Source organism: Bos indicus x Bos taurus, chromosome X (assembly GCF_003369695.1).
Source record: "Bos indicus x Bos taurus breed Angus x Brahman F1 hybrid chromosome X, Bos_hybrid_MaternalHap_v2.0, whole genome shotgun sequence".
NCBI classification, from domain to species: domain Eukaryota; kingdom Metazoa; phylum Chordata; class Mammalia; order Artiodactyla; family Bovidae; genus Bos; species Bos indicus x Bos taurus.
In genome coordinates, this window is record NC_040105.1 from 90,873,074 (window position 1) to 90,991,662 (window position 118,589).

General features: G+C 41.5%; 4 protein-coding genes across 7 annotated transcripts in view; 2 read left to right on the forward strand and 2 right to left on the reverse strand.

The window, feature by feature from the left end:
* LOC113888105 (late histone H2B.L4-like) overlaps positions 1–148 on the reverse strand; it is a 501-nt gene extending 353 nt beyond the window's left edge. Inside the window, exon 1 of the mRNA XM_027535426.1 lies at positions 1–148. This exon is cut by the window's left edge and continues 353 nt beyond it. Within this exon, the coding sequence (XP_027391227.1) occupies positions 1–148 (148 nt within the window).
* Positions 149–23,231: 23,083 nt separating this feature from the next.
* Positions 23,232–23,732, forward strand: LOC113888106 (late histone H2B.L4-like). The gene has a single exon (XM_027535428.1). It carries the CDS (start codon positions 23,232–23,234, stop codon positions 23,730–23,732), a length of 501 nt encoding a protein of 166 aa, XP_027391229.1.
* Positions 23,733–46,527: 22,795 nt separating this feature from the next.
* On the reverse strand, positions 46,528–104,486 carry SLC25A53 (solute carrier family 25 member 53). Of its 4 annotated transcripts, XM_027533478.1 has the most exons (4): positions 104,169–104,486; positions 78,426–78,659; positions 75,636–75,819; positions 46,528–49,315 (listed from the first exon to the last, which is right to left on the reverse strand). In XM_027533478.1, exon 4 carries the CDS (start codon positions 49,282–49,284, stop codon positions 48,364–48,366), a length of 921 nt encoding a protein of 306 aa, XP_027389279.1. In that variant the 5' UTR covers positions 49,285–49,315; positions 75,636–75,819; positions 78,426–78,659; positions 104,169–104,486; the 3' UTR covers positions 46,528–48,363. The 4 variants fall into 4 exon arrangements, with proteins under 4 accessions (XP_027389279.1, XP_027389280.1, XP_027389278.1 ...); XM_027533479.1 differs by lacking the exon at positions 75,636–75,819; XM_027533477.1 differs by lacking the exons at positions 75,636–75,819; positions 78,426–78,659; positions 104,169–104,486 and adding an exon at positions 57,168–57,373.
* Positions 57,967–60,877, forward strand: ZCCHC18 (zinc finger CCHC-type containing 18). Its single transcript, XM_027533475.1, is given in 6 exon segments — positions 57,967–58,058; positions 58,260–58,344; positions 59,043–59,530; positions 59,533–59,844; positions 59,847–60,268; positions 60,270–60,877. Coding segments are annotated over 4 exon segments (1,302 nt in total). The 5' UTR covers positions 57,967–58,058; positions 58,260–58,344; positions 59,043–59,064; the 3' UTR covers positions 60,372–60,877.
* Positions 104,487–118,589: the final 14,103 nt, after the last annotated feature.

The following is a 118,589-nucleotide window of genomic DNA, read 5'->3' on the forward strand; positions in this document are numbered from 1 at the left end:
CATCACACGGCTCTGGTTTGGAGGTCTCCGCTTTCGCCATCTCCGTTTCAGAGGGCTCAGTTTCGGAGGTGCCAGTTTCTTTGGTGATCACGTCTTCCTCATAGCCGTCAGGGGATGGTTGGGACACGACAGAGCCGCCATTCTCCATAGCTCAGCGCAGAAGAACAGCGAGGGGGTTGAAGGCCGTTGGCTGAATGTATAGGCCCTGCTTTCCCTGACGTCACAGACACTGTCCATATCTGATTGGATGCAAGGCAGGGAGGCGTGTTACTATGGCAGCCCATGTCACGTGATACTGGACGTCCCACTTCCCAACTCCTGATGCGCCCCTCCCCGACGTTTAACCCCCAGTCAGCCAAACTCCCCTGGTGGCTCTGACGGTCAAGTGTCTGTCTACAATGCGGGAGACCTGGGTTCGATCCCTGGGTCGGGAAGATTCCATGGCGAAGGAAAGGGCAACCCACTCCAGTACTCTTGCCTAGAAAATCCCATGGACGGCGGAGCCTGGTGTCCATGTGGTCACAAAGAGTTAATTGAACATTAAATAATTGTTACAGTAAATAATTGGTACCCTATTGTTTACTTTGTGGGAAAAATTACTAGAAGCATGTATTCACCAAACCTATTAATTTTCACCATTGTTTGTCTCAAATAGAAACTCCCCATGACTTACTTACCTTTGAGGGAAGAAGGCTTTTTTTTTTTTGGTATTAGTTTTCTTCAGTTTGGGCCTGTCAGACTTCTCTACTTCAGACAAGTCTGACTTATCACTCATGTTGACCAAAAGATAGAAAAGAAATATTTAAAAAACTGCCCTGGTAGAACTATTATCATACTAAGGAGTAAGAGTCAAAATTGTCATATTTAATGTCAATATGTATTTTACCTGCTGATTTTCAAAAGGCAAACAGCAACAGATCTTAGAAGAGTCATGTCTTCTAAGATCTTAGAAGAGTCATCAGAAAATAGCAAATAGTTGCCTTTTTACTTAGATTATATAAGTAGTGGTTGCAAAATAGGCCTGCATTCCTATACACTAACAATGAGAAAACAAAGAGAAATTAGAGAAACAATTCAATTAACCATTGCAATGAAAAGAATAAAATACTTAGAAATAAATCTACCTAAGGAAGTGAAAGACCTATATATAGAAAACTATCACACACTGATGAAAGAAATCAAAGAGGACTCAAATAGATGGAGAAATATACCATGTTCATGGATCAGGAGAATAGTGAAAATGCGCATACTACCCAAAGCAATCTATAGATTCAGTGAAAACCCTATCAAGTTACTATTTGAGAAAATGATATTTTTCTATTTTCTATGGTATTATTCTATAAAAATGGTATTTTCACAGAACTAGAACAAATAATTTCACAATTTGTATGGAAATACAAAAAACCTCGAATAGCCAAAGCAATCTTGAGAAAGAAGAATGGACCTGGAGGAATCAACCTGCCTGACTCCAGGATATACTACAAAGCCACAGTCATCAAGACAGTATGGTACTGGCACAAAGACAGAAATATAGATCAATGGAACAAAATAGAAAGCCCAGAGATAAATCCATGCACCTATGGACACGTTATCTTTGACAAAGGAGGCAAGAATATACAATGGAGAAAAGATAATCTCTTTAACAAGTGATGCTGGGAAAACTGGTCAATCACCTGTAAAAGAATGAAACTAGAACACTTTCTAACACCATACAAAAGATAAACTCCCACTGCTGGGCATACACACTGAGGAAACCAGAATTGAAAGAGACACGTGCACCCCAGTGTTCATCTAAGCACTGTTTATAATAGCCAGGACATGGAAGCAACCTAGATGTCCATCAGCAGACGAATGGATAATAAAGCTGTGGTACATATACACAATGGAGTATTACTCAGCCATTAAAAAGAATATATTTGAATCAGTTCTAATGAAGTGGATGAAACTGGAGCCGATTATACAGAGTGAAGTAAGGCAGAAAGAAAAACACCAATACAGTATACTAACGCATATATACGGAATTTAGAAAGATGGTAACGATAACCCTGTATGCAAGGCAGCAAAAGGGACACAGATGTATAGAACAGTCTTTTGGACTCTGTGGGAGAGGGCGAGGGTGGGATGATTTGGGAGAATGGCATTGAAACATGTATATATCATATGTGAAACGAATCGCCAGTCCAGGTTTGATGCATGGTACAGAATGCTCGGGGCTGGTGCACTGGGATGACCCAGAGGGATGGTATGGGAAGGGAGGTGGGAGGGGGGTTCAGGATGGGGAACACGTGTATACCCGTGGCAGATTCATGTTGATGTATGGCAAAACCAATAGAATATTGTAAAGTAATTAGCCTTCAATTAAAATAAATAAATTTATATTAAAAAAGAAAAAGAAAATAATAATAAACTCAAAATGGATTAAAGATCTAAATGTAAGACCAGAAACTATAAAACTCCTAGAGGAAAACATAGGCAAAACACTCTCTGACGTAAATCACAGAAGGATCCTCTATGATGCACCTCCCAGAATAATGGAAATAAAAGTAAAAATAAACAAATGGGGCCTAGTTAAACTTAAAAGCTTTTGCACAATGAAGGAAACTATAAGCAAGATGAAAAGACAGCCTTCAGAATGGGAGAAGATAATAGCAAATGAAGCAACTGACAAAGAATTAATCTGAAAAATATACAAGCAGCCCATGCAGCTCAATACCAGAAAAATTAACGACCCAATCAAAAAATGGGCCAGATAACTAAGCAGACATTTCTCCAAAGAAGACATACAGATGGCTAACAAACACATGAAAAGATGCTCAACATCACTCATTATCAGAAAATGCAAATCAAAACCACAATGAGGTACCATCTCATGCTGGTTAGAATGGCTGCTATTGGGATGAGATGGGAAGGGAGGTGGGAGGGGGCGTTCAGGATGGGGAACACATGTACACTCATGGCTGATTCATGTCGATGTATGGCAAAAACTACTACAATATTGTAAAGTCATTAGCCTCCAGTTAAAATAAATTAATTAATTTTAAAATATAGGCCTTAGTAGTAATGAGGGAATATAAAAACTGATTTTTTGTTGGAATATTACTAAGAATCACATTAAAACCAATCTCAAAATATTGGACATAACATTAGAACTATAAGAGTTTTGTCCAATTTTGGCTATTTGTCATTTTTCTGCATCTAGTGTTTTGGGTCTTTTATCTCATCCCTAACGAGCCATGCAAACTATGGCTTTGGCCTTCTCTACCTAACGACAGGATAAGGTGAGATAATCAGTTTAGATACTGGGTATACTCAAGTTTCCCAGGGATCAGGGGATCAGTTTGGCCCTCCTCACTTATAGCCTGCTGGAGAAACTCCAAGCCAAGAGAAACGTTTTGTCATATAGTTTTATCTGAAAGTTTCAAAGTTAGTCAAGATTGTCTGAAAAGGCATTCCTTTCTAATTGTATAGTGATAGATAATTCTGAAGAAAATGCTTCGGTTGTCCCACAGTCTCAGAGCAACCTGTGGAAAAAATGAAAATAGCATATATCTACCTCTCAAATGGGGAAAAAAAAAAAAAAAAACTACAGTTGAGTCTAACAAACGTTTTGTTCATTACATTGCACACACACATACCTCACTGAGGATTTGTGGTTAGTGCCTTGGCATTCTAAATTTAAAGAAGGTATGGCAGCCTCCCCGGTGGCTCAGACAGTAAAGAATCCGCCTGCAATGGGGAGACTCAGGTTCGATCCCTGGTTTGGGAACGTCCCCTGGAGAAGGAAATGGCAATTCACTCCAGTATTCTTGCCTGGGAAATCCCATGGACAGAAGAGCCTGGAGAGCTACAGGTCATGGGATTGCAGAGTTGAAGATGGCTGAGCAACTAACACTTTCTTTCTTATGGCAGACTCCAGTGATTTGGCAATGAGCTCTTTTGGAAGAAATTGAACTTAATCTTGGGAAAATATCCTCATAATAATTTGTGTGTGTGTGTGTGTGTGTGTGTGTGTGTGTGTGTGTGTATTTGTTTTCTCCCCCAGCTATTCAGCAGGAGAAAGAGTGTGCTGAAATGCAAAATGGGGACCTCCTTGCAAGAGCAAATTCCAGCATTGCTTGAGTGTTTTGCTTTTGGCAAATCTTTGTAGAGATTTTAGGTATCTTCTGATGTCTTTTCACCCATAGCCCCTGGCTAAGAGGTCAGGGGTAGCCAAAGTCCCCGCATCTTGACAGTTCCATTGGTGCATAAATTCCAGCAGGCAGATGCTGTCAATAATCTCACAATTGATGATCTTTGTGTCTAGTCTTTGAACTCCCATAAGATAAGCTGCTTTTAACTTTCTACAATGATTCCCTCTATTGCTTCATAATCCTTAGGTTCCATGGTTTCGCACCTTCTCACAATTTTTTTTTTTCATTTCTAATGAAGCAGTAAAATAATAAATACGACCAATAGGTTTAGTATGGGCTCCTGTGGTTCATTTCTGGTGGTCTTCTAAGGAATGAAAGTACACAAGGGTACTTTTCAGCAAAATAAAATGAGTGCAGGAAAGCTATTGTAGCAGATTTGGCACACGGGAGAGGCCGCTTCTGTCCAGATCACGTGGGTCCTGACTTGGGGATTGTGTGGCTGAACCACATCAACTCCATTTTGTCAATTCCATCTTAATTCGCACAGTCCTAAGCTCCCCTCTTTTCACATGATTGAGCTTTAGCCTAATTTACAAGAAGTGAGTCCAAGCCAGATGAGTACCCTGTCAACTTTTGCCCTTGCCTTCATCTGATACGAAACCTGCAAGAATGGATTTTGCTGACATAGATAGCTAATGGTCAGGAAACCCCTGAGGGGAGGAACCCCGATTCCAGTCGCTGCACCTGTGCTTCTGTCTTGGTAATCAGATTCTACTTTTAGCTTTGGCCCCTGTGAATTCTCTTGTACCCTTTTTGGAGGTCAGTGTGCAGTGCAGCTGTGAATGTCTCTGGATTATCTGTCCACTCTCTCCTTTGTTCCTTTATGTAAGTTACCCACAGTGAACTTCATAATTGCACTTTATGGCATTGCTCCCTCTGTTTTTTTGGTGTCAAATTCCTTCTCAGTTTGCAGGATATTATTCAACATGTGTGCCCTCCTACATGGATACTAAGTGCTCTTCCTGGAAGTTGGAATCATAGAGATAGAGAGCCTTGGGAGAAGAGGTCATGTGCACTAGCCCCCTTGTCTCAGAAATGAAGAAATGAAAACAAAGGGTCTGATTTGATCTTCTAAGGTGTGTAAGGGCTAGAATTTTAGGGGGACTCTTCTTGCTTCTTGGAAAGTGCTTTTCAGCTAAAGCCAGGGGACGTGAAAGGCTGGGGTTGGATGGGGAGAGGCAAGAGGCTCTTGCTAACACCCGCTTTGCTAAGCACATCACTTCTTTCATTGGGCATCAGCTCAGATATCTAATACCTGATAACGAGCTGCAGCACAGAACTTCTGGCCTGGTTCTTGTCCTGAACAGAATTCACTGTTTTATGAACCAAGTATTTTTGGTGTTTGTGGTGAGCACAGGTGCTATGAACCGAATTGGCTCCCCTCCAAAAAAGTAATATGTTGAAGCCCTAACCCCAAGTGTGACTGGAGCTGGAGATAGGGTATTTAGGTAATTAATTGAGATGGGAGCAGGGGCATAATTGGATAGGACTGTGGCCATACGGAAGAGGAGAGATACCAGATCTTTCCCCTACATGTGAGGACCCAACAAGAAGATGACCACTAGCAAGACAGAAAGAGAACTTTCACCAGAAACTGACACTACTACTTCATTCTCAGATTTCCATCCTCCAGAACTGTGAGAAAATGAACTTGTGTTGTTTATGCCATCTAGTCTACAGTATTTTGTTATGGCAAGCCTAGCTGACTAATATAATCAACAAAACAAATAAACAGATGAGTCCAGATGGCTGCCCTAAAATGACACATTTATCACTTGAAATTATTTATAAGAACCAATCACCTATAATCCTACCAATTAGACATGTTAGCATTTAAGTGCCTAAGCATCCGGAGTGTGGTCTATTAATATTCATATATTTTATAACTAAAGGGTATTATGCTGTTGCTTTTTGCAACCTTGAGTACCTTACCACTCCCTTCTAAGAGATGACATTCTGAAATAATCACTGGGTTTACAGGAAGTGAAAACTATGGTCTCTGCAATAGCATAAACTTTCCTAAGCAAAACTTTTGCTGAAATGACATTGAGGTGACACAATCACAGGGCTTAGAGTTGTTCAGTTGCTAAGTCAAATCTGATTCTTTTTGACCCCACGGTCTATAGCATGGTAGGCTCCTCTGTCCTCTACTATCTCCTAGATTTTGCTCAAATTCATGTCCATTGAGTCGGTGACGCTAACTAACCATCTCCATCCTTTGTGACTTCCTTCTCCTTTTGCCTTCTCTCTTTCCCAGCTCAGGGTCTTTACCCATGACTTGGCTCTTCGGATCAGGTGGCCAAAGCATTGGGTCTTCAGCTTCAGCACCAGTCCTTCTAATGAACATTCAGTGTTGATTCCCTTTAGGAATGACTGGCTTAATCTTACAGTCTAAAGGACTCTCAAGTGTTTTCTCCAGCAGCACAGTTCAAAAGCATCAATTCTTTGGTGCTCAGCCTTCTTTATGGTCCAAATCTAACATCTGTACATGACTACTGGAGAAAGCATAGTTTTGACAAGACTGACCTTTGTTGACAAAGTGACACCTCTGCTTTTTAATGTGCTGTATAGGTTTGTTAAAGCTTTTCTTCCAAGGAGCAAGCGTCTTTTAATTTCATGGCTGCAGTCACTGTTCACAGTGATTTTGGAGCCCAAGAAAATAAAGCCTCTCACGGTTTTCATTGTTTTCCCATCTATTTGCCACAGTGATGGGACAAGATGCCACAGTCTTAGATTTTTGAATGCTGAGTTTTAAGCCAGCTTTTCCAGTCTCTTCTTTCACCTTCACCAAGAGGCTCTTTACTTCTTCGTCACTTTCTGCCATTAGAGTAATGTCATATGCATATCTGTTTTTATTGTTATTTTTCCTGGCAATCTTGATTCCAGTCTGTGATTCATCTAGCCTGGCATTTCACCTGATGTATTCTGCACAGAAATTAGAAAATCATGGTGACACTATACAGCCTTGACTTACTCTTTTCCAACTTTGAACCAGTCCATTGTTCCATGTCCAGTTCTAACTGTTGCTTCTTGAACCTGTATACAGATTTCTCAGGAGGCAGTTAAGGTGGTCTGGTATTCTCATCACTTTAAGAATTTTCCACACTTTATTGTGATCCACACATTCAAAGGCTTTAGTGTAGTCAATGATGCAGAAATAGAAGCTTTTTTTTTTTTTTTTAATTCCCTTGCTTTTTCTATCTTCTTGATGGCTCAGATGGTAAAGAATTTGTCTGCAGTGTGGGAGATTTGGGTTTGATCCCTCAATTGGGAAGATTCCCTGGAGAAGGAAATGGCAACCTACTCCAGTGTTCTTGCCTGGAAACTCCAGTGGATAGAGGAGCCTGGTGGCTACAGTCTATGGAGGCAGAAAGAGTTACCCATGACTGAGCGACTAACACTTTCACTTTTTCTATTATCCGATAGATGTTGGCAATTTGATCTCTGGTTCCTCTGCCTTTTCTAAATCCAGGTGATACACCTGGAAATTCTCAGTTCATGGCTGGTGCCATCCCCAGGACCCCAGGGATACTTTGGGCTGCTCAGTCATTGGCCCTAGAATTTGGCCCGACCTACCTATGGGCTGACACCAGCTTCAGGACACCCCGAGGCCAAGGCTCCTCCCATCAGCAAGTGAATACTGCATCTAGTGTTTCTAGGCCTACAGCTACACACTTCAGATCTCCTTGGGATCATTGGAGTACAGATTTATATTAAATGAGTCCCCTTATCAGGGTTATTATTCATTATGTTTGTGGAATATTAGAAAATCATTTTTTATTCATTTATTTCACTGCAGCAGTTCTTCGTTGTGGCATGCACAATCTAGGTCCCCAACCCAGGATTGAAATTGGGACCCCTCCTTGGGAGTGCAGAGTCTCAGCCACTGGAAAACCAGGGAAATCCTCTAGAAAAATCTTAAGAAAGAATTAGAAAAAGTGATATGGTTCCCAAGGATTATCAGGAAAAACTTCCACCAAATCACCTGCAATTAAATTTCTCTGGATGGGACCTTGGCATGGTCTTATACAACGAGGATACAGTTTTGGAAGTGAAAAGCTCACTGCAGAGCCATCAAGATTCAAAACAGAACTGTGGACCCATAAGAAAAATACTGTTTATCTTTCAATAAAAAATAAATTAATTAAAAAATTAGTGTTTTCCAAAATGACATAATTTCTGTTGTGTTCATTGTTTGCTGCTTCAGTATCTCAGTGTCTGGCCATATGATATACAAATGTTTTTCAGAACTTTTCTCGCACGCTGGTCAGAAAGATATATTATGTATGAATTCCTGTGAATGAACTAGGATGATTTTTATTGTGTTAGGTGTATTTTACATTTAGTGAATCCAATAATCAAATACAGGCATTAATAAACGAGTGTTACAACTGCACCATATGGGCCATGAAGCAGAAATGCAAGGGTGAGTGACACACATGACCTCTAGGAAGGAGGGAGGGAGGGAAAATGGGGTTCGATGGTAAAGGCCTGGAGGGGAAATGAGAATATGTTGTTTTTCACTTTAGAGGGTGATTGAGGAAAACAGACACCTAAAGTGTAAACATGATCTAACAGTGTTAGCTTGAAAATACAAATTAGAGCAAGGACTTTACAGCTTAAATAACAAACTATCAATTCCCACCTTAGGAAAATAGTATTAAGTCGACAAGCATACCCCATTCAAACTTTTTTCGACATTGTCTGTATTACAGAATTCATTGTAAAACATAAGCATAAACTGAAATATGTTGCAGAAATAGCTGAATTTAAAAGTTCAAGAAATAATTCCTGTTTCAGCCTTTCTGGTGATCTCTAGGGTCATTATCAGTTTTGTAAACATTTTATTTACTCTTTTATTCTGTAAGTGTCTAAGAAATAGGGTACAGTAATCCAGAATATTTTATGTGGGAAATGACAAAAAAGTAAAGTGAAGAAACTGATAAGAAAAGTCAAAGTTACCACAATTAAATTTGTTTCAACATACCCCATATTCAGAATTATTTAAGATACATAAGTGAGAAACCAAAAATAGTACAAAAATATCAGTGTACTTCTCCAGATCTCTGAATTATGAAGTTAGTATTCCATACTCCATTATTGGTATGTTCAGACTTACCAAATTCTAATTTTTTACCTACTATTTCTCACCACATTTAAAAGAAAAGTTTTGTGACCCACAATTATGTATCATAGGATAACAAGAGTGCCCAATGAGAGTAGCTCAAGCACCAGTGTCCAGTGGAACAGCCAATGAGGGTCCTACAGCCTGTGAGCCACAGGCATTGTCCCAAAATGTGTGGGGAGGTGACCTGGGATAACCTGGGTGTGCTTCCTTGAGGTTTGTTTTCAAACATGGTTATTTGATGATATGAATCCACAGCTGGAAGAGGGACGTGTCTTTTGACCTTTGCATTAAGTTAAGAGAAAATGGTGAGCAGTAAAAAAAAAAAAAAAAAGAAAAGAAAACTAAGATGACCTTGTCTTTGCAGTGTTTCACTATTAATATTAATATTAATGGTATTGTTAATATAATCTAATTTCCACTGTGTTTTCCTCTTAGCCCATTGGTGTTCTGTGTTTCTGTAAGTTATTATTTAACTCAGAGGCAGATGGTGATTTTCTCGTTACTTTTAATAGATCTATAACCTCCCATTTCTATGGAGAAACAACATGTTCTGTCATTTCAACTTTGGGAATTTATTATGAAATTCATATATATTATATATTATTAAATTCATTATTAGAACTCCAGTTTTGGTTAACTGTGTCAAGTTTTCTATTTGTATTCTTAAATTGTTTGAAAATTCTCCTTTGGATTAGGATGTAGGAACTTGTAAGGAATCACTCTCAGCCAAACAATGAGACAAACACAAAAATATACAAAAAATATAACTTTTCTTGAGCCTATCCAGAAAGTATAAAACCCTTTTGTAGAGACCAAATACATACAGGATTTCACCCTCAGTGGAAGCCTGTGAGCTAGAGAGAAAGAATGAGCCAGGACAGGACACTCCTGCTAAGTCGCTTCAGTCGTGTCTGACTCTGTGCCACCCCGGAGACGGCAGCCCACCAGGCTCCCCCGTCCCTGGGATTCTCCAGGCAAGAACACTGGAGTGGGTTGCCATGTCCTTCTCCTAGAGGATAGGACACTAGAGGGAGCTTTACTGAATAGTGCAGGCATAAAGGGGACAATGCCTGAGCAAGGAGGGGGCAGAAAGTTCTGGTATTTCCAGCCCGGTTTGGAAGCAGTCTGGTAGCTCATCATACCTCAAGTGCTTACCTTGGGAAAAGGAGAGCCAGGACTGAGGGCCAATGAGCCCGTTATTAGTATCATTACACATTACTGTAACTGAGCAGGACACTATGCAGATTTCGAGGAGAGACGCCCTCCCCATATGTCTTCCACCTGCCTCTTGTTTGCAGGAAAAGTTTAGCATACTATATCTTCTCTGAATTCCAAAGAGTAAAACTGAATCAGAGAAGCGAGAAAATACAGAGACAAAGCAAAAGAGTCAAGCAAGACAGAATAATAATAGTTTGGCCATTACACAAATTCAAGGACCTCAGTTTCTCCTGAAGGGCTATAGATAATATTCTGAGCCATATACTTTGAGCTGTTTGCAGATACTGAAACCCCACCAGGTGAAAGAAGTTAACTCTATGCTGACCACAAGCATTGGGATCATAGACCCCAAACTAGTTGGAACTAGTAGGTTGATGATGCTCACTCCCATTATACTTCATCACCAACCAATCAGAAGAATGTGTGTGTGCTGGTCACACACCCTGTTACCCTCTCCCTCACTCTGTTTTAAAAAACCCTTCCCTGAAGGCCACTAGAGAGTTCAGATCTTTTGAGTATTAGCTGCCCATGCTCCTTGCTTGATGCTTGCCATAAACAGTGTACTTTCCTTTGCCACAACCTGGTGTCAGTAGATTGGCTTTACTCTGTGCTGGCTAGTGGATCCAAGTTTGGTTTGGTAACAGTTTTAGTAACCCAGATTAGACAGTAACACTGACTGTGCATCTCGTCCTTGGCACATCAACATCTGTTCAATGACAAGCACTTTGGGCTTTCTCACAGACAAAGATGTTGAAGCAGCTGCTGGACAGTATCCAAGAGCAGCCTAGATCTAGTTTCCACCTTCTGTTGGATGGGACCCATTCCAGATAGAGCTGGCTGCAAGGTCTAGTGTATCCAAAAACTAACACTGGTTCACTGGTGAGTGGGGCTGGGTCCTGGCACAGCTGGCTGAGGAGGCCAAGGTATCTCAGAGCTGGTGCTGACCTGCTGGTGGGTGGGACTGAGGCCCAGGCTGTCCTAGGGCTACTAGCAGCTCCATGGTGGGCAGAGCTCGGTCCTGGGGCTCTGGCTGCAGGACCCTGGGTGTCCCAGGTCTAGTGCCTGTGCTCTCATGTGTGGGACAGATCCTAGGCACTCTGGTGGACAGGCTTGTGTCCAGTGGCACCTGTGGGCTCAGGGCATCATAAGGCAGACTGGATGCTGGTGGATGGGCCTGTGTCTCTGCCTGGCCAGTTACTTGACCTGAGACATCCAATCCTGGTGCCCATAGGCTTGTGGTCAGGAGCAAGGCTTGGTCCTGAGACTTATAAGCCAGGGGGAAGATGTCAAAATGATACTTGCCAGCACCAGTGTCCATGTGGCAGAAAAAGCTTTCCAAAATTGCTTCCACCAGTATCTACGTCCCCAGAATGAGCTCCAGATTTCTCCTACCTCTCCAAGAGACACTCCAAGATCAGTAGGTGGGTCTGACCTAGGCTCCTTTCAAATTATTGCTTCTCTCCTGTCTCTTTTTTATTGATTTCTTCTCTGATCTTTATTATTTCCTTCCTTCTGCTGACCTTGGGCTTGGCTTGTTCTTTTTCTAATTCCTTTAGATGGTAGGTTAGGTTCTTTATTGGAGATGTTCCTTGGTTTTTGAGGTAGACCTGTATGGCTATAAGCTTTCCTCTTAGAACTGCTTTTGCTGCATCCTATAGGTTTTGGAAACATGTGTGTTTGTTTTCATTTGTCTCCAGGTATTTTCTAACTCCCTCTTTGATTTCTTCACTGATGCACTGTTCTTTTTTCCTATCATATTCTTTTGTCTCCATGGGTTTGTGGTTTTTGCATTTTCTTTATGTAATTATTTTCTAATTTCATACAGTGTGGTTAGAGAAAATGCTTGGTACAATTACTGCTCTCTTAAGTTTGTTGAGACTTGGGTTTTTTGTGGCATAGCATGGGGTCTATCCTGGACAATGTTCCACGTGTACTTGAAAAGAATGTATATTCTGCTACGTCTGGGTGGAATATTCTATAAATATTTATTCCATCCAACTGGACTAACATGTCATTGAAGGCCACTGCTGTCTCCTTATTGATTTTCTATCTAAAGTATCTGTCTATTGCTGTAAGTGTGGTGTTAAACTTCCCTAACATTAGTGTATTCTTATAAATTTCTTCCAAGAAATTTTAAACAGCGGAAGATACACAGCTGGATGAAGAATTGTTGATATAGAATATAGATGAAAGAAGTTATATAGACTACCTCATAGAAAGACACATGAAGTAAAAGATTAAAGAGATGGCAAGAGACTTAAGAAATGGACTTAATACTAAGGAGGTATTAAGTACATCTTGTAGGCATGCCAAAAGTGGTAACCTGGCTAAATTTTAGAATAATAATATTCACAGAGAAACAGTTGATACTTTCCAGAATTTAGGGAGGCTATGTTTCCAAAGATTCAGGAAGCACACCTGGACACATCGTAGTAAAGCTACAGACAAAGGTAGCATATAGATCATACTAGCAAACAAAAAGACACATCGTCTACAGAGCCATGCCAAAGACTATGACAGTAAATCTCCTTTCATAAACAAATAGAAGCAGAAAGCAAGTAGTGAGAGTAAGCAACCACACAGATAGTGTTGCATTCCTAGCCTAAGTATCATGATAAGGCTTTGATAGACTCAAAGATGGACCACTCAGAACACCACAACAAGGACAGACTCACTGCTGTTCCTTAGTCATAAGCCACTTCAGGTGTACCTCAGCTGCACAGAGCTTCACTGAACTTCTCAAGTTGGCCCACTTCTAAGGACTGATCAAGGAGGTGGTATAAAGTCCTGACGACCCAGAGGGAGGGTAGGGGAGGGAGGAGGGTTCAGGATGGGGAACTCGGGCATACCTGTGGTGGATTCATTTCGATATTTGGCAAAACTAATACAATATTGTAAAGTTTAAAAATAAAATAAAATAATAATATATAGTATATATGAATTTCATAATAAATTCCCAAAGTTGAAATGACAGAACATGTTGTTTCTCCATAGAAATGGGAGGTTATAGATCTATTAAAAGTAACGAGAAAATCACCATCTGCCTCTGAGTTAAATAATAACTTACAGAAACACAGAACACCAATGGGCTAAGAGGAAAACACAGTGGAAATTAGATTATATTAACAATACCATTAATATTAATATTAATAGTGAAACACTGCAAAGACAAGGTCATCTTAGTTTTCTTTTCTTTTTTTTTTTTTTTTTTACTGCTCACCATTTTCTCTTAACTTAATGCAAAGGTCAAAAGACACGTCCCTCTTCCAGCTGTGGATTCATATCATCAAATAACCATGTTTGAAAACAAACCTCAAGGAAGCACACCCAGGTTTATCCCAGGTCACCTCCCCACACATTTTGGGACAATGCCTGTGGCTCACAGGCTGTAGGACCCTCATTGGCTGTTCCACTGGACACTGGTGCTTGAGCTACTCTCATTGGGCACTCTTGTTATCCTATGATACATAATTGTGGGTCACAAAACTTTTCTTTTAAATGTGGTGAGAAATAGTAGGTAAAAAATTAGAATTTGGTAAGTCTGAACATACCAATAATGGAGTATGGAATACTAACTTCATAATTCAGAGATCTGGAGAAGTACACTGATATTTTTGTACTATTTTTGGTTTCTCACTTATGTATCTTAAATAATTCTGAATATGGGGTATGTTGAAACAAATTTAATTGTGGTAACTTTGACTTTTCTTATCAGTTTCTTCACTTTACTTTTTTGTCATTTCCCACATAAAATATTCTGGATTACTGTACCCTATTTCTTAGACACTTACAGAATAAAAGAGTAAATAAAATGTTTACAAAACTGATAATGACCCTAGAGATCACCAGAAAGGCTGAAACAGGAATTATTTCTTGAACTTTTAAATTCAGCTATTTCTGCAACATATTTCAGTTTATGCTTATGTTTTACAATGAATTCTGTAATACAGACAATGTCGAAAAAAGTTTGAATGGGGTATGCTTGTCGACTTAATACTATTTTCCTAAGGTGGGAATTGATAGTTTGTTATTTAAGCTGTAAAGTCCTTGCTCTAATTTGTATTTTCAAGCTAACACTGTTAGATCATGTTTACACTTTAGGTGTCTGTTTTCCTCAATCACCCTCTAAAGTGAAAAACAACATATTCTCATTTCCCCTCCAGGCCTTTACCATCGAACCCCATTTTCCCTCCCTCCCTCCTTCCTAGAGGTCATGTGTGTCACTCACCCTTGCATTTCTGCTTCATGGCCCATATGGTGCAGTTGTAACACTCGTTTATTAATGCCTGTATTTGATTATTGGATTCACTAAATGTAAAATACACCTAACACAATAAAAATCATCCTAGTTCATTCACAGGAATTCATACATAATATATCTTTCTGACCAGCGTGCGAGAAAAGTTCTGAAAAACATTTGTATATCATATGGCCAGACACTGAGATACTGAAGCAGCAAACAATGAACACAACAGAAATTATGTCATTTTGGAAAACACTAATTTTTTAATTAATTTATTTTTTATTGAAAGATAAACAGTATTTTTCTTATGGGTCCACAGTTCTGTTTTGAATCTTGATGGCTCTGCAGTGAGCTTTTCACTTCCAAAACTGTATCCTCGTTGTATAAGACCATGCCAAGGTCCCATCCAGAGAAATTTAATTGCAGGTGATTTGGTGGAAGTTTTTCCTGATAATCCTTGGGAACCATATCACTTTTTCTAATTCTTTCTTAAGATTTTTCTAGAGGATTTCCCTGGTTTTCCAGTGGCTGAGACTCTGCACTCCCAAGGAGGGGTCCCAATTTCAATCCTGGGTTGGGGACCTAGATTGTGCATGCCACAACGAAGAACTGCTGCAGTGAAATAAATGAATAAAAAATGATTTTCTAATATTCCACAAACATAATGAATAATAACCCTGATAAGGGGACTCATTTAATATAAATCTGTACTCCAATGATCCCAAGGAGATCTGAAGTGTGTAGCTGTAGGCCTAGAAACACTAGATGCAGTATTCACTTGCTGATGGGAGGAGCCTTGGCCTCGGGGTGTCCTGAAGCTGGTGTCAGCCCATAGGTAGGTCGGGCCAAATTCTAGGGCCAATGACTGAGCAGCCCAAAGTATCCCTGGGGTCCTGGGGATGGCACCAGCCATGAACTGAGAATTTCCAGGTGTATCACCTGGATTTAGAAAAGGCAGAGGAACCAGAGATCAAATTGCCAACATCTATCGGATAATAGAAAAAGTGAAAGTGTTAGTCGCTCAGTCATGGGTAACTCTTTCTGCCTCCATAGACTGTAGCCACCAGGCTCCTCTATCCACTGGAGTTTCCAGGCAAGAACACTGGAGTAGGTTGCCATTTCCTTCTCCAGGGAATCTTCCCAATTGAGGGATCAAACCCAAATCTCCCACACTGCAGACAAATTCTTTACCATCTGAGCCATCAAGAAGATAGAAAAAGCAAGGGAATTAAAAAAAAAAAAAAAAAGCTTCTATTTCTGCATCATTGACTACACTAAAGCCTTTGAATGTGTGGATCACAATAAAGTGTGGAAAATTCTTAAAGTGATGAGAATACCAGACCACCTTAACTGCCTCCTGAGAAATCTGTATACAGGTTCAAGAAGCAACAGTTAGAACTGGACATGGAACAATGGACTGGTTCAAAGTTGGAAAAGAGTAAGTCAAGGCTGTATAGTGTCACCATGATTTTCTAATTTCTGTGCAGAACACATCAGGTGAAATGCCAGGCTAGATGAATCACAGACTGGAATCAAGATTGCCAGGAAAAATAACAATAAAAACAGATATGCATATGACATTACTCTAATGGCAGAAAGTGACGAAGAAGTAAAGAGCCTCTTGGTGAAGGTGAAAGAAGAGACTGGAAAAGCTGGCTTAAAACTCAGCATTCAAAAATCTAAGACTGTGGCATCTTGTCCCATCACTGTGGCAAATAGATGGGAAAACAATGAAAACCGTGAGAGGCTTTATTTTCTTGGGCTCCAAAATCACTGTGAACAGTGACTGCAGCCATGAAATTAAAAGACGCTTGCTCCTTGGAAGAAAAGCTTTAACAAACCTATACAGCACATTAAAAAGCAGAGGTGTCACTTTGTCAACAAAGGTCAGTCTTGTCAAAACTATGCTTTCTCCAGTAGTCATGTACAGATGTTAGATTTGGACCATAAAGAAGGCTGAGCACCAAAGAATTGATGCTTTTGAACTGTGCTGCTGGAGAAAACACTTGAGAGTCCTTTAGACTGTAAGATTAAGCCAGTCATTCCTAAAGGGAATCAACACTGAATGTTCATTAGAAGGACTGGTGCTGAAGCTGAAGACCCAATGCTTTGGCCACCTGATCCGAAGAGCCAAGTCATGGGTAAAGACCCTGAGCTGGGAAAGAGAGAAGGCAAAAGGAGAAGGAAGTCACAAAGGATGGAGATGGTTAGTTAGCGTCACCGACTCAATGGACATGAATTTGAGCAAAATCTAGGAGATAGTAGAGGACAGAGGAGCCTACCATGCTATAGACCGTGGGGTCAAAAAGAATCAGATTTGACTTAGCAACTGAACAACTCTAAGCCCTGTGATTGTGTCACCTCAATGTCATTTCAGCAAAAGTTTTGCTTAGGAAAGTTTATGCTATTGCAGAGACCATAGTTTTCACTTCCTGTAAACCCAGTGATTATTTCAGAATGTCATCTCTTAGAAGGGAGTGGTAAGGTACTCAAGGTTGCAAAAAGCAACAGCATAATACCCTTTAGTTATAAAATATATGAATATTAATAGACCACACTCCGGATGCTTAGGCACTTAAATGCTAACATGTCTAATTGGTAGGATTATAGGTGATTGGTTCTTATAAATAATTTCAAGTGATAAATGTGTCATTTTAGGGCAGCCATCTGGACTCATCTGTTTATTTGTTTTGTTGATTATATTAGTCAGCTAGGCTTGCCATAACAAAATACTGTAGACTAGATGGCATAAACAACAGAAGTTCATTTTCTCACAGTTCTGGAGGATGGAAATCTGAGAATGAAGTAGTAGTGTCAGTTTCTGGTGAAAGTTCTCTTTCTGTCTTGCTAGTGGTCATCTTCTTGTTGGGTCCTCACATGTAGGGGAAAGATCTGGTATCTCTCCTCTTCCGTATGGCCACAGTCCTATCCAATTATGCCCCTGCTCCCATCTCAATTAATTACCTAAATACCCTATCTCCAGCTCCAGTCACACTTGGGGTTAGGGCTTCAACATATTAATTTTTTGGAGGGGAGCCAATTCGGTTCATAGCACCTGTGCTCACCACAAACACCAAAAATACTTGGTTCATAAAACAGTGAATTCTGTTCAGGACAAGAACCAGGCCAGAAGTTCTGTGCTGCAGCTCGTTACCAGGTATTAGATATCTGAGCTGATGCCCAATGAAAGAAGTGATGTGCTTAGCAAAGCGGGTGTTAGCAAGAGCCTCTTGCCTCTCCCCATCCAACCCCAGCCTTTCACGTCCCCTGGCTTTAGCCGAAAAGCACTTTCCAAGAAGCAAGAAGAGTCCCCCTAAAATTCTAGCCCTTACACACCTTAGAAGATCAAATCAGACCCTTTGTTTTCATTTCTTCATTTCTGAGACAAGGGGGCTAGTGCACATGACCTCTTCTCCCAAGGCTCTCTATCTCTATGATTCCAACTTCCAGGAAGAGCACTTAGTATCCATGTAGGAGGGCACACATGTTGAATAATATCCTGCAAACTGAGAAGGAATTTGACACCAAAAAAACAGAGGGAGCAATGCCATAAAGTGCAATTATGAAGTTCACTGTGGGTAACTTACATAAAGGAACAAAGGAGAGAGTGGACAGATAATCCAGAGACATTCACAGCTGCACTGCACACTGACCTCCAAAAAGGGTACAAGAGAATTCACAGGGGCCAAAGCTAAAAGTAGAATCTGATTACCAAGACAGAAGCACAGGTGCAGCGACTGGAATCGGGGTTCCTCCCCTCAGGGGTTTCCTGACCATTAGCTATCTATGTCAGCAAAATCCATTCTTGCAGGTTTCGTATCAGATGAAGGCAAGGGCAAAAGTTGACAGGGTACTCATCTGGCTTGGACTCACTTCTTGTAAATTAGGCTAAAGCTCAATCATGTGAAAAGAGGGGAGCTTAGGACTGTGCGAATTAAGATGGAATTGACAAAATGGAGTTGATGTGGTTCAGCCACACAATCCCCAAGTCAGGACCCACGTGATCTGGACAGAAGCGGCCTCTCCCGTGTGCCAAATCTGCTACAATAGCTTTCCTGCACTCATTTTATTTTGCTGAAAAGTACCCTTGTGTACTTTCATTCCTTAGAAGACCACCAGAAATGAACCACAGGAGCCCATACTAAACCTATTGGTCGTATTTATTATTTTACTGCTTCATTAGAAATGAAAAAAAAAAAATTGTGAGAAGGTGCGAAACCATGGAACCTAAGGATTATGAAGCAATAGAGGGAATCATTGTAGAAAGTTAAAAGCAGCTTATCTTATGGGAGTTCAAAGACTAGACACAAAGATCATCAATTGTGAGATTATTGACAGCATCTGCCTGCTGGAATTTATGCACCAATGGAACTGTCAAGATGCGGGGACTTTGGCTACCCCTGACCTCTTAGCCAGGGGCTATGGGTGAAAAGACATCAGAAGATACCTAAAATCTCTACAAAGATTTGCCAAAAGCAAAACACTCAAGCAATGCTGGAATTTGCTCTTGCAAGGAGGTCCCCATTTTGCATTTCAGCACACTCTTTCTCCTGCTGAATAGCTGGGGGAGAAAACAAATACACACACACACACACACACACACACACACACACACAAATTATTATGAGGATATTTCCCCAAGATTAAGTTCAATTTCTTCCAAAAGAGCTCATTGCCAAATCACTGGAGTCTGCCATAAGAAAGAAAGTGTTAGTTGCTCAGCCATCTTCAACTCTGCAATCCCATGACCTGTAGCTCTCCAGGCTCTTCTGTCCATGGGATTTCCCAGGCAAGAATACTGGAGTGAATTGCCATTTCCTTCTCCAGGGGACGTTCCCAAACCAGGGATCGAACCTGAGTCTCCCCATTGCAGGCGGATTCTTTACTGTCTGAGCCACCGGGGAGGCTGCCATACCTTCTTTAAATTTAGAATGCCAAGGCACTAACCACAAATCCTCAGTGAGGTATGTGTGTGTGCAATGTAATGAACAAAACGTTTGTTAGACTCAACTGTAGTTTTTTTTTTTTTTTTTTCCCCATTTGAGAGGTAGATATATGCTATTTTCATTTTTTCCACAGGTTGCTCTGAGACTGCGGGACAACCGAAGCATTTTCTTCAGAATTATCTATCACTATACAATTAGAAAGGAATGCCTTTTCAGACAATCTTGACTAACTTTGAAACTTTCAGATAAAACTATATGACAAAACGTTTCTCTTGGCTTGGAGTTTCTCCAGCAGGCTATAAGTGAGGAGGGCCAAACTGATCCCCTGATCCCTGGGAAACTTGAGTATACCCAGTATCTAAACTGATTATCTCACCTTATCCTGTCGTTAGGTAGAGAAGGCCAAAGCCATAGTTTGCATGGCTCGTTAGGGATGAGATAAAAGACCCAAAACACTAGATGCAGAAAAATGACAAATAGCCAAAATTGGACAAAACTCTTATAGTTCTAATGTTATGTCCAATATTTTGAGATTGGTTTTAATGTGATTCTTAGTAATATTCCAACAAAAAATCAGTTTTTATATTCCCTCATTACTACTAAGGCCTATATTTTAAAATTAATTAATTTATTTTAACTGGAGGCTAATGACTTTACAATATTGTAGTAGTTTTTGCCATACATCGACATGAATCAGCCATGAGTGTACATGTGTTCCCCATCCTGAACGCCCCCTCCCACCTCCCTTCCCATCTCATCCCAATAGCAGCCATTCTAACCAGCATGAGATGGTACCTCATTGTGGTTTTGATTTGCATTTTCTGATAATGAGTGATGTTGAGCATCTTTTCATGTGTTTGTTAGCCATCTGTATGTCTTCTTTGGAGAAATGTCTGCTTAGTTATCTGGCCCATTTTTTGATTGGGTCGTTAATTTTTCTGGTATTGAGCTGCATGGGCTGCTTGTATATTTTTCAGATTAATTCTTTGTCAGTTGCTTCATTTGCTATTATCTTCTCCCATTCTGAAGGCTGTCTTTTCATCTTGCTTATAGTTTCCTTCATTGTGCAAAAGCTTTTAAGTTTAACTAGGCCCCATTTGTTTATTTTTACTTTTATTTCCATTATTCTGGGAGGTGCATCATAGAGGATCCTTCTGTGATTTACGTCAGAGAGTGTTTTGCCTATGTTTTCCTCTAGGAGTTTTATAGTTTCTGGTCTTACATTTAGATCTTTAATCCATTTTGAGTTTATTATTATTTTCTTTTTCTTTTTTAATATAAATTTATTTATTTTAATTGAAGGCTAATTACTTTACAATATTCTGTTTGGTTTTGCCATACATCAACATGAATCTGCCACGGGTATACACGTGTTCCCCATCCTGAACCCCCCTCCCACCTCCCTTCCCATACCATCCCTCTGGGTCATCCCAGTGCACCAGCCCCGAGCATTCTGTACCATGCATCAAACCTGGACTGGCGATTCGTTTCACATATGATATATACATGTTTCAATGCCATTCTCCCAAATCATCCCACCCTCGCCCTCTCCCACAGAGTCCAAAAGACTGTTCTATACATCTGTGTCCCTTTTGCTGCCTTGCATACAGGGTTATCGTTACCATCTTTCTAAATTCCGTATATATGCGTTAGTATACTGTATTGGTGTTTTTCTTTCTGCCTTACTTCACTCTGTATAATCGGCTCCAGTTTCATCCACTTCATTAGAACTGATTCAAATATATTCTTTTTAATGGCTGAGTAATACTCCATTGTGTATATGTACCACAGCTTTATTATCCATTCGTCTGCTGATGGACATCTAGGTTGCTTCCATGTCCTGGCTATTATAAACAGTGCTTAGATGAACACTGGGGTGCACGTGTCTCTTTCAATTCTGGTTTCCTCAGTGTGTATGCCCAGCAGTGGGAGTTTATCTTTTGTATGGTGTTAGAAAGTGTTCTAGTTTCATTCTTTTACAGGTGATTGACCAGTTTTCCCAGCATCACTTGTTAAAGAGATTATCTTTTCTCCATTGTATATTCTTGCCTCCTTTGTCAAAGATAACGTGTCCATAGGTGCATGGATTTATCTCTGGGCTTTCTAGTTTGTTCCATTGATCTATATTTCTGTCTTTGTGCCAGTACCATACTGTCTTGATGACTGTGGCTTTGTAGTATATCCTGGAGTCAGGCAGGTTGATTCCTCCAGGTCCATTCTTCTTTCTCAAGATTGCTTTGGCTATTCGAGGTTTTTTGTATTTCCATACAAATTGTGAAATTATTTGTTCTAGTTCTGTGAAAATACCATTTTTATAGAATAATACCATAGAAAATAGAAAAATATCATTTTCTCAAATAGTAACTTGATAGGGTTTTCACTGAATCTATAGATTGCTTTGGGTAGTATGCGCATTTTCACTATTCTCCTGATCCATGAACATGGTATATTTCTCCATCTATTTGAGTCCTCTTTGATTTCTTTCATCAGTGTGTGATAGTTTTCTATATATAGGTCTTTCACTTCCTTAGGTAGATTTATTTCTAAGTATTTTATTCTTTTCATTGCAATGGTTAATTGAATTGTTTCTCTAATTTCTCTTTGTTTTCTCATTGTTAGTGTATAGGAATGCAGGCCTATTTTGCAACCACTACTTATATAATCTAAGTAAAAAGGCAACTATTTGCTATTTTCTGATGACTCTTCTAAGATCTTAGAAGACATGACTCTTCTAAGATCTGTTGCTGTTTGCCTTTTGAAAATCAGCAGGTAAAATACATATTGACATTAAATATGACAATTTTGACTCTTACTCCTTAGTATGATAATAGTTCTACCAGGGCAGTTTTTTAAATATTTCTTTTCTATCTTTTGGTCAACATGAGTGATAAGTCAGACTTGTCTGAAGTAGAGAAGTCTGACAGGCCCAAACTGAAGAAAACTAATACCAAAAAAAAAAAGCCTTCTTCCCTCAAAGGTAAGTAAGTCATGCGGAGTTTCTATTTGAGACAAACAATGGTGAAAATTAATAGGTTTGGTGAATACATGCTTCTAGTAATTTTTCCCACAAAGTAAACAATAGGGTACCAATTATTTACTGTAACAATTATTTAATGTTCAATTAACTCTTTGTGACCACATGGACACCAGGCTCCGCCGTCCATGGGATTTTCTAGGCAAGAGTACTGGAGTGGGTTGCCCTTTCCTTCGCCATGGAATCTTCCCGACCCAGGGATCGAACCCAGGTCTCCCGCATTGTAGACAGACACTTTACCGTCAGAGCCACCAGGGGAGTTTGGCTGACTGGGGGTTAAACGTCGGGGAGGGGCGCATCAGGAGTTGGGAAGTGGGACGTCCAGTATCACGTGACATGGGCTGCCATAGTAACACGCCTCCCTGCCTTGCATCCAATCAGATATGGACAGTGTCTGTGACGTCAGGGAAAGCAGGGCCTATACATTCAGCCAACGGCCTTCAGCCCCCTCGCTGTTCTTCTGCGCTGAGCTATGGAGAATGGCGGCTCTGTCGTGTCCCAACCATCCCCTGACGGCTATGAGGAAGACGTGATCACCAAAGAAACTGGCACCTCCGAAACTGAGCCCTCTGAAACGGAGATGGCGAAAGCGGAGACCTCCAAACCAGAGCCGTGTGATGCGGAACCAAAAAAGGCAAAGCAGAAGACAGCTAATGGCCGCCGTCGCCGTCGCCGGCACCGCCATAACGACAATTTCTCACGTTTTGCTACCTATTTCCCTAGGGTGCTGAGGCAAATACATAAAGGCATGAGTCTTTCCCGCGACTCCGTGAACATCCTGGATTCGTTTGTGAAAGATATGTTTGAGCGGATAGCCGAAGAGGCCGGGCGCCTGGCCCGCAACAACAAGCGCCGCACCATCACGCACGAAGACATCGAGGCAGCTGTGCGTCTTCTGTTGCCTGGGGACCTCTGCAAGTATGCCATAAACGTGGCCACCAAGTCGCTCATCGGATACCACACCTGCAGATGAACTGCCTCAGGACTGTCTGACCATCGCAAACCAGACTTAAGGGTTCTCCCCTTAGGCCCTACATTTAATCTTTAAAACATTTCTACCCCAAAGAAAACATTAAAAACCTCGTTAACTTTGCTTCAATATGTGTCGGTTGTGTCATTTGTTCCATGGAAAATCGTGTACTTTTCGCAACTCGTCACTTTCGTAAGTGGTTATTTCTGTTCATGGTTTCTCAGTAATTTTAGGGATCTTTATGGTCAAAATTCTTTCCCTACAAGTTTCGTTGGCCTTTTCCATTTGCATTCTCCCGTCTATATTTAGGTATCACCCAGAGATTTTTATATGGGGTATGCTATGCTATGCTATGCCAAGTCACTTCAGTCGTGTCCGACTCTGTGCGACCCCATAGACGGCAGCCCACCAGGCTCCCCCGTCCCTGGGATTCTCCAGGCAAGAACGCTGGAGTGGGTTGCCATTTTCTTCTCCAGTACACGAAAGTGAGAAGTGAAAGTGAAGTCGCTCAGTCGTGTCCGACTCTTAGCGATATGAGGTATAGCAACCGATAAAAAACAGTGTGGTCTTCCCGGGTGGCTCAGCAGTAAAGAATCCGCCTGCAATGCAAGAGTCGCAGGAGGGGCAGGTTCCATCCCTGGGTCATAAAGATCCCCGGGAGGAGGGCATGGCAACCCTCTCCAGTATTCTTTCCTGGCGAATCCCCATGGAGAGAGGAGCCTGGTGGGCTACAGTCCATAGGGTCTGCAAAGAGTCGAGCCCCACTGAAGCAAGGTAGCACGCAGGCACACAAAGAGCAGTGTGTGTGTGTATGTGTGCTCAGTCACTCAGTCACCTCCGACTCTTTCTGACCCCATGGACAGGAGCCCACCAGGCTCCTGTCTCCTCGAAAATTTCCAAGCAAGAATACTGAACTGGGTTGTCATTTGCTACTCCAGGGGATCTTTCTGACCGAGGGATAGAAGCTGTGTCTCTTTCGTCTCCTGCATTGGCAGTCAGATTCTTTACCACTGCACCAGCAGTAGCAGATGTAAAAATCACATTTACCCATTCTATTCCTTCAATCCCAATTCACTTCCATGTGTAAAATAGGACTCAAACACAGTGTTAAATAAGAAAATTCTAAATTTCTGGAATCAAACACCATATCTTCTGAAATTACCTTATCCAGATTTCTCTGACCCTATTTTTTGTTTGCAACCTAGAACATTTTGCTTTAAAAAAAAAAAAAAAAAAAAAAAAACCCTGACTGAATTGCAAACTTGCAGGGATGATGGGATAGTCCAGTGACAGTGAACGTAGCCACAGTCTCCACAGTAGCAGCCAATGAGGGACTGGTAGCCCATGAGATAAAGCAATTGGCCAAACGTATGGTAGAGTGAGGAGGGCTGAACAAATAACAACCTTCCTGTGACACTCAGCCTAGAGATGGAGCGGGAGCGTGGGGTGATAGTTTCCCTGATGTTTTTCCATTCAAGCACCTGCTGTTAACCATGGTGATTTTAAGTACAGGCATCCATTTCTTGGGGCTTCCCAGGTGGTGCTAGTGGTAAAGAACCTGCCTTCTTATGTGGGAAACGTAAGAGCCATGGATTCAACCCCTGGATTGGGAAGATGCCCCGGAGAAAGGCATGGCACCCCACTCCAGTATTCTTGCTGTAAAGTCCCATGGACAGAGGAGCCTAGCGGGTTACAATCCATAGGGTCTCAAAGAGTCAGACACGACTGAAGCGGCTTAGCATGCGCACATCCATTTCTTGGGTCTTCCCAGGTGGTGCCGGTAGTAAAGAACCTGCCTGCAATGCGGGAGACACAGGAGACCCAGGTTCTGTCCCTAGATGGAGAAGGTTCCCTGGAGGAGGGCATGGAAACCCACTCCAGTATTCTTTCCTGGATAATTCCCAGGGACAGAGGAGCCTGGTGGGCCACAGTTCATAGGGTCACAAAGAGTGGGACACAACTGAAGAGACTTAGCACACATGCATGCATCCATTTCTTGTTGTAGGACATGTCTCTAGCTCCTTGCATCAAAATAAGGAGGAGGACGATGTTCAGCAATAAGAGAAATAAGATGACTCCTTCTTCTACCTCACATATTTGACTGCTATTGCTTATGATAGTATTTACTGAATGTAATGTCCATGTGTTTTCTTCTTGGTGCATTGACATTTTTATTTCTATAAGTATATTGCTGAATTTCAAAGTAGTTGGTGATTTCCCTATTCCTTTTATTTTTGTTTATTTTGAGATACTTTTTATTTTTTAATTAATTAATTTTTATTGAAGGATTATTGCTTTACAGAATTTTGCTGTTTTGGTCAACATGAAACAGCCTAGGGTATACATATATCCCCTCCCTTTTGGAACTCCCTGCCATCTCCCTCCGCATCCCACCCCTCTAGATTGATACAGAGCCCCTGTTTGAGTTTCCTGAGCCATACAGCAAATTCCCATTGGCTGTCTATTTTACATATGGTAATGTAAATTTCCATGTTACTCTTTCCATGCATCTCACCCTCTCCTCCCCTTCCCCCTATCCATAATTCTATTCTCCTATTTCTTTTTTAAAAGATTGATTTCAAGCTTACTACATCCTTGGAGAGAGAGAAAGCACTCTGCGATTTCAGTCCTTTTTAATTTACAATGGTTTTCATTAGAACTTAATATTTCATTATATTTTAAATTATTCATTTTGAACTTTAAGCAACAAGGATATGCTGTACAGCACAGAGTAATATACCAATTATCTATTAATAAGTGTAAACAGAGTATAATATATAAAACAACTTCCAATTTGCCTTGATTCATGGACCTAAAATTCCAGGTTCCTATGCAATATTGCTCTTTACAGCATCGGACTTTCCTTCCAGCTCAGAAGGAAAAAGTGCCCCCACAAATGCATCCATAGTCTGCTGTGATCCACATAGTCAAAGACTTCGGCATAGTCAATAAATAAAGCAGAAGTAGATTTTTTTCTGGACCTCTCTTACTTTTTTGATGATCCAACAGATGTTGGCAATATGATCTCTTGTTCCTCTGCCTTTTCTAAATCTACCTTGGTAATGCATTCCTGACTCATAGGAAGAAAAACTGATGTTTTGAAGCAGCAACTATTAGCAACATAGACATTAAGGCGTTTTCTGAAGTCACTCTTTTCAAATGGTTCACATTTGTTTCTCAGAGAAGGCACCTGGATCTGCACAGAGTTTCCACTTCTGAATTTTTTTCCCAGTGGATATTCCAATTTCTAATTGCTGAAACAGTAAGGTATGCACTGGATTTCATGGTTGATTTTAATGTAGCTTGCATAATAAGCTCCTTTTCCTCTTCAAAATCCTTAATTTTCAACATTACAAAATAATAATAAGAAATGAACTCCTTGAGGGGGCTTATTGCCTAAATTCTTTTTCTATTGATCTCAAAGAGAGGTCTGGAGGTGATACTGGCCCCATTCATGTTTGCAATAGTCCATTAACTCTCTCTGGAATCAAATCTTGCCCCCATTTTACTCTTCAGGAGGTGGTGCTCTGTCTGAGGTATAATAATTTGTTTTTGATCTCTGTGAAGAATGCTGCTGCTGCTGCTAAGTCGCTTCAGTCGTGTCCAACTCTGTGTGACCCTATACACGGCAGCCCACCAGGCTCCCGAGTCCCTGGGATTCTCCAGGCAAGAACACTGGCTGCAAAGAATGAGCACTGAAATTTTTGAATTTTGTAGTTTATATCACTTTTATCTCATTGTTTGCATAACAGAGATATCCTCCACACATGTCATCATCCTAGTCAAAAGGGTTACTTACAGCTTATTTTAAATATTCAAATGAAATATTTCACAATAGGATGTAATAATGAGCTTCAAAGAAAATCATAATAAATTGTAAAGGATTGAATTCCACAGATTGTTCTCTCTCAACGGATGTCATAAGCTAGAAACTTGTTTATCAAGGAAACTAATAGAAAATCAGCAACACCATTAAAATTCATCACTCCATATATAGGAAATTTACACAAATGAAATTAAAATAAAAATCTTCCTGGACCACAAAGAAAAGGGAATGGACAAGAAAAGCCGTGAACTTCAACATGAAGCTGGCCATTCAAACATTTTGAGGTAAAAGGAGATACTGTAGGTTTTATTGCTGATAATTCTCCTCTACATTGCTGTAAGGGCCTGACCCGCTCTGCATTCATGTCCTTAAATCTCCATAGCTAAATATAAATAAAGAACCAAAAAGAACTGGCCAAGTACCACAGTTCCTTCCCCCTTAATCTCCAGCCTGATTTTCATAGAAAGGCTATTATCTCTTGAGCTCTGGTCACTCAACCACACTTTGAGTCAACAGCTGTGACTCACAGGCTGCCAGTCCCCGACTGGCTGTACCAGTGGAGATAGATGTTTGAAATGCCTTCCATGGACACTCCCTAATGGACACAAAATTGCAGGTCATGAAAGTTATTGTTTTAAAGATCAAAAGATTCTCTGTTAGAAGATAAGTAACTAGATACATCTGTATGAATTTTTTTCTTTTTAATTTATTATTTTATTGAAGGATAATTGCTTTCCAGAATTTTGTTGCTGTCTGTCAAACCCCAACATGAATCAGCCATGGGTTTACATATATCCTCTCCCTTTTGAACCCCGGTCCCACCTCCTTCCCCATCCCACCCCTCTAGGTTGATTGTTTGAGTTTCCTGAGCCATACAGTAAATTCCCATTGCCTATGATAGTGGAAACAGTGGCTGACTTTATTTTTCTGCACTCCAAAATCACTGCAGATGGTGACTGCGGCCATGAAATTAAAAGACACTTGCTCCTTGGGAGGAAATTTATGACCAACCTAGACAGCATATTAAAAAGCAGAGACATTACTTTGCCAACAAACGTCCGTCTAGTCAAGGCTATGGTTTTTCCAGTGGTCATGAATGGATGTGAGAGTTGGACTGTGAAGAAGGCTGAGTGCTGAAGAATTGATGCTTTTGAACTGTGGTGTTGGAGAAGACTCTTGAGAGTCCCTTGGACTGCAAGATCCAACCAGTCCATCCTAAAGGAGATCAGTCCTGGGTGTTCTTTGGAAGGAATGATGCTAAAGCTGAAACTCCAGTACTTTGGCCACCACATGCAAAGAGTTGACTCATTGGAAAAGACTCTGATGCTGGGAGGGATTGGGGGCAGGAGAAGAAGGGGATGACAGAGGATGAGATGGCTGGATGGCATCACCGACTCGATGGACGTGAGTCTGAGTGAACTCTGGGAGTTGGTGATGGACGGGGAGGCCTGGCGTGCTGGGATTCATGGGGTCGCAAAGAGTCGGACATGACTGAGCGACTGAACTGAACTGAACTGAATGTTACATTAGGCTTCCCTGGTGGATCAGAAGGTATAGAATCTGTCTGCAGTGCAGGAGGCATGGGTTCAATCCCTAGGTCAAGAAGATCCCCTGGAATAAAAATGGCAATTCACTCCAGTATTCTTGCCTGGAGAAGTCAATGGGCAGAAAAGCCTCAGGAGCTACAGTTCATGGGGTTACGAAGAGTCAGATACGACTGAATGCTGAACATAATGTTACATTAAATAACTGGTACCCTATTGTTTACCTTGTGGGAAAAATTACTAGAAGCATGTATTTACCAAACCTATTAATTTTCACCATTGTTTGTCTCAAATAGAAACTCCCCATGACTTACTTACCTTTGAGGGAAGAACGTTTTTTTTTTTTTTTTTAGTATTAGTTTTCTTCAGTTTGGGCCTGTCAGACTTCTCTACTTCAGACAAGTCTGACTTATCACTCATGTTGACCAAAAGATAGAAAAGAAATATTTAAAAAACTGCCCTGGTAGAACTATTATCGTACTAAGGAGTAAGAGTCAAAATTGTCATATTTAATGTCAATATGTATTTTACCTGCTGATTTTCAAAAGGCAAACAGCAACAGATCTTAGAAGAGTCATGTCTTTATTAGAATATGTTTTATTCCACATCATTATCCCATTTCTGAAGACAGTAAATGCCATTGCATCAAGTGTGCTAGAAACCAAGATGTTCTAGAAGTCAGGAGCCAATATTTCTGACTCTTTTAAAATCACAGCAAAGGTAAAATGGAGGTGATACAAACACATGAGAAGATAAGAATAGAATAAAAATTAAGGACTGGGTTTGACCATCTAATGAATTTGTAACAGGAGATAGCACTATTTGAGCACTTTCAATTTGTTTTCAATTATTAGAGAGGGGGACATTTTTCTTGGGGCGTTAGGAAGCAGCATACAAATGTAGCATTAATTGGACTAGTTTCTTTCTATTTCATCTGTCTGAAGACAGTAGACTAAGGGGCTACAATAAAAGGAGGGATTAAATCCAGTCAAAACTAATTACATATCTCACAATACCTCCTTGTGGGACTGGTTTGTAAATGCTGTAAGATGGCACAGCGATTATGATCAAACCAAGAACTTTAGCAGAATGGGATAAACCAAACAGAGTCGATTTTTATTTCACCATGTTTTCTCCTCAAGAGGAGAGAGGAGGAGGTGAAGCTAGGAGGTGAGGTGCTCAGTGATCATTCCAGGTTTGTCCAGAGGTGATAATAGGAGACCTCTGAGCCCAGAAAGCAGACCTCTCCTGCCCATGTCTGGTCTCAGCCCGGTGGAGTTAGACACTTCTAGTGCCCAGACAAGAATGGAGAGGCCCCCAAGCAACCAGATTTCCCGAATATGCCTCCCCTCCGTCGTGGTCACCCTAGGACCCTCCTGGACAAGCAATCAGCTGCCAATCTCCAGAGGTGGGGAAACAGGGACTTTAAATAAAAAATAACAGGGCCGGGCCCATACGCCACGTTGTTAGTAGCAATTTGCTTACATTTTAAAATAACTATCATCATTGTTGGTAGCCCAGTCCAACCTAGCAGTCACAGGAGGGGAGGGAGAGAAGGGCCAGTCCCAGAGGGCCCATTCCGAGCCCCAAACTCTTCGTCCCCTCAGCATCAGACCTACAGCCGCAGTGGATGGCCGCTCCTGGAGCTCCCGCCTCGGACCTGCCAGGGACCAACCCGGGAAGGATCCGAATCCCTCTCAGAAGGCCGCTTTGTGAAGACAAAGGCACTGACTTGCCAGGAGGCGCCGCTACAAATCGCCCATCCTAATCTCCGTCCCTCCAATTCCTGCAGGCCCGATTCGTCTGCCCCGCGGCCGCCACGCCTTCCTGTCCCCATAGTCCTCTGGCTCCGGCGGGGACACACGTCCTCACTCGAAGACTGGAAGATCAGAGAAAGGTAGAGGGCTGCACTGACACCACTTAGCACTCTAGACGAGGTTAGCCTTCCTGCGAGGAACCCCTCAGTTATATGGTGTCAGGCTCCGCCCCACTTCTCTTCGATTGGCCAAAGAATCCTAGACCCACCTCCTCACCCCTCCCACTGCTTTAGCCTTGCTGGCCTGAGTCCACTATCCTCTACTCAGGACTTCACCCCTGCAACTGGGTGTTAGTAACCTCATACCAGATTCACCTCCCCAGACTCCATCCAAACACACTCTGATTCCTCCAGGGACTGATGGCTGGCCTACCTGCCCTGCTTCTACCACTACTTTTGTCCTGAGGGTCCACTTCCCTTCCTCCCAAGTATACTCACTCCTCCACAGTAATAGGGGCCTCTACAACAAGCAGACACATCTTACCCAGTTAGCTTGGAACATCTGAAGCTCTGAGATTCAAGATGAAGGAGCCATATTCAGGTACGCTTGGCATTTTATATCCGAAGGAGCCAAAGCTTGTGGTGATGACCAGTGATGCTCACTGTTGTCTGTTGTAATCCTTGACCAGCTGGTGGGCAAGGGGTGCTCATGGAAAGGGTGGGTCGTGCAGGGTCTTTCACTCCCACAACTGGGCATGTCTGTGACAGTGGTGCTCTCCTATGTAAAAGTCACATTTTCTAATTTCTTGGCCACTGAAGCTGGTAGCAGTGTAATCAGAGGAGAATCTGCTGAGGCTATTCATCTTTATATCTCTAATCCCAAGCACTTTGCTTGGTCGACAGTAGTGTGAAAGCATGCTTAGTCACTTCCGATGTGTCCGACTATTTGCATCCTTATGGACTGTAGCTCGCCAGGCTCCTCTGTCCATGGGATTCTCCAGGCAAGAATACTGGAGTGGGTTGCCATGACGTCCTCCAGGAGATCTTCCCCACCCAGGGAGCAAAGTCACATCTCTTATGTCTCCTGTATTGGCACATGGTTTCTTTACCACTAGTGCCATCTGGGAAGCCCGGCCTACAGTAGTTGCTTAGATGAATCCCCTTCTGCAGATTGAAGTAACAACCCCAGGATCGAGCAGAATTTTTGGACAGCAGCACCACCCAGTGTCTCTGTTGGGGAGAAGAGTGAGGATCTGGTAGTTATTTGGAAGAACTCAGTCTTCCAAAGTCATTTTCTGGATACTCACCCAGAACCTTAGAGTATTAAAGTAAAACGGAGATAGGACTGTCTTCAGCTTACACTCCGTATTTTCGATATGACTCGTGTATGGTGGTAGAGCTCTACATAGATCACTGATCACGGTCTCCTCAAGCATTTCTCACACCTCCCCCACTTCTCTTCATTTATTTTTCTATGGTCTTGTAGCACAGTGTGCTAACTTGAGAGTTTTGCGTGTTTGTAGGAGGAACTTTTAAAACAGAAAAGCATGCTTAAAAAATAGCTTTCACTGTGTGCCTACAATGTCCCAGGCATTAAATATAATGAACACCAGTGTTTCTACCACTCAGAGTTAGATGTTGTTAATATTTAGGTATATTTACTTTGCCCATTTTAAGGAATATAAATATTATATAAAAATTGAAGTTTCATTAACTTTCATCCCATTTCCATTCTCCTCTCACTTTCCAAGGGATACTCCTACCCCGAATGTGGTATGTAGTTTCTAGCCACGTTTTCCATCATTACAGATTTATGTGATCTGTCTCCAGGAGCAACATGGAGCATTCTGTTGTCCAGTGCACCAGAAGTAAGACTGAACTTCCACATCTCTTGGGGTTGAAGGAAGCCCCAGACAGGCACCTCCCCACTCCTGTCCCAACTTCAAAGTCTATCTTGAATCGATCTGCCTCAAATCCATCAGAACCCACCTTATCATAATGTCCATCCCCATTTGTGCCAGTCACCACAAGAATCCCCAAATCTCCATGATACTCCTCAACATCTACATTCTAAATTCCATAAGGCTGTGACCACATCTCTTTACTTCACTTCTCACACCCCTTTCCTACTCTTAAAATGCAATGCGACCTCAATAATTCCTTCACATCATCACCCTCTTCTCTGAATGTGCCCTTCATTTTCTTGCCCTAACAGAAACCAGGCTCTTCCTTGAGGATTCTGTGTCTCCTGACGTCCACTCAAGAGAAGCAGATAATTTTTTTCTCCCACGGCCATTGTTCCACAGAGCCTGAAGCTCTGGTAAATGTCTTTCATGTTTCTCATTGCCTCCTTTAGAACATTCCTCTCCTACATCCTCCAAAACCTCCAGCTTTGACAGCTTGTGTCACCAACTAGCCTGCATTGTGATCATCAACCAAATTTCAGGACTCCTCTCCTTTATTTCTGAAAGATTTTAGCTCCTACAGTAGGTCACTCCCAACAGTAGTTCTGTCTTAATTCCTGGTGAACTCAAGAATGATCATTCTGATATACCTCCTCTTTTTCCAGTTCATTCCCTTTGTTACCCACACCCCATTACCCTTTAACCTCACCAGAATCTCTAGTCCATTGGTCTTTCCAGATTTCACCACCTCTCTCTCCCTTACTGTTTTCTCTCCCCTCCTTCCCTAGCTCAGATGTCATGCTCAGTCTTTGTGATCACTCACTGACATATACCCTCCACTCTCCTGCCCCTCTCTCACTTTGTATTGTTGCTTCCCTGGAAAAATCATATCTCTAGCTAAGTCAAGATACACCTCAATGAGCCTGTACTCACACAGCTAAACCTGTCCAGAAGAAAAATACACAACCACAAGCTTTTGAATTTTAATGTTTTCCCTGGCCAGCATTATGTGGTAGGATACTCTGTCAACATGCTGGGCAGCGGCAGAGATCTACAGCTCCCAGTCAGCTGAGTGATCACAAGGTAAACAACTGATCCTGATATGCGTCCACTCATTCTGTACCTGTTCAACCATCCTGTGTTTCATGTTCAGTACAGTATTCAGTAATTTACATGAGATACTGAACATTTTATTATAAAAAAGAGGATTTGTGTTAAATGACTTTGCCCAGATGTAAGCTAATAAATGTAAGTGGTTTAGCACCTTTCAGATCAGATCAGATCAGATCAGTCGCTCAGTCGTGTTCAGCAAGCCAGGCCTCCCTGTCTATCACCAACTCCCGGAGTTCACTCAGACTCACGTCCATCGAGTCAGTGATGCCATCCTGCCATCTCATCCTCTGTCGTCCCCTTCTCCTCTTGCCCCCAATCCCTCCCAGCATCAGTCTTTTCCAATGACTCAACTCTTCGAATGAGGTGGCCAAAGTACTGGAGTTTCAGCTTCAGCATCATTCCTTCCAAAGAAATCCCAGGGCTGATTTCCTTCAGAATGGACTGGTTGGATCTCCTTGCAGTCCAAGGGACTCTCAAGAGTCTTCTCCAACACCACAGTTCAAAAGCATCAATTCTTTGGTAGTCAGCCTTCTTCACAGTCCAACTCTCACGTCCATACATGACCACAGGAAAAACCATAGCCTTGACTAGACGAAACTTTGTTGGCAAAGTAATGTCTCTGCTTTTGAATATGCTCTCTAGGTTGGTCATAACTTTCCTTCCAAGGAGTAAGCATCTTTTAATTTCATGGCTGCAGTCACCATCTGCAGTGATTTTGGAGCCCAGAAAAATAAAGTCTGACACTGTTTCCACTGTTTCCCCATCTATTTCCCATGAAGTGATGGGACAGGATGCCATGATCCTTAGGGCAGGTTAATCTAAGAAACGATGTTGGGTAGGTTATGAGTATTTAATGCATTTTCCTTTTTTAAATTTACTTTTAGTTGAAGGAAAATTGCTTTATGATATTATGTTGGTCTGCCATACATCATCATGAATCAGCCATAGATATACGTATGGCCCCTCCCTCTTGAACTTCCCTTCCACCCCATCCCATCCTCTATGTTGTCACAGAGCACCGGTTTAAGCTCCCTGAGTCATACAGCATATTCCCAGTAGCTATCTATTTTACATACAGTACTGTATGTTTTCATGCTACTCTCTCAATTCATCCTACCATCTTCTTCCCCCACTATGTCCACAAATCTGTTCTCTATGTCTGTGTTTCCCCTGCTGTCTTGCAAATAGGTTTATCAGCATCATCTGTTTGGTTTTCAGTTGTCAAGTCATGTCTGACTCTTTGCAACCCCATGGACTGCAGCACACCAGGCCTACTTGTCCATCACCATCTCCCAGAGTTTGCCCAAGTTCATGTTCATTGAATTGGTGATGTCATCCAACCTTCTCATCCTCTATTGTCCTGTTCTTCTGCCTTCAATCTTTCCCAGCATCAGACTCTTTTCTAGTGATTGGGGTCTTCATGTCAGATGGCCAAGTTATTGGAACTTCAGCTTCAGCATCAGCCTTTCCAATGAGTATTCAGGGTTTATTTCCTTTGGGATTGACTGCTTTGATGATCTGTATAGATTATATACATATGCATTAATATACAATATTTGTTTTTCTCTTTGTAACTTCACTCTGTATAATAAGCTCTAGGTTCATCCACCTCATTAAATCAACTCAAATGTGTTCCTTTTTATGGCTGAGTAATAATCCATTGTACTAATATATATGTACCACAGCTTCTTTATCCATTCATCTGTTGACAGACATCTAGGTTGGTTCCATGTCCTAACTATTGTAAAGTGTTAGTTACCCAGTCGTGTCCAATTCTTTGCAACCCCATGGACTGTAGCCTGCCAGGCTCCTCTGTCTATGGAATTCTCCAGGTAAGAATACTGGAATGGGTAGATATTTCTTTCTTCAAAAGATCTTCGCAACCCAGGGATTGAACCCGGGTCTCCTGCATTGCAGGTGGATGCTTTACTGTCTGAGCTACCAGGGAAGCTATTGCAAATAGTGCTGCAATGAACATCGGGGTACATGTGACTTTTTCAATTATGGTTTCAGGGTATATACCCAGTAGTGGGACAGTTGGGTCATTTGTAGTTTTATTCCTAGTTTTTTAAGGATTCTCCATACTGTTCTCCATAGTGCCTGTATTAATATACATTTCCACTGATAATGCAAAAGGGTTCCCTTTTTTCCACACCCTCTTTGAAATGTATTGTTCGTAGATTTTTTAACGATGGCTGTTATCACCATTCTGAGGTGAAACCTCATTGTAGTTTTGATTTGCATTTCTTTGAGAGTCAGCAATGTTGAGCATCTTTTCATGTTTGTTAACCATGTATATGTCTTCTTTTGAAAAATGTCTGTTTAGGTTTTCTGCCCACTTTCTCATTGGGTTGTTTGTTTTTCTGGTATTGAGCTTCATGAGCTGCTTGTATATTTTGGAGATTAATGCTTTGTCCATGTTATCCAATTATTTACACTCCTTCACCTTCTTTAAGGCTCAAATCCCACCATTTCAATGAAGCCTATCTGAACTAGCTTATTTAATACTGCAACCTGCACAGCCCTACTTTATCTGCCTTACTCTGTTCTGCTTTCATCATTCTCTAATACAACATTCAACTTATTTACTTAGTATGCTTATTGCTTTATTTCAGTATTCCTCCACTGAGATGTAAAGTCCTTGAGGGCAGATATCTCTGTTTTGTTCACTGAGTCTAAGTACCTAGAATTGCACAAGATATGGGGTTTTTAAAATGAATTTTATCATAATTTTTGTTTTACAATGTTATATCGCACTGCATGTAATTGCCCACAACTTGATTTTTTCACCCAACATTATAATCTTTTAAATTTATCCATGTTCATGCTATAACATATGTACATTCATTTTAACTGGTATATCATATTCCATTTTTGAATAGTTTCCTTGTGCATTTCATTCTTGTGGACATTTTTGAGTAGCTACTCTTTTTTCTATTACAAAGAATGCTGCAATGAATTCTCTTGTTATAGCCTCTTATTACTCTATAAATTTGTTTCCTAGAACTGGAATTGCTAAATGACAGAGTATGTGCATCTTGAACCTCACTGTGTGTGCATGCTCAGTTGCTTCATTCATGTCTGACTCTTTGTGACCTCATGGACTGTAGCCTTCCAGGCTCCTCTGTCCATGGGATTCTCCAGGCAAGAATACTGGAGTGGGTTGCCATGCCCTCCTCCAGGGAATCTTCCCAACCCAGGGATGGAACCTCCATCTCTATGCCTCTTGCATCAGCAAGCAGGTTCTTTACCACTAGTGCCCCCTGGAAAGCCCATTCAACCTCATGCAGTTCAGTTCAGTTGCTCAGCTGTGTCCTACTCTTTGTGACCCCATGGACTGCAGCATGCCAGGCCTCCCTGTCCATCACCAACTCCCAGAGTTTACCCAAACTCATGTCCATTGAGTCAGAGATGCCACCCAACCATCTCATTCTCTGTCAGCCCCTTCTCCTCCCACCTTCAATCTTTCCCAGCATCAGGGTCTTTTCAAATGAGTCAGTTCTTTGCATCAGGTGGCCAAACTATTGGAGTTTCAGCTTCAACATCAGTCCTTCCAATGAACACTCAGGACTGATCTCCTTTAGGATGGACTAGTTGTATCTCCTTGCAGTCCAAGGGACTCTCGAGAGTCTTCTCCAACACCACAGTTCAAAAGCATCAATTCTTCGGCACTCACTTTTCTTTACAGTCCAACTCTCACATCCATACATGACCACTGGAAAAACCATAGCCTTGACTAGACAGACCTTTGTTGGCAAAGAAATGTCTGCTTTTTAAAATGCTGTCTAGGTTGATCATAACGTTCCTTCCAAGGAGTAAACATCTTTTAATTTCATGGCTACAGTCACCATCTGCAGTGATTTTGGAGCCCCCCAAAATAAAGTCTGCCACTGTTTCCCCGTCTATTTGCCATGGAGTGTTGGGACCAGATGACATGATCTTAGTTTTCTGAATGTTGAACTTTAAACCAACTTTTTCACTCTCCTCTTTCACTTTCATCAAGAGGCTCTTTAGTGCTTCTTCACTTTCTGCCATAAGGCTGGTGTCATCTGCATATCTGAGGTTATTGATATTTCTCCCAGCAATCTTGATTCCAGCTTGTGCTTCATCCAGCTCAGTGTTTCTCATGTACTCTGCATATAAGTTAACTAAGCAGGGTGACAATATACAGCCTTGATGTACACCTTTCCTGATTTGGAACCAGTCTGTTGTTCCATGTCCAGTTCTAACTGTTGCTTCCTGGCCTGCACACAGATTTCTCAAGAGGCAATTCAGGTGGTCTGGTATTCCCATCGCTTTCAGAATTTTTCAGTTTATTGTGATCCACACACTTAAAGGCTTTGGCATAATCAATAAAGCAGAAATAGATGTTTTCCTGAAACTCTCTTGCTTTTTCAATGATCCAGCAATTTGTTGGATGTTGATAATTTGATCTCTGGTTCCTCTGCCTTTTCTAAATACAGCTTGAACATCTGGAAGTTCACAGTTCACGTATTGTTGAAGCATGGCTTGGAGAATTTTGAGAGTTACTTTACTAGCGTGTGAGATGAGTACAATTGTGCAGTAGTTTGAGCATTCTTTGGCATCGCCTTTCTTAGAGATTGGAATGAATACCGACCTTTTCCAGTCCTGTGGCCACTGCTGAATTTTCCAAATTTGCTGACACATTGAGTGCAGCACTTTCAACCTCACTAGACACTGCCAAATGCTAATTACATCAATTTACACACACATCAGCTGTAGAAGTGTACCCATTTCCCCCACATTCTTGCAGATAAGTATCTTTAAATTTCTTTTTTTACCAGTCTAAGAAATGAAAATTAGCATCTCCCTAATGTTGAACCTGCCTTTCCCATACCATTTCTTTGGGTGAGCATCTCATTGTAGGTTTTTCTGAGCAAGCATACTTCCTCTTCTTTGAATTATCTTTTGATATCCTTTACCCATTTTTCTTTTGTCTCCTTTTTAAAAATAATTTTATTTGTTTATTTTTGTATTTATTTGGAGGACTGCACTGGGTTTTAGTTGCTGCACACAGGTTTTTCTCTCATTGAGGCAAACAGGGCCTACTCTCTAGTTGCAGTGCACGGACTTCTCATTGCAGTGGGTTCTCTTGTGGAGCACAGGCTCTAGAGCCCACGGGCTTCAGTAATTTCAGTTTCCTGGCTTTAGAGCACAGGCTCAGTAGTTGTGGCACATGGGCTTAGTTGCTCCGCAGCATGTAAGGATCTTCTTGGACCAAGCATTGAACATGTGTCTCCTGCATTTAGGCAGATTCTTTACCACTGAGCCACCAGGGAAACCCCTGTTTGTCTTCTTAATATTGCTTCTCATGGGTACTTTACGTATTTTATATTCTAATTATTGGTCTGTAACATATTTTGAAAAATTTCTCTGTATTCCAAGAAATTTTTTTCTGCATTCCTATTTTGTTGGTTTGGTTTATAAGCCATCCTTATTTGGTTTAAAATAAGTGTAGCTTAAACAAACTTGTTTGAGTTTCTCTACTCAAACATGCAACTCTACTGGTGAGAAAGTATACTATTAAGCAGGTTTTCAAAAGGTTTTTACTTAAGTATAGCACACATACAGAAAATGGACATATCTTAACTGCACATCTTGATGAATATTCACAAAATGAAGACACACATAAAATCAGCTCTCAGATCAAGACCATTCTTTATCAGTCCTTTCTCCACTCTTTTGCAGTGCAACATCCTTCATAAATCAATTTTCTGTATAAAGAAGGTGAATGTGAAAGTCGCTCAGTTGTGTCCAACTCTTTGTGACCCAATGGACTATAAAGTCCATGGAATTCTCCAGGCCAGAATACTGGAGTGGGTAGCCTTTCCCTTCTCCAGGGTATCTTCCCAACCCGGAATTGAACCCAGGTCTCCCGCATTGCAGGCAGGTTCTTTACCAGCTGAGCCACAAGGGAAGCCAAGAATACTAGAGTGGGTAGCCTATCCCTTCTCCAGTAAATCCTCCTGACGCAGGAATAGAACTGGCGTCTCCTGCATTGCAGGTGGATTCTTTACAACTGAGCTGTCAGGGAAACCAAGTTTTCTGCACATGCCTTTTCCAATTTTGTAATCAATTTTCAAGTTCCACAAAAAAAATGGTCTTGTTAATATTAATATTTTGATTGGAGTGTTACTGGACTTAGGGATTAATTTGAGGTGAATTTCTAACTTTTGGGGGGTTTCCCAGGTCATACTAATGGTAAAGAACCTGCCTGCCAATGCAGGAGACATAGAGACTTGGGTTTGATCCCTGGGTGGGGAAGATCCCCTGAAGGAAGGCATGGCAATCCAGTCCATTATTCTTGCCTGGAGAATCCCATGGACAGAGGAGCCTGGTGGGTTACATTCCATAGGATCACAAAGAGTTGGACAGGACTGAACCGACTTAGCACACATGCATGCTAACTTATTGACATGAAGTCTTCCCATGTATAAATGCAATAGTGTTTGGGAGAAACAATCCTCCATGGTCCCTTTGTACCCCTGTATTTTCTTGCTGAGTATGCCAAAATGCAATCCTTGAAGCCTGTTTTTCTGAGCCATTTCTCAGGGTCATGTTTGCAATGAAGGGTGAGGAAATATCTCCCTATAGAAAAAGAGCAGGCTTGCTTTTACTTTTCTATAAAATCAGTGGAACCTCCAAACTCATTGTCCCTCTCCTGTAATGCAATCCAGTATGTGTTCAGCGTCCTTCATATCATCCTTGTGGGACTTGGTTAGGAGGGTGGGGGGTATTAAGGATAGACACAAATCATCATAAGCTCTGGTTACTGCTTTTATTGTCAATAATAAAGTGTAAACCCGTGGCGGATTCATGTTGATGTATGGCAAAACCAATACAATATTGTAAAGTAATTAGCCTCCAATTAAAATAAATAAATATATATCAAAAAATTATAATAAAGTCCTTTGTCTCTCACCCAAGATTCTCATGTCTTATGCCAGAATCCATGGAACTAGAGTAGCCTAATATCTTAGATTGTGTATAGGTAAAATCCCACACTCTGTATAGTTCTTACTAAGTTTATTTCTTTACTTTCAGATATTTTTGAAATGTCCTTTAGCACAATTTTATGCTTTTATGTGTAATGGTGTATTCATGTTTGTTAGCTATCTTTTTAGCTGCCTTTTAGATTTGGGGGCTACTGTGAAAGGGTTATTTATACTGAATTTTCTACTCGGTTATTGAATTCTACATCTTTTTTTATATGTCACTAGTGTAGCTATTCATACTGCTGCTGTTCAGTCACTAAGTCCTGTCCAACTCTCTGTGACCCCATGGACTGCAGCATGCCACGCTTCCCTATCCTTCACTATATCCCAGAGTTTGCTCAAACTTATGTCCATTGAATTGGTGATGCCATCTAACCATCTCATCCTCTGTTGTCCCCTTCTCCTCCTGTCCTCAGTTTTTCCTAGCATCAGGGTCTTTTCCAAGAAGTCAGATCTTTGCATCAGGTGGCCAAAATATCGGAGCTTCAGCTTCAGCATCAGTCCGTCCAATGAATATTCAGGGTTGGTTTCCTTTAGGATTGACTGGTTTGATCTCCTTCCTGTCCAAGGGACTCTCAAGAGTTTTCTCCAGCACCACAGTTCAAAAGCATCAATTCTTTAGTGCTAAGCCTTCTTTATGGTCCAACTCTCACATCTGTACATGATTTTATAAATATATAATAAAGAGGAAATGAGGAAAATATATGCACACATTCCCTTATATTCTGGTAAAATAGGGTGCCTGCTGTCAAAGAATTTATAAAATGCGAAGAAGATAGAAACATCCACAGACTATTACCATTAAGAAAGTAATATTATACATCAAGGCAGAGATGTAAACAAAGTACTATGGAAGTAGGGGCAATTCAATGTGATTTGGAGGACTGTGGAAGTTCTCATATCATATCAGGTGTTTATGTTGGGCCTCAGAAAGTAATCAGCATCTCGACTGGTGCAGATGGAAATCAGGGAAAGGCAGATGACTTCTCATGCCATACCTGGCATTCAAAGACATCCACAATTTAACCCCAATCTAGCTTTCTAAACCCAGATGCTAAGTCCTCCAGGAAATAAGAGCTAGTCTCTCATCTGTTAACCCTCTTCCAAACTCAAAATGTTTGAGTTCCCACCATGTTGCTTTGCATTATAACACACTGATTAAAGCAGAAGATTTAGAGTCAGATGATTCTGCCCCAGGCTCTAACTTACTGACTATGAAATCTTGGGCAAATAAAAACTAAAAATGGTGCTTATCTCATGGGATTGTGTGATAGATTAAATAATTATTGTAAAGCTTTGGTATAGTACCTGGCACAGAGTATGCATTCAATTTACATTAATTCTTATGAATGATAACTCTATTTTATCCATCCCTCTGGTATTAGCTATCAGGTTAACCAAAACACACTTATTGTGTATCTACAATGTGTAATAGATTGTATTCGGTATCATGGAGAACACAAAGATGAAAAAGACCCTTTCTCTGCCTCCAGTGACCTGTCAAGTAAAGGATATAAAATACGTAAAAATAATCATGAGGCAAGGCAATTAAGAAAAAATGGAAACAGTACCAGATTTTATTTTCCTGGGCTCCAAAATCACTGCAGATGGAGACTGCAGCCATGAAGTTAAAAGGTGCTTGTTCCTTGGAAGGAAAACTATGACAAATCTACAGTATGAAAAACTATGACAGCGTATTAAAAAGCAGAGATATCACTTTGCCAAAAAAGGTCTGTATAGTCAAAGCTATGGTTTTTCCAATAGTCATGTACTGATGTGAGAGTTGGCCCATAAAGAAGGCTCAGTGCCAAAGAATTGATGCTTTTGAACTGTGGTGTTGGAGAAGACTCTCGAGTCCCTTGGACTGCAAGGAGATCAAACCAGTCAATCCAAAAGGAAATCAACCCTGAATATTCATTGAAAGTGTTGATACTGAAGCTCCAATGCTTTGGCCACCTGATACGAAGAGTTGTCTCATCTGAAAAGACCCTGATGCTGGGAAAGATTGGGGGCAGGAGGAGAAGGGGACGACAGAGGATGAGATGGTTGGATGGCATCACTGACTCAATGGACATGAGTTTGGGTAAACTCTGTGAGTTGGTAATGGACAGGGAGGCCTGGCGTGCTACAGTCCATGGGGTAGCAAAGAGTCGGACATGACTGAGCGACTGAACTGAACTGAACTGAACTGAAAGTAAATGTATTTTACAAAAATGAAGTAACTAGAACTACTTGCAGCAATGTGGATGAATCTCACAAATAATATCAAAGGTGTGCATGTATGCTTAGTCTTGTCCATCTCTTTGCAACCCCATGGATTGTAGCTGGCCTGACTGTAGCCATTTGTCCATGGGATTCTCCAGGCAAGAATACTGGAGCGGGTTACCATTTTCCTCTTCCAAGGGATCTTCCCAACTGAGGGATCAAACCCACGTTTTTTGAGTCTCCTGCATTGGCAGATGGATTCTTTACCACTGTGCCACCTGGGAAGCTAGTCACAATTCCAAGTACATAAAGTTCAAGTATCTACAAAATAAAACTGTATTGTTTAGGGATGCTTATATGGAATGTTAGGGAACCATTGACCGAAACTGCCTGCCCTGGCCAGGCAGGATAACAACCACTTGCATGAGTTATCTCACATCAGGAGGTCCTGATAAGGAGCACAGAACTGACAAGCTACCACCAGCTGGAAGAATTCAGGAAGGGCCAAAAGGAGAGAGGAGACACTAGCCCATAATATGTCCTGCCAACCTCCCAGAAACCTTCTTGCTGGAATCCATCTTGGCTGAGAGATGCACATGCCACCAGGAAGGGTCTTGAATCAGACCAAATATAGGCACAGGCAAGATGGTTGGCCAGAGACAACCAGGAAATTAACTCCATTACCATAAAACCTGAGATTTTGAGCCATGTGTTGGAGCAGTTCTCCCAGGTTCCCTTTCCCTGCTGCTGTCCACGTGGGCGCCCTTTGCCAATAAAGTCTTTTGCTTTGTCAGTACATGTGTCTCCTCGGACAATTCCTTTTCGATTGTTAGACAAGAGCCCACTCTTGGGCCCTGGAAAGGGTTCCCCTCCCAGTGACAGGAAGATAAATCTATAAAGAAAAGTAAAGAAATGATATCATATTTGCCAGCATAGGAGTTATCTCTAGGATGGATGGAGGAATAGCATCAGTGAGGGGCTTGGAGTGCAGGAGGAATAGTGATGGGGGTTATCAAGATGTTGAATTTCTTATCTTGGGTGGTCATTACATACACAGTAACTTTATAAATGTTCTTCTAACTGGTAATTCTATTCTGAATGCTTCTCTTTTCCTAATGAGAGAGAAAGTAAGGTCATGAACTGAGACTGAGGGTGAAGGAGGAAGCATTGAAGATGTGAGGAAAAGAAAGACAAAGAGAAGTTGGAAAGGGAACAGAACAGGGAACTACAGTATTTTTACCTTATTCTTTAGGTAAACTTTTCACTTTTTTCCTGAATTATCATGCTGTTCATCTCCTGCTGCTGCTGCTGCTGCTAAGTCGCATCAGTCGTGTCCAACTCTGTGCGACCCCATAGACGGAAGCCCACCAGGCTCCCCCGTCCCTGGGATTCTCCAGGCAAGAACACTGGAGTGGGTTGCCATTTCCTTCTCCAGTTTGTCTCCTACATACCATTATTTAATTAACTTTACCATACTACATGCGGTTATCCCAAACACATAAATTACAATGCTATCAATGTTTAAAAATAAATGTCAAAAGCAAAATTGTCTTAATAAACCATATAATTGTGATAATAGTTGTAATACATTAGTTACTTATTCTTTCACTTTGAGCTTTAGGAATCTGCAGTAGTTTATATTTAGACCAAAATACACAGAGCTCATACAGGGATTTTTATTTTTTCTTTCACCTTTTTATACCAAGTAGCTTTAGTGTTAAATTCTACATTTTATAAGTTTTAAACAGACATAGGTATTTATTATCTCTTTATTTTATTGATCTTAAATCCAAAAGCAATTTTTAAATGTCAGAAAACAATATTAACACCACAAAACTAAATATTGATATTTAAAACTACTAGAAAACTATTACACTCTCAAATTTTACTCAGAAGATTTAAATGGGAAAAGTTGATCAGCCTATGTGTTTTGTAATATAATTTTATTAGTTTATTTATTGGATGTGCTGAGTCTTCATTGCTGCAAGGGCTTTTCTTTAGTTTTGGAGAGTCGGGGCTACTCCCTAGTTGCAGTGCACAGGCTTCTCACTGCAGTGGCTTGTCTTGTTGCAGAGCACGGGCTCTAGGGTACATGGGCTCGGTAGCTGTGGCTTCCAGGCTCCAGAGCACTGGCTTAATAGTTGTGGCGCACAGGCTTAGTGGCTCCGTGGTATGTGGGATCTTCCAGGACCAGGGATTGGACTGGCGTCTCCTGCATTGGCAGGCAGATTCTTTACCACTGAGCCACCAGGGAAGCCCAGCCTATGTAATTTTAAAATTTTACATGAACCAATTTGTAAAAATAAATTATTTCAATTATAACATGCTTTAGTTGTAAATTCATATTTATAATTGCATAACTTCAAGTATTAACATACATAATGAAAATGTAAAATTTTTAAAAAGACAAATATAGTAAATTTAAATAATTACCACTAATGTAGCTTTAAAATCTGCTGTGAGCTTTCATTTATTCAATTATAACTGTGCCAGTGTCATAAAGCCCTCAGTCTTTTTAAAAGAATTTGAATCTAAAAATGTTGAATCTAGAAATATTAAAAATTGCAACTCAGTTCAGCAAAAAATATCATGTGTGTGGAGAGAATGAGTGCTCAAGAAATAAAGCAAATGGTGTAAAATGTTAATAGTAGGTGATTTGGGATAAAGGGTATATGAGTGTTCTTTGAACTCTATTTATGTTGGCAGCTTTTCTAGAAGTTTGAACTTATTTCTAAATAAGTTAAAATGAAGGAACAGACGTGGACTGACATACTGACATAAGTGAAAATGGACAGTGTGCTTAGAAATAAATGTGGGGGGGGTACCATATTTTATCTTGAATAAAAAAGTGGGAGAGTACCATAGTTTATCCCCTTCTTTTCAGCTTATAAACTGAAGTTATTATCTAAATAATGATTTTTTGTATTCTGAGAGCTAGCCTTTAAGTAGAACTAACTGCTCTTCTACTTTTCCTTCCCTGGTACAGACTCTGTGCTCCCTGTCACTGAATCTACAAGCAGAGTACTGACCCACCACATCCAGGTCTGCAGAGGGATCAGACATGGGAATGCATCTGCAGCGATTCTGGACCCGCCATTTTTTGTTGACCTTGCTGGCAAATGCTTTCTGATCTCATAATGCTTACAGCCGTGTCTTTAACTTCTCTGATATTCAGTGAGGAATCCCAACAGCCAGGATCTATAGTCAGATCATTATAAATGACAATTTTGGTTTGGTAAGGAAGGAGGTGCATGTGGAGATCATTACATGATATCATTTATAAGGGAAAAACTGCAATGTATGTCATCTTGGAAATCCTCAAAATTCCAGAGTTAAAAATAAATATCAGACCATTAGGCAATGTCTCTGTGAATTTCAGATCCAAAGTGTTGCCAGTAACAAACATGCCACCAATAACACAAACTCATCAAATGTCCCAGTTGAAAGTCACTTTTACTTATTGTTGGTATTATTATTATCATCATCAGCATCATTATCATTAGCACAAAACTAAATCCACTAATAAAACAAAAATCACACCCTAAAGGCAGACGTCTTCATGACAATGAATCAATAACATTATCTTCATGTACAAGGGACAGCACCCTGAGGATAAAGACCATATCACAGCTTGATAATCAATTCAATAATTCAGCCAACATTATTGAGCACCTAGGCACAATGGGAGATTTAAAAACATATACAAGAATCCCTGCTTTCAAGGAGTTTTACAGTCTAGTAGGAGGTATTGAAGAACGTCAAGAACAGAGGACCACATGAGCTCAGTGACATAATGGAATCAGTGCCACGTATGAAGTGTAATTGGAGAGAGACATCACAAGAGACTAACGTCACATTCAATTAGGGGCAATCACATTCAGTAGGGGCAATCAGAAGAGACTCCTTAGAGAAGGTGGCATCTGAGCTGGGCTTTGAGGAACTGGAAGGATTTTGGTGGACTGGCATGTAGAGAACAGGTGTTGGAGGTGGAGAAGATAGAGCATGGCTATGGGAAAGTTAGTGGCATGTTTGAGGAGGGAACAATACTCCAGTTTGGCTAGGGTATGGGATCTATGTAAGTAGGAATGGTGTGATAATATGCTACAAATTTTATGGGGGCCATATTTTGAATGGCTTTAAATGACAGGCTACAATTTCAGATCTTTAACTTATGTCACAGTAACTTATGTCACAGTAATTATGTAGAGTCACATGTAGAGAACAGGTGTTGGAGGTGGAGAAGATAGAGCATGGCTATGGGAAAGTTAGTGGCATGTTTGAGGAGGGAACAATACTCCAGTTTGGCTAGGGTATTGGATCTATGTAAGTAGGAATGGTGTGATAATATGCTACAAATTTTATGGGGGCCATATTTTGAATGGCTTTAAATGACAGGCTACAATTTCAGATCTTTAACTTATGTCACAGTAATTATATTTATCCATGGCAATAAAATATGCAATTATTGACGAAGAGATATAGTCATTTGAGTTCCAGATTTCTTAGGGAAACTCAAGTGGTTACTAGGCAATGTTATTGCCTTGCTATCAGAAATGTCCCAGCATGTAACACCAATCAATCAATAGTAGAATTTTCTATTCTGCATGTAACTAAACCTCTTCACTCAAAGTCTATTCTTTCCATCCATCCAAGGACCACACTTCTTCCCATTCCCACCAGTTCTTGTGGCATCTGATCAGTTGAGGCAAGTCTAATTCAGGATTTCTAGCCACAACCACTACCCTGAAACTAGCACCAACAACTTTGAAAAGTGAGAGTGGTGGTGGCAGGGGTAGTGAACGTAGCCATCTGAAAAAGTCTCTGGAATCCCCATACCAAGAGTCAAGCTTAGTTCTCTGAAATTGGAATTCCTGGTCCTCCACTCAGTTTGGCCCAGAAGACAACTGGAGGGGTCCCAGAATTCACAGTGCCTGATTAAGGTCATCTTTTAGAGTTTCCTCTTAATGTCAGCAAATTCCTTAAAGGAATGACATTTCATGCAGGTGACATGTTACTTAAAGCCTTCCTGGGTCTGCATGAAGCTGTGGATAAACTGGGGTGAATTTCTTTTTCTAACCAAGGAACCCTATTGGGTTTTGGCTTTACAGAACAGGCTGGTAGTTGTGACCTTCTCGAGTGCACTGACAGTTGAAAGATTTTGAAGAATAGTTGTATTAGGTGACCAAGCCAAAGAAGTAAGCTATTTAAGCCACCCCAGGAAGGCTTAGAATAACAAGTTGCCATGGCCACACTACACTGCCTGCAGCCAGTCAGTCTTTCGGCTCTTTCCTGGAATGATACCTCCTCTGCAGGAAGTCATGGATAGCAGTAGTAAGGCCCCAGGTTACACTGGACCTTAGGATGACCAGGGAACCTCCCCGGTAGATCAGAAATACCTTTCGGCCCCGAGTGTCCCACACATCCTGGATAGAGGCCCATAAGCTTGGCATGCTCTGCCAGCCAATGTGGGACTGCATATTGGCAACCAGCACAATCAGAGGATACAGAACTAGGCAGGTGATTGTTCCATTGACACTCCCAGACACCAAGGCAGGAACCCAGTGGGGCAGGCCTTGCTCTGCCAAGCTATTCTGAATGGGATCCTTGAAGGAGAAATACAGAGCACTCCCCAGGCTGTTCCTGAGAAGGATAGGCCAGAAACCGCGATAGTAACCCTGTGACAGCCGGCCCCAAAGCCCATAAGAGTGAAATTCCTTGAGAATGCTGATGGTGCTGGGAAAGCGAGCTTGCTTGCGACCATCCTGGAGCACATTTTGCACCCTCTCAAAGGGGCTAAGTGCCACAGCCTCCACCACACCAGACATAAGCCCCGCAGCCCAGCGGTTCCCCAGGGAGTGTGGCCCAACAGGGGAGAGACAACACAGCATGCTATCGTAAGTCCCAAACAGCAGAGTCCCTTGCAATGTCTTGGAGAGAAGAGGCGGGTAGATTCCCCGGTAGAAGTATTGAGGGCCTTCATGCCAAAGCTGCCGCAAAGCCTCTGACACCGCCACAGCATGGATCTGTTGCCGGAACACAACCTTATAGATAGGAAAGGTCAGAAAAGTGGACATAAAGTTGGAAATGGCACCAAGGGCGTAGGCATGGGAGTGCCAGCTTCTCTTTCCTGGAGCCTCTTTTTGTGTCCAGTGCTGAAGCTCCTTCCCGGGAGAGTGGTTTTGTTCCCCCATGCTGAAGATACCTGGGTGCAGATGGAAGAAACTGGCAAGAGTGGAAAAAAAGAAGTTAGACTGACCAATGAAATCTTTTGGCAAGCATTTTCATTGCTTAGTTATAAACAGAGGCTCAAGAAACTCAACTCTAAAGAAACAAATAATTTTCTGGGCCAGTTTCTGAGAAATACGTACACTCTTAAGAAAGAATTCCTCCACCTTAAATTAAAACAAAGGCAGTTAGTTTTGCTGAACAGAGTCACCTCTAGGGTGTTTTTCTGACCCAGCAAATATTCTCATAGTCAAAGAAGGTTGAAGAATGAAGAAAATAAAATTAGTGAAGGAGGGCTCCCCATCCTTACTGCATTCACCATATGAAACTTTGCATTTGATAAACTGCTAAAATAATAAGTTGCTCTTCCCTTTCCAAAAAGTGGCACTATCTTCTACAGGCAGAAAGGCATTCAAAGGTTGTAGTCCAGTACTTTCTCTAAAAGATGGTAGTAAATTTAGGGAGCAGGGAAGCTCCTTGCTTCTTTTTTTGTAGATTCTTGATGATGTGCTAGCTGTTTCATGGCAACACCCTGCTTGCTTCTCCCAATTAAGGAACAGAAAGAGTAACTATTCCTGGAAGTTTAGCAAGAAAAGGCTCTATACATGACAGTTTCTGAGCTTAACCTTATAGACCTGTTGCTGTATAACAGGTGTTCTCAATGTACAGGCTATTGACATTTGGGGCCAGATAATTCTTCATCACAGGTGCCCACCCTGTGTATCATACGATGTTTTGTGGTATCCTGTGGCACAAGTTGTGACCTACCCAGTTATGGCAAGAGGAGGGCATGGCAACCCACTCCAGTATTCTTGCCTGGAGAATCCCCATGGACAGAGGAGCCTGGCAAGCTACAGTCCACGGGGTGGCAAAGAGTCGGACATGACTGAGTGACTAAGCACAGCACAGCTATAACAAACAAAAATATCTAAAGACATTACCTTATGTCCACAGGGTGAGGAAAGAAGATAAAATTGCCCTGGTTCAGAGCCACTATACTAGAGGGAAGAGGCTGTGCAAAGATTCCAAGCTATTGCTCCTACCTGGGAGTAGTCTGGGAGCAGATGGAGTAGTATGAAAGGTAATTGGGGAGCCAGGGCCCATGAAAGAATTTTGGGATCAAGAAGAAATGAATGGTCAGTGCAGATCTGAGAACCTGAGGGAGTTGTCAGGAAGGAACTAGGGGTAAGAGGACAGGGTGTGGGGCTTGGGAATGGTGTGTGGAGAGGAACAGGAAGTGGTGTGGTGGGGGACAAGGGCACAGGGTGCCATGACTGGGCATCAGACTCACATCTAGATGGACAGGAAGCCTGGTAGAAACTGCAGACCCAGAGGTTTCACACAGAAACCTGGGCTGTGTAGTCCCCAGAGATGAGGGCTATTGGGGCTCTAGTTACACTAGCCCATCCAATAGGGACAAAGGGGTCACCAGGCTGAGGAACTGGGGGTGGGCTAGAAGCCAGGCCCTGCAAGAAGCCCACTGCAGCCTTCCCTGGGCTGCCGAACTCAAGAACTTGCCTTAAAGTGCTTCTCCTTCCAGAATGACCCCCATAAGCTTCTCCCTGGCTTCTTGCTCCTGCTCCATCCACAGTCCAGTACCTGACCTTACAACCCTACCCCTCTCAAGCCACAGTCTGTCTAGAGGGAGGGAGTAGAGGCTCAGCCTCCTGTACTCTTCCACCAGCCCTCCCCTACCCTCAGCAGTTCGGAGGCCCTTAAGCCTCACATCCTTAACTCTCATGGCCAAGAGGCTGGGAAGGCTCCTCTGCTTTGGACCCTTTAGCTGAGAACTGGCCAGGAGCACAGGCTCAAGAGGCCCACTCCTTGCATCCTTCCAGGGCACTCCTGGGCCCATGGCAGCCCCCTCCATATCCCAGGAACCAAAGAGGACCCCTCTCCTTGGAGGAGAGCTCCAATCAGGCCCCCGAAGCCACAGGGGACCCCCAAATTACCCAACCGTCCTACCAAGGATTTATCTCCAAGTTTTATCTGCACCTGCATAAGGACGGGTGGTGAGGGAAGCATTTGTCCCCTCTTCTATCTCAGAATGCAGTAATGTTCCACTTCCTTCCCACATTTTCCTGAGTAACCTGTAAACATGTGTTGATCGACTGTAAGGCAGGCCAATTTAGCAGAAAGAAAACTGGGCTAGAATTTGGCAGACCAGAATTCTCAGTGCCAGTTCTCTTTTCAACTTCTTGTGTGACCTTTAGAAATATATTAACATCTTGGAGCCTTAAGCATCTCAATTATGAAATGAGCAGACGCTGGGGGGTAGGGTAGGGGGGATGTTCTCTAGGCATCCTCATACTGTGCATGTGGCAGGGGGTTGATGGAGAGGAATTCAGGCCAATATTTGATAGAGGAATTGTGCTTTTCCATCCCTAGTTCCTTCTGTTTTGGCCAATCTTTTTCAGGGATTAAAAGTGAACAATAATTTAGAAACAACTTACCTGAAATATCTGTCATAATTTTATAAATCTAACTCATCCTGTTTTATGGGGGAAAGGGAGTCCATTTTTCTCCTATGTGTTTTCCTGTTAAAATGCCAGCCTTTGGGAGCAGACAGTCCTGAGTATGAATTCTGCCTCCACCATTTGCTTAGTTGTATGACCTTAGGCAAGACACTTCACTCAGTCTCAGTTTCTTTGGCTACAGACGAGGGACAAGAGACCTTCCTCAAAAGGTTGTTGTAAAGAATAACAAAATAAAATGAGATAAAGTGGCTGACCATCCATGGCATGGTGGCCTCAGTCAACTGTATTTTTTTTAAGATGTTTCCCCACCTATGCGGATGCTGCACATGCTCCTGCAGCACACTCAGAACCATTTACAGTGGTATGATGGGACAAATCCTGTGTCCACATGGGAGATGAGGAAGACCTTTCTTCTGTGAATGCAAAGGTGTTATAAAAGCAATCCTGGACAGCCTGGCCCCTTACACAAGAATTCCAAAGTAGAGGCCTCAGAACAAGCCTGGAGTCAGCCTAGAGCAGTTATCCCATGGGCCCTATGATGTATCTCCTATGTTTATAACCTTGTAAAGTGGGTGGAAAGGATTCCAGACTCCCTGGATAGTCTAGCCCAGATGCACAGCCTGCATGATCATGCCAGGACCCAGCCCTATATGTATCCATTCATTCCAGGCATCCCTCTGCCAGTCCTTTGGTCTGCTCACAAACACATATCAATCACTGTGGGTAAGTCACTGTGAAGCAGGGGTGAACAGGACTTGGTACCAGCCCTGGAGGTCTTGGGAATCTAGTGGGGGAGACAGGTCAACCATGAGCTAAACTATACTGGAAGGCAAAACAAAGCTTACACTAATCAAGGACAGAGCAGAACATAAAAGCAATATATTTCACCTAGCATAGGGAGATATCCAGAGCGTCTTCCCAACCCAGGGATCAAACCCAGGTCTCCCGCATTGCAGGCAGATTCTTTACCAGCTGAGCAATAAGGGAAGTCCAAGAACACTGGAGTGGGTAGCCTATTTCTTCTCCAGAGGATCCTCCCGACCCAGCAATCAAACCAGGGTCTCCTGCATTGAAGGCAGATTCTTTATCAACTGAACTATCAGGGAAGTCTCTTGATGTAAGTGAAAGAGGAGAGTGAAAAAGCTGGCTTAAAATTCAACATTCAAAAAATGAAGATCATGGCATTTGGTCCCAACACTTCATGGCAAATAGATGGGGAAACAGTGAGAGACTTTATTTTCTTGGGCTCCAAAATCACTGCAGATGATGACTGCAGCCATGAAATTAAAAGATGCTTTCTCCTTGGAAGAAAAGCTATGACAAAGCTAGATAGCATATTAAAAAGCAGAGACATCACTTTGCTGACAAAGGCCCATATAGTCTAAAGCTATGGCTTTTCCAATAGTCATGTATGGATGTGAGAGTTTAACCATAAAGAAAGATGAGCACTGAAGAGTTGATGCTTTTGAACTGTGGTGTTGGAGAAGACTCTTGAGAGTCCCTTGGACTGCTAGGAGATCAAACCAGTCAATCCTAAAGAAAATCAATCCTGAATATTTACTGGAAGGACTGATGCTGAAGCTGAAACTCCAATTCTTTGGCCACATGATGTGAAGAACTGACTCACTGGAAAAGACCCTGATGCTGAGAAAGATTGAAGGCAGGAGGAGAAGGGGACGGACAGAGGATGAGATGGTTGGATGGCATCACTGACTTGCTGCACATGAGTTTGAGCAAGCTCTGGGAGCTGGTGATGGACAGGGAAGCCTGGCATGTTGCAGACCATGGAGTCACAAAGAGTCGGACATGACTGAAGCGACTTAGCAGCAGCAGCAGCATATACATATGTGCGTTCATGGGGTTCTCAAGGCAAGAATACTGAAGTGGTTTGCCATTCCCTTCTCCAGTGGACCACATTTTGTCAGAACTCTCCACCATGACCTGTCCGTCTTGGGTGGCCCTACATGGCATGGCTCATAGTTTCATTGAGTTAGACAAGACTGTGGTCCATAAAAGGAAATCAGTCCTGAATATTCATTGGAAGGACTGATACTGAAAATGAAACTCCAATACTTTGGCCACCTGATGTGAAGAACTGACTAAATGGAAAAGACCCTGATGCTGGGAAAGACTGAAGGGAGGAGAAGACGGGGATGGACAGAGGATGAGATGGTTGGATGGCATCACCGATGTGCTGGACATGAGTTTGAGTAAACTCCAGGAGATGGTGATGGACAGGGAAGCCTGGCGTGCTGCAGTCCATGGGGTCACAAAGAGTCATACGCACCTGAGCGACTGAACTGAACATATGTGTGTGCTAACTAGCTTCAGTCGTGTCCAACTCTTTGTGACCCTATGGACTGTAGCTCACCAGGCTCCTCTGTCCATGGTATTCAAGAATACTGGAATGGGTAGCCATTTCCTTCATGGGATCTTCCCAAACTAGGGATTGAACCCGTGTCTCCTATGTCTCCTGCATTGGCAGGGGGTTCTTTACTACTAGTGCCACCTGGGAAGCTTTATACATATATGTGAGATATATATATATATATATATATATATATATATATATATATAAAACAATCATTTTGCTGTACAGCAGAAATTAACACAAGATAGTAAATAAACTCTATAGCAATTAAAATTGATTTTAAAATAAAATGAAAGGATTTTTTGTTTAAATTGTTTGTTTGGAAGACAACAGAGAAGAGTTGTCGTGGGCTTTGGAGTCTGATGCAGCCTCAGACTGGAATCCCAGTGCCTACACTTACAAGGAGTTTTAACCTCCCTGAAACTCAGTTTTCCTATTTGCAAAATGGGATAACAATGCCTGTCTCAGCATTGCTGAGAAGCTTAAATAAGATAACAAATGGAAAGTCCCAGGCACCAAGAAGGCAGGCAGCCAAGGACAGCTATTATTGTTTCAACTAATAGCGTTACCTTCATAACTTTCAGTCTTTTAAGATTTCTTTGTTACAGTTGGAAAATGTGGTGTCATTAGAACCATGAATTGGGAAGTATTCCCACACACTGATGCCAGAGATCAGGGATACCTTTATCTAACTGGAACCAGTTCAGCAAATCCTCCTCCCAGCCTTGCACAAAGAGGCCTTTACTTTGTTCTAAGGGCCCAATCAAGGCACCAGAATACAATCTTTCTCTTTCCACTATTTTTTGTCAGAGCTACAGGATCTATCCTTTGTCCTACTTGATCCCACCCCCACCAACTCCAACTGTAGATCACCTACTTTGGCAGTGAAGCCAATTTAAACACAGAATAAGAGTCTGCAAGAGACCTGGGGTCAGGTGTCATGATATTGGGGAGCAGAGCAAGAGGCTGAAGGAAATCCAAGAGCTGTGCCAGCATCACCCCTGGTTATGTGAGGTGAGGCTTCACTCTACTTCCTACACCCTCCACCCTCCATCCCCTTGCTACTGTTCCACCCATGAGAAAGTCCACAGTCCTCAGATGGAAAGTACTTAAACTCCAAATCTGCATTGTTTACTCCAAGGAACTCTATGTATTGAGGTAGCCAATGAGAAGGCAGAAAGGAACAGGTAAAGTTCCTTGGCAGGTTGAACACAGCCCAACAGCAATCACAAGACATCAGATTATTCGCTTGCGTCCAAACATCAGGAATCAAGAACAAGCCCAGAAGGGGGGCCTCCTAACCACAATCTACATAAGGGAAGTAAGACCTGCTCTTCAAGAACCAGAAGTCATGGAAAATGGTGCAGATTTCTCTGTCACGGGCTTCACGGCCCATTCACTCTGGACAGCCCTGCATGCTGTTTCCATGGAATTGCTCCTTCTCTGCGGCCAGTGATTCCAAATCCAGCAAAGGAGAGGTCCCCTCAAGAGCTCACAGAAGGGCAACCTAGCAACGTGTCCTCAAGCCAGGAAATGAAAGAGCTATATCAGCGGCAGAGAGCTGTATTTAGGGGGTTAGATCAAATTATGTTCCGTTTCTCATACTTCTTCCTCAAGTACAAGTTGAAACAGAAAATGTTAGGAAGAAAGATTGTAGGGAAGTGGTTCTTAACCATTTCTGGGCCACAGACTCATTTGAACATCTACAAAGCTGTGGACTCAGAAGAATATACATAGTTGAAATTCTACTCTTCACAAACAATTTCAGGAAGGACCCTAGGTAGGAACCTCTGCTCTCAAGTTACATTTCACAACAGCTACCATATGGAGAGATACATTGGCCACATCTTCATTTACTTATTGCCATAAGCATAACTTAGTGTCTCTAGCAATGGTTCACAAACCACTCTACATCTCAGAATTAACTACAGCACTGATTAAAAATATAAATCACCCTCCCTAGCCCTAGTTCTTAGTAAATCTGGATCCCCCAGAGGCAGAGCTTAGGAATCTGTATTTCTAACAAGCTTTTCAAAATGATTCTGAGGCAGCCAGCTTCATATCCATACTTTGGTTAATAGCATGGATTCTGGTGTCAGAGAGATATGATACAAGTTCTGGCTTCACCTTTTAATTTCAGGCAAGTCATTTTACCTCTCTGAGTCTTGTCTCCTTTCAGGTCATAAGCTGTAAAAATAATGTTTTACTGAAAGAAAAAGCAAGCAGCCTGTTGTAGTGTAAAACAGAGAAAGAAAAATGTCTCAGTTTTCTTATTCTGTACAATGGGTACCATACAAGTTTCCTACCTCTTCCCCTACCCCTCTTTGCGTTGCCTCTCCAAGCCCTCCTTCAGCACACTAAGACTGCAGCTGAGCTGGTTTAAGACCACTCATGTAAAAAAAAATGCCCTCTAGGCAGCTCAGATCGGCAAAAAGTTGGTATTTGGAAAACAACAGAGTAAAACCGGATGCTGATATTTATTTGCTGTGTGATGTGGGGCAAGCCGCCTAACCTTGTGCCTGTTTCCTCATCTGAAAAATGGAGATAATAGTCGTTGCTCACTAATTCTATATAGTTCCAAATAGGCCTTCCCATCTCCACTTTGGCTTTGGCTTTTCTCAGCTAACCCTCAGTCTGAGAGTAGAGAGGAGTAGGGGGCAGCCTTTGAAATCAGACTTGTAGACTTGAGTGTGAGCTCTTACCTCTGCACTTCCTAAGAATAGTGACTGGGTGCTTAAGTCCCCTCTCTGTTAAGTGGGCATACTGCTACCTCCTTCGCAAGGCTGTTGAAAATAAACGAGTTGTCCGTGCAAGCCCATTTGCACGTAGAAAGCGCTCAGTAAATGCTTTTGCCCCTTTCCTCTGTACAAAGGTGAGGAACTTTCACTGTTCGCTTGATGTCTGTCCCACCTCGTGTTGAAGGCATCTGGTCTCAAAGCGTGGAGGACACAGGTGGAAGAGGTGAAAGAGAAAGACAGCGAGGGGCAAGCAGCAAACTCACGGTAAAATGCCAATCGGCAGGGTCTGAGAGTCCGAGCTGCACTTGACACCGCACCGGCTTCCGCGCCTGTGTGCCGCAGCCCCCGCCGGCCTGCTACTCCTTTTTGCTAGCAATGGCCCTGAGCAGGAGGCTGCGCGGGGAGGCCGCCCCCTCGCCCCGCTGATTGGCCTCGCCAACCGACTCATCATTCTCTTTGTCTCAAACCGCAGAGGTTAAAAGAAGCGGCGGCTGCTGGGAGCTACCAGCGAGTGGGCGGGGGCGGCCGCTGCTGCCTTGGGAACCGAGCTGCTTCGACCCAGCTACCCAAAGCTGGGTGAAGAGGCTCCGTCTGGAGGCTCTGAGTTGGTTAGCGGTAGAGGAGGCGTCCGGAGAAGGCAATGGCAACCCACTCCAGTACTCTTGCCTGGAAAATCCCATGGACGCAGGAGCCTGGTGGGCTGCAGTCCATGGAGTCGCTAAGAGTCGGACACGACTGAGCGACTTCACTTTCACTTTTCACTTTCATGCACTGGAGAAGGAAATGGCAACCCACTCCAGTGTCTTGCCTGGAGAATCCCAGGGACGGCGGAGCCTGGTGGGCTGCCATCTATGGGGTCGCACAGAGTCAGACACGACTGAAGCGACTTGGCAGCAGCAGCAGCAGCAGAGGAGGCGTCATCCTTTTTCCCTGCAGGGCCACGGCGACCGGAAGGCGGCATCCACACCTGTCCACGCCGGAGCATTCGCTGTCCACCGGCCGAGCACAGTAACGAAAAAGGGCGCGATTGCCTGTCCCGGAGAAAGGAGGGAAGAGCTCCATCAGGATTGGGCGGCTCTCCTGTTTACCAAATCGCGAGGGCTGAAAGGCAGCCAAAGGAGCACTCCCGCGGCCCGGCTGCGCAGAGACAGGAGGTGGGTTCTACTGAATGATGCCAAATGGGTAGGATTTGCCTAGATTGACAGGAGAACGTTTTCAGGGGGATAGTTAGGGGGCGGGAAGCAGCGGGGATCGCAGGCTGTCTGCCTTGAACCCCCTTTGCATCTCCTGATCCCTTCCTGGTGAGGCATATGTGGGCGTGTGTGTCCAACTCCCATTCCCTCTCTCCGTGGCAGACCACCAAAGTCGAATTCGAACTCGATTTCTGTGCGGCTGATTGCGGAGCTGGTAGGACAACGATTTCCCGGAGTGGATTCAGGGGTATGTAATAGAGGGTCACTTTGGCTTGTATTCACAAGGTGGGAGAGGGAATTCTCCGTCTGGCTACTGTGGAGGGAGGGGTCGAGGGAGCGAGATGAGGGATGAAACTCCTTCTAACCCTTCCCTTCCCTGCCCTGCTTTGCCCTCCGCCATGGCCTGAAGACTGGGATCTTCAATCTCGCGTGGACAGAGGTCAACCTACCTCGGAATCCAGCTTTCTAACTCAAGCTCTTGTTGTGAAATAAAGGCGCGCACTTGTTTCCAAGCTCATATAGGAATCTGAGAAATAACGGGGGAAACTTTGAGAAGGGGGTGTGGTTGAGACCTGAAACCGTCAGTTTCATGGAGATCTTATTTGCTACCACAAATCTGTGAGACTTAGACCACTGCTCTCTATTTTGAGAGCCCAATATGGGCTCTAAGCACTATTTCACCTAGAATTCTAAGCCGCTGTTGCCTTCCTTCCTGGAGGATTCTCGGGAGAGGATAGTTGCAGATCTGAAAAGCACCCTGCAGCACGGGAACACCCATTAACTCCTGAAGGTTGTAATTGCCAGTTTCCTGCAGAATATTTTCAGGGCAGTAGCCGAATGGAAAATGTACCCGCAGGGTGTTCAGGAACGTAAAGGAAGCGACCGCAAACTGCTTCATGCAGTCTACTACCTTACTAACCTTTTCCCCCCTCCTTTTCTTTACAGACCCTACTGAGATACAAGGAAGATGGAGCCCAGGAACGTTGCTTTGGGGATTTCTCCTGCAGATCAGGCTTTTCTAGAAAGGCTGAGCATTTTGTTACATTCATATAGACGATCATTGTCAGTCATGGCCAGCATCATTGCACGTGTGGGTAACAACTGGCAGCAGAATACAGCCTTGCCACCCTGGGCCCGTTCCATGTTGAGGTCCCTGAGGGGGAAGGGGAGTCTTGGTCCTTCAAGGGTCAACATGGCAGAAGGAAAGATGAAATTGTTCTCCGGGAGGGTGGTGCCAGCCCAGAAGGAGGAAACCTTTGAAAACTGGCTGATACAAGTCAATGGGGCCCTGCCAGATTGGAATATGTCTGAATAGGAAAAGCTCAAGCACTTGATGAAAACCCTGAGGGGCCCCACACGGGAGGTGATGCGTTTACTGCAGACAGCCAACCCCAACCTCAGTGTGGCAAATTTCTTGTGTGCCATGAAGTTGGTGTTGGGGATTCTGAAAGCAGTGTCACTGCCCATGGCAAATTTTTTAACACCTTGCAGGCACAAGGGGAGAAAGCCTCCCTTTGTGTGATCCGTTTAGAGGTGCAGCTCCAGAACGCTATTCAGGCTGGGATCATAGCTGAGAAAGATGCAAATCAGACACAGCTGCACCAGCTCCTTTTAGGGGCTGAGCTGAATGGGGACCTGTTCTTCAGGCTGAAGAATCTTCTCAGGATGTATGCAAATGAGCAGGAGTGTCTCCCCAATTTCCTGGAGTTAATCAGGACGATAAGGGAGGAAGAGGATTGTAATGACACTTGAAGCGGCCCAAAAGATCTGAGCTAATCATGGAGACGGCAGTAAGCCCTGTGGCATTTCAGGGCCCCCAGGCAATAGCCATCAGCACTGCTGATTGCAATGTGATAGAAGTAGATGATACCCTTAATGACTCACCCGAGGATGTGATCCTGGTGGAGTCTCAGAACCCTCCACTTACATCCATAGGTGCCCCTCCCCTCAGGGTCAGGGCCAGACTTCAGGATCAAATACTGGTCATTGATTCCCTAAACAGTTCTCAGGCTCAATCTCCTTCTACCAGTGGTGGTTCTGCATATAACAATGATGGTCCTGGGGATATATGTAGAACCAGGAAGAGAAAATATACTATCCACTGTTCATACTGTGGTGAGGAGGGCCACTCAAAGGAAACCAGTGACAGTAAGAGCAACAAGGCCCAGGTGTTTTGAGAATCTGATCATCACCCTGCAAAAGCTGACACATACAGAGGAGGAGACATCAAAAGAGATCCCAGGCAAGCACAGTGACCTCTCCGAGCCACAGTAATGTGCTAGACCCAGCCCTAAGTGAACCCTTAACTGTATTCAGAGACTGCTGATGGGGAAAACTAGGGTAGGCTGGGGGAGGCTTCTATGTGCATGAATTAATCCACAAAGTGGCTTTCTTTGGGGAAGAAGAGATTGTAGATACCAGCAAAAAGAAGACAGCCTGACCTCTGTCCCTGCTTCTCCCTCCATCTGCCTAAGGGTCTATGTGTGTGTCTATTTCCTTGATGATTGTGTTCCTTCTGTGAAAGGAGTACAAGTTATTGTTAAACTTTCAAAGACCGAAGGAAACTACAAAAACTGAAGTGCAAATTACCTGAAACTCCCCACCCTTGCATAACCGTTGTCAGTCCTTGGATGAATGGCCTTCTAGATATCTCCCTATTCCTGTGTACCAAGATAGATATTATATACAGATAAAAGTGATCAAATATAAGTGTTATTCTATGCTCTGTATTTTTTCACCAAACAATATATGTTGTGGACTTTTATGTCAATTCATAAGCATCAAGTATGCTTGCTGTCTCTGTGTGAGATTACTTTTAGGAATACAGAAGGAAAATAATAAGAAAACTAAATACAGAAGCTCTAAATGGGGGGAACTCATACTGTGGAGTTTTATCAACCTCATTTACAGATGAGGAAAATGGAAGCTGAAAGGAGCTATCTCCCAAACAGTCCCCTATCACAACTGACCTATGGCACTGAACTAAATCTGTGTCCAATGGACTTACCTGGTGGTCCAGTGGCTTAGACTCTGTGCTCCCAATGCAGGGGCCCTGGGTTTCAATTCCTGGTCAGGGAACTATATCCCATATGCCACAACGAAGAGTTCACATGCCTCAACTAAAAGATCCTGTGTGCTGCAACTAAGACCTTGCACAACCAAATAAAAAAATACATATATTTTAAAAACAATGCCCCAGTGCTTTCTTAGCTAATACATCTTGAGAAATCTGATGACAGACAGGGGAGGGGGCAATAATAGGAAATGGGTATTTCAGGGGCTCCATTCCTGTTCACTTTGGGAAGGGGCGGTGTTCCCTTCCCTGAGCAGATTCCTTAAATTGCTACTATTAATGCTTCTGAACAACACCCCGTGGCAAAAAGACTACCCTTTGGGTTGACACTACCCTCTGCCTCCCCCTCAACTGCAGAGAAAGCAGCTGCGCATGAGAGTTCAGTACCAGGAGACTTGGGATGACCCTGGCTTCACCCTAGCTACATGCTAGGGGACACCAGAAGCTCAAGAACTCCCAGCAAACCTCCCTCTGACCCAAGAAATTGAAATCACTGGGGAAAGATGAAAAACAATCTGGATGCCAGGGCATGAGAAAATACAGGGGACCCCTCCCCCACCACAGGGCAGGATATAGCTCCAATCAGGCCCCCAAAGCCACAGGGGAGCCCAACATTCTCAGACTCTTATAGGCTTATAGTCTCCATCCTATCCTCTAAACCGGCCCTTAGAAGGAATCTGCCCCCTATTTATCCAAGATTAAAATATCACTCCTCTTTCTACTCACCTTTTCTCAATTTTACTCCATAATCACTTGTTGACTGATTTACACAAATTAAGTTTATGCCGTCATAATTTCTCTCTGGGACCAGACAGAGTATAAAGAAAAATAAATAAATGCTACACCAACCAGTGCCCTCCTTTACACTGGAGTTAGCTTGGGGATTCAGTATAGACCACTTCTTTGATAACCCCTAATTCATCCCCCTTTTCTTCCAGCCTTTACCTTCTTCTATGTCATTTAAAGCTGAAATTGTCTTAGGTTTTATTTCTATAAAACGATGCAAATCTGTGAGTTTATTTCATTTCACATGACACTGGCTTTTCTTTTATGCAGGAAGTATGTATTTTCCCTGTTTGGAAGACATGGGAGACATGGGCATTCAGATCAGACTGAGGGTAATAGCCAAAAGAAAGCTTTTAGATAATTTTTTGTCTGATAGGTTTCAATTAAGATTATGGGTTTTCTTCCTTTCTTTCTCCCTAATCTTTTTTTTTAATTTAAATTTATTTATTTTAATTAGAGGCTAATTACTTTACAATATTGTATTGGTTTTGCCATACATCAACATGAATCCGCCACGGATGTACACATGTTCCCAATCCTGAACCCCCCTCCCACCACCCTCCCCATGCTGCGAGATGAAATGAGTCTTTTGTCAGGAGATGTTAGCCTTTGAAATACCTTCTTTTGCATTATCTCCCTCCTTCTAGATATGATCTTCTCTGACACCCCAGTCTCATAGTTTCCCCTTCTAAGATCTTTTTGATGCCTCTCAGTCTTCTTTGCTGCAACTTCTTTCTCTTCCTGACTGTTCCATAATAATAGTGACAGAAATTAAAATCACCACAACTGTGACTTACTAAAAGCATATTATATGTCAGGAACTCCTGTTCTAAGCCCTTTAATGGAATATAGCTCTTTAATCTTCATAGAAACCTCAGAGGGTAGCTATTACTATTTCTAATTTACTATTAATATTAATTTAATTACTATTAACTGCCACATATTTCTGGAGAAGGAAATGGCAACGAGGAACCTGGCAGACTACAGTCCATGGGGTCACAATGAGTTGGACACAACTGAGCAACTGAGCATGCATGCACACCACATATTTCAGATGAGGAAACAAGCTGGAAAGGTAGGAAATGACCTAGGATCATGCAGCTAGTTCATGATGAACCACGGATGACACTCCTGGCTGGCTGACTCCAAAGCTTACTCAGGTTAACTCTCAGGCACCATCCTGTAGTGCCTGAGAGATGTAGATGCTGTCACTATCTGTGCATGACACATGAGGAGACTGAGGTCTACACACAGGAAGTGATTAGCCAAACATCATAAGAGTAAGTGGCTTGTGTGTCACACTCAGGGATGGAATCTTTAAGGAACCTTTCTTTGACACAAAAGAAGACTTTTCTACCTTTCTTTCTCTTTCTCTCCAGGTTGCAGCTGCCTGGCAACATCCCCTCCCACTCCTTCAGTTGTAGTCACATACCATTTCTATGTTTTAAGTGCAAATGGTTGTAAATTTAACATATGCAAGAGGTGAAAGCCACAGAAGTCAGTGGGGGAGAGATGAATTGTTCAATTAGTGGTGCCGGGGGGACTTAATGACCTGACTGGAAAAAAGATCTGTTTACTTTCTACCATGACATTAAATATGAATTCCAGACAAATTTGAGAAATAAATGCAGATTTTATGCATGTGTACACTAATTTTTAATAATATATTGTTGTTATGAAGGGAATGAACAGAATCAAATGTTCAAAAGCAACATTTAAAACTGCAAGAAAATAAATATTTATTAAATCTCTGGACTGCAGAAGACTTTCTATGGTTAGGAATGATGAAAGAAATTATACAGTAAAGGCCAATAACAAAAGATAGCATTGGCAGAAATAAAAGACTAACAGAAAGCTGAGAAATATTATCAACAAATAATAAGACAATAATAATAGCAAACTTTTATTGTAGATAGCTAACATTTACTAATTAAGGTCTTACACAGTACCACGCATATTCTAAGAGCTCAACATGGTTTCATTTCATTCTTATAATAAACCCTGAATAAATAAATAAATAAATAGATCCGATATTATCCCCAGGTTCTAAAACATTCTTATTTAAGAGGGAAAAAAACAGAAAGCATAAAATGCAAATATACACCTTAATAAATTACTGTACAGCAAACCACCACAAAGATCAAGAAATAAAACATTACTGGAACTCCTGAAATCCCTGTGAGCCGCTGTAAAATCGCAACCTGTTGACTTTCCCCTAAAGGAAACCACTCTCATGATAGTTATAGCTATTACTCTTATGATTAATTATTATTTTATGGCTTTTCTTTAGAGCTTTGATGCTGGGAGCCAGCGTGAGGAACTCCGCCCATGGCAAAGGTCATGAGGAAGGAGGCTTGACATACGCAAAGGCGGGATCGAGCCTCAGGAGTCCCCCTGGAAATTCTCGAGCATCTACCCCCAAAACCAGAGTCTGCCTACTTTACTGCTTTGTGCTCTCACCTACACCTCTGACTTTATGGGGGGTGCTGTCCCCTGCCACCATCTCTCTCTCTGAAAAAGAGTTAACTTACAGCTCCAGTTAATAAAGTTCCTGGGTGTAACAAAAGTGTTTTAGTTCACAAACCCCTCAGATGGCTCTCTAACTTGACTGACAGGTTTACCCGGACTCCTACAGCTATGCATACGATTGTTTACAGTCTCCCAACCGTGAGAGGCATGGGGCGCTTAAGATATTCAAATAGTATAGAGTCTCTCAGAGAGTTAGAAATTGTCAGAATAGAACTAGTAGAAGATTTCATTGTTGAGCCAATGCTTGCTGCCAAGTTTCCACATCCCCTGTATTGTATCCTTGGAAGTGTATTAATTAATATAGTTGGTATGTAGAAAAAATAAGTAGTGGCCTTGGTGTTAACAACTTTAGACCCTTAAGGTAATAAATTCTTTCCTTTGTTGTAAACCCACTGCACCTTTGCCCTGTAGGAATGCAACTTTATCTAACACCTTCAGAGGATGGCGCCAAACTTTAAAATACTTACTCTTAGAGAAAATAAGTCTAATGGTTGACAAACCTTTGTCAGAGTCATAAAATGTTAACAGGCCTTCTGGCCAGAAGATGATGTAAATCATCTAAACCATTTGTATATGATAAGTTTGCAGGAAAAAAAAAAAAAAAAAAAACCTGGTTTCGATAAGGATCAAAGACTGCTGACTTTGCGTGATTTCACACCCCCTATTATCCTCTATGTGCAACTTAGGGTATAAAAGCCCCTGTTGAAAATAAAGCTACAGGCCTTGCTCACTGAAGCTTGGTCTCCCCATGTTGTTCTTTCTCTCACCTTCTGGCTGAATTCCCATCTGGAGCGTGAAGGCTCGTCAAGCCTACTAATTTTGCCTGGGCTTCTAAGATCTGACCGGGGAGGCCTTAGTATCTTCTCTCCTTCGGGAGAAAGGAAGGACGCCTGCGGCCTATGTAGGTGATACAAACTCATTGTCTCGGAGTTTTACTGGTTTTCCACGTAAACCAAGTTATTCAGCCTCTTTTTTCCACTGAATTTTCTCACTGAGCTATCCCTATTTAACCACTCTTTATATCTCTAATTAATACTTAATTAAGCTATTGCTATTCTAAATCGCCGACGCCGTCATCCTGAGGGAATCCCTGGATCCAACTGGGGCTGGACCCCGGTACTTTACAACTCAAATATGAATCTCCAACACTGTTTTTTTAAACATTACTTAAACAGAACTAATGATACCAAACTCAAGTCTCTGTGCCCTTCACTTACTCAGCAAGGCCAATTTACCAACACTGGCTGTGATAAAAGTACAGTGTTTATTGCCGGGCACCATGCAAGGAAAATGGGCAGCTCGTGCTCAAAGACTGAACTTCCCAGTGGCTTGCAGAGAATGGTTAAAGGCAACACTTGGGGTAAGGCCTCCAGCTCAATGACTTGCTTTTAACTAGTTGGTGGTGAAGTAATAGTGTGATGTTTTGGGAATCTTAATCATCAACCTTCCTCATTTCTTAATGTGCCCCTAAGACTCTTTAACCTTGAGCTACTATAGACTTTAACATGTAATATTTAAAGGCCAATTAGCTCTCAGTTCAGTTCAGTTGCTCAGTCGTGTCCAACTCTTTGTGACCCCACGAATGGCAGCACTCCAGGCCTCCCTGTCCATCACCAACTCCCGGAGTTCACTCAAACTCACGTCCATCAAGTCAGTGATGCCATCCAGCCATCTCATCCTCTGTCGTCCCCTTCTCCTCCTGTCCCCAATCCCTCCCAGCATCAAAGTCTTTTCCAATGACTCAACTCTTTGCATGAGGTGGCCAAAGTACTGGAGTTTCAGCTTTAACATCATTCCTTCTAAAGAACACCCAGGACCGATCTCCTTGCAGTCCAAGGGACTCTCAAGAGTCTTCTCCAACACCACAGTTCAAAAGCATCAATTCTTCAGCACTCAGCTTTCTAAGAAATCACAAAATTACCTAAACTTTCAAATAGTTTGGGGAGTTGTATCTAAACTTCTTTAATGGAGCTTTTCAAATATACACAAAGGTGTATCAAATGGTATAATGAACCCCCATTTCCCATCACCCAGCTTCAAGAATTATCAACATTTTTGCCTCTTGATTCATCTATAATCCTTCATATTTTTAATGGGTTATTTTTACAGCACTTACTAAATATCATATCAAATGGTATGATTCTTCTGTACTCTATCCATACTTATATTTCCCCTTTTTCCGTTCTGAATATTTTTTACTGGGGTAAAATTCATATAACATAAAATCTCCCATTTTAAGCATACAATCTAGTGGCATTTGGAATACATTTTTAAAAATTTTCTCTTTATTCTCAGTAGATTTTTCCAAAAGTTTACTAGTCTTTTGGACAAATTTGGTTTAGCTGACTTTTCTATTGTTTGTTTTCCACTTCATTGATTTCTACTCTTATCTTTACCAGATGTTCCCTTATACCTTAACTAAATTATTATATTGGACATATGCTGCATATATTTTCGGTCTCTTTTGCAGTCTTCATTTAAAATATACACTCTTTGGCTTTAAATATGCTTTTGAGTATTGTTTGAGGTGTATTCTACAAGCCTGGCTGAAACTCAGATCTTTCATTATCATTCAGTTCTACATGTTTAATTATTCATTTCCAGCAGTTTCAGGTACTTCTCTGGCTGAAGACCAATGGCAGAATGCAGCCTCAAGACAATCACAGGTTTCTGTAGACTTCTAGATCCACAAGTTCCAACCATTTTACCATCATCTTAGCTAAATATCACATCTTGAGGTACTCAACTAAAAAAAAGGATGATCTCACTTGCATTTTCTGGAATGAGAAATTTTTTTGGCTTTTTTTTGGCTATCCTACATCCTCCTTTTGTGAAAATGCAACTACCCTCAATAACATATGGATGAAAAAGAAGATAATCAGAAATTTAGTTTCAAGCAGGACATGTTGCTACACTGTACTGACTAAACCATATTCTTGAATCTAGCTTTTGGGAGTTGGGTACTGGCTGGGTGATTGGGCACTGTCTGAGCTCTTTGAGTAGTGATACCATGATTCCAATATGAATATTGCACTTTGTATAAAAATGGCCAGTCAGGTTCCCTATGGAGGGGTTGGGCAGTTTGATCAAGAGAGGAGGGACATAATTTGCACAGTCTTGAAACCCTGGCTCTTTTTGTTATAAGTTGTATGAATTTGTGCCCTGTGCTTCACCTTCCTCATTGGTAACCTGGAGAAATAACAGGAAGTCCCTCAAAGGGTTGTGGTAAGAATTAAATGTGTGAGCATTTGCAAAGCTTTAAATAGTGCCTGATGTTCAAGCTGGTTTTAGAAAAGGCAGAGGAACCAGAGATCAAATTGCCAACATCCACTGGATCATGGAAAAAGCAAGAGAGTTCCAGAAAAGCATCTATTTCTGCTTTATGGACTATGCCAAAGCCTTTGACTGTGTGGATCACAATAAACTGTGGAAAATTCTGAAAGAGATGGGAATACCAGACCACCTGACCTGCCTCTTGAGAAACCTGTATGCAGGTCAGGAAGCAACAGTTAGAACTGGACATGGAACAACGGACTGGTTCCAAACAGGAAAAGGAGTACATCAAGGCTGTATATTGTCACCCTGCTTATTTAACTTATATGCAGAGTACATCATGAGAAACGCTGGACTGGAAGAAACACAAGCTGGAATCAAGATTGCCGGGAGAAATATCAATAACCTCAGATATGCAGATGACACCACCCTTATGGCAGAAAGTGAAGAGGAACTAGAAAGCCTCTTGATGAAAGTGAAAGTGGAGAGTGAAAAAGTTGGCTTAAAGCTCAACATTCAGAAAACAAAAACCACGGCATCTGGTCCCATCATTTCATGCAAAATAGATGGGGAAACAGTGGAAACAGTGTCAGACTTTATTTTTGGGGGGCTCCAAAATCACTGCAGATGATGACTGCAGCCATGAAATTAAAAGACACTTACTCCTTGGAAGGAAAGTTATGACCAACCTAGATAGCATATTCAAAAGCAGAGACATTACTTTGCCAACAAAGGTCCGTCTAGTCAAGGCTATGGTTTTCCTGTGGTCATGTATGCATGTGAGAGTTGGACTGTGAAGAAGGCTGAGCACTGAAGAATTGATGCTTTTGAACTGTGGTGTTGGAGAAGACTCTTGAGAGTCCCTTGGACTGCAAGGAGATCCAACCAGTCCATTCTGAAGGAGATCAGCCCTGGGATTTCTTTGGAGGGAATGATGCTGAAGCTGAAACTCCAGTACTTTGGCCACCTCATGTGAAGAGCTGACTCATTGGAAAAGACTCTGATGCTGGGAGGGATTGTGGGCAGGAGAAGGGGACGACAGAGGATGAGATGGCTGGATGGCATCACCGACTCGATGGACGTGAGTCTGAGTGAACTCCGGGAGTTGGTGATGGACAGGGAGGCCTGGCGTGCTGCGATTCATGGGGTTGCGAAGAGTCGGACATGACTGAGCGACTGAACTGAACTGAACTGAAAGAGTGCCCAGTGTATTTTAAGCACTGTGCCACAGAATACCATTACAACTGCATCAAACACTTCTCTCCAAACTTTCTGAACTGTCTTGTAGATGGATTACCTAAGCCCTCCCTCTCAGCCTCTTCACAGGGAACTTTATTAAATTCAGTAGCTTTAGGCTCCTTTACCCATGTAGAAAAGGGTGAGAATAAAAATCCTTTAAGAGCTAACCAAATAGTTCCTCTTGGAACAGGAACTATCTTTGCTTAGGAACACACCTGCAGGGATGCTTGTTTAGCTGGGGAAGGGAGTGAGGACCCAGCTGAGATGGCCTGGATCTAGACGAAGATAGCAGCTTTACTTCTCTGCAGAAGGAACTCTGGGAAATGGGAGCTGCTAAGCCAAGGAGGCCAGGAGCTCAAGAGCCAGGCAGGAAGCTGAATGGAAGAGAAGTGTGAGTGAAACTGCCCTGAGATTCATTTGTGTAATTTGCTGATTGGCTAATTTATTGGCTGGCCTTTAAATAAATAATTTGTCTTAACATTGTTCAGTGTAGCATATGTTCAATTAAAATAAAACAGCTTTCAAATACAGAAAGGAACAAAGTAAAAGTGAAAGCTAATCTGATTCCCCACAGTCTAGTCTGGTCTATGTTCTTCCAGATCTGCTTTTATACAAAAACAAACATATAAAAATCAGGTCATAGCAGGCACTTGGCTCTGAGATTTTCTTTCATGTTGTCTGCTGTGTTGAGATGAACTTCCTACACTCTCCCAAACCATCAGCAAGATCCTGCAACCTGCCTTGTGCTGGCAGGTCTTTGGACAAGATATTTGATTTCTGTCAACAGTTTCTTTCAGTGAAACTATCAGGGAGAAATTACAGTTTTACCTCCCTACATTCATATAATATTAATACAGCCACTGCTCATGGTGCCCTTACTCTGTATCTGGCAGTCCCTTCAGTGTTTTACTTCAATTCTCACATTACTTTCTCACAACAACCCTTTGGAAGTCAGTCCCACTATTATTGCCATGTGGGTTCACAGACAGGATGTGAGAGGCCCAAAAGCTAAAAACAGGATCAATAAGAAGGAAAATAAACATGTCAGAGGCAGGACTTACACCTGCAATGTCTCTTTAAATCCTCGTCATGATGTTATGAGGGAGCTGTCACCACAAAGGAGGCAACTAAGGCTGCAGGGTTTACAGAGCTGAAGCCACCGAGAACCTAGCAGTTTTATAACTATATCCCTTCCTGCTGAACTGATGAAAGCAAGCAAGCAAAAAAGCAAAGATTTAAATGAATGGAGATGAGAGGATAACAGATAGGAAGGCCAGGGGTCTCCAAACAGAGGAAATAAGCTGCAAGTGTCAGACATTTTTTCTCTCTCTCTTAAATGGCAGGAGGAAACAAACTAGTGTTATATTTCCCCCCTTCTTTATACAAATTTTAAAAGAGGTTTCTCTTAAAATTCTGTGTTGCCATAATGACACCTGGTTCTACCTGAACTTTTCTCAAACCTTGAGCTAACCAATGCATTTTTCTTATGGAAATGTTTGTCTTAAGCTATGTTAATGTACTATGCATTTATCCTAGACTCTGTATTCAGTTTGGTTCCACCTAAAGGCTCAGAACTGACTTGACAAACCAGTATGTTATACGCATACATTGTTCCCCTAATCTATGTTAACGAAACTATATATTTGTTTGGAAATCTGCCTTTCTTCAAGATTTATGTCAATCGTTTCATGGTCCAGGATGACTCACCTGGTGCCAATGTTATCTCAATGCATGTTGTGGGTGAGGGCCCTGGTGACATTCTCTGAGTTTTGAGACATTTCCTTTCTCTAATTAGCAGACTGCTAGTAGCTATATAATATCCAGCTAAAGGCTAGCAGCGGGGCACTCTTTCTACCCACTTCTGATGTCTATGTCAGAAGCTTTCTCTATCTCCTTTATACTTTAATAAAACTTTATTACACAAAAGCTCTGAGTGATCAAGCCTTGTCTCTGGCCCCAGATTGAATTCTTCTCCTCCAGAGGCCAAGTATCCTGGCATCTTTCGTGGTTCAGCAGCAACCTTTCAGAGAGACATGCAGCATTCACTGACTGGAAGACTTAATACAGTAAAGACATCAGTTCTCCCCAAAGTGATCTCTAGGTTTAAAACAATTAGTACAAGTAGCTTAGCGGTAAAGAATCTGCCTGCTAATGCAGGAAATGCAGGAGATGTGGGTTCCATCCCTGGGTCATGAAGATCCCCTAGAGAAGGAAATGGAAACCCACTGCAGCATTCTTGCCTGGGAAATCCCATGGACAGAGGAGCCTGGCGGGCTACAGTCCATGGGGTCACAAAGAGTCAGACACGACTTAGTCAATAAACAACAACAACAGTGCACTCACTAGAATATTAAATACCTGTAAAGCATTTACAGGGCTTCCTAGTTGGCTGAGTGGTAAAGAATCTGCCTGCCAATGCAGGAGTCTCAGGAGACGTGGGTTCAATCCCTGAGTTGGGAAGGTCCCCTGGAATAGGAAATGACAACCCACTCCAGTATCCTTGCCTGTCATGGATAGAGGAGTTTAGCAGACTACAGTCCATGGGGTCACAAAGAGTTGGATATGACTGAGTACACACACATATACCCAGGAAGATTTTCATAGATACAGAGAAGCTTATTCTAAACTTTTTGAGGAAATTCAAAGTAACTATGATAGCTAAAACAATTCTGAAAAAAAAAAAAATAAACTGAGAAGAATCACTCTACCTAATGATAAGATTTATTATATAGATATAGCAAATTGAGACAGTGTGATATTAGAGGAATGAGAGACACAGGTCAGAGGAAACAAAGAAAGAACCCAGAAACAGACCAACACAAATATACCCAACTGATTTTTGACAAAGGTGTAAAAAATTTCAATATTAGAATACCTTTTTTAAAAATGGTGCTTGAACAATGGGGAAAAAAAAAACCCTTCAACCTGAACCTTGCATAAGATACAAAAATAAACTAAAAAATGAAACATGGACTTAGGTATAAAATATAAAACTTTAAAACTTTTAGTCAGAAAACATGAGGAAAATCTTTGGGACCTCGATCTTGCTGAAAAGATCTAAGAACTAGATACCAAAAACCATAACATACATCACAACAAACTGTAAAAAATTCTTAAAGAGATGGGAATACCAGACCACCTTGCCTGTCTCCTAAGAAACCTGTACGCAGGTCAAGAAGTAACAGTTAGAACTGGACATGGAAAAATGGACTGATTCAAAATTGGGAAATGAGTGTATCAAAGCTGTATCCTGTCACCCTGATTATTTAACTTATATGCAGAGTGTATCATGCAAAATGCCAGGCTGGACAAAGCACAAGCTTGAATCAAGACTGCCAGGAGAAATATCAATAACCTCAGATATGCAGATGATACCACTTTAACGGCAGAAAGCAAAGTGGAACTAAAGAGCCTCTTGATGAAGGTCAAAGAGGAGAGTGAAAAAGCTGGCTTAAAAGTCAACATTCAAAAAACTAAGATCATGGCATCTGGTCCCATCACTTCATGGCAAATAGGGAAAAAATGGAAACAGTGGCAGATTTACTTTCTTGGGCTCCAAAATCGCTGCCAATGGTGACTGCAGCCATGAAATTAAAAGATGTTTGGTCCTCAGAAGAAAAGCTATGAAAACCTAGACAGTGTTCTAAAAAGCAGAGACGTCACTCTGCCGACAAATGTCTGAACAGCAAGGTATAGTTTTTCCAGTAGTCATGTATGTATGTGAGAGTTGGACCATAAAGAAGGCTGAGCACCGAAGAATTGATGCTTTTGAACTGTGGTGCTGGAGAAGACTCTTGAGAGTTCCCTGGACTACAAGGAGATCAAACCAGTTGATCCTAAAGGAAGTCAACCCTGAATATTCCATTGGAAGGACTGAGGTTAAAGCTGAAGCTCCAACACTTTGGCCACCTGATGCAAAGGGCTGACTCACTGGAAAAGAACCCTGATGCTGGGAATGATTGAGGACAGGAGGAGAAGGGGAAGACAGAGGATAAGATGGTTGGATGTATCATCGACTCAACGGATATGAGTTTGAGCAACCTCTGGGAGACAGTGAAGTACAGGGAAGTCTGGAGTGCTGCAGTCCACGGGGTGGCAAAGAGCTGGACATGACTTAGTTACTGAACAACAAAGGAAAAAAAATTATTAATTGGATTTCACCAAAATTAAGAATTCTTGTGCTGTAATACAGCCTGTTAAGAGGATGAAAAGACAAGCAACAGATTTGGAGAAAATATCTGCAAACCTTATACCCATCAAATAATTGGTTTCTAGAATATACAACAAATTCTCACAACTCAACAGTAAAAAACACATGTGTACCTGTGGCGGATTCATTTTGATATTTGGCAAAACTAATACAATTATGTACAGTTTAAAAATAAAATAAAATTAATTAATAAAAAAAATGATACAATGAGAAAATGAGCAAAAGACATGAACAGAATCTCACCAAAGAAGACATATGGATGGCAAAGTAGCACATGAAAAGATGTTCAATATCATTACCTAATTAAAGTAATGCAAATAAAAACCACAATAAGCTACAATTATGTACTCATTAGAATGGGTAAAATATAAAATAGTAATACCAAATGTTGGCAAAGCTGTGGAAAATAGGATCTTGTATACAATACTGCTAGGAATGTAACATAGTAAGGCTCTAGGAATCATCCTAGCAGTTTCTTATAAAACTAAACACGCATTTACCATATGACCCCACAAGTAAACTCTTGAGCATCTATCCCAGAGAAATGAGAAGAAGCTGTGGTGCGTATACACGATGCAATATTACTCAGCTATAAAAAAGAACGCACTTGAGTCAGTTCTAATGAGGTGGATAAACCTAGAACCTATTATGCAAAGTGAAGTAAGTAAGGAAGAGAAAGACAAATATCATGTATTAATACATATATATATGAAATCTAGAAATATGGTATGGATAAACCTATCTACAGGGCAGCAATGGAGATGCAGACATAGAGAATAGACTTTTGGACACAGTGAGGGAAAGAGAAGGGGGATGATTTGAGAAAGTAGCATTGAAACATATACATTACCATATGTAAAATAGATAGCCAGTGGGATTTTGCTGTATGATGCAGGGAGCTTAAATCAGGTGCTCTGTGACAACCTAGAGGGGTGGCGTGGGGAGGGAGGTGGGAGAGAGGTGAAAGACAGAGGGGACATATACATAGCTATGGCTGATTCATGTTGATGTATGGCAGAAACCATCATAATATTGTAAAGTAACTACCCTCCAATTAAAAATAAAAGATTAAAAAAACCTGTATATGAATAATCAGAGCAGCTTTATTCATAATAGCAAAAGCAGGAAACAACCCAAATGTCCTTCAATTAGCGACTGGATAAATAAACTCTGGTATATCCATCCAGTGGAATACTACTCAGCAATAAAAAGAAACAAACTATTAATATAGTGACTAGGATGGACCTCCAAGGGCATTTCACTCAGTGAAAAAAGTCAATCCCCAAAGGTTACATATTATAGGATTCCATTTATATAAATGCCAAACTATAGAGATTGAGAAGAGATTAACTGTTGCCAGGGTATAAAGATGGAGCTGGGGGCTGAGAATATAAAGGGGTAGCACAAGGGAGCACTTTGGGGATAACTGGAAGTGTTAGTCACTCAGTCCTATTTGACCCTTTGAGACCCCATGACTGTAGCCTGCCAGGCTCCTCTGCCATGAAATTCTCCAGGCTGAAGTGGGTCGTCATTCCCTTCTCCAGCATATCTTCCTGATCCAGGGATCTTACCCGGGTCTCCTACATTGCAGGCAAATTCTTTACTGTCTGTGCCACCAGGGAATAACTGAGATAACTGAACAGTTTTATATATTGACTGTGGTGGTGGTTATACAAATCTATACATGGGGTAAAACTGGATAGAGCTACATGCATGCACAAAAATTAAAGTATGTAAAAAGTGACAACAACCGAATAAGGTCTATAATCTAATTAACAATACTGTACCAATATCAATTTCTTGGACTTGACATTTTACAGTTACATAAGATACCATCATTGGGGAAATCTGATGACAAGCACATGGATCTCTAAGCACTGCTTTTGCAACTTCCTGTGAGGTCATAATTATTTAAAAACAAAAAAGGTTTTTTAAAAAGTTGTTATGGGATTTCCAGAGTTTCAGAAAGTAGCCTTGGTGACTTTAATTACTAGAATCATTCTGTGCTAGTTCCTTTTCATGCATAGCTGGAGTAGTTTAAAACTTTCTCTTTCTTCTGGCAAGTTTTACAAAAGTGTTCAAAGGAAGTACACTAGTGCTTCTTTTTAAAAATTCTGACAGCTTTTTTATAATATAGTTTAAAATGTGAACACAGTAAAAAGAGATCACTACTATTTTCTTGGACCATAAGCCTTTCATTTATGTAGGTTACAGATCTACTAATATTTACTATATTCAAAATAAAAACTGAAAATATCTAAAAATATTTATTAATTCATTAAAATAACAATAAGTCCACTACATGTTAACATAAACAATACATTTTATTAAAATAACTATTTTCCAAAATAAAAAAAAATTTAGAAATGTTTTCTTTTTTGAAAAGCTCTGTAATGTTTGCCTTAATATAAGACAGCTAGACTCTTACTTGCTTCATCACTGTGGTATCGTTGTGGTTATTTTGTTTGACATATATGAAGAAAATTTAACCTTATGGAGATATGTAGTGGGAAAAAGGACGAGTTCCCAGGCACTTTGAATGGATTTCAGGTGTCAGGTGTCTCCAGGGTCCTCAGACCACACTTGGAGAATCACTGTGCTGGAGACACATACTGAAATATTTACAAAGGAAATGTTAGGATGTCTGAAATTTGCATTAAAATACTTCAACACACACACACACATCAATTCTCATTATATGGGGTAGTTATATCCAATAAAATTACCTTGAGCAGTGAACTAGCAAATACTGAGCCACTGCTCCTAGTGGACATACAGAGTGACGTTCCTGCAAACCCCTGGTCACATTCTCATCAACCAATCAACATATAATCTTTTTTTGCCACTTTATTTATTTAAATTGAAGGATAATTGCTTTACAGAATTTTGTGGTTTACTGTCAATCATGAACAAGAATTAGCCATAGGTACATTTGTGTTTCTGTTTAAAGACATCTCATTTTATAGTTCTTAAAATAATGAATTATATATGCACTATTCCTTTATCATACTGAGAAGGGTCTAACATTTTCCTGACCTGAGTAACAAGAACTTAAATTTCTTTGGCTCTCAGCCTCAAAACAATGTTGTTTATAATGCTTTGTAAAGTTTGACTGCCATCTTATGAATCCACAAATTTAGCTAGTTATCCATCTTTTCCATAGTTTCATTGCACACAACAGATAGTGTTTTAGTGATTTCTGGATGGTGTCACGTATAGGTCAGCAAATTTCCTCTTCCCTTGTCTTGATTTACCTTATTGTTAAATCAAGAAATTGAACTCACAGCCAACATCACCATAACTCATGCCTGAAGGAAACTTATCTAATACATGCATTTTTCTCTGTAAACCACATCACAGTCTTCTTATTATGTCAGCTTCTGAACTCTGTTCACTCCCTTACCTTCACTGAGGCATATGGCATCCCAATTAATGTTTTCTTTTCCATCCTCAAGTTTTTCCATTACCTAAAGTAATTTCAAGTTCCATGTTTTCACTCATGCAGTACCCTGGCCTCTCATTCTCTTGATTTTCTTGTCTGTCTCCAACGACTTTCTTCCATGTTCATACCCTGAACTTTGTGATCATCTAGAATTCTTTATCCTTGAAACAGTTTAGTCTACTTCTGTCTCTCCAGCTCATTCTCTCTCTTATTCACACTGCACTAATTCCTCAACCTTATCAAGACCTCCTTGATCCATTCATTTTTCTCCCAGTATGGCTTATCATTTCCTTATTTTTTACTTTATATCTTATAATTAATCACTTTAACCTCTCTGACCAATACTCTCACCAAACCTTGACCTAAGACATCAGCTCTGATTCCATGCAAGGATAGTCTTTTCTCTTTATGCCATGACTTTAAAATATCAGGCTTCCCAGGTGGCTCAGTGATAAAGACTGCCTGCCAACACAGGAGACACAGGAGATTCAGGTTCAACTCCTGGGTAGGGAAGATACCATGGAGGAGGGCATGGCAATCCACTCTAGTATTCTTGCCTGGAGAATCCAATGGACAAAGGAGCCTAGTGGGATGCAGTGTGTGTATCCTTAAAGAAAATATCATAGGTATAATGATCAGCGCTCTCTCATTTTTGTGGTTTTCAATCCAATAATGCATGGAAATCCACCAGGCACAAAATCCACAAAATTTTAGTCAGTTTCTGCTCTCACTTCTCAAAACAACTCTTCTAAATCTTCATTACCATCCTCAAGCCCAATACCTATTTCTACTCACAACATTCTCATTAGACAGAACAAACTCTTAGTTAACAGGAAAAATAGAACTAAGGATGGAAATTCTAGTCATTTCCTGGTCCGGATTAAGTGAATAAGCCAAAGAAAGTGCCACAGTCATCAGTGCTTGGGAGATCCATTACTGTCTAACTAACCTTCATATATTCTCTTAATTACAGTAATAAGAAAGTCTGACATTTTTAAACATCCAGAAGAGGGCAGACATCTCTTATTTTAGAGACTAAAGTGCCCCACTTCCCTTATGCCTAACATCAGCTCCTCTACTTGAGTTTTGGATCTCATCCCTGCCCTTCTCAAAATCTCACACATCAATGTGAGATAGCCCCTCTCTTCTGTATCTTCAGCTTCCTCCATCTCCTAGATCCCTCCACCAAAACATGCAAACATTCTCAAGTATCTACCACCTTAAAAAAAATCTGCCCACAATCTTATGAGACTTTGTAGCTGCCATCTGATCTTTCCCTCTCCAAGCTTACTGGAAGTATAACATGCATTTACAATCTTTATTATTTCAATACCCAAGTGAAGTGAAGTGAAAGTTGCTCAGTCATGTCTGACTCTTTGTGACCCCATGGACTATACAGTCCATGGAATTCTTCAGGCCAGAATACTGGAGTGGGTAGCCATTTCCTTCTCCAGGGAATCTTCTCAACCCAGGGACAGAACCCAGATATCCCCCATTGCAGGTGGATTTTTTACCAGCTGAGCCACAAGGGAAGCCCAAGAATACTGGAGTGGGTATCCTATTCCTCCTCCAGTGGATCTTCCTGACCCAGGAATCGAACCAGGATCGCCTGCATTGCAGGCAGATCCTTTACCAACTGAGCTATCAGGGATTCAATGTCCAATGTTCCAGTTATACACTGCTGTTTAATAAACCACCCCCAAACACAGGAATGAAAACAATAAGCATTCTATTATTGTCATGATTGGGTGGATGAGAAATTTGAGCAAGTCTTACTGGACAATTTTCCTGCTCCATATGGCATTTACTGGAGTCACCTAGTGATGTCCAACTGGTGGCTAAGTTGATCTGGTGGAGCCAGGATGGTTTCCTTTATGGCTGGTGCCTTGGTAGAGATTTCTGGAACGCTGGGTGCAGCTAGGCTTCATGCTCTGTCCATGTTGTCTTGAAATCTCTCCATGTGGTCTCTCTAACAGGGTGATGAAAGTTCTTAAATGATTGCTCATAGCCCTAAAAGACCAAAGTGAAAGTAGTAAGGTTTCTTATGACCCAACCTTGTAAGTCAAGCAGCATCACTTCTTGCATTCTATCAGTTAAACTTATATACAGAGCTCACCAGATTCAAGACCAGGTGACTAGACAGAGGTATGATTACTGACAGGAACTGTTAACAGGGAACATAGGATGAAGTCTACCACACACTCACACTCCTCAAACTGCCATGTAGCAATGCCCCATGCCACTGAAACTGTGATCCCTGAGGTGAAGACCTCTTAGTTGTTAAATCCAATGCCTGCTTAGTACTTGCTTTGCTTGCTTTTTCTGCTAAACTGGAATCTACTGACCACTAACTCATTCATGAAATTCTCCTCCCCTGTTTTTTTGTATACCACCTCTCCTTGTGTGCCTTGAATTTTTCTGGCTGTTTCTTAGTCTCCTAAAGTGACTCATTTCTTATGGTTTTCCTTTAACTACTGGGCCTTGTTATCAATCATTTTCTTACTCTGTTATCTGGTTATATCATCTACACCCATGGACTCATCTATCATTTAGCCACCAGAGATTCTGCATTATACATCTCCATCCCAGCTCTCTCTCCACTAATCCAGACTTATACGTACTCAGACTGAATGTCCCACAGATTCCTCAAACTTGGCCATGTACTCACAGGGCAGTTTCCAAACAGTTCAAACTAAAAGAACTAAATAGAAATTTTGGCTGCTACTTACTGCAGGGGAAATTGAGTATAGAATCTGAGTTCTGTCAAGCTAACTACCTGCTAAAACAAAAAAATCAATACTCTTCCGAGGGACACAATGGAATCCAGATTCTCTACAACATGTCCTCCAAGAAATTCAAATGACTGAGCATATTGTAAACAGATAAACGTTACCCATACTGAAGAAAAAAAGATAATCAGTGAAAACCAGCCCCTAGAGATCTAGATGTTAGAATTAAGGCAGAGGAGTTTTTAAGCAGATATTACACATATGTTCAAGGACAAACAGACTCAAGGGATTAGATCTGATAGACAGAGTACCTAAAGAACTATGGATGGAGGTTTGTAACACTGTATAGGAGGTGGTGATTAAAACCATCCCCAAGAAAAAGAAATGCAAAAAGGCTAAATGGTTGTCAGAGGAGGCCTTTCAAATAGCTGAAAAAAGAAGTGAAAGGCAAAGGCAAAAAGAAAAGATATACGCATCTGAATGCAGAATTCCAGAGAATAGCAAGGAGAGATAAGAAAGCCTTAAATGAACAATGCAAGGAAGTAGAGGAAAACAATAGAATGGGAAAGACTAGAGATATCTTCAAGAAAATTAGAGATACCAAGGGAACATTCATGCAAAGATGGGCACAATAAAGGACAGAAACCATATGGATCTAAAAGAAGCAGAAAATATTAAGAAGAGGTAGCAGGAATACACAGAAGAACTACAAAAATGGTCTTAGTAACCCAGATAACCACGATGGTTTGATCACTCACCTAGAGCCAGACATCCTGGAGTGTGAAGACTTAGGATGCTTTTACTATGAACAAAGCTAGTGGAAGTGATATAATTCCAGCTGAGCTATTTCAAATCCTAAAGATGATGCTTTGAAAGTGATGCACTCGATATGCCAGCAAATTTGGAAAACTCAGCAGTGGCCACAGGACTGGAAAAGGTCAGTTTTCATTCCAACCCCAAATAAGGGCAATGCCAAAGAATACTCAAACTACTGCATAATTGTACTCATTTCACATGCTAGCAAGGTAATGCTCAAAATCCTTCAAGCTACACTTCAGCAGTACATGAACTGAGAACTTCCAGAGTACAAGCTAGATTTAGAAAAGGCAAAAGAACCAGAGATCAAATTGCCAACATCCACTGGATCATATAAAAAGCAAGGGAATTCCATAAAAATATCTACTTCTGCATCATTGGCTATGCTAAACCCTTTGATTTTGTGGATCACAACAAACTATGGAAAATTCTTAAAGAGATGGGAATACCAGACCACCTTACCTACCTTCTGAGAAACCTGTATGGAGGTCAAGAAGCAACAGTTAGAACTGGACATGGAACAACAGACTGGTTTAAAATTGGGAAAGGAGTACGCCACGGCTGTATATTGTCACCCTGCTTATTTAACTTCTATGCAGAGGACATCATGCAAAATGCTGGGCTGGATGAAGCACAAGCTGGAATCAAGATTGTCGGGAGAAACATCAATAACCTCAGATATGCAGATGACACCACCCTAATGGCAGAAAGTGAAGAGGAACTAAAGAGCCTCTTGATGAAGGTGGAAGAGGAGAGCAAAAAGTTGGCTTAAATCTCAACATTCAAAAAATGAAGATTATGGCATCCGGTTCCCTCATTTCATGGCAAATGGATGGGAAAAAATAGAAACAGAGACAGACTATTTTCTTGGGGTCCAAAATCACTGCAGATGGTGACTACAGCCATGAGATTAAAAGATATTTGCTCCTTGGAAGAAAAGCTATGAAAAACAGACAGTATATTAAAAAGTAGAGACATGACTTTGCCGACAAGGTCTGTATTGTCAAAGCTATGGTTTTTCCAGTAGTCATGTATGGATGGAGATGGACCATAAAGAAGGTTGAGTGCTGAAGAATTTATCCTTTTGAACTGTGGTTTTAGAGGACTCTTGAGAACCCCTGGGACTACAAGGAGATCAAACCAGTCAATCCTAAAAGAAATCAACCCTGAATATTCATTGGAAGGACTGATGCTGAAGCTGAAGCTCCAATACTTTGGCCACCTGATGTGAAGAGCTGCTGCTACTGCTGCTGCTAAGTCACTTCAGTCATGTCCAACTCTGTGCGACCCCAGAGACAGCAGCCCACCAGGCTCCCCTGTCCTTGGGATTCTCCAGGCAAGAAAACTGGAGTGGGTTTCCATTTCCTTCTCCAATGCATGAAAGTGAAAAGTGAAAGGGAAGTCGCTCAGTCGTGTCCGACTCCCAGCAACCCCATGGACTGCAGCCTACCAGGCTCCTCCATCCGTGGGATTTTCCAGGCAAGAGTACTGGAGTGGGGTGCCATTGACTTCTCCGATGTGAAGAGCTAACTCATTAGAAAAGACTCTGATGCTGGGAAACATTGAGGGCAGGAGAAGGGAATGACAGAGGATAAGACGGTTGGATAGCATCACTGATTCAATGGACATGAGTTTGCACAAACTCTGGGAGATAGTGAAGTACAGGGAATCCTGGGGTGCTGCAGACCATGGTGTCACAAAGAGTAGGTCACAAGTCAGCAACTGAAGAACAAAAGACATAGAGGAAAATATCCTCATAATGAACAGGGACATTTTACATTCCATCCAGGTTCAGTTCAGTTCAGTTGTGTCTCTTTGCGACCCCATGGACTACATACAGCACGCCAGGCTTCCCTGTCCGTCACCAACCCTCAGAGCTTGCTCAAACTTATGTCCATTGAGTCAGTGATGCCATCCAACCAGTGGTTGGTGATGCCATCCATCCGGGTAGAGATGATCAATATGCAGATACGCGCAACTGATTCAAGGTCTAGAAAAGACATGGTAAACCCGGCCAGGAGCTACAGTACCCACTGATATCACCTTAGTTCAGATTTTCATTGTTCCTCGTGTAGACTATTAAAACAGCCTCATAAATTATCTTCCTGCTTCTGGTTGCTATTTACTATGACCACCACCCCCAAATACACACACACACCTTAAGCATATCCACACTGATTCGAGAGTTAACTTTTAGAACACAGCTTTAATCAGGATTTTACTGATTGCAAGTTGACAGAAATACAGCTTTAACTTGAGCACAAGAGGGAATTTATCAGAAGTCTCTAAGGGCAAGATTGTAGATGAGTCTCAAGGACAAGACCAGAGGCTTGAACACCAATAGGAATTTACAGTTCATTCTACATGCTGATTGCATTCTCTCAAGACATGCTTCTTCCTTGTAGTTGTAAAAGGGCCAATGGTTTCTGGCCACACATCTACAAGCTGTCCCACAAAAGTGGGACACAGTATTTTCCCCCATTTAAGTTGGTGAAGAGAAGGATTCAGATTGTTCTGATTTACATCACATGCCTGTATATTAACCCATCAGATCAACTGTGACTAGGGAGATGATAGGGTACTTGGATTGGAAGCCCAAACTAAAACAGGCATTGCTGGTCAGGAGAGGAGCAGTACTCCCCTAAAACAGAGGGTTTTGCTTCCAAGGGAGGGGAAAGACCTTGGGCAAACAAAAATAATAAAGGCCTAACAGGTTTCCTGTATTCTCTACCTCCACTGCTGGTAACCCCATCCTCCTTGCAATTACCCACGGCAGAGTTCTGGAATTTCTCTTATAGCAGACTGCCAGTTGGCCCCAATATCTGTTTTCTTTCCCTCCACCCGGCATTTTGCTGCTTACAGCATGAACATGATGGCTGGAGCTCTATCGGGTACCATGGAGTCAAGTGCCATATTGTGGAGATGACTGGCCATTAAGCCTTTTAGGTTTTGATTAATTTCTTTCTTTAATGAAAGAGAAATGAATTTCTATCCTGTTTGTTGTTTAGTTGCTCAGTCGTGTCCAACTCTTTGCAACCCCATGGACTGTAGCCCACCAGGCTCCTCTGTCCATGAGATTTCCCAGTCAAGAATATTGAGGAGTATGTGCTGAAGGAAGAATATTTCCTTCTCCAGGGGAATCTTCCTGACCCAAGGGTCAAACTCATGTCTCCTGTTTGGCAGGCAGATTCTTTACCACTGAGCCACCACAGAAACCCTCTACCCTGTTTAATCTGTTCTTATTTTGGATGCCTGATAGCTCATAGCTGAACCTAATCCTAACCCCCTCACTCCTCACATCTAATCAAGGCAAAACAAAATCTAGAAGAGTGGCATGCAGTGAAACAGGTTAGAGTGGATTAGAACCAACCACCTGGACTTGAATCTAGGCTCTGATCTAGGCTCTGTCATTTACCAGCTCTCTGACTACCTGCAAATTGTTTTCTCTCTCTGTACCTCAGCTTCCTCAGGCATAAAATGAGGTCAACAACGTTATCTACCCCATAGATGGGTTGTGAGAATGATGTGAGATAATTCATATAAGCACTGAGAGTAGTGCCTGGCTCATAATAAGGGCTCACTGAGTGTTAGCTACCATTTTCAGTGCCCGCCAATTTTACCTGCTAAAGATCCTATTCCTCCACAACATCCTATGCAGCATCCTGCCTCAGCCTGATTTTTCTGGAACACTCCAATCTGACCAGGTCACTCCTTTTTGAAACCTCTTGATGACTCTCCATTATCTACAGAATGAAGGCTTAACTCCATAGGTGGGTGACCAAGGCCCTTTTGGATGAGGGACCAACTGGCCTTTTGATGCCCACCACCTGCCACTCCTTCACGACTGACCACACTCTGACCACAGCACTGAGCTGTCTTCTGTCACCACCTCTTGACCTACCTCAAGAGTGTCAACCACTCCCACTCCCTCTCTCCTGAACTTTTTCCTCTTTTGGCTTCTGTGGCACCACACACTCTCCTGATTTTCTTCCAATCTCCCTGGCTGTTCCTTTTTCATCCTTCTCATGGGCTTCTCATTCTCCACTCCCTTGGTAAGTGTCAGAGTTCCCTCCTGAGTCCACTCCCTGCATGTCTTCTTGCCAGTGAGGGCATCCACCATCAGGCTTTCAAGCTCTACCTTCATGCTGTGTTCCCCTGATCTCCTTTCCTGACCTCCGACCTGGGCTCTGGTCTCCCACATTCTCCTGAAGATCACACAGACACAACTTAGCATCTCCAAAATGGAACTCATCTTCCACCCCAAACTCGCTTCTCCTCTTTGCACTGAATCTATTTGTGGCACCACCATCATCAAAGCCAGAAACACTCATTCTCTACATCTAACAAATTAACAAATACTGCCAAACTCATATCCCCAGTAACTCTCCAATCTGTCTTCTCCTCTCCATACTCACCACCATTGCTTTAGTCTGGCTCTCCAGCAAAGGTCCCTTCTCTGCCTCCAGTCTCTCATGCCTTCAATCCAAATGATGACATGTGCCACCAACCTACAGTGATAGTCTTAACGTGCTGCTGCCCTGCTTGAAACTCTTCACTGGTTTCCCCTGCCCACTCTGACGAAATTATTCCTTTCCCCATAGTTGTTAAACACCTACTATGTACCAAGGACTATACTTGGTATTAAGAATACAAACTGGTCCCTGCCTTCTGCCACTTATCTGGTATGAGAGAAAAAACCACACACTAATAAAATACTAAGTCTTGCAACAGATATATTCACAGAGCATCATAGGAGCATAAGACTGAGTTCCTTGAAGCAGAGACTTGGGTGTTTATCTTTGCATCCCCAACAACTGGTACCAGGTCTGATTCAATAGAGAATTGTTTTTGAATACTCAACAGATTATCTCTTGATCCTCAGTTCCCCTCTACGTAAAATGGCTCATAGCTCACATATCAAAAGAATTAAATGTATGAACTCTGTTGGAATCCTGATTTGAATTAACCAAATGCAGTTTTTAAAATTAGACATCTAGGTAAATTTGAACAGAAGGTATCTATTTGATAATATTAGGGTATTATTTCTTGGGGGTTTTAAAAGTGTTATAATGATACTGTGATGTTTAAATTTTTTTTAGAGAAATGTAAGGAAGCATTTTAAAATGAAATTATGCAATGAAAAATCATCTGGGATTTGCCTGAAAATAATTCAGTGGTGTTGGGTGGGGGGTATCGCAGAAATAAGACCGGCAGCGCCTATGTTAATAACTGCTGAAGCAAGATAACGGACAAAATAAATGACAAAATTAATCTCTCAAGGTTCTGTTGCCATTCAACAATGTGACTATATAACATTTCTGATATAGTGCCTGCTGTTTCAAAAAAGGGTAGTTTTGCTTCTCCCCCTTACTCTTTTAGTTTCATCCAGGGCAGAGCAGGAGAAACAAGGCAATGGTGTGGGAGTCAGAAGTCCAAAACTCAAAGAACTGGAAATATACTCAGCATTGTCTCTCTCTCTCCTCTCGCCTGATAAAGACAGAGTAGCTTAAGCATCAGATGGCTCCCAAGTAGCCTTGGGTTTGGACATGAGTTTAAGCAAGCTCCAGGAGTTGGTGATGGACAGGGAAGCCTGGTGCGCTGCAGTCTATGGGGTTGCAAACAATCGGACACGACTGAGTGACTGAACTGCACTGAGCCTTGGGTAGGAATGGCAGTGCTCCAAAACCAGCAGAACAAGACGGAAAAAGCCATAGCTTGAGTTTCTGTGGAGAGGAGAGAAAAACTGCGTCAGACAGAAACATGAACTCTTGGCTGGAAAGGGCTCCTCTGCTGGTTGAATCCCTGTGTAGTAGTGCCACCTGGTGGCTCCATAGCATCGCTTTACCTAGTTTTGGGATGCAGTTGACTCTCATAGATCTGACTGCACTGAAAATTCTAGAAAGGAACAGTCCCTGTCAACCAAATGTTCCCTGAACTGCTCAGAGTTAAGCATAACATACCCTATCCCTCATGTACTGAAAAGTGCCTTGTATTCAATCTCTGTTACAGCACTTCTCGCTGTATTAGCATCGTTTACCAGCGGGCATTCATTCACCCAACAAATTTGTTTAAGACATCGGAGATAGAAAAGTGAACAAAACTAATTCAGTATTTAAACAGTTAAATGTGTAAACAGAATTTAAAAACTCACTTTCCAGGCTTCCCTGGTGGTCCAGTGGCTAAGACTCCATGCTCCCAATTCAGGGTTCGATCCCTAGTCAGGGAACTAGATCCCACATGCCACAACTAAGAGTTCTCATTGTGAAACTAAAGCTCCCACATGCTGCAATCAAAAGATCCTTCATGCCACAACAAAGACTGAAGATCTTGAGTGCTGCAACTATTAATAAGACCGAGTACAGCCAAATAAATATTTTTAAAAGTCTGCCTGCCTTAGGGATATATGTACAACATGATAAATACAATTAATACTGCTGTATGTTACATATAAAAGTTAAGAGGGTAAATCCTAAGTTTTCTCATCACAAGGAAAAATTTATTCTGTACCTATATGAGATGATGGATGTTCACTAAACATTGTGATAATCACTTCATGATATACATAAATCATATCATACTGTATACCTTAAAATTTATTATATCTCAAAACTGTAAGAAAAAATATATTGCTGCCCTTTGCTGAGCAGTTACTCTGCACAAGGCACTGTATTTTACATTATTGATACATTATCCCATTTAATCTTCTCACCAAACCTGTGAGGCAGGAAGGTATTCCTATGTCACAGATAAAGATAATAGGGCCAGAGAGATTAAATTGTCAAGGATCACATAGCTAATAAGCAGATAAGCAGAAAGCCTGGGACTTGAACTTAAGCAGTCTAACATCAGTAACTGAATTCCTAACCACTAGGACATACTGCCTCCCTCCTTATTATTTTTTTTTTTAATCATTGCCTAGTCTCTGGCTTTCCCCTAGGGGTAAGCCTGAGGTATATTCCTACAGTGGCTCAGTGAGTGGAATTAATTAGATATTTCAGTTGGTTGCATTAAATTTAACTGCTTCCCTACTCACCACTGGAGAAGGCAATGGCACCCCACTCCAGTACTTTTGCCTAGAAAATCCCATTGCTGGAGGAGCCTGGTAGGCTGCAGTCCATGGGGTCGCTAGAGTCGGACACGACTGAGCGACTTCACTTTCACTTTTCACTTTCATGCACTGGAGAAGGAAATGGCAACCCACTCCAGTGTTCTTGCCTGGAGAATCCCAGGGACGGGAAGCCTGGTGGGCTGCCATCTATGGGGTCGCACAGAGTCGGACATGACTGAAGCAATGTAGCAGCAGCAGCAGCTACTCACCACACATTTTTTTTTCAACTAGGCTGAGTGCCGAAGAATTGATGCTTTTGAACTGTGGTGTTGGAGAAGACTCTCGAGAGTCCCTTGGACTGCAAGGAGATCCTACCAGTCCATTCTAAAGGAGATCAGCCCTGGGATTTCTTTGGAAGGAATGATGCTAAAGCTGAAACTCCAGTACTTTGGCCACCTCATGCGAAGAGCTGACTCATTGGAAAAGACTGATGCTGGGAGGGATTGGGGGCAGGAGGAGAAGGGGACAACGGAGGATGAGATGGCTGGATGGCATCACTGACTCGATGGACGTGAGTTTGAGTGAACTCCGGGAGTTGGTGACGGATAGGGAGGCCTGGCGTGCTGTGATTCATGGGGTCGCAAAGAGTCAGACACGACTGAGCGACTGAACTGAACTGAACCAACATGCACCAATTCTTGCAGGATAAGATCAAACCCATGCCTCCTGCAGGAAGCCTTCCCTGATTTCTCCAGCCCACTACTCACTGGTTCATTCAATAAGCATTTGTTTCCCCCCCTTTAACATCATTCTCTCCCAAATTCCTTCTAAAGGAATGGTTCATGTCCAATAAACTTTCTGGAGAATATGGAGAACAGTAAAGAGGAATTGGTGGCCCATCTGTGGAGAAGTTTGGCTCAAATATACCTCCAGGTTTTCATGTGCCTATGAGCATAGAATGAAACGACTTAGTTGGAGAAAAGACAACATTAGCTCCTCTGGCTACCCATAGTTTTCACCCACTGGCCTGCTCATGATCACAGCCCAGCCTCATTCTAGAACAGACTTTTAGAGTTGTCAAGACACAGGAAGAGGCCATCTTCAGCATTGTCATTGTTCGTCCAAATCTTGTCTACTGCTAAGAAGTTCTGACGCAAACATCCACATAAGATTGTTATTTTAGATGGAGATAGGGCTTTCCTGGTGACTCAGATGGTAAAGAATATGCCTGCAATGCAAGAGACCCAGGTTCAATCCCTGGGTCCGATCCCTGGGTCAGGAAGATCCCTTGGAGAAAGAAATGCTAACCCACTCCAGAATTCTTGCCTGGGAAACCCCATGGACAGAGGGGCCTGGTGGGCTACAGTCCATGGGATTGCAAAGAGTCAGACATAACTGAGTGACTAACACTTCCTTAGATGGAGATCCGATTATACCCTAAAGAGAATAAAAATCTATGAGTAGGAGCTTTCAGAATGGCTTGGTAGGAACCTCTGGAAATCCACTTTTGCAAAACAGCAATGAGAACACTTGCAAAAACTGTTAAAATAAATGTTTTTGGAACTCTGGAAGTGATTCAAAAGTATGCAGACACCAATCTGAGGAGCATTTATTCAAGAAAACTACTGAGTCTTGTTAAGAACGCTGATCTTTGAGGCCTTTTAACTTGCCCTATTTCAATCCCCCTCTCTCTTGACCAGTGTAGTCTTGAAAATCAGCAGTCTCACACCCATGGTAAAAGGCCATGAAAGCCAGTAGCCTAACAGTCATTGGTGGGGGCAGAGTGAGTGAACTGAAGTGAAGTCGCTTAGTCATGTCAGACTCTTTGTGAACCCAAGGACTGTAACCTAACAGGCTCCTCCATCCATGGGATTTTCCAGGCAAGAATACTGGAGTGGTTTGCCATTTCCTTCTCCAGGGGATCTTCCCGACCCAGGGATCGAAGCCAGGTCTCCTGCATTGCAGGCAGATGCTTTACTGTTTCAAAACAGCCTGAAAAACTCTCATCCTCAGAGCACTATCACTATTAGATCTGTCAGCTCCCAATGAAAAAGCCTCCTTCCCATGGCTAGCAGTTATTTAACATGACTCAGCAGGACATGAGATAGTGGGAAAAGCCACATCTATGGGGGCATTTGCCGAAAAGTTTCAGTGGCAATTGTTTAACATCACAGCTGCCTAAACCATGATACCTGTTGAGATAAATGTGCTAAGTCACTTCAGTTGTGTCCGACTCTTTGCAACACTATGGACCATACTCCTCTGTCCAGGGGATTATCCAGGCAAGAACACTGGAGTGGGCTGCCATGCCCTCCTCCAGGGAATCTTCCTGACCCAGGGATTGAACCCACATCTCTTATGCCTCCTGTGTTAGCAGGCGTGTTCTTTTCACTAGCACCACCTGGTGGGAAAATAAGAGACTGATTAAAAAACTTAAGATTTGGGGAATCAGATATCCACAGATGTCTTTGAAAAGCCACAATACATTCCTAAGGATCTAAAAGTCACACATGTCAAGGGCTGTGTACCTGCCCAAGAAAGACATATAAGGCTCCCATTTCTCACCTCTGGCTAACCTCGAGTCTGTGAAAACATGAAGTGAAAGCTAAGACAGAATTGTGAACTGCTTACCAGAGCACTGGGGGGATTCCCTGGCGGCTCAGATGGTAAATAATCTGCATGCAAAGGATACCTGTGTTTAATCCCTGGGTTGGGATGATCCCTTGGAGAAGGGAATAGCAACCCACTCCAGTACTCTTGCCTAGAGAGTCCCATGGACAGAGGAGCCTAGTGGACTATAGTCCACAGGGTCCCAAAGAGTCAGACATGACTGAGTAATTAACACTTTCACTTTCACTTTACCAGAGCACTGAGAGTGTACCACAATACACACAGAGCTGGTCTGTAGTAAGTGGGAGGTTTATTGGTTCAAGACACTATAGAAAAACTCCCACCAATTTTTAGCTGACAGCTAAGCTACAAGCTTAGTGATGTATCTGGGCAAGATTTCAGTGGCAACACACAACAGGAAAAACAGAATTTACAGAATTCAGTTCAGTTCAGTTGCTCAGTCGTGTCCGACTCTTTGTGACTCCAAGCACACCAGGCTTCCTTGTCCATCACCAACTCCTGGAGCTTACTCAAACTCCTGTCCATCGACTCAATGATACCATCCAACCATCTCATCCTCTGTCCATCCCCTTCTCCTCCTGCCTTCAATCTTTCCCAGCATCAAGGTCTTTTCAAATGAATCAGTTCTTCGCATCAGATGGCCAAAGTACTGGAGTTTCAGCTTCAGCATCAGTCATTCCAATGAATACTCAGGACTGAATTCCTTTGGGATAAACTGGTTGGATTTCTCTGCAGTCCAAGGGACTCTCAAGAGTCTTCTCCAACACCACAGTTCAAAAGCATCAATTCTTCAGTGCTTAGCTTTCTTTATAGTCCAACTCACATCCATATATGACTGCTGAAAAAACCATAGCTTTGACTAGACGGACCTTTGTTGGCAAAGTAATGTCTCTGATTTTTAATATGCTGTCTAGGTTGACCATAGCTTTTCTTCCAAGGAGCAAGCATCTTTTAATTTCATGGCTGCAGTCACCATCTGCAGTGATTTTGGAGCCCAAGAAAATAAAGTCAGCCACTGTTTACACTGTTTCTCCATCTATTTGCCATGAAGTAATGGGACCAGATGCCATGATCTTAGTTTTCTGAATGTTGAGCTTTAAGCCAACTTTTTCACTTTCCTCTTTCACCTTCATCAAGAGGCTCTTTAGTTCTTCTTCACTTTCTGCCATAAATATAGTGTCATCTGCATATCTGAGGTTACTGATATTTCTCCTGGCAATCTTGATTCCAGCTTGTGCTTCATCCAGTCCAGCGTTTCTCATGATGTACTCTGCATATAAGTTAAATAAGCAGGGTGACAATACAGAGCCATGACGTACTCCTTTTCCTCTTTGGAACCAGTCTGTTGTTCCATGTCCAGTTCTAACTGTTACTCCCTGACCTGCATACAGATTTCTCAAGAGGCAGGTCAGGTGGTCTGGTATTCCCATCTCTTTCAGAATTTTCCACAGTTTATTGTGATCCACACAGTCAAAGGCTTTGGCATAGTTAATAAAGCAGAAATAGATGTTTTTCTGAAACTCGCTTGCTTTTTCGATGATCCAGTGGATGTCGGCAATTTGATCTCCGGTTCCTCTGCCTATTCTAAAACCAGCTTGAACATCTGGAAGTTCACAGTTCACGTATTGCTGAAGCCTGGATTGGAGAATTTTGAGCATTACTTTACTAGTGTGTGAGATGAGTGCAATTGTGTGGTAGTTTCATCATTCTTTGGCATTCCCTTTCTTTGGGTTTGGAATGAAAACTGACCTTTTCCAGTTCTGTGGCCACTGCTGAATTTTCCCAATTTGCTGGCATATTGAGAGCAGCACTTTTACAGCATCATCTTTTAGGATTTGAAATAGCTCAATTGGAATTCCATCACCTCCACTAGCTTTGTTCTAGTGATGCTTCCTAAGGCCCACTTGACTTCACATTCCAGGATGTCTTGCTCTAGGTGAGTGATCACCATTGTGATTATCTGGGTCATGAAGATCTTTTTTGTACAGTTTTTCTGTGTATTCTTGCCACCTCTTCTTAATATCTTCTGCTTCTGTTAGGTCCATACCATTTCTGTCCTTTATTGAGCCCATCTTTGCATGAAATGTTCCCTTGGTATCTCTAACTTTCTTGAAGAGATCTCTAGTCTTTCCCATTCTATTGTCTTCCTCTCTTTCTTTGCACTGATCACTGAGGAAGGCTTTCTTATCTCTCCTTGCTGTTCTTTGGAACTCTGCACTCAAATGGGTCTATCTTTCCTTTTCTCCTTTGCTTTTCACTTCTCTTCTTTTCACAGCTATTTGTAAGGCCTCCTCAGACAGCCATTTTGCTTTTTTGCATTTCTTTTTCTTGGGGATGGTCTTGATCCCTGTCTCCTGTACAATGTCATGAACCTCCGTCCATAATTCACCAGGCACTCTGTCTATCAGATTTAGTCCCTTAAATCTATTTGTCACTTCCACTGTATAATCATAAGGGATTTGATTTATGTCATACCAATAAAGAGACAAATTATTTTTAAAAGACCCAAACAGAAATTCTGGAGTTGAAATATATAATAAATATTTATTGGAGGAGTTTAACGGCAGATTTGAGCTGGCAGAAAAAAGAATCATCAAAATTGAAGACAGGTCAATTGAGATTGACTAGAATGAGGAACAGAAAGAAAAAAGAATGAAGAAAAATTCACAGAGCTTCAGAGACCTATGAGCATACCAACATACACATAATGAGTCCCAGAAGGAGAGAAAGAGAAAGGGACAGAAAGTATATTTGAAGAAAACATGCCTGATATTCTCCAAAATTGATGAAAAACATGAATCTATACATCTGTGAAGCTCAACAAATTCCAAGATAAACTCAAAGAAAATCACACCTAGACACATCATAAAACCAGAAACAAGACACGGATTTCCATTCTTGCCACTTGTATTTCACATTGTGTTGGGGGTTCTAGCCAGGGCAATGAAAAGAGAAAAAGATATGTAAAACATCTATGTTGGAAAAGAAGTATTTATAGGTGGTATGATATTTTACACATAAAATCCAAAGGAATCATAAAAATACAATTATAACTAATAAAATCAGCAAGGTTTCAGGTCAACATACAAAAATCAACTGTACTAGCAATGAACACTCCAAACAGGAAATTAATGAAACAATTCCATTTATAATAGCATAAAAATTACTTAGGAACTAATTTAACAAAGGGGCTTCCCTGGTAGTTCAGCTGGTAAAGAATCTGCCTGCAATGCAGGAGACTCCAATTTGATTCCTGGGTCATGAAGACCTGCTGGAGAAGGGATAGACTACCCACTTCACTATTTTTGAGCTTCCCTGGTGGCTCAGCTGGTCCATGGACTGTAACATCCATGGGGTCACAAAGAGTTGGACATGACTGACTTTCACTTTCAACTTAACAAAAGATGTGCAAGACTTGTATATGTATGGAAGTATGAAAGGGAAAGTCGCTCAGTCATGCCTGACTCTTTGTGACCCCAAATATAAAGAATCCTGCGCCCATTGATCAGAAGACTTAATATTGTTAATATGGCAATACTCCATAAATTTTTCTACAGATTCACTGCAATCCCTATCAAAATTCTAGCTGTCTTGCTGAAACAGATGAGATGATCCTAAAATCACATGAAAATTCAAAGGGTCCAGAACAACCAAAGCAATCTTGGAAAAATAAAAAGAAGATGACTCACAGTTCATAATTTCAAAAAATACCCCAAAGCTATAGTAATTAAGACTGGTACTGGGGGAGGTTAAACAGAGAGATCAGAGAAATAGAACAGAGAGATCAGAGAAATAGAACTGACAGTCCAGAAATAAACTCAGACTTTCACAGCGATTGATTTTCAACAAAGGGTGCCAAGACCACTCAAGAAAGAATAGCCTTTTCAACAGATGGTGCTGGAACAACTAGATATTAACATGTAAAAGAATGAAGTTGGACTCCCACTTCATGTTGTATGTAAAAAGTAACTCCAAATTGATCAAAGGCCTAAATGTAAGAGATTAAATTATACAACTAGAGGAAAACAAAGGTATCAATCTTCCTAATCTTAGATTAGGCAACTGTGTCTTGAATAACTCCAAAATTACAAGCACTGGCTTGTAACTGAGATTTGTTTTTAGTGAAAGATTAAAACTCCTGAAAACACGCTTAGAATTTCTTAATTCTTTAGGTCTGTTCAGCATTTTTGGCTTCTCTAATACCTATCTGCCTGCAATGCAGGAGACCTGGGTTCAAACCCTGAGTGGGGAAGATCTCTTGGAGAAGGAAATGGCAGCACACTCCAGTATTCTTGCCTGGAAAATCCCATGGACAGAGAAGCCTGTGGGCTACAGTCCATGGGGTCACAAAGAGTTGGACACAACTGAGCTACACAACACTTTCACTTTCAACACTTATTTATTACATGTGGGGTGCCACTTACATCTTCCCTTAAGCTCCTGATGGCACATACACACAAAAGTCTGTTTTAATAACTTTAATAATAATAATAACGACAGATATAACACCTAACATTTAAACAGTACTTACTGTTTAAACATGGATGAATCTATAGATTATCATACTAAGGGAAATACATCAGAAAGAGAAAGACAAATACCATATGATATCACTAATAGGTGGAATCTAAAAAAAATGATACAAATGAACTTATTTCAGAACAGAAACAGGGGAATTCCCTGGTGGTCTAGTGGTGAGGACTCTGTGCTTCCACTGCAGGGGGCACAGGTTTTATCCCGAATCAGGGAACTAAGGTCCTGCATGCCATGCAGTGTGGCCAAAACAAAACAAACAAACAACTCAAAACAAAACTGATTCACAGACTTCAAAAACATACTTATGGTTACCAAAGGAGAAAGGTGGGGGAGGGATAAATCAGGAGTTTGACATTAACATATACACACTGCTATATATAAAACAGATAATCAACAAGGACCTCCTGTATAGCACAGGGAACCCTACTCAATATTCTGTAGTAAGCTATATGGGGAAATAATCTGAAAAGAGTGGATATATGTATATGTATAACTGAATCACTTTGCTGTACACCCAAAACCAACACAACACTGCAAATCAACTATACTCTAATATTTAAAAATAAATAAATAGCACTTACTGTTTGCCAGGCACCATCCTAAGTGCTTCACCTATATTAACTCTGCAAATCCCCCTAACACATCTCTATCTAACAGATAAGAAAACTACAGCACAGACAGGTTGAATAACTTGCCCAAAGTCACCAAAGCCTACAGAGCATGGAGCCCAAACTGCAAAACAGGCAGTCTTCCCCCAGAGGCTGTGCTATTCATCTGAGCGAGCACCCTTAACTCTTCAGATCGAGGGTTCTTATAAACCATGTGGCTTTGGACTAGACTGAGGCCAAAGTGTGTTTCCTAGTCCCACTCCCTTCACCCTGGATTTTAGTCACTTTAAAATTTTATTTTAATTAATTCATTTATTTGGCTGCGCTGGGTCTTAGCTGTGGCACACAGGATCTTTAGTTGTGGCATGTGAACTCTTGGTTGTGGCATGTGGTATCTATTAATAGTTTCCTGACCAGGGATCAAACCCAGGCCCTCTGCATTGGGAGCATGGAGTCTTAGCCACTGGACCACCAGGGAAATCCCTGCCTTAGATTTTAAATCTTAGAAACTGTACTTTCAGGTATCACAGAGAAGGAGATGATTTTCCTATATAAATTTGTACAAAATCACTTTCACCCTGGGGGTAAGAATTAAGAAGAAGAAAGATTGGAATAGAGCTAAGGAAAAGATACCTTTTTCAGAACACAATAAGCAAAGACAAGGAGGAAGAAATCAGATTGAGAGGGGACAGCAGGTGATTTTCTTTAGTGAGATTTGAGGTAGGAGTTACCAGGATGATGACCACAGGCCAGCGAGTACAGGGGACTAAAAGGTATGTGGTTTTATCCATTCTCTTTCTTGTCTTTCAGCCATACCTATGGCCTCCATTACCTGGGGTCATCTCTACTGAGAGAGCAGGCCCTCTTGGCAACTCTAGATTCCAGCCACATTGTCCCAATGGGATGTCCCCAGCAAGGCCACTAAAAGGCAGCCATTAGTAATGAGCTAAGCCTTTTTTATCTTTTAAAGAAATACTAACTTTCCCAAGAAGGTTTTTACATAAAATGAAGACATTTTGTGTTCGGTACATCATATTTTTCTTTTATCAGAACACTGATGAAAGAGCTCAGTGGGAGCTGTCTGACAGTCCTTAGAATTGCTACCAGGGAAAGATAAGTGGTACAAGAGAGCAGTGGGAAAATACCAGTGCAGGAAAAGCTGGATTTTTTTTTTGGGGGGGGGGCTTTCTGTTTATTCTTTCCTGCATCAGGACAACACATGAGATAAGAACTTGTGATAAGTAAACAATACCTATGCCCCCTAAGGTCATTGTACATCATCCCTGTACCTGAATGCCTATTTACCCCAATCACTAGTTATTTCAGTAAATATTTTTTGAGTGTGCACTATGTGCCAGGCACTGTTCTACGCAGTGGGGATGCAGCACTGAATTAAACAGATACAAAGGTTTGTGCTCATGAAGCATACTACTTCGTCCCTCTTTTCCTCTACCCCCTTTTCCTTCTTCATCTAGTAGAGAACATCAAGTTGTAAATTAGGAAACCTGGGTTCTGGCCCTAGCTCTGCTACAAATTAGATGTATGATCTTCATTAGCATGTCCAGGCTCAGGTGTCCTCTCTGCAGTCCCTAAAGATGAACAAAACATCCATCTTGCAGTTGTGGGGAACTCCTAAATCAATCTAATATAGATTCTGTTTTCCAGGGGCTCACAGACTAGTAGGAAGGTCAGAAACAGTTCCAGATAACTACAATGCAAAACTGAAGGTGACAGAAAAGTAAAACAGGGAAAGGTGACCAAGAGAACACGAGATCTAGGTTTCCAAACAAGTGGTACTGTCTGACTTGGGCCTTTAGCATTACAAAAGATTGGGGTATGTGTGAACAGATAGGGATAGTTTTCAAGGAAGAATGTACAGAGGGAGTAAGCAGAACAAATAGTAGTAAATGGATGATCAAGGTTCCAATAAGGGCGTTCAGCGTGGCTGGAACACACTGAAAGAGTCAAACACCAAATTCACATGCATTTTTACAAGGAACCAAGAGATTGAGACATTCTGCTCTTGACCCATAACCACGAGGTCAGTTGATGGTTTTACTCAACATTTACAACCAATATCATTGAGCGCTCACCAATTACACAATTTCAAAAAATACTAGGACTTCTAACTTACAGATTAAATGACTTACGCAGTGGGTATAACATATAGACAAATACAGAAGCTTTAAAAGTGAACCATATTCTGTCAGATTAAAAGAACAAAACATCTATACATGTCATTGGAAATAACACTGTGGTTTCCTTCAGCCCCATGCAGTGATACAGAGGACACCAGCATCTCTCATCCTCTGGTTACTAAGTGGTGGTGGTTTAGTTGCTCAGTCGTGTCTGACTCTGTGTGACCCCATGGACTGAAGCCCGCCAGGCTCCTCTGTCCATGGGATTTCCCAGGAAATATACTGGAGTGGGTTGCCACTTCCTTCTCCAGGGGATCTTCCAAACTCATGGATTGAATCCACATCTTCTGCATTGCAGGCAGATTCTTTAGGGACTGAGCCACCAGGGAAGCCCCATGGTTAAAAAGCACTGGTAATCAATGTTACTTGTTTCCTTAGGGGGAAAAAAAAACTCCACATACTTCTGTTTGTTTTAATCAAGATGTTCAATTAAAGAAATAACTAAATAATTCCAGATCTTATTTTAAAAGAAGATGCTATTGTCTACAGAAGTTTCATTTAGAATGAAACTCTTCCATCTTTCTGTCCACTCTGGGGTCTCTGGAATCAAAGAGCCCAGCAGTAGCAGCAGCAAATGCAAAGCAAAATGTTTTGTCACTAGCCTGTTTTCCCTCTTACAATTACTTGCCTTCCTTGTTCCTTTCACTCCATTCCTTGAGTGTTAACCAACATTTCTACCCATGTTTGGGTTATTGTTGCTTTGTGATAAACCAATCCAAAATTCAGTGGTGCAAAATGACCATTTTAATTTGCTCTCAGATTCTGTTTGGGAACTCAGGATATGGCAGGGATGTCTTGCTTCTACTCCATGAGGTATTGAGTCTCAGCTGGGAAGACACAACAGCTTGGGGACTCTAATCATCTAGAGGTGTCTTCGTTCTCTGGTCTTCTGGTTGATGTTTGCTATTAGCTGGGACGTCAGCTGAGGCTGCTGACCAGAGGACCTGTAGGTAGCCTCACCATAGGCTTAGGCTTCCTCAAAACAAGGCAGCCTCAAGGAAGTCAGACTTCTTACATGGCAGCTTAGGACTCTAAAGATCAATGTCCCTGAAGATAAGTCACAAGCCATGCTGCCTCTTATGGCCTCAGAAGTCACAGAGTCTCATTTCTTCCTATTATGTTGATTTAGACAATAGAAGTCTGTCCAGATTTAAAGCAGAGGGGACGTTAAACCTACTTCTCAATGGAAGAGTGGCAAGGTCACATTATAGAAGAAAGCATGGGATGAGACATACTGTTCTGGCCATCTCTGAAAAAGACAATGTTTTCCCTCTCATCCATTTATCTTGCTGAAGTATACTCCGATGATTTTTCTTTTTTTTAGCAAAACACCTTAGAAGACTGTTATTTCTCATTGAGGCCCCTAAGTTCTGATAGAGGGTAACTAGATGCTTTCATCTACACCCAGCCCTCAATCTTTCCTATTCAATACATCTAACCATTTCTCTGCTATATACAGCTCCTGGCAGAGAGGAAATTTGGTCTCCTATAGGCTGCTGGACTAGGCACTAACTCTGAGGAGAAAAGCAGCCACTGACATATGGGAGCTGTCCTGGCCCTCAGCTAGGTCTTGGTGTTCTCCTGATGAGTGTAATATAACCAATTTCACAGACCATAAACATCAAACAAGGCCACTCTGTGACAAAATCAAGACTACTGCATCCATGTCTGAAAAGAGACAAAATGCCAACTTTGATCAAACCACAAAATGGCCAAAACACCCTCCTATCCTGGCTAATAGCTGCTACTTTACCAATTAGCCTCTTTCTAGTCTATTCTCCTGCTGCTGCTGCTGCTGCTGCTAGATAAGATTAATCAAGATACCCAATCATGGAATTATCCCTATGTATAGTCTGTTGCTTCCTAACAATGCAATTCAGAATGAAGCCTCACTTCTTTAAATTCTGCCCCAAATCACCTAATACAAGTCCAAATCCTATGATAAGTCCTTTCTAACACCCTCTGAGATATTCCACCAGCTCCCCATGGTGTGCATTCTGCCTTGACTCACTAAGTAAGCAACCGACTTGCTCAACCACAGGTATGTTCCTGGTGGTCTTCAGCTGCAGCGCACTGGTGACTCCTCTGCTGCTGCTGCTGCTAAGTCACTTCAGTCATGTCAGACTCTGTGCGACCCCATAGACGGCAGCCCACCAGGCTCCCCCATCCCTGGGATTCTCCAGGCAAGAACACTGGAGTGGGTTGCCATTTCCTTATTCAATGCATGAAAGTGAAAATTGAAAGTGAAGTCGCTCAGTCGTGTCTGACTCCTAGTGACCCCATGGACTGCAGCCTATCAGGCCCCTCTGTCCATGGGATTTTCCAGGCAAGAGTACTGGAGTGGGTTGTCATTGCCTTCTCCGGGTGACTCCTCTAAGAACCTTGAAATTAGAAAACACATTTCTGGCAAGGCCATTTCTGATCTTCTGATCTCCAGCTTTCAGTAAGACTTTTACATGCAGTTTTGGAAGACAATTATATGAGTTCTTTGGATCTCTGAAAGCTATTAAAATGCTCCCATAGATACTACATATATTTATGTGTGTGTGTGTATGTGTATATGTATGTGTATATATACATATATATATATGAGTAGGTTATCAGGGTTTCTTCATCATATTACCAAGTACAGAAAAGTCATCATGATACGTAGTAGCAATAACTCTCCTGTCTCCAACAGGTCACAGGATCTAAGGGCAACCTGGCTGCAGGCACATGGTTGTTTAGGCCTCTACTGTGGGAAAAGCAGTAAGTTATACACCTAGCAACTGGCTCATCAGTTGCAGATTCCAGATTCTAGAATATATTTGTGTCTCTTCCTCCTGTTTTTTTTCTAATCTTATTTTTCAAAGAAACAACATGACATTAACTATGATAACTACCCATCTCCCCTCTCCTTTATAGTTCTCATTCATTTGATGTAAGAATTCTCATCCTCAGAAAAAACATTCCAAAGAAAACAATGACATCCATACCTTGTGGTTAAGTGCCAGATTGAAAACCTCACTCCACTTCAGGTTAGAGACACATACTGATTTACAGTTAGGGACTTCCTGGCAGTCCAGTGGTTAAGAATCTGCCTTCCAATGCAGGGGACATGGGTTTTATCCTTGGTCGGGGAACTAAGATCCCACATGCCATAAGGCAACTAAGCCTGCCTGCTGCAACTACAGAAGCCCACGTGTCACAACGAAGAACCAACGCAGCCAAAAATAAAAAATAAAGTTGTTTAGGGAATCAGCCGTAACAAGCAGGAAGTCTGGATTAGAAGAAATCTTGTCTGAATCTGAATTCAGCTGCTCTGACACACCTGGCCGCAAATTCCCTTTAGCATCCATCGGTCTGCTCTCAGGATCCATAAGCTACTGAGTGCTTGAGCAACAAAATTCAATCATTCCTACTTAGGAATCACTTAGGACACAGTGATGCATAGTTCAAACTAACACAGGTTTCTTTTATTTCTTTTTATCCCCTCACATTCCATTGAAAACTATACTGTCTATAAGACTAAGTGCAAATTAGGCAGAGATGAGGACTGGTGAGGAGGGGAGGAATCAGTGTACAACTCATCAACCATATGTGAAATTTATTTGATATTCAAGAGTCATGTGTGTGATTACTGATAGGGTTCAGAACATGCTACCCCAAAATATGGTGCCATGGCATACTGAATATTTTAAAGCTGAAGGAGTTTGAGTAAATAGTAGAAACAAGGTCACTTGACCTCTTTGCCCCTCTTCTCTCCTGAAACAAGTCATAAAATCCTCATGTGAGAGGTTCCCTCCTTATATCCAGAGGAGAGGATAATTTTTCTCTCCAAATACAAAAGGATGCAGAGAAAATCCTAACAAACAGGACTTGCTAAGTCTCCCCCAGTTTACTATACTTCCCTTGTACTCCTTAATTTGTCTTATTTCCCCATGATTTCCCACTCTTTGTCAAACCTAGCATAAAATTTTGTTGTTTGTTTAGCCACTAAGTCATGCCACCTGGGAAGTCAGCATAAAATACTGAACTCAGTTTCTCTGGGTCTTTATTTGCCTGTGACAGCTCCAATGTCATGTAAAACTTACATTAAATACATTTGTATGCTTCTCTATTGTTAATCTGTCTTTGTCAGCTTAATTTTCAGACCCAGCCAGGGACCTTGAGACAGTAGAAGAAAACTTTTTCCTACCCTTACAGTGTCCTGCTGATTCCCTTGTACTGGAAGACCTTCAGACTTCTGAAACATCCAGGTCACTCGTCATCCTAGCATCTTGCTGGTCACTGAAAAAGCTCACAGTAGACCTAAGCCAGTTTATTTGGACTTTTTTATGTGCATTTTATGTATGTCTTCATGATTGGTCTTGAGGTTTTGTTTTGCTTCATAACTGGCCTGGGGAGAGATTTGGGAGCCAACACTAACAGGTCTAGAATGAGTGACATTTCTGAAAAATGTGTCCTGATCTTTTTCAGGCCCATGGAAGAGTTTGGAGGGTAGGCAGAACTACGGACTGCCATTCCCTGGTGACACAGTAGTAAAGCATCTACCTGCCAATGCAGGAGACCTGCGTTCCATCCCTAATGAGGAAGATCCCCTGGAGAAGGAAATGGCAACCCACTCCAGTATTCTTGCCTGAGGAATCCCATGGACAGAGGAGCCTGGTGGGCTACAGCCCATGGGGTCACAAAAGAATTGGACATGACTTAGTGCCTAACAACAACAGCAACCCTCCAGTAGGCTGTTTAGGTCAATCTATAAAATAAGGTTTCATGTTAATCTCTGGCACAGTAAGGTTTCTTGTTCCCTTTGTGCTCTAGAGTGAATAAACTGACTATTTCTTCTGAAGAGGGAGGGATTTCATTGAGGGTGAAAAAATCAAAAATAAACTACTTATCACACTATCTCAGTTCTGGCTCCTTATACAACTATTTCTGTGTTGATTAGATTGTCCCAACTGTCCTTTCACTTTTTAACTTCAAACATAATTACCAGAAGTTAGAACACATCATTTTTTTTTGGTGATGACACAAGTGTGAGTTCTATAAATAACTAGCTGTGTGTGTGCCCGTGTGCTAAGTAGCTTCAGTCAATGTCTGCCTCTTTGTGACTCCATGGACTGTAGCCCACCAGGCTCCTCTGTCCATGGGATTCTCCAGGCAAGAATACTGGAATGGATTGCCACGCCCTCATCCAGAGAATCTTCCCGACCCAGTGTTTGAACCCATATCTCTTATGTCTCCTGCATTGGCAGGCGAGTTCTTTATCACTAGAGCCATCTGAGGAGCACAAATAACTACCTATTTGAATATAACTCAGAAAGGGATCTGAAAAGAAAACAACTATTGTGTTTTTTAAATGATTTAAGAAACTCTGATCCCCATGAGTGAAAAAAAACTGATGCAAATTTTACTTTGTTTAGTTCAAGAAGATTCATCTTTGCTCATCCATTTAAAACATACAAATGAACAACCAAAACACATCTGTTTTATTTCATATCTAACATGGCTTAATTCAGACTTGTTTAACCTTTAGGAATATGCTTACTCTCCCCTAGAGATGTCCTTTCTGGTTACTAATCTCAGTTCTGTTTAGACTAGTACTTCTCTAAGTGTGTTCCGAGAACGCCCAGAATGAGCAGTATCAGCATCTCCTGGGAACTTGTAGGAAACATAAATTTGGGGGCAAATGCCAGACCCACTGAATTAGCAACTCTTTGGTGGAATTCAGCAATCTGAGCTCTAGCAAGTCCTCCAGCTGATTCTGATGCACAGGAAAGTTTGAGAACCACTGACTTGGACTGCCTGCTATACTGCTGTTTCTCTGGCAAACAAAGCAGCAGGTATGATGATTCAAAAGTTTTAAAAGAATTGCTTAGAATTTCAAGTAAATCCACAATTCCCAGCTGTGAACTGAGTTTTCTAGAAAACCAAACAGCTGGCACAGAAGCGTTTCAAATGATTAGACCAGACAGCCCTTGAGTTCTGCCACTTTAGTACTACCCAGAGCTCGGAGAAAGCAATGGCAACCCACTCCAGTACTCTTGCCTGGAAAATCCCATGGACGGAGGAGCCTGGTAGGATGCAGTCCATGGGGTCGCTAAGAGTTGGACACGACTGAGCGACTTCCCTTTCACTTTTCACTTTCATGCATTAGAGCAGGAAATGGAAACCCACTCCAGTGTTCTTGCCTGGAGAATCCCAGGGACAGGGGAACCTGGTTGGCTTCCCTCTATGGGATCGCACAGAATCAGACACGACTGAAGCGACTTGGCAGCAGCAGCAGCAGAGCTTGCAGACTATGCATGTAAAGGGAGGTCTTGCTCTCTGGTAAGACTGACTCTCCAGCAGGGGTCCTGGAAGTACCACTGTGATGGATAAATGCTCTCACCAGGTATAAACGAGTTTGGGCCTTAAGTGATACTCAGTCACACTCCAGATAGCTGAGCTAACCAGGAAGGGAATGTGCTTGGAGAAAACTGCACATAGTTCCCCCCTGTGTATTTTATCTTTAAAATATATGTCAAATCATCACATCAAAGACCATCCCAGATGGCACCCTCTGGAGCGTTTGTGGCCCCCGACAGGTTTTCAAAACACTTTATCTCCTTGTATTGTAACTGCCTGTCTCCAAATGCATACTGTAACTGACAGGCTGTAATGGTCGAGGAAAAAGGTTAATTCCTTTCCTCACACAGAGCTTCCAGTGCAGTACCCAAAACAGCGCAAGTGCTTGGTAATTTGTTAAAAGGGAGTCAACTCGTCCAAAGTAGAATCTGAAACCAGGGGCTCAATAAAATCACTCCAATAAAATCATCCCATATAGGTACAATTCGCATGTGCCGGTGCCCCGCCAACAAAATGTTTTTTCACTCTGCTGATTTTACCTTCCATTCATCTGTTCGCCACCTCCCCTATCCCCAAACACTACAAAGAAGATTCACACACTCATCACCTACACAATTACATACCCTCTTCCGACACCCTTGTCATCACTTCTCGCCGCCGGGTCCGTCAGGCTGTCAGTTCCCCCGACTCCTCACCCCCTTTCACTGCGGTTCCCCTGTTCCAGCGCGACTGGAGGCCAGGACGTGCCTACACCTTCCGCCCAAAACAAGTGTTACAAACTTCCGCCTCCTCTGCTCTCCTGGTGCCGGCTGACAGCCCCTGCTTTCCAGCCTCGGAGAGAAGCTGCGCCGGAGCGGCCAGACTCAGTTAGCCGGTGGCCCTTACTTAGGATCGGTCATAATAGAGAAGAGCACTGCATATTTCCCAGATGCCCTGGGGCGACGTACAAAGGAGCTCCCACAATCCTATTCGCTTCCGCTTGTTCCACCCCCGAACCCCGGCATTAACCCCTTCACGTCCATGTTTGTTGGACAACCCCTGGCAGGCAGATTGCATCATGGGGAGATCCCCGACACTTACGTGGTAAAAGACGTGAAAGGTGGGACCTCTAGTTACAGGCTTCCCTGGTGGCACTAGTGGTAGAGAATCTGCCGGCTAATGCAGGAACATAAGAAACGCAGGTTCGATCCCTAGGAATGGCAACCCACTCCCATAATCTGGCGTGCTGTAATCTATAGGGTTGCACAGAGTCCGACCCGATTTAGCACGCAAGCAGGTCCCTCAGTTATAGTTATCTCATTTTTGCAACTTGCTTGTAAATTGGCTTGTAAGCTTACCTACTCATTTATAAATAAGACCTTAATATACTTGTTAAGTTGACAACATGAACAGTTCACAATGATGCCTTTTAAGTTTCTGAACCAACTGACACTCTAAATTTGCTGTTTTTGACTGTTCACCTTGATCCTGTGCCTTTTCTACCCTCCATTTCCCATCTCCTTTTAGTTCTTGTCTGACTATTTAACCGCATGCCTCAATGGTTAAGGGTACCGATTTTGTAAACCAGGCTTTTTGGGTTTGAATCTCCACTCTACCATTTATCCAACCATGGAATCTTGGTTAAAGGATTTAAGCACGCTATTCCTTGACTTCCTCATCTGTAAAATGGGTATAATACTAAGATCTACCTCTAGAGTTGTAGTGAGAATTTTAAAAGTTATATGCAAGAAGCACCTAGAACATTGCCTAGCAAAGAGTTAAGTGGTATATTGGAATAGAAATTACAATTATTGACGTTTGTGGATATGTTTTCTCAGTTAAGACCTTCTAGCTGATAAATAGTAAATGATAATCATGGTTAACATTTGATTATCTGTGAACTAGGTACTATATTAAGTGCTTTACATCCATTTCTGTTGTTTAATCCTCATGATCATTGGTAGTAGTTGTATTATTCTTCTCTCCCCTCCTTTGTTTTTCTAAGCAACTAAGAAAATTCAGAACTGTGAGATTGCAGATAACTCAGAGCTACTAACAAATAGAGCCTAGACTTAAAACTCTGATTTGTCTTGTGTGCGTTAGTTGCTCAGTCGTGTCTGACTCTTTCTGATTCTGTGGACCATAGCCCACAAGGCTCCTCTGTCCATGGAATTCTCCAGGCAAGAATACTGGAGTGGGTTGCCATCCCCTACTCCAGGGGATCTTCCCTACCCAAGGATCAAACCCAGGTCTCTTGCGTTGCAGGCAGATTCTTTACCATCTGAGCTACCAGGGAAGGCACTTTAGATATGACTTGACCCTTCTCAAGTATCACTGAGAAAACTGCCATAAATTCTTTGTGAGTGCTCTTCTTTTCCATAAGAGTTCCCTCAATATCCGTGCAGGTCAGGAAGGCTAAGTTCTCTTCAGAGGCAGAAGGACAGCAGACAATAAAGCAAGGGTCTCTCCCCTGAAGGTTGGCTGCAAAGATGACTAAAATAGCAAGTCATAATGAACTCAATTATTGTACCCCACTGTGCCACACAGGCCCTATTACTGCCCATACTGCCTAAGACCACTGCAGATAAAAGGTCCAGGATCCCCACCTCACCTCATCATTCTCTAAAGCTTGGATATTATAAAAGATTTTGCTTGTTTTAGGATGGCACCAAGAGACTCTTTAATATACTATTCTGACTCCAGCCAAAGTGGTAGTAATTTCCACATTAGCAGCAGGTAGAATCAGGTATTTCTATCTCAGCCCAATAGCACAGGGAATTCTCCTCTTTCCTAGTTAAAAACAAAAAAGGAATCCCCTCTTTTCCCTCAGATCCAACAGTACCAGGGTTTTGTTATTCTCGCTCCACACGTACCTACTCCCACTTCCCAACTGATGCCCAGGCAGTTCACAGTGTTTTTTTTTTCCAGGAGAAAAGCTGCTGATGGTAAAGAGACTGGTAAGGAAAAAGAATTAAGTCCCCAAGTACTGCTTTGTCCCTACCCCTGTACCCATTTTGTAGCTCCCTGACCTTCTTTACTCCCTTTTGGCACTTCAGAACTCATTACCCTGCACACCCAGGAAAGCCTTTGGGCTTGAATTGCCAAAGAATCAACTTGTCTTTTTTTTCTTCACAACCCCCAACAATAGCACAGATGGCTAGTCTTGTGTGTGTGTGTGTGTGTGTGTGTGTGTGTGTGTGTGTGTTTAATGTGGACCATTTTTAAGAAGTTTTTATTGACTCTGTTACAGCATTGCTTCAGGTTTCTTTGAAATATGTATTTATTTGGCTGTATTGAGTCTTAGTTTCGGCACATAGAATCTTTAATCTTGGGCATACAGGATTTTTTTAGCTATGGCATGTAGGATCTAGTTCCCTGACCAGGAATTGAACCCAGGCCCCCTGCATTGGGAGCCTGGAGCCTTAGCAATTGGACCACCAGGGAAGTCCCTGCTTCAGTTTTGTTTTTTTTTTGGTCATGAGGCATGTGGGATCTCAGCTCCCCACTGGAAATTGAACTTGCACCCTCTGCATTGGAAGATAATGTCTTAACCACTGGACTGCCAGGTAAGTCCCTGGGCTTGGTCTTCTACTCAAAATGGCTAAGTTTAGATTCTTCTCCCATATAGGCCATCACGCTGACAAAACATTGTGGGTCAACTATGCCAGTATTCTTGCCTGGGAAATCCCATGGACAGAGGAGCCTGGTGGGCTAGAGTCCTTGTGGTTGAAAAGAGTTGGACACAACTAAGCAACTGAGCACACCGCATATGCTCCTATAATTTTTTTTTTTTTAAAGTTTGTGTGTGTGTGTGTGTGTGTGTGTGTGTGTTAGTCAGTCATGTGACCCCATGGACTGTAGCCCTTCAGGTTCCTCTGTCCATGGAATTTTTCCAGTGGCTAAGTTTAAAAAGATAAAGAAGAGAAAGAGAGGATGAGAAAGCTTTTATCTTAATTTCCCCCATTATTTCTAGTGTCAGACTATTAGAAACTGTCAGCATAGGGGTAAAGCTGAGAGAAGTCCAGTTCCAGAAGTCAGGAAATCTTCCCTGGCGCAAAGCATAAGTGTCAACAGAGGAAAACAAGCAGACAGAGGTGTCTCTAGGGCCAGTAGAAATAAAGCAGAGAGGTTGGGTGCAGATCTCAGACATAAACAAGAGACCCTACACTTATAGCTCCTTTCATCCTAAACCCCATATTCCCATTCCAGAGATTTCATCTGCCTCAAATTCGTACCAATTTGGTTCTTTTGACTTCTGGGCAACTTGCCCTGATCACAGAAGCCACCACCAGCTGCTATTGCTTTGCAAAAATAGTAGGTATGGGGAGAGGATATTCCTTATTCCTAACCCCAATTTTAGAAAGGGAGATGTGTTCCCAGTATCTCATCCCAGATGTTCTCATAACGTAATTTTCGAAACTGTCATATGTAGTTTGTGTTCAAGTTCTGCTGTGCTTTCTGTGGTATTTTTCAGTTATGTGTTTTTAAGGGCTCATCTGGGGTCCTAATACACATATGACAGTATTCCTATACTGTAGGGTACACACACTGCTGGTGACCAGTTCAGGCTCCCTTTACAAGACAGATGGACCAATTCCCCCAGCAGCTGTGGGTGTTAGCAGCTAACTACAGCTGCTTCCTTTTCTGGATAATTGCACTCTGTAGAATAAAAGCTTCAGTACTGGTATAAGATTCATGCTCCCCACACACCCCTGCAACCTAACAAATGAAAATGAGGCCTAGCCTATTCCTAACTTCTCTTGTCTTGCTGATATCAACAGACCACATTCTCTCAAATTAAAAAGTAAATTCATTCATGCTTCATTGTAGTTCTTTTTCACTACAGATTATGGGGGAAAAACTTATAATTTTTAGAAAAAGCTATTTGAGACTTGTTATAATTTTGGTTAGATTATAATTATTTTGTGATAGATATTCCTGCTGTAATAGCATGAATCTTAAATTGATCAGTTGTTGGCTATTTCATTTCTGTTGACTGTAAGCTGTTACTGAAGATGGCCAAGAACAAGCCCAAGGTTATGTATCTGATAAGGATACTCTGATTAATCTAGAAATGTTAAAAAAAACAGACAAGACTACCAATTTGCAAATAATAAAAATATATCCTAAAATAATTCTGGTATAATTCAGAAGACATATTGGGATCATTATTATAAACCTTGATCATAATATTGTAGAAGCATGTAGGTATTGGTTGAATAAGGTTCAGGTTGAAAAATTGTTCAGATTAAAAATGATCAGATTTTTTAATTTACATTTGCAGACATACAAAATCCTTAACTTCTGGCATCACATTCAGTTTCTTCCTCCAACACATAAATCCTATTATAGAGCCTTTGTAAAACCACCATACCAAAAGGCTGGCTAAATCCACTCTTCTGGCTTAAAAGAGCCAAGGTGATTTTTTCCACTGGGATTATCCCCTCAATTAACTTCCATCTAAATTAAGACCCAAACATATCTGAAAACTTATTTATCTGTGTATTTTAATATATTGCTTTTAGTGTGACCTCTGATCATTAATTCCCTTTCATTTATTATTTACATGTATTTATTTGTATATTTTATGTTATTATTTATTATTTAGGGTTTCCCTGTGGCTCAGCTGGTAAAGAATCCACCTGCAATGCAGGAGACCTGGGTTCGATCCCTTTCAATTCCTTTGTACTTGTTATTTTGCTAAATATATTGATTTTATCCTCCCTTGAAAAAAATCAGATTCTGGAAAGTCTTTTAAGTGGTGGTTTTTGATTTTGTAACTGAAATAAACATTTCCTATTTCATAAGAGGAAAATATCATTATTTTAAAATTTATACTGATCTGAAAACTATTGGTTGTTTCTGAAAAGTCCTTTCTACATTACTCAAATAAATCTCAGTATTTATAGAGCTTATTCAGTATTTATAGAGCTTATTCAATATTTTAGTTCTGTACAAGATTTTCAGTATAGCATAGGAAAGAATACTCTGTTAACTTGCTTAACACAGGTATACTGAAGAGAAGAAATGACTTTCCTAACTTATCTGTAATCATTGTTAAGTGAAGTATTGGTAAGAACAATTAAAGAATGATGAATTACTCATTAAAATTTTTGAAGTACTAAAGCACTGGAATGGATAGAATTATACAGGAGAATTATATAACTTATTTTCAGAAATAATAAGAAAATTGTATGAGGGTAGATATGTAAAGTTTATTATAACAGTACCCTCTGTTGGTATTTCTCAAAAATTTTCTGCCTATCAACCCTTAAATGTTTCTAAGATTGTAAATGATTAATTATCACATTATCCATTTCTAATAAAAACATTTTCTAAGTCCTTCATCTATCTTTCATCATTTACCAGTTTCACCATAGAAATGATATGGAATTTCAGTGTCACTGTTGATACACAATGCCCATCTTTTCTGGCCTAGTTGACAGATATGCATATTCTAAAATCCCAAGCCAAATGTCATTCCCTCTGTGAAGACCTTCCCAGTCTCCTTTTTCCTAGGCAGAATTCATCCTTTTCTTAAATGTGCACTCATAGGTCTTTATACATACCTCTTTTAGACCTTGCATCTCATGGTATTATAATTATATGTTGCATAAGTTAACAATTGTTTTTGCATGTCATTAAGAAACCCATTATTTTTCTATTATATAAAAATCCAAAAGTAGGCAGTTCAATATTGTTACAGCTTCTCCTTTCATCTTTATGCTTTATTTTTCAAGCTCAAGCTCTGCCTTCCTAGCTCAGTTTCCTCGGTGTAACAATATAGTTGCTGTAGCTCCAGCCATCACACCCATGTCCTAGGCAAGAATGAGTAAAAAGGTAATGCAAAATGGCCTCCCAGCTTAACAACTTCATAAGCAACCTCACCCCTCCTCCCCCACCCAAGTGCATGTATGTGCACATACACATACACACAGACAAAATTTTGAAACTTTCTAGGAGGCCCCACCCAACAACTTCCACCTACATACCATTGACCTATGTTTAGTCACATGAGCACCCCTATTTGAAAGAAAGGGTGAGAAATTACATTTTTTCCTACAAAGCCACATTTTGGGTACATAGCCACACCCCCCACCCAAGAAAATCAGGTGTTATCACTTAGAAATAATGGGGAGAAAGGGATAAACAACTAGCAATCTCTGTCACATTCTTTCACTTAAAAAAAAATCATAACCTGTTTCCTTACCTAGGCTGTAAAATCTTGGATGATTTAGAGTATGTCACATTTATTTTGTATTTCAAGGGCCTAGCATAGTACATTCGGAGAAAGCAATGGCACCCCACTCCAGTACTTTTGCCTAGAAAATCCCATGGACAAAAAAAAAGAAAAAAGAAAATCCCATGGACAGAGGAGCCTGGTAGGCTGCAGTCCATGGGGTTGCTAGACTCGGACACGACTGAGCGACTTCACTTTCACTTTTCACTTTTATGCATTGGAGAAGGAAATGGCAACCCACTCCAGTGTTCTTGCCTGGAGAATCCCAGGGACGGAGGAGCCTGGTGGGCTGCCGTCTATGGGGTTGCACAGAGTCGGACATGACTGAAGCGACTTAGCAGCAGCAGTAGCAGCATAGTACATGACACTATTTATTGTTTATTTTCTTCACCTACAATGTGAAGGGTTATTTTATGTAATCTTCCAAATAAAAAAGATTTCATGTTTTACCAGAATAATTTCTGTGCTTTGTGTTGACTTTAATCATGTCCTTGATTATTTAAGAAAACAAAGCTTCCTCACTTATGAAGGAGCTGAGGTTCTTGAGAGTCATGTTACCTTCTGTGTTTATTTTTAAATGCTTTATTGTTCCCTTCATATGAATAGCCAAATACTGTTTCTTTTCACCAACTATCCTATTTTAAGTATTCAAATTTCTTGACTTTTGATTTTGTTTTCTTCCTAAGGTTGAATCCTAAATGTAAAATGAAATAAAATAACTTTCAGGATATATTTTGCACCTAAAGGTATATTTGATATTTTCCAAAAGGCCCTCAATCAGTCAAAGATTTGTTTTTTCTTTTACCTTAGAAAAAAGGTGCTAGAAACTATTATGTTTATTTAGTGTTACTATTTGGAGAAGGCAATGGCACCCCACTCCAGTACTCTTGCCTGGAAGATCCCATGGACGGAAGAGCCTGGTGGGCTGCAGTCCATGGGGTCACTAAAAGTTGGACACCACTGAGCAACTTCACTTTCACTTTTCACTTTCATGCATTGGAGAAGGAAATGGCAACCCACTCCAGTGTTCTTGCCTGGAGAATCCCAGGGATGGAGGAGCCTGGTGGGCTGCCGTCTGTGGGGTCGCACAGAATCGGACACAACTGAAGCAACTTAGCAGCAGCAGCAGCAGCAGCAGCAGTAGTATTACTATTGATGAGATGTATAGGAAGAGTTGTCTAATTAGAAGAGATGCTCAGTTTCCCCTAAGTCACATTTGTATGGGCGAAATATTTCTAACATAAAAATGTCAGAAATTGTATCCTAAATGGAAAGTATCTAGAGATATCTCAAGGCTTTTGGTCTCCATGATATTTCTATTTATCAGAGTTCTGGTGGTACTTTGCCTGAGAATATTAGGCAAAAGCAGTTTAGCATTATTGGTTATAATTTTAGTTATTATTGTAAACCTTTTCTTGGCCACAGCCTTACTTCTTATTAATTTGAATCTAGCATCTTCAAAGCCTGTGGCTTTTAAGTGAGGATGTGTTTCAGACTTAACCTATGGAGTTCCATTAAAATATAGGTTTTGTTGTACCTGCTCCAGACTTACTGAATTTCTTTAGTTGGTATTCATTTTTTTATTGGAGGATAATTTCTGTACAATGTTGTGTTGGTCTCTGCCATACAACAATGTGAATCAGTCATATATATATATAGGATATATATCCCTTCCCACTTGAGCGCCACCCCGCCCCCCCCAATTCTACTCTTCTAGGTTGTCACAGAGCACCAGGCTTGGCTCCTTGTGTTATGCAGCAGCTTCCCACTACTTATGTATTTTACACATGGTAGTGTATATATGTCAGTGCTACTTTCTCAATTTGTCCTAACCTCCCTTTCCCCCGCTGTGCCCACAAGTATGTTATCTACGTCTGTGTCTCCATTTCTTCTCTGTAAATAGTTTCAACAGTACTATTTTTCTGGATTACATATGCATGCATTAATATATGGTATTTGTTTTTCTCTTTCTGACTTCTTCACTTTGTATAACAGAATCTAGGTTCATCAACCTTACTCCAACTGACTCAAGTAATATCATTCTCAACAGTGAAAACCTAAAAGCATTTCCTCTAAGATCAGGAACTAGTTGGTATTCTTGATATTCTGTAAATATATGTTCTTCCTGTATGTTTAGTATATTCATGGTATAGAATGTATGTCATATCTCTATTATTATTTATCTTTCAGTTTTTTCCTCTATAAAAATTGTCTCTATTTTTTGTAAATCAGATGTAACATTTACTGTTTTTGATGAAAGTAGACTCAGTTGTTATAGATATTTTGTCTAAAACTTTGGTAATTGGCATTATCAGAATTGGCTCTGATATACATTCTGCCCCATTAGTTTGTCTTCTAGGAAAAGGGGTAAACAGATAATTCAAAAAAGAAAAAAGAGGTGTCTCCAATTAGAGGACTGAAACCCTAACTGCTTTTTGGGAATTCTGGATTTCTTTTTCCTTTTCTCAGGCCTCTTCATTTCATGCTTTATTAAAGGCACAGAAGGTAGAGCAAACTGTACATGCTGTGGTTCAGAGAATATCAAGCGATTTAGACAATGCCACTGCAGTGGGCTGAATGGTAGACCCTGAAAGATATTTCCACCTTCTAATCTCGGAAATCTGTGAATATTGCAGTATATATTAAGCCCAAAATATTCATAAAGATTTTGAGAGGAGAACTTATCCTGGATTATCTGGGTAGGCCCTAAGTCCGAAGAAAAGTGTTCTTAAAAAAGTGAGACAGGGACTTCCCTGGTCATCCAGCAGCTAAGATTCCGAGCTCCCAATGCAGGGAGCCTGGGTTAGATCTCTAGTCAGGGAACTAGATCCCACATGTCACGACTAAATATCCTGCATACTGAAACTAAGACCCAGCACAGCCAAATAAATAAATAAATATTTTTTAAAAAGTGATGCAGAGGAAGATTTGAGAGACACCCAAAGGAGGCAGTGTGATGAAGGCAGATGTTGAAGAAATGAGTCTACAAGTCCATGAATGCAAGGACAGCTACAAGAAGCTGAAAAAAACAAGGGACCACTTCTCCTCTAGGGCCTCTGGAGTGAGTGTGGTCCTGCTACATTTCAGATTTCTAGGCTTCAGAACTGTGCAAGAATAAAGCCACCAAGTTTGTGGCAATTTGTCATAGCAGCCTTATGAAACTAATACAATCACTTAAAACTTATTGCCCCAGAAGTTCATGCAATTGAATGGGCCATGGTTCAGAATTGAACTGCCTTAAATATAGGACTGGCTTCTTGAGGGAGAACATGAGCTAATTTAACAGCAGGATATTGTGCCTACATCCCTACAGTCCTCTCCAAGATTTATTTATTTATTTTTGGCTGCATTGGGTCTTGATTGTCACATGTAGGCTTTCTCTAGTTGTGGCTTGCAGGCTCTAGAGTTCAGGGCACATGGGCTTAGTTGCACTGTGGCATGAGGAATCTTCCTGGACCAGGGATTGAACCCCTGTCCCCTGCATTGGCAGGTGGATTCTTAACCAATGGACTATGAGGGAAGTCCTCTGAGATCTTTGATACTACTAAAACTCCAGGAAGTAAACCAAGAAATCTGAATTTGGGCAATTTGGAGAACAACCCCATAGCTGGTTTGGCAGGCTCTTCAGATTAGGGATGGGATATATTCCCTTGGTTTAATGTAGGCACTCATGGCTCCTAGCTGAGAAGTGGACCACGAATTCTGATCATAATCAAACATATAAACTCTGATCATAATACTTCTTTTAGTATTATTTTTCAGTTTCAGATCTATGATCTCTATCACAGCTGTTATTATGACAATCTAGCAAATGGCTATATAGCAGGAAGAGCAGAAAAGCCTGATACAGAGATATAAACAACCACTGTGGGAAACTTGGGGACCAGAACAACTATAGACAGAAACTTGACATGTGATTGTGATACCCCAAACAACAGTGAAAATCCAGAATGGTCACACCTTAGATATTAATAGTGTATTTAAGGAAAAGCTGAAAGCCCAAGCTGCCTATCCCCACACTCAGCCCGGACTCTGAGAAACAAAACTATGTTTACTGTCTATATTAGTATAACTTTGCTGTTGCTCTGTCTTCATGAGCATCTCTTTATTTTCAGGACTATCCTGCCCAGGCAAACAGGTTGATTGCTCATCCCAAGAACTTACCCAGGAAACAAGGTTAATATTCAAAAGTGTCACTTTCCTATATACCTGCAACGATCAAGTGGTGTTTGAAATGAAAAACACAGTACTATTTACATTAGCACTCCCAATGTTCTATAGATTCAGTGCAATCCCAATCATAATCCCAACACATTATTTTGTGGATATCGATGGACTTATGCTAAGTTTATATGGAAAGTCAAAAGACCCAGAATAGCCAACACATCTTGAAGAACAAAGTCAGAAGACTGACACTACCCAACTTGAAAACCTACTATAAAAGCTACAGTAGTCAAAACAGTGTGGTATTGGCACAAGAAGAGACAAATAGATCAGTGGAATAACAGAGTCCTAGTACAGACCAACAAAAAATAATCTTTGACAAAGGAGAAAAGATATCTTTTCAAAAAAAAAAAAAGATATCTTTTCAACAAATGGTGCTGGAACAACTGGTCATCCACATGCAAAAAAATTAATGTAGACACAGACCCAATAGGGCTTCTCTGATGGCTCAGTGGTAAAGAATCAATCTGCAATGCAGGAGACATGGGTTCGATCCCTGAGTTGGGAAGATCCCCTCAAGGAGGAAATGGCAACCCACTCCAGTATTCTTGCCTGAAAAATTGCGTGGGCAGTGGAGCCTGGTGGGCTACAGTCCAAAGCATTGCAAAAGTTGGACACAACTGAGTGACTGAGCACATACTGAATACCCTTCATAAGAATTTCTCAAAAGACCCACGAACTCTTCAATGGAAAGCATGGACAATGTTTGCACCCTAAGATTCTCTAAATTTCTTACCTCAATTCTTGCCTTGCTGCTTCCACCACTCTTGGACTGTTGTATCATGAGTACATGTATCATGTACTCAATCCTAGTCAAGTCTCCACACTGAAATCTCTACTTTTAAAACAAACACCCTATTTTAATCAATTCTATCCTTACCTTTTTCCCTCTGAGACACTGCCAAATCTTTATGGAATAGATGTTCTCCCTTGCTGTGATAAGTAATATACTCAAGCTTTGTTTTTCAAGTTGTGTTGGTGATACTTGGGGAGCTGATTTTATATATATATATATATATCTCCTTCTCCAATATATATAAAATCTAATATATCTGGGGCTTCCCTGGTAGCTCAGCTGATAAAGAATCTGCCTGCAATGCAGGAGACCCTGGTTGGATTCCTGGGTCGGGAAGATACCTTGGAGAAGAGATAGGCTACCCACTTCAGTATTTTTGGGCTTCCCTGGTAGCTCAGATGGTAAAGAATCCACCTGCAATGTGGGAGACCTGAGTTCAGTCCTTGGGTTGGGAAGATCCCCTGGTGGAGGGCATGGCAACCCACTCTGATATTCTTGCTTGGAGAGTTCCCATGGACAGAGGAGCCTGGCAGGTTACAATCACGAAGAATTGGACATGACTGAGCAGCTAAGCATAGCACAGCACATCTCATATATCTAGGTATAGACATAAATATATACACACTTATAATTTGCATCCATCAGTCACATGAAAAAATTATAAAAATTAGATCACATATCACTGTGTCAAACTCATATATTTCTATCCAATAGTAACCAAAATGATAAAGATTGTTTGGCAATTCTCGGTCCTGTTCAGTCTCTTCATAACCCTCTTGCAGTCCATCATCTCTCTGGGTACTAAGTTATGCACCTGAGGAAGGTAGAGCATTCCAGGGTTGCCTTCCAGTCCCAGACCCTCAAAGAATGTAGGGAACTAATATATACATATCAGAATTATTCTATTTCATTATAATGGTAGGGAAAGATGAATTGGGTAAATGCATTCAGACTAGGTACCCCCAAGGAACTAACCAAGAAAATTGAAGTGAAGCAAGAAGGAAGGATGCACAACAGTCATCAACTCCTAGATCATATATTTAAGTAAACATTATACACATAGTGCACATACTCTATGTGCTGCTGTCATTATTTCTATCACTGTTTCTCAACTGAAAAATATATTTAAGGGAACTCAAAAACTTTCTCAGACCCAATCATTTATATTAATTTTATACTACTATTTCCTAAATATAAACAAAACTAAATATGAACTCTGCTGTTCATAAAGCTCTTATACAAATTCAATTTACCAATTATGCACAAATTTTAAAAATGTTCATTTAATCTGTTACATGATATTTGCTAAGACAAAACTGCCCTTAGAAACCTGAGCATACTACCAGCTGGCCTGTGTGCACTCTTGATTTTCAGCATACTTGTATGTGTGTCTTGTGAGGACTCTCCTTTCCCATCACTTTCCACTTTCAAATGACAAAAATTTTCAGTTGTACAGTAAGCCTTGAAGGAGGAGGGTCATTTCATTTCTTTTCTCACTAGCTCATGACAAAGTAGTATTACTTTGTGCCAACTTGGTGTTAAAAACAGACTCAAATACACGTCCTAATTATGTGGCAGCTGTTACCATTCAGTCATCCAGATACTCCAGAATATGCCTAAAACTGAATGTAAAACATACTTGTAGAAAAACTCAGACTCTGTCATTGGATTCCAGTTTGAAAAACACTGCCCTATTATAGTATGTGTAAATAAATATATGTTTAAATGAGACTATTTTGTTAGCTTCTTACTAATACGTTCTGGTGCTATTACCTGAGTACCTGCATTATAATGCAGCACTTGACTCCTGCTTCAATTGGACAATCAAGTCTCTTGTTTGTGAGGACTAAGGTATGGGCCATTCTGTCTCACTAGTCCAGGCCCCTGAAAATGGGTGCACTGGAGACCATAGGTCTCCATCGTAGATCATCACTGTTCTTTGATCTCTAAATTGAGTGAAAGAAGATATACTCAACAGTAGGGTAGCCAAATAACTGAAGCAAGACATTAAATTTTAAGGAGCGGTTGAGGAGTTGGTAGGACAAGACACTGTTTGGGGCTCATGTGACAACTCCCCACTTCTCCCAACGCCCTTTCTCCTTCCCATCCTGCATTCTTTTACTGTTCCTCTCCTTTCCATCTACTTCTACACTTCCCTCAAGGATCATTGCAATGTTTTTCCATAAAGCTAAATATAGTTAATGTTTTTTTAATTGAGAGATTATGGCCTTATCATTTTATATTAAAATGTACTTCCTTTTGTAAAATAGTAGTAGGTACTTTTAAAAATTGTCTTTGGCAAAATAAGTAATCGGTAACCTTGTGTTTTCTTCCGACTATTTAAAAAAATTTTACACTCCCAAGATCTGGAACTACTGTCTAGAAATGAGAGACGCGAGAAAGAGGCAGGAAGAAAGAAAAGCATGTGACATCTAATAAGCTGATTTATCAAGTTCAAGACGTTTAGCGCCATAATGTATTATATCTTCTACAGGAGTAGGAATGCCTAAGTCTCATTTGGGAGTCAGGGAAGGCTTCACAGAGGAGGTAACATTTGAGCTGGGGCTTTAAGGATTACCAGTGGAGAAAGGGCAGGGCTTTCCAAGCAGAATGCATAATGCGAGCGAGAACACAGAGCACAAAAGAGCTCTACGTGCCCGGCAACTCTAAGAAGCCCGCCGGCTGTTGCGAAGAGTTCTCGGGGTTAGGCGATCAAGAGAGAAGCAGGGACTATTTTTTTCCTACTTGGCCCTCTTCCCCTGAAGCCCATTGCACAGTGCTGGGCACACACACTGCAGGAGTTCA

What these genes read in the sequence shown, in the direction of transcription:
- SLC25A53 (XM_027533477.1), bottom strand. Translation starts at nt 57,355, where the DNA reads ATGATGAGTCGGTTGGCGAGGCCAATCAGCGGGGCGAGGGGGCGGCCT. An exon ending in CTGCCGATTGGCATTTTACC is followed by an intron (nt 49,316 to 57,167) that starts GTGAGTTTGCTG and finishes CACTCTTGCCAG; the next exon opens with TTTCTTCCATCTGCACCCAG.
- LOC113888106 (XM_027535428.1), top strand. Translation starts at nt 23,232, where the DNA reads ATGGAGAATGGCGGCTCTGTCGTGTCCCAACCATCCCCTGACGGCTAT.